This window comes from Schistocerca serialis, chromosome 10, assembly GCF_023864345.2.
Source record: "Schistocerca serialis cubense isolate TAMUIC-IGC-003099 chromosome 10, iqSchSeri2.2, whole genome shotgun sequence".
NCBI classification, from domain to species: domain Eukaryota; kingdom Metazoa; phylum Arthropoda; class Insecta; order Orthoptera; family Acrididae; genus Schistocerca; species Schistocerca serialis.
Window position 1 is genome coordinate 146,500,857 of NC_064647.1, and position 106,628 is coordinate 146,607,484.

Consider the following 106,628-nt stretch of genomic DNA (forward strand, 5'->3'; position numbering starts at 1 on the left):
AATAGAACATGTACTCAACTTGGATTTCTCCAAGTGTGCAAAGATTCATTACAAATAATAGGGCAATAATGAGAGTCCAGCTATTACAATGTCAACTAGGATGAGTCTCGCTGTACCAAGCACGAACGGTAATGTCGTTGTGATGGTGCTCCAAGTGAAAGTTGGTTAAGTGGCTGCTGTGGGCCATCCTATATCACAGCAGCAGGGAGCATTTGTAGTACAGAGCTGCTGAAGGTGTGATACAGTAGGCACAATCCATTGGTTCTGCCATATTCTTCATGACTGCTATCAATGTCAGATGGAAACTTGCAATTCTGTTATCAACTGTGAAATCTTGGTAGTATGGTATCGATACCACAAAAAGTACTGTAAGAAAAATATACACAATCTAGAAGGAATGAACGACTGTAATAGTAGACTTACAAAAATATGATATCCATCAATTACAAAACTTTCTTATTGGCTATCTATAGAATCCTATTCAAATTCATTGGGTTATTTTGACTTGCTCTGACAACAGGGAATTCCCTGTAAGTCTTGGGGTGTTGTCAACTTACAATACATAATGTTTCATATAGCCGGCGCTCACTTTTAGAAATGAGTTAAAACTGTTACTACTCATTGTAGATTTGGACACCGTCATCTTTCCATTGGACAGTCAGTAGAATACCATTCATCACCAACTTGATAGACTTTTTACATCCAGGTGCAGGGCCCCTAATGCGCAGGGCCCACACCATTTGCTAATTCTTGCTACATGCCTAATCTAGCACTGGTCTTGCATCATGCTAAGCCAGAAATATGCTATAACATATCAGCATGGTTTTTTTACTTCCTTTGCTAGAACTGCTATTATATTAATTTTACCAAATATGGATTTTAAAAATGGTACAAAACATGTGTGATCAGTAATGACAGCTTGTCTCACTTTCACACATTCTCATACATGGCGCTTCAGCATCCCTCCAGCAGGCATCAACAGCTGCTTCTCGATGGTGTGTACAACAGAAATTCGTATTTAATACAGGATCAAGATCTTCTTTCAGGAGTTTTATAGGCTGATGTGTATCGCTGTTTGAAATGTTAATTATCTCCATCAAAAAATATTTCCATGAGTTTAAGATTATGAAATTTATTTTCTAGGTTTCACATTATTTTTTTGAATAAAAGTGTGGGCAGCCAGTCTACCATACTGCATATAATCATGTCCAAATAGCATATGAAACTGGATTAGTAACTATGTAAGCTACTACCATGTGAATAGTAATTTGTTATTACTCCAGTGTGCACTCTGCATCTAATCCTGAAGTTCTCATTTAAATCAATTTGGAGAAAACAAATTCTGTCTGAAAGATTTTAAACCTTTGTCATTTGAAAGAAGAATCTTCTCTTATTTTATATAAAACTTTAGTAGTCTGTTCTCCAAACTTTTGAAAAACCATCTATAAAACTTTTCTACACCACTTTAACTACTCTTCTTGACTCATTGTTATTCTATTGTTACCAACTTTGAATTCATCTGAGCAACGAGGCAATGAGTTAAGGAATTCTTCATATGTACTTCTTTGAATTTCCTCATTTCTGAAATGTGGCAACACTGTTTTGAAAAAAACATTTTGGAATTCTTTGTTTCATTAGAGTTAGATCTCGTTAGAGAGCTACACTTGTAACAGCATTTCTGCCAATTGTGATATGTTATAAAATATTTTTTCTCTTTAATTTTACCTTTCATCATAATTAATATATAGAAATATTACTTGTTTCATTAAATATAAAATCATGGGTGTAGGGAAAACATTTCAGTTTATTGTTATGAGTGTAACAGTGAATAAGCTCTCTAAAGTCAGTAAAGTTTTTGACATTATTAGAAATAAATGTTTTATTGAAAAAAATGAAGTATCAAAATATAGTCTACCAAAAGTCATGAATTTTTCTCCAGTATATCTGAGTAAACCATTAGCATTTCTTTTTCAGGAAAAATATAATCTAAACAGCATATGGTGTGAACTATTTTTCAGTTTCAGAAATTGTAAATGCTGAGTTTTAAATGTATTTACTGCACACCGGAAGTTTCCATCAAATTTCACTTTTCATAGACTTACCCGTATAACTTTACAGTCATGTTGCAGTAGATACAGATTTTTCAGTTCATTAAGCACGATAGATTGTAAAAGAAAAGCAAACCTCTGTCATAAAATATGTAAACGGGGGGATTCATGGAAAAGCAAATGTAAAACGTGGAAAGAAGTCAACACTTCCATCTGACGATGGCCTCAGGCCCGAAACTAGTAATGGTAATATAAAATCATCTTTAATAAAAACTTATAGCTGTTTACAGTACGGAAACGGCTGCTGTGTTCTTTAAGCAATACGGATAAAATAAGAAACAGAGAAATAGAATACCAATTTCCTAAATCTATCGATAGTGTTAACAGAGAAGTTTCACTGTATCAGCTGCTGCCACAATATCCTTGACTTGCTCCAAGGTAGTTGATGACAACAGAGCTTCCTCTTCCGTAAAAACCAGCCATGGCGTCTGGGGTGAGTTTGGTTGGGGCTCGCTTTATTTAGTTGAAATGAGTGCATCGTACGTGTAATTTTTTTGTATTGCTTCAAATCATGTACTTTGTAATTAACTAGTTAATTTAGTATACTTATTTTTTCAGACATTGTATACTTACCCGGAGAATTTTCGAGCGTATAAAGTGTTGATAGCGGCACAATATGCTGGCAGCAATGTGAAAGTTGCTCCTGGCTTTGTTTTTGGAGAAACTAACAAGACTGAATCATTTTTAAAGAAGTTTCCACTAGGAAAGGTAATTTTAATTATATATTTTCTATTAAGAAACCTCTGACTGCAAGTGAAGTACACGTGATCACTGTTGCCATTGCCGGCATGTGTTGAAATATTAAGAAGTCTGTTTTTGTGTGAATCTACGCTTCGTGTATTAATTTTAGATGAATTGGTTGCAACAAAGAATACTGAAATATTAATAATTCGTTTTGTGAACAGTGCTGTGAGTGTGACTTATAACGGACGGTATTTCTTGACACGTAACAAGTGAGCAGTGAATCAACGGTATCAGAGATTTTAAAATTGTACTACTAACTGCTGGTTATAGTGAGGCATTCTTTTTTATCCAACTGTGAAAAGTAATTTCCGTGCAGTGTGAGATACGTCACCCATTGTTAGTTTAGTGACTGTTTTTTTTGAAACCTTTTTGTTGATTTCCGTATTCTGGAATCTGTAGGTAGTTTAGTGGCAGCATCTTATAGTGCCGTGACTTCGATGTTGAAATATTTTGCTTGGAAGTAACCTGTGTGTAATGAGTCTTCAAAAGTTTTGCTTCCACAACTTTTTATGTTGGGTGATCTGTATCGAATATTGTCGTCCTAAGGTAGGGTACAAGTTGGGAATTGGTGGTATGGCATACTTTTACAAGTGAAGGATATAGATCCATTTATTTTGAAGTCTGTGACCGTTATGTATCACTTAATGATTTGGAAGACCTGTTACTATTTTATCCATCAGTAAAAATTGTTTTTCATATGGTTGAGGTATAGGATTTTACAGGGCGTGGTCAATTTTAGCCCACTCTTGAGATATTAAGTCGTTTTTAAGATGTCATCTGCTTGTAGTGTTTAAACATAAATTGTGCTGGATTGTTTGTGCATTGTGATATGGAAGTGACATTGTGTAATTTTTCTTCACACAACCAGAAACCATGATTTGTGATAACTGCACGTTTTTTATTGCAATGCAATGTTTCCATCAATATGTATCACATTTTTCGGAGGATATGCATGTGGGATCTCTCTCTCCCCCACCACCACCACTGTCAGATTACTATGTTTTTTGTTGTATGACTTGTGTGGTGTGCATATATCTTTTGTGAGTTAGCGTCGTATTTATCATGTGAAGGCATTTGTTTTCAGATATGTGGTTTTTAGAGGACAGTTTTGTAAAAGTTTAGTTACAAGCTTCCTGTAAGTTTTTTGATGCCACTGGATCCTAATTTTCGAAGTTCACAAAATTTCTCCACAGAAATGGGTCAAAGTGGGACTCCTGGCAGTTTTGCTTCTGACATGGAAATAATGATGTACAGCAAAGTTGACTATGAAAGTAGAGGATAAAATTTACCTCAGATTAGGTCCAAGTGACTTAACCCTCCCCCAGACCAAACATACGACATGAGCACATGTTTAAGTTAGCATGGTTTCAGGCGCTGCCACCAAACCCAATTCCTTATCCCTCAATATGCTATGTTTCTGTAAATGGTAAAATGAACTGCTATAATTAGATGTTCAATTAAATAAATGTTAATGATAGTTTTGCTTTGTTTGGCAATTTGTAATAATTGATATTATTATTTAAAATAAGTTTCTAAGGCATTATTGTTTTCATGCCCTTGTCTACATGATTTGTTTGCAGTCTGAAAATATATGTGGGTATGTTACAACTGCATAAGATAAGATGACTAATTTCATACCGAATAACAGACAAATAATTAGGCTTGAAACCAGTGTACAGTGTTTCTTACAATAATGAGATCAGTTTTCACAGTGTGAAATAAGAAGTGTGGTGTCACCGCCAGACACCACACTTGCTAGGTGGTAGCCTTTAAATCGGCCGCGATCTGTTGGTATGCGTCGGACCCGCGTGTCGCCACTATCAGTGATTGCAAACCGAGTGCCGCCACACGGCAGGTCTAGTCTAGAGAGACTCCCTACCACTCGCCCCAGTTGTACAGCTGACTGCTGGCGATGGTTCACTGTCTACTTGTGCTCTCATTTGCAGAGACGACAGTTTAGCATAGCCTTCAGCTACGTCATTTGCTACGACCTAGCGAGGTGCCATATTCAGTTACTATGAATGTATTCTGAACAGATAATTTTGTGAATCATGTACTGGCAAGAGCGACATTCATCATTAATGGATTAAGTATCAAACTAATTACGTCCGCTTTCTGAATTCTAATTCCTATTCATGTTCCAGGCCTCACGTCAGTATAGTTCTTCTCTCCTCACGCCAGCCTGCGTGAGCTAAAACGCGTGCATTTCGGCCTCCACTAGTAACATGGTGTTGGCTCTTCTGCCAACACAAGAAGTCCTTGTTTACGTCCTTGACCTTAACATGGCTTCTAGGTCTTGCGAATTGAAGTGGCTGATATTCTCGCAACTGTACTGCATTTGATGCGAAGCTTTGAGAAGTGGCGGCCTGATTTTTGGCAGCTATGAGAGTAGTCATGACACCCAGTTTTGAATTTCCTTGTGATATAGTTGGCTAAAGCATAGTGGTGGGAACCAGGTGATCCATGGATCTTTGGATTTCTATTTTTGCCCAACAGCTATTGTACCAGGTGTTAAGCTTAGAGAATATGCTGATGAGCAGTATCCTCGATTGATAGCAGGGAAGGGAAATTGACAGTTTTGAATCCTGATTTGATGTAGCTCCTGTATTTGAACTGGTTCACACCCCTTTGCTTACACCACCACATAAATTGAGGAATAGTTTACTACTCTCCACTTTGGTCTCCCTGTCTATGTTCAGATCTTTAAATATTTGTATGTTCTGTTGCAATTCACTGTTTTTCTTTAGTGTCGTGGTGAATTTCACTTTGCTCTGATTGTAAAAAGTAATATTATCACAGCCACTGACTATGAAAAGCAGGTTATGCTTTCAAGCCAGGTAGCCAATTACCTGAGGAGAGTAAAACTACTGTTGGATTTTCCCTCTCCTAAGTTTCATCAGTAGTATATTACTTCATTGATGGAGACATGTTAGAATGACAAAGGCACGCCTTTCCCAACAAATATGATATTTGAATGTGTGGGGGCCAAAGTAAGCATCTTCCACGGCTTGCAAGGAGACTATGCCTGCTTTGGCAAACTTTTCCATTAATGAAACTCTCCTGGCAGATTAAAATTGTGTCCCGGACCGAGGCTCGGGACCTTTGCCTTTCGTGGGCAAGTGTTCTTACCATCTGAGCTACCCAAGCACGACTCACGCCCCGTCCCCACAGCTTTACTTCCACCAGTACCTTGTCTCCTACTTTCCTGACTTCACAGAAGCTCTTCTGCGAACCTTGCAGAACTAGCACTCCTGGAAGAAAGGGTATTGTGGAGACATGGCTCAGTCACAGCTTGGGGTATGTTTCCAGAATGGCAAAGGTCCCGAGTTCGAGTTTCGGTCCGGCACACTGTTTTAATCTGCCAGGAAAGTTTCATAACAGCGCACACTCCACTGCAGAGTGAAAATCTCTTTCTTGTCCATTAATGTTGATATTAGGTGGTCCTTGATCTTCAGTTTTGAGGAAGTTTTCCTTAGAGAGAAGGAAATGTAGTTGGCACAAATATCTGAAAATTACAGTCCACTGTGCCAAACAACTCGGTGCCACAGGTATCCCCCATCAGGAGGGGGAGGTCAATACCATATCATGAATGTCTTACTCTTTGACCACAGGAAGCATCAACCACAAACCATTCCAATATCACCGTCATACTACTTGGGGGGGGGGGGGGTTGAAATTCAGCAATGGTTGTGCGTTAGGACTAGGCTAAGGATGTTGGATTGTAGGTTCTGAGATGGCACACCTCCTCAGCTTTGAACTCGCACTTCGACACATGCCATATGGTTATTCTGATGAGTCACTTTGGCCTGTTTGCGGGAAATTTTATTCTTTTTGGTTTCACAAAGTCGAGATTGCCGAAAATTGTTTCATTTCAGATAAAAGTGAAAAACCCAAAGTCTTTTTTGCAAATTTTCTATTTCCAGGCCAAATTTTTGGTGGTGCTATAAGAATTTGGATTCAGTACCCTCAAAAACACAGAAATTTTGTTTAAATAACTTTCTGCTGTTTTGCCTTTCTTGAGCACCATTTGATTTGATTACACACAAACAGGAACAAATTGTGTCAAAATGGGCTTGTCACATGTGATGAATGCATGTGCTCTATGATGTCATAATATTGTAGTCAAATTTTGCTGCAGGAAGACATTGGGCATTCAGATATTTCAGATAACTGTCTTCACGCAGCCAAATAATTGTCAGCGTCTTATTCCCATGTCAGTTCTTAAAGCATGTTTGATATTGCATTTCAAATTTATTAGTTTTTCAGGTATATTCTCATCAATAAGATTATTTCATGAATTGGGGTTTTGAATTGAAGCAAGCAGATAAAATGCAACGTCGATTTTAATAAATGTTCCCTTCACAAGTGCTTAATGTGCAGGGCTACTGTGCATGACAGTCCGGTGAACGATTTGGAAGCTGTGCGCTCTGACAAGTCATTTGCTTTCAACCACACATACAAAATCTGACTTGTTACAGAAAGTGTTAAGTGCATGCAGTAAGTTCAACACTCTCGTTACAAGATTTGTGTTTACGTTAACTGTGTATATACTGCATTTGAATTTCATTGGCACATTTCACTTTTTATATCTCCTGCAAGTGGTGCTCTGAGTCTCTTCGTGTTATGCTGACCAGCCCTTTATGGCTTGATGATTTGATGATACTGCCATACCTGAAAATGACATTTAAGAAATCTTCATCTCTCTTCATTTTTCAAAGGGCATGCAGTTCAACAATTTTGACTGTTGGCTAACTCAGCAAAAATGAACTTGGGGTAGTATATCAGAAACTAACAAGTTTTTCTAATGGAAGAAAGCTAGGCCTACTTGCTAATATATTACAGATCTTAAGAGGGATTTAGTTTGGTAGCAAGTATTGGTCTGACATTCCTTTAAAATTGGAGTTGATAGTGTACTGGTAAGTTGAACAGGCAGATACAGGATGTGGGCTTACCCTGTTAGTATGTGGTATGTGAAGTCGCACATCCACTGTCAGGAAGAGTACAGAATGGTGCAAGTATTTTTTGTTTCTGTTTCTTGGGAAACAAGTTGTGATAACAGTTACCTATAATGTAGCCAGCAGTTACATTTACTAGTAAGTTTGGCTGCTAACTTCAGATAATCTGGATACTTTAAGAATGTGTGTGAAAATTCATTTCATGTTATATCTACAAAATTGTGATGAACTTCAAATTGTTGGTTTACTTGTTTTATGTTAAATATTCAACAGCTTTAAAAATTACATTTAATTTACCTTACAGGTTCCAGCTTTTGAATCCTCTGATGGCCACTACTTGACTGAAAGCAATGCTATTGCTTACTATGGTAAGTTATTTTATACAGTCATTATGTAATTAAATTAAATATTTGTGAAATGAATGGAGGCATAAATAATTGTAGTTATTAATGTAAGCCCCTATTACTAATGGCACGCCCTGAGAGAGGTTGAGGCTATTTAAATTTTTGTAATTTTGACTGCTAAGAACCGATACCTTACAATGAATTTTATTTTAGCCTGCTATTGTAAAATAATACTGCAGCAATAAAATGAAGTTGCAAAGAAAATGTCCCATTTACAATAGCAAAACACAGTGCACACTTTTTTTTAAGTGTGCCGACAGCAAAATGTCAAATTCTTTGGGAAGAAGCCTATACAATACTTCGTAACAAGCAGCTGCATTCAATGAGTGTGGTGTCATAACTTTTTAAATTACGTTCGTTTGAGCTGTTGCCAACGGGCTTAGGTATGTGCAAAGCTAGAATTGCATATGAGCAGTGCCTTCTCCAGGTTCTCACTACAGAAGTCTGGCAGTTAGATGTATAAGCAGTAGCTGCCAGATTCGCACATGCCCAGGGTATACTCCATATGACCTCCATTTATGTTTCGTGATTTTGCTGTTATCTTCATTTGTGGATTAAAATACATTCTCATTTATGGAAGACTAAAGTATGTTATTAGTTTCAGGTTTCTGATTTTATTTTATCTTGTTGTTATTGGCAAACGTGCACTAATTGCTTTGCAGAGTAGTGAGGTTATTTTTGTCTGTTTGCTAAAGAAATGTTCTGCAGTGGCAGTCAGTTAATTTGAAACAAAATGCTTCTTCCACGCTGTTAGCTATTTCATCCGTTCACTGGATTTTAAGTGCACATTTTTGTCTTCTGGCACATATGGTGTTTGCGATAATAAAGAACTAAACATGAGACTATACAATAATGGTACTCAAAGAAAATTGGCTTCCTGAAAACCCCACTGAAAAGCTTTAGCAGGATTTTACATACCTGCCTTCCAGGAAACGCATTGCTTTTCAATTGCAAGACATGTTTGAACACTTAATCTAGTACCTCCTTTAGGCTTGACGTTAATTGTTATTCACATCTCAAATTTACAGAACACCATTCTTCAGTAAATTATGAGACTGGCAGCACACTGTGTTTTTATCATTTTAACTCCAAACAAGGCGGGGAGTTCGTTCTGTTACATAATTTTTTCAAGAAATATGTATTCCTTCTTACTAGCTTCTTGTAGTGCTGTGTGGATGTAAACATTGGAAATGCTACATTACAGTATTGCAGAGTTTGGATTAAAAAATCTGTTAGTTACTACATAGCAAAAGATTACAGTGCTTTGAGTTTTAGTCTAGTAGTGCCACGAATATTGTGCCAAGGACTGCTTTCTAATTTTGCATTCTGTATCTGGGTAGGATACGATGAAAAAATTGCCACAAGTAAAACAATTCCTTATGTTCCCTATGAACAACATCCCTCACTGCTCCACACGATGCCCTGCTACACACGAAATTCTAAACAGAAATGCAATGACCAGAGCAAACACCAAGGCCCACCTCCCCTCACCAAGGGAGGCTCACTGCTCTTCGGCTAGGTTGTACTTGGCTGCCTCAGCCATTGCAGCATCTTTTCCTTTCCATGCTGCATGTCTATCCTCATGCTGTTCTTTTCCCTCCCTTGGGAACGTGTGGGGTGTTTTTGGATTGTTCTGTATTTTCAGTGCCGTACACTGTTTCATAGGACCCCTTTTTCACCTCCTCCTATGTTTCCTCTGCTTCGGTATTTGAGGTCCTCCTCCTCCATGTGCACTGCTGAAGGCCAGCCCACGTGACATGTAACAGGTGAGTAATGCATAATTCCCAGCCCCGTGTCTACAGGTAGGGTTCGCACATGCCCCCTGACACAGGCCAGGCCCAGAGAGGAACATTGAGCTGCTACCTTCCCAGATTGCTTATTGGTCCCTCTGTCGGGTGTTTGGGAGATGTGACATTAGGTGTGAAAACTCACCTAAGGTGTGCCTACTTCTGAAGGGGCCCACTGTTGGAAGAAGCATGCCATCAGAGATGCTGGCGATCATGGGGATTTTCACAGTGTGCCAATCATGTTCAGTCAATGGCTACGAAATGGAATTAGGCTGACAATTCACACTCTCCCAGCTGCGCCAAGGTTCCTTGAGATTTCCTGTGCTGAAGAGTCAGTCTGATGCAATGGTAAATCCGTTTATTATTCAGAAAGGTGTTGATGCAGTTACTGGCCCTGTGAAATCCTGGTCTCGTTTATGCAATGGTACTTTGCTTCGGAAGACTACTGCTTATTCTCAAGCAGTACAACTGCTTGCAACTTCACTCTTTCATGGCTATCCTGTTAGTGTCGGGGCCCTAGAGCTGTCCCCATGGTGTTATGCAGATCTCTGATCAGGGTGTCATTGCCGTCACTTGGGTGATGAAAGAAATAGATGCCTCGTTTGTGTGCGCATGCGCTATCTTTATCACTTTTGATAGAGTGGTTCTTCCATCAAAGATCAAAGCAGGTTATGAAGTTACCTCAGACTATATATGTGCTGCTACCAGTGTCATTGTTACAACCACAGTCGAGAGTGTTGTCAACACCCAGCCTGAGGCAGGAATACTCACTAGGACGATTGTCCACTTCCACCTCCCTGCTGCACCAACTGCAATGGTGACCATGTCGCTTCTCCTACGACTGTCTCATGTACCTTGGTGAGCGGGCTGATCAGGAGATTCGGATGAAGGAAAAGGTGCTTTACCTGATCCCTCACAAGTTGCTCGCTAGTCGGAAACAGTGTTATACCATCTGGTATCCACATTACTGTTCTTGCCACCTCTTGCTACATGGAGGACATGGCCACACAGACATGCAACCTCAAATTCAGCTCCTGAGGTTGTGAAATTGCCCTGTGTCATGATAGCGTCCTTATCTCCTTCAGCTGTGTAACATGCCACTAAACTTTTTCCTCATAGGGTGAAGTCACCAGCTACGTAACCGCCAGGCCAGGAAGAGTGGAAGGAATACTCTCGTGAAGACTTCCTATGTCCCTCCAGCCAAAAAACATCTCTCTCTTCCTCTGCTAAGCGGAAAGACTCGAAGTCATGACGTTCCTCTTAAACAGTATTGTCACGCAATACCCTCGCCCTGCAGGCCTTGTGTTGCCAGTGCGCACTGCCAACTGTTTTCTGCATTGAACTTCGCAGGCCGACAGGAGGAATATACCAATGCTTCTGTAGGCCTGAAGGAGCAGGATCCTCATGTCTCTGCCCTCTAGCAACAAGTCTTAAACACTTGGCAGTCACCAAGCTGACACATCTTCATTTTTTCCTCATCATGACTCTCCTCCAATGGAACATTCGTGGTCTTTGGTCCAACAAAGAGATTTATGGCATCTTTTAGCATCACAGCGTTCACTTGTTTTGTCCCCAGGAAACAAAATTGTCCCCTCATGACAGCTTTGAGCTTTTGCATTTCTTACTGGTTCGCTTTGACTCCTCCTCCCTGAGGTCGGCATTCCGTGTCGTGGGGAGTCTTGCTGGTCATACTGGATGACATTCATAGTCAACCCATCATCATGACTGCCCACCTTCAAGCTGTTGCAATACTCCTTTTCCTTCCTCACATGACCTTTTCCCTTTGTACCTTTTACATCATTGGTGTCATCAGGGCAGACTTTCTCCACCTTATTGGTCAGCTACCACACCCCTTTCGGCTACTTGGTGACTGTATGTACCATCTGCTTTTGGATCTTACAGAGCCTGTCTGTGAGGTGCCCTCTTGACTGACCTTAATAACCTTATCCTCTTTTGTCTTAACACAGGAGCTACCCACGTTCTTTTCAGACCCCACACCTATTCCCATTTGGAACTATTCTTCTGCCCTGCCCAGCTTGTCCTTCGTCTCTAGTGGTCCTTTCTCGCTGACACATACTTGAGTGACCATTTCCCATGTGCTATCCGTTTGCTGACACCTACTCCACATACGTGCACACTCAAGTGGCAGCTCACTAAGGCCGACTGAAGGCTTTACTCTTCCCTGGCGACTTTCGACAAACATTTCCCCAGTTGTGATGACCGGGTGGAATATCTTGGAAATGTTATCCTTTACTGTTTCAGAACATTCCATTCCTAGCACCTCCTCTTTACTATGCTTTGTTCCGGTTCCTAGGTTGGACTGAGACATGCTGCGATGCGATTTGCATACAGAGACATGCGCTCCACATTTTTGACGGTTATCTTACAATGGAAAACTGCAATTCATTATAAACAGTTGCATGCACAGTGTCGTCACGTTCTTCGGCATAGCAAAGAAGCTAGCTGGATTTCATTCACTGTTTCTCTTAACAGTTCCACTCCCTTTTCCATCGTGTGGGCCGACCTCCAACGGCTGTCTGGGACCAAGATAAATATCCAGCCTGACAGTAGCAGACAATGTCATCGTGGACCCTATTGCTATCTCCAACACCTTGGACCCCCATTTTGCAGATTTCGAGCTCCTCCCCCTATAACTCTGCTTTCCTCCATCGGAAACTTGCAGAGGGACTCAGGTGAAACCCTTCTCTTCAAACAGTGAGTGCTACAATGCTGCCTTTACTGTGAGGGAGCTAGATCTTGCTCTCACTTCATCCTGATCCTCTGCCCCTGGGCCAGGCAACGTTCATTCAGATGTTGCAGATCCTTTCTCTAGCAGGCAAGAACTTTTTGTTCAACATGAACAATCACATCTGGGCAGAGGGCACATTACCCAGATGCTGGTGTCAAGCCACTATCATACCCATACTTAAGCCCACTAAGGACAAACACCTTCCTTCCAGCTACTGCCCCATTTCTCTCACCAGCTGTATTTGCAAGGTAAAGGAATGTAGGGTTCCTGCCTGGCTGGTATGGTGGCTCGAGTCTCGCAATTCACTAACCACTGCACAGTTTGGATTTCAAGCACAGCGTTCTGCAGTTGACCTACAGCACCCGTTAGAGGACGAGTATCTTTTGTACTCCCTACATGTGGGGATTCTGCGGCTGCCTACCGTGTTTTTATTGAGAAATTTTTAAAGGGCAGAGTTTTCAAGGTATGTATGGGTTCTGCCTTGTCGGATACCTTTCTTCTAGAAAAAAGTGTGCCTCAACATTCCATCCTGAGTGTCCTCTTTGCTGTCTCCATTAACCCTATTGTGGCCCGTCTCTGGCTCCCTTTCCATTGACAATTTTGCCATCTGTTGCAGTTCTCCATGGCCTTGCCATTGAGCGGCAGCGGCATCATCAGAGGTATCTCAATCGCCTACACTCGTGGAGCATTGACAATGGCTTTCATTTTTGCAATGACAAAACAGTGTGTGAATTTCTGGCTGCGCAATTGCTTTCTTCCGCTGTTTTCACGTCTTGGGCTCTTCTGTTCGTTGAAACTATGAAATTCCTGGACTTTCTGGGTCCTCCCAAGTGTCTTACCCAGCAGCCAGCTGTATGTGGTTCCTCAATGCCCTACGAGTCCTAAGTGGTACTTTCTTGGGAGCAGATCAAACCCCCCTCCTTTTGCACTGGCCCCTTGCCCATTCAAAACTAGACTATGGGTGTTTCGTTCATGCATCTGCATGTCCGTCCTTCTCTCACCATTTAATACTATCCACTGTCGTCACATCCATTTGGCCACTGGTGCCTGTTAGATTAGCCTGGTTGAGTCTGTATGCAGAAGTTATTGAACTACTGATGTCCACCACCATGACTTTCTCCTTAGCAGATAGGCATGCTGTTCGTCTGCTATGCGTTGCCACCCATCCTATGCCTTCTTCAATGACTCCTTTTATACCAGTATTGGGCGCATGCCTATTCTATTACCTCCTGGAGTTCGCTTTCAGCTCTTGTTCCGGCAGCTTAACTTCACGCTACCTACAACTTTCCCTGTGGGTGTGAACCCTTCACCATCTTGGCTTCGTGTGGCGGCCCATGATCACCTTGGCCATCATTTGCTTCCTAAGGACACTACTCCAGCCGGGCTGTGTGGCCTTCAGTTTCACGACCTTTGCACAGTCTTTCGCAATAGTACCTTTGTGTACACTGATGATGCCCTGACTGGTGTCGGGTGTACCTTCGTCATTGGCGCGGACATTTTTTGGTATCAGCTTCCAGAACACCGCTCGGTATTTACAACAGAGTTCGTCATTCTGTATCAGGCCACCCAGTACATCTCGTGATGCAGGATTTTAAATTGCACTATCTGCTCACTATCTCTCTGCCCTTAAAAGCTTCTGTGCGTTGCACACCATCCACCCATTAGTGCACCGGGTCCAGGAAAGCTGTTACTTGCTCTCTTGTAAGAGCCACTCTGATGTTCATGTGGGTTCCTGGTCATGTGACTCTGACAGGAAACGTAGCCACTGATGCTGTTGCCAAGCCTGCAGTCCTCATACTTCAGCCTGCTGGTTCTTATATTCCCTCAGATCTGTGTTGCCATGTATTAGCAGGTGGGTTCACTTTGGTGTCACCAGTGGTCTGGTCCTCATGTCATGGAAGTAAATTCCAGGCTAGTAACTATCTCCCAGAGGCTTGAACGACGAATGACCTCTTTCTTCGCACTGTCTCTTTAGCTGTTGCCACTTGTTCAGTGGTGCTCCCCCACCACTTTCTGTACATTGCTCTTTTTATGTTGATTGCGATTGATGTGGAGTCGTTTTTAACTCCTCTCTGTCTTCGTGTTCTATAGTTTCGACAAGGGCACATATTATCCTAGTTTTTGTGCCCTAAAACAAAGCAAAACAAAACCAAGCAAGGGCTTTGTATGTTGTCATACCTGCAAATACGCAGTAACGCCTGTTTCCTGGTGCTCTCTGACAAGTGCTCTAACGAACCTATTTCTAACAGGTGGGAAAACATTGCAATTAGTGGTTTGAGAAGCACTGGTTTCAAAACAAATACTTTTTACACAAGATGAATTGTTATGTGTGAGAGACGAATTTCTTAAATCATTGAGTGTTTGGCTCAGTCCATCTGTAATGAGTGCAAAATTGAGGTTACTAAAGTGGTGTGCACATTGTAAGGCAGGTGGCTGGTGTCTTCTGCACTTACAGAAAATACTTTGCAATGGCTTTGATTTGGTTTCTCTGTATAGCACATACAGTAGTTGCCCTACTCCAAGGCTTAGGTGAATGTTGTATGGGGACATTGGTTCTGTATATTCAAGGGATGCTGTCACTACCAATTGTCTTGCTTATGTTCTCATATGTAGACACTAGACTTATAAATTGGTCATCACCAGACTTGGGCAAAATGAGTTTGGCATCTACACTGAAGCACCTGCAGCACACACAATTTTGAGAATATCATGTAGTGTATACATCTTGCTACTGAATGTGTCACCACCACCGTGTTATTAAATACAGACTACGCAAGTATACCCTTTTAGTTTTTTGAGGTTAGGATATGTTTCACCTTCTCTGGGCCCTACCACATGCAGCTACATGTTTATGGAGCAGACATGTATATTTAAAATTCGCTTTCTGGATGTAACAAACATACTGTTGCTAGTTTGAGGAAAACTATAATTAGAATGTTTGACTCAACCTTTTCGAGTAAGGCGAAGTGAACTGTTACTGGTTCATTTCGTAAGTAGAAAAGGAAGAGAAATAGACAACATCCACCCTGCATGCCTTGTGCTAAGCAGAACTAAGGCTGTCTCACAAACTTGAAAATGTCAAGGCTATGACATGCCAGGGAAATTTAATCAAACCTTTGTTAGCAGACAATAGGGATTAAGCAGAAGCCATTGCCAGTTGTATACAAAAACATTTGTTGAAAATCTGAGGTCATAAATAGCGTTCTGACTCTGCCCATTAACTTCAATTATGTGACCATTAATTTACATTCCTTAGGTCCACTAAATGATTTGTTCAGTTTCATATGACCATTACACTGCTTAAACAATTTAAAGGCCAGGTTAGAATATTGACAATATTATGAAAAAGGGAAGATTGCTGCTCACCATAAAGATGAAACATTGAGTTGCAGACAGGCACGAAGAACAGTATGTAATGTATGAGCTTTCTGCACACTTTCACACAAGCAACCATACATCACACACAACTGCTACCTCAGCCTGATCTTTTCATAATATTGTTCACATCACACTATTTAGAAAGTAAATGGAACAATTTTATGTCCAGGAAAATACTCGTTTCAGTTTTCATGCAGTTTCTTCACTCTTGTAAATTATCAAAAACCTCATTTGTTTGCACATACGTCCTGTGCAGTGTGTGTGTGTGTGTGTGTGTGTGTGTGTGTGTGTACAGAATGTAGGCTTGTAATTATTTTTAGTGGGATAAATGTTCAGAGATGATCAGTGGATATTGTAAAATGAAATGAACTGTTCATATTAATTTATGCGCAAAAGGGATGGTATGCAGCCTGTAGGCCATGTGCTAAACAGAACTGGGCTGTCAAACAGTCTTTCAAATGTTGGTTGGGGAAGAAAATGGAAATAAATTACAACTCATTATGTTGGTACTGAGTCAACAACACTCTTCTAAAATATTCTCGGTGCCTTGTCTGATGAACAACAATCTATCCTTTTCATATTTTTATTTGTTCCTGGACTTTTCTTTGCTTGTTTTTGGGTATACACTAGTAAATGTGACCCCTTACATACAGCAGATGTGTGAGAAATTGTAAACTAAACAATGCAACCATTGTAGGAATTGGGTGCTCTATACCAGATGATGTCTGTCTGTATGAAATGTGCAATTTTTCCAATAACTGACTGCATAGAATAACTTTGTGAATCATTACATATGAAATGTTGGAGCCAACTGCAGACTTCTTCGCAGTATGTTTAGTTCCATGTCTCCTTTCTCAAAGGCAGCTGCGCATTGTTGTGTAAGCTGTAACTCAGAAAGGTAAAAAAAAGTTACACATTTTGCATTGTTTATTTGATTAATAGATCAACAATTTTCAAGTGTACTACATTTGTGTAAGTTACTCATTGTCTTTTAGATAGCTGTATGTTTCACTGTAAATGGCATAGAATGAGGTTGTCACATTGAGATACTTTCTATTGTCATTCAGTGGAATGTCACATTCTTTACGGAATATTTGGCCCTGTGTGTAATGATAATCTATCCTAAATCCCTCAGACAAAAACACAATGCCCAGTAGTTGGAAGAAAGCACACGGTACACCTGTGTGCGAGTAAGGTAGCAAGTGATTCATATCAGTACATCACAAGTCACCATAAAGTGCATGGCAGTGTCTACCATTCAGTATGCTGACATTCATTCATTGTAAAATCTTAGAATATATTCTGAACTTGAACATAATGGGGTATCTTGGAAAGAATGACCTCTCCACGTTTACAAACATGGTTTCAAATGACATTGATCGCGTGTAACCCAATTTGCGTTTTTCTCACATGTCTTCTTGGAAACAGTGGATCAAGACAGGTAGATGCTGTATTTCTTTACTTCCAAAAGCCTTGAACCCAATACCACACATGCTTATAATTAAAAGTAGTCATATGGGGCATCAAACAAAATTTGTGACTGAATTGAGGATTTTTTGGTAGGGAGGACACTGCATGTTATCTTGGAGTCAACATATGTAGAAATAAATTCAGATTCCCAGGGAAGAGTTTTGGGCTATTTGCTGTTCATTTGTTTATAACTGACATGGTTGGTGCATTGATGGTAACCTCACATGTTTGCAGATGATGCAGTTGTATGTAATGAAGATACTATCTAAAACAGATGCAGCAATATTCAATAGGGCATTGATTAGATTTCAAAGAAGTGCTAAGATTGTCAGTTTCCTTTAGCTGTTCATAAATGTAAAATTTTGCACTCAACAAATTGAAAATACGTATAGCTTATGAATACAAAAACAGCTAGCAATTTGAATAAGTTATTTATCACAAATATCTGGTTTTAAGAACTTGTTGTAAGACCTTTTAAGGGTGTATAATGGAACAATCGCATAGGCTTAGCGTAGATAAAACAAGTGGCAAAATTTTGTTCATTGTTAAAATACTATGGAAGTGCAATGATTATACAAAGGAGATTATGTTCCATCGTCTTTCGGGCGTGCACTTGGGACAACGACAATTCTTCTTGCGATATTTCAGCTAGAAACCTCCCAGCCATCTTCAAGGTGAGTCGGAGACAGTTCATAGCGTTTGCGCGTGCCTATTGATACGGAGAATCACGTGATACAAAGCTGCTGAGGATTGAAAGTGCATGCGTCAAAGATATCAGTCACCACTACTGTGCTAGTCATAGATAAGATGTATATAGCAAAGATAAACACATAAGCGCCGAGTGCAAACAAAATAGTGCTGCTGCGAATCCACCGTGCTTGTAAATAAATAATTCTGCATCTGTCGGAAGTGAAGATGCAGAAATTCTTTCCGAACGAAGGTGTGAAATAAGCGGTGTCCAAGCATTCTCAAAATGAAATCCTTGGTCACGGTTTAGCAGGTTGTCGGCTAGTTGTATTTCTACAGTTTCCTTAACAACTGAGTCCCAGAAAGATGAAGCAGTAGTTAAAATCTTAACATCTTTATAATCCGTGGCATGGCCAGTAGAAATGCAATGTTCGGCAACTGCTGATTTGTTGGACTGAAGAAGACGTGTGTACCGCTGGTGTTCGACGCATCGTTTCTGTACAGTGCGCGTGGTTTGCCCTGTGTAATGTTTGCCACACTCACAAGGGATTTCATAAACTCCCGCTTTTCGCAAGAGCAGGTCATCCTTAACGGATCCCAACAAGGCTGCAGTCTTAGCTGGTGGGCGGAATATCACATCCACTTTGTTTCTTCAAGATTCTAGCGATTTTAGAAGAAACATTACCCACGTATGGGAGAAAGGCTGTAGATTTCACATCCCTTTCCACTTCCTCATCCTTTTCCTGTGATTTTTCTGCAGTTTTTATTTGCAGGGCTTTCTTAATCTGCTGTTGCGAATAGCCATTTCTCCTAAAAACTGCCTCTAGGTGTACAAGCTCATCCTGCAGGCTGTCAACATCAGTTACTATGTGAGCCCTGTGGACCAAAGTTTTCAGAACACTCATAATTTGCGACAGATGGTGGCAGCTAGACGCCTGCAAATACAGGTCTGTATGTGTGGGCTTACGGTATACGCAATGACCTAGGGATCCATCTTCTTTCCGGCGAACCAGCGCATCCAGAAACGGTAACTAGCCATTCTTCTCTCGCTCCATAGTGAACTTGATGTTTCCGTGAATGGAATTGAAGATGTTCCGAAAACTATAAATTTATCCTCTCCGTGGGGCCACGCTGTGAAAGTGCAACCACGTATCTCCAGAAGACTGTCGGTTTTAATACTGCTGAGTTGAGGGCTTTCTCTTCAAAATCGTCCATAAACAAATTATTGCAAGAAGAATTGTTGCTGTTCCAAGTGCACGCCCAAAAGATGATGGAACATTATGTCCACCGGGAAAACTTCAAGAATCAAAGGAGATTATGTACAAAGCCCTTCTGCAACTCTTTCTCAAGTGTGTCGAGTCCATGCCTTATAGGAATTTGACTATTGAATGTATACCAAACGTTTGACCTGTGGTTGAGTGACATGTAGATGCTGAATTGACAGAACAGGCAGGAGCGTGAAGATAGATGCAGACTATCCTGAGAAAGTATTGTGTCAAGAACCAGCTTTAAATGATTTGCACAAATTACTACACATTGCATCTGTTGGGTGGAAAGCACAAGCTGAGACTGACCATAGCATGCACAGAGGCAGAACAGTGATTCTGTCTGTGCTCTGTATACAAATTGAATGGGAAGAAGCTCTAATAAGTTCTAAAGTGGAATATACCCTCTACCGTACACTTCAGTGGTTTTCAAATTGTGGATGTAAATATTAATAAAATGTGTAGTTATCCATGTTTCAGTTATTACCCTTTTGAAAATTACCGACAGTGTTCATTTCTTGGAACCCATAGCTAAATAAGTCTTGTATGTTTTTCGGAATATCGCTTAATATAACAGTTGGAAACTAGTAGAACACTTGTGCACTAGCTTTGCTGTTGGCCAAATAGGATTGCTTGGGTAGAAAGGGTAACTTTGTGTTTGTGTAATTGAAGTGTATATTTGATTAGTTGGGCATACTGAATGGGTTGGTAATTCCACACTCAATTTTTGGGATTAACATAGCTGGAGAGCCTTTTTTTAAAAGCAGTGTGTCCTTCTCTTAACTGCCAGGATTGAAGAGCAGCTGAGCTGCTTTTTAGATTTCACCCAGCCCCTGCCCATCACACATCAGCAGAGAGAAGTGATGTCAATCATGGTTGCCTAACATTTATATTGTCAATTCAACTTTTCGCTTTAAATGAACTGTACATTTAGATTCATTTCATAACCAGGAAATGAACAATAGAGCAGAGCTAAGATTCTCTCACATTTGGCTTGGCAAGGAAAAGAGAGCATCTAAAACTTCACTTCTGTTACTACTTAAGGGTTACAAAATGCAATGGAGTTAAGGGCCCAAATTTTCTATTTTCAGGAAATCTTCAAACAATTAACACCCATTACTGTACTCTAAATGCTTACAGCAACCAAGCCGTTAATTTTATTCTCTCGGGAAGTACAACAAACCATATTTTGAAAATGAAAGAAACACTGTTAATGACTGCGTGTGTTGTATATTTCTACATTTATTGCAGTTGCTTGTATGAATTTGTTTTCTAGAAGAACAGTCATTTTTCTGAAAAATTTAAAATGTTAAGCCAACCTTTTCTTGTATGACAGAATGAAATGTTCAGTTTCATTTTGTGAACAGAAAAGGAAGAGAAAGGGACAACATCCACCCTGCAGGCCTTGTGCGAAGCAGAACTAAGGTTGTCTGACAGTATTGCAGGTCTTGGTCAAATAGGACTGCTTAGCAGGGAAGTGGTACAAGAAATTAAAAATGTCGTTTTGCATACGAAAAAGTGTTGTACAGTGTTTCTTGTGTATTTAACGGTAACAGTATTAAACACCTCATTGTAACTGTCTCATTAACTGTAGCAACACAACCACATATTCAGTCAGTACTATCTACAGGGGATACTTTGACCACAAAAAAATTAAAATAATACAAATTTCATTTTTAACAACATGCTTTTTAAATATTCATTTAGGTGTATGTAGGATCCAGAACCTGAAAATATTGACACTGACATCCATTGTCAAAAGTTGTATCTATTACTATTACTAATGTTTTTGGATTAAGTTTGAATGCAAAAGAATTGTAGAATGTGGTAGAAGAATTATTGAAAACAAATTGGCATTGTTAGTTACACATTTTCAGAATAGTTCATTATAATAGACTGGAAATGACACCAGTGGTTAAGGGGACATGACCCTGAACAGACAGCATTTTTAGCATTATCTTCACCCTCATAGTGCAATTGATCTATAAATGAGGTAGCTCAAAATTCTTAGACACAATTAGTCATTAGTCAAAGCATTTCCCAAATTATAGAGATATTTATTATTATATTTTGGTACTGACAACAATATAATAGTATATAAAAAAACAGAACACTGTCAGTGTGGTACCATTTACTTTGGAACCACTGACTGCACAGCTTGGAAAAAGAGTACAAACAACATTCACGTAAGTGTTTTATGGCTCCAGTTTCCTTCCCTGATGCTGATCTGTAAAGACAAGTAATTTATTTTACTACAACAAGAATATTTAATTTCAGGAAATAGTATGGAAGGTAGGTAGAAGAGGTCAATCTAAATATCTGTACCAATTTTTGTGCATTTAACTTCAGTCATTTAGGAGAAAAGTGTACCTGAATCATGAAAATTCAAGTTTTCGGTAAATCGCAAAATATGATTTACGGATTCATTAATTTACTACCATGCTCACTTAGAACATTTCAGCTGCAGACTCCAGTTGCCTCCTGTTTCGTTATCCTCCATACTTTTATTTTATTCTTTTCTTTATCCTTGACTCTTTGGTAACAGCTTCTGTAGGTATCTCTGCTTCGATTACCTGCCGCTTATCAATAGCAGTTAGAGCTGAAGCCATATTCCCTTCCTGTCTTGATGCTCAAATTCTTCATAACAGTAATCCTTGAAATTGCACCATCATTGAATGTTGTTATTGCATGCATTACACCAATCCTCAGCACTGTCAGCCCAACAAATACAGTTTTGGGTATTCTCTCCCATAGACAGCTGTTGAAGCTTTCATTTGCATTCTGAGAGAGACCTTGCATACATTTCCTTAGATTTTTATTTGCCAGACTCTATATATAGACCTAATTGTTTCAGTTACAGCAAGTGGTAAGGAATGCTTATTGGTATACTCTATGCCTATATCATTGCTAAAGTAGTACTTGCACTGTGAATCTTCCCCGTTTGGACACAAACCATGCTGTGTGGTTTCATCTGTTGACACTCTGTGAAACCATGTTGCCCAAACAGCTCGTCTCGTTCTCCGAATCTCCTACATTTCTCCTTAGTCCATAATATTGAGTCAAAGAATAAATTTTAGTTTTTTCTAAAATGACCTGGACTGCCTATGTGTTTTCTGTCTAACAGTTTCCCCCCCCCCCCCCCCCCCCCCCCCCCCCACTGAAGTCTTTACATAATTTTCTCAGCCAAGCTCTCATTTTTGTATGTGCCCAACACATTCAAGCTTCCCTATCAGTGTGTCCTCTTATGGTCTGTCATTAACAACAGTAGTGTGTCCCTTACAGTCCCCATCCCCAAGGTAGCCTACATACCTCACACCACGACTGATCTCTGATCTTCTATAGATGTGTAGAACTCCTTTCATTCCCATGTTTCCACTTGGGCCATCAAAGTTCTTTTCACAAACATTGGTGCCAATAAATTTACTTGAACAACCATGGCAGTGCTTTGTTAGACACTTATAATCTAGTATCTTACCAGTTTCAATAAATTTGGCAGTTTCAATCCCATTCAGAGGAGTATGACCTCTCTTCTGCCAAGATGCATCAAATACTGCTACAATGTCTGTATTCTCAGGCAAGGCTACAGCTTCTTCTGCTGCTGTCCTCATTGTTCACTTGCACCACATAAAGCATTATGTATTAATTTATTATATCTGTCATACCTCAGTAGAGGTAGAGGCAAATCCATCACTGCACAAAAAGTCTGGGCAGCTCTCCTACCCCTTCCAATACATCACATTGCATAAGCAAGTTGAATGTTTAAACTGTCAGTTGCTTGCGATGTCATAGTATCACTGTGCATCTTACATGAGTTATAGCCAATCACTAATAGAATTGAAAGACCTTTCCTTGCTCAAATGTCCACAGAAACGTCAATACTATCTTCACAATTGCAGTACTTACATTTCACAACACTCTTCAAAAGTCTTGTTATTGCTGCTGACAATACTACTAGGCTTCTTCGTATTACATTCAGAAAGTGAGTGTACAACTAGAAGCACCACCTGTAGGCACAGTTTCCGCGGATGACTTTCAAAGCAACTGATGTACTACTACTACTACTACTACTACTACTACTACTACAACAACAACAAAACCACATGTGTATGAAATTCCAAAATCATATATTCTCAGATCTTTGTTTACATTCAGACCATAGCCTTCTAGACGTGCATGTACTTTGGTTCCAGTAGTCAGTACCTTCTGGAATACACCTGTGTTGACAATCTGTAACTAATTACAGAAAAAATGTAAGAACAAAATAATGCATCACGTATTCTGACACTTCAAACTGACAGATGGGCGTGGCCCCTGTGCAACATTACTTTAAACCTCAAATTTAGATCGAATGGAAAAAATGCCCATAAACTGTACATTTTTGAAATCAGCATGAAATGCTCTTTCCTATAGACCAAGAATTGTTTCAAATTTTTGGTCATTTTCACGAGCATGTCCTCTTAAAGGCTGTGTGTGTGTGTGTGTGTGTGTGTGTGTGTGTGTGTGTGTGTGTGTGTGTGTGTTTGTTTTTCACTAGATCTTGCATTATGCTGTAATTTTGCTAAAACCAATTTCCACTACGAAGTTTTTAAAATCTGTATGACCTTGGAGGTGCTAAAACGACGCATTGAGTGCTTGAAATTTGAATATTCAGGGATTATTGCTAGACTGTTTCTGTGATTGCAATGTCAAATCTGAATTCAGGCAGTTTCAATATAGCCAGGCAAATAATTACCAGCCTCCTTTTGCTAAGACTGTGTGATATAATTCGAGAATTTAAAAAGTTGCACGTTAGGCTTTATCAATCATCCGAATAGAATAGTTATCACATTATTAGATTAGTTACAGATGCCTGCTTTATCAGGTATATCTACAACTCTTGCATTTATTGCAGTGGCGAATGCGCAGCTTAGGGGTCAGTCTGACCTGGAGCGTGCTCAGGTGTTGCAGTGGCTGGGTTTTGCAGACAGTGAAATCCTCCCTGCCTCCTGTACATGGGTGTTCCCATGCATTGGTATCATGCAGTACAACAAGCAGGTAGGTTACAAGACGCACATTTTTCTGTCTGGGTAAATAACTTTATATTTAAGACTTGCATTTAATTTAGGTGGTTGTGGAGGAACAGTGATGAGGGGTAGCTAAAGGCAAGCATATTTACTTGTATTAGAGAATATAAAGATCACATTATTTTGCGACAGTGAAGTCCCCTTCCAGCACAGTCAATACAGTGAAACAAAATTCACTCCCGAAATATAAAATGATAAAACTATTTTTCAAATGCCTGTGAGATATGTTGCACACATGAAACATCAGAGGAATGTATTTACCGTTTGATGGAGCAGATGCTGGTGAAGTCTGTTTCTGATGCTAGTCCACATCTACATGGATACTCTGAAAATCACATTAAAGTGCCTGGCAGAGGGTTCATCGAACCACCTTCATAATTATGTTATTCCAGTCTTGTATAGCGTGTGGAAAGAATGAACACACATCTTTCTGTACAAGCTCTGATTTCCCTTATTTTATTGTGTTGATCGTTGCTCACTATTTAGATCGGTGTCGACAAAATATTTTTGCATTTGGAGGAGAAAGTTGGTGATTGGAATTTCGTGACAACTTTGTTGACATATTTTTGTTTCTGAAAAAGTTTGGTGGGGGGCAGATTCTAAGTTTATACAAGGTTAATTAAAACAGCAGTTAATAGCTTTATTTTCCTGTTTCCTTGTGCCAAGCCTCATATTCAGAGCATCCTAGTGTGCAGCATGATGCTCCATTATTTCGTAGATATGGTCTTCCCAAAAATGTGTGCTGCCAGGTGGTTTCCATCAGTTAACTTCTTTTCCACCAATCTAGCATTTTTAAACAAATGCTCAAGTCACTTTAATGATTTTATATGAATCTTAATCAGTGTTTCATTTCTCCTCATTCCACTTCTCTAAGTGTCTCATAACTTTAGATGATGGTGGTAGTGTAGCTACTGGCAGGCCATCAAGCCAGACAGGCTTTAACATAAGTCAGTGCACCAGCATCCCATTTTCTGTTACAAAAATTTAAGGCTCAAGAAGCACAAGTGAAATGTCCAGTCAGAAGTATTGTTACAAAACTTGGATTCCTCATATCAAAACAAAATACTCTAGGCACATCTGAAACTTGGAGTTTATGAAGGAATATTTTCATAGATCAAAAGTTTGTAACAAATGTTCAATAACACCCCTTTGCCTGGATCAGACACACCCTTCAAACTTTCTGGGTGGTGCTGAATGGTTTTGCAGGCTTATGTGACACATTGATGAAGGATCTTGGTATTTGGAATTTCTGCTGCACAAACCATTGGCAGCCGTATTTGCAATTTCTGCTGAATTAACTAGTGGCTGCAGGAAGATTCCAAGAGGACAATTGGTGCTGGGGTACATGCATATCATAGAACAAGTTCCCTCCTTATCCATAGATTGCATCCAAAACACTGATCTGGAGTCGGATCTCTCCAAACCACATGCCTCATCTTATCTAGAGCCACATAGTGGAATGTGATCGCATGACTCCCATGTATCCTAATTGCAGGAGTACATCCTGTAGTAAATATTCTGAATAAGGTCTTCATAGATTGCACTTGTTAATGGTTTCTCACTCCTCCCCCCCCCCCTTTTCCTCTGCTGTTGGATTGGCCAACAGAAAACACTTCTTTCTGTATTGTCCTTTTTGGTTTAGTGTTTCTAAATTATTTTGCTTCACATGTCAAACTTGTCCCACAAAATTTTAGTATCTGTTTGGTTAAGATGGTCTTATTTTCTCATTTCTTCTCCTATATTTTCCATGTTTCAATAAATTTCTTTATTACTACATAATTTACAACCTTCCATAGTTTCCTAAATTATTAGTAAATGCTTAGACATTCACTTGCATTCCATCTTAACTATTGTGTTTAATTTTTTAGACTGGCATTTTTTGTTGAAAAAGTTTTTATTTGCTTACCTCATGCCCTTCCCCTTTTATATATCCTTCCCTCTAAAGCAGCTTTTTCCAAACCATTTTGTCGAATAATCTCCCTCTCAAGATTCCCCCCTGCGGGTCCGGGGATTAGAATAGGCCCGAGGTATTCCTGCCTGTCGTAAGAGGCGACTAAAAGGAGTCCCACCCCCTCAAGAGGGGTCGTTAGCGCCTGCGTCCGGAGACGGACGGTTCCACGACCTCTATTTGCGGTCATTTTGCTTTTTCACTTCTCGTTTCTTCCTTCCTTTGGTTGGTTCCTTTCTTTGCTCTTTTCCACCTCACTGTCTTCCTTACTCTTTCCTTGTCTTCTTCTGCTTGCCTTCTCCTTGCCTTCTCATTGCCTTCTTCTCATTGCCTTCTTCTCATTGCCTTCTTCTCATTGCCTTCTTCTCATTGCCTTCTTCTCATTGCCTTCTTCTCATTGCCTTCTTCTCATTGCCTTCTTCTCATTGCCTTCTTCTCATTGCCTTCTTCTCATTGCCTTCTTCTCATTGCCTTCTTCTCATTGCCTTCTTCTCATTGCCTTCTTCTCATTGCCTTCTTCTCCTTGCCTTCTTCTCATTGCCTTCTTCTCATTGCCTTCTTCTCCTTGCCTTCTCTGGTCTCCGCCTCGGCGTTTGAGACAGTCTGTCCTCTCTCTCCCTCTCTCTCCTCCTTTTCCTCTTCTTCCTTCCTCCCTGTGCTTGTCTGAAGGCCGACCCACGCGTTCGCACGCGTAGCCGGTGACGGGGTAACGCGTAATTCCCCGCCCTGGGTAGACATGTAAGGCACGCGCGTACCCCCTGGTAAAGGCCAGGCCCGGGCAGGGGTGATTGCCTGAGCTGATACCTTCTGACCATGCCGATTGGTCCCTCCGTCTGGTTCTCGGGAGGTGTGACCTGAGGTGTAAACATTCACCTAAGGCGGGAGTGCCCTCTGAGAGGGTCCCCACAAGGAAGGAGCGCGCCATCGGAGACGCTGGCAATCATGGGGGATTCCTCCGCAATGGATTTCACTCCATCTGTCTCGACTTCTGCCCAAAAACGGAAACGTGACCAACCATCAGTGACAAAAGTACTACCGCCAACCCCACAGTTCCTCGTCGTTTCTCGATCTGAGGACGGAAAGGATTTTTCCTCTGTCAACCCTTTCGTTATCCAGAAGGGTGTAGATGCCATAGCCGGATCTGTCAAATCTTGTACCAGGTTGCGTAACGGTACCTTATTACTAGAAACTGAGAGCGCCTTTCAGGCACAAAAACTGCTTCGGGCCACACTCCTGTACACGTTCCCTGTGCGGGTGGAGGCTCACCGAACTTTGAATTCGTCTCGTGGTGTGGTCTATACTAGCTCCCTCGACGGACTGACTGACGAGGAGATTCAATCTTTCCTCGCTGAGCAGGGCGTGACGGCTGTCCATATGGTCATGAAAAAGGTCAACAATGACCTTGTACCGACCCGGACACTTTTCTTGACCTTCGATAGTGTTCAGCTGCCATCGCGCATCAAGGCGGGCTACGAGGTTATTTCTGTTCGCCCCTATGTCCCGACACCTACGTGCTGCTACCAGTGTCAGCGTTTCAATCACACTCGACAGTCTTGTTCCAATGCGGCTAAATGTGTCACTTGTGGCAGGGATGCCCATGGGGTGACTGTCCACCTCCGTCTCCTCGTTGTGTGAACTGTCAGGGTGACCATCCGCATCCTCCCGCGACTGTCCTGTCTATAAGGAGGAACGCTGTATCCAAGAAATTAGGGTCAAAGAGAAAGTGTCCACCTCGGCTGCTCGCAAGCTATTGGCTAGTAGGAAGCCCACGCTGCTCCCAGCGGGGAAACACAGTACTGTCCTCGCCTCTCCTCGGACTACCAGGGAGGTGGCAACCCAGACATGCGATCTGACCTTCAGCACCACGGTCGTCCGTTCGGCCAGTGCTAAGATCGCCCGGTCGACGTCTCCTCTTCCTCCCGTCACCCCTCAGACACACCTTCATCAGCTTCTGCCAAGACGAAGACCCAGAAGTCAGATGCACGGGCCTTCAAGAAGGAACCGTCCCGTGCAGACTTCCTACGTACCTCTACCTCCCAGCCTTCGACCGGTACTTCCACCAAACGTCCTTCCAAGAAGGCTCATAGGAAGCACAGTTCTCCTTCTCCGCCACGGCGCATTTCTTCTCCTGCGCCACCCAGCTGCCGCCCCAGGCCGTCATCCGTTTCGCCTGGCCGCACCGCTGGTAGCCGAACATCTGGCCGTTCACCGGCGAAGGAAGCTCCCCCTCCCGGCCATCTTCCCAAGATGGCCGATGAACCTATAGACCCAATGGACGAAGACTGTCCGCCTACTGATAGCGGCGTCAGTGCTCGCTCGAAGCCAGGCCCTCCGCGGCCTTCGAGGTGACCCCTTCTTCTATCTTCATTTTCTTACGATGGCACTTATTCACTGGAATATTCGCAGCATTCGCTCCAATCGAGAGGACTTGAAGTTGCTGCTCCGCTTGCACCGTCCGCTCGTCGTAGCCCTCCAGGAAACGAAGCTACGCCCATGCGATCAAATTTCCTTGGCACACTACACCTCTGTGCGTTTTGACCTACCCCCTGTGGTGGGTATCCCAGCTCGTGGAGGGGTTATGTTGCTCGTCCGGGATGATATTTATTACGATCCCATCACGTTGCACACCGGCCTGCAGGCAGTTGCCATCCGCATTACTCTCCCCACTTTTACATTTTCCATTTGTACCGTTTACACTCCATCGTCATCTGCCGTTACCAGGGCAGACATGATGCAACTTATTGCTCAGCTACCTACACCATTTTTGTTAACTGGAGACTTCAATGCCCACCATCCCCTTTGGGGCTCTCCAGCATCCTGCCCGAGGGGCTCCCTGTTAGCAGACCTTTTCAACCAGCTCAACCTTGTCTGCCTCAATACTGGCGCCCTTACTTTCCTTTCGGACACATCTCACACCTATTCCCATTTAGACCTCTATATGTACTCCCCAACTTGCACGCCGGTTTGAGTGGTATGTACTTTCTGATACATATTCGAGCGACCACTTCCCGTGTGTTATCCATCTCCTGCAGCATACCCCCTCTCCATGCTCCTCTAGTTGGACCATCTCCAAGGCAGGGGGCTCTTCTCTTCCAGGGCGACCTTTCAGGATCAAACCTTCACAAGCTGCGATCGTCAGCTCGCACACCTTACGGAAGTCATTCTCGCTGCTGCTGAATATTCCATCCCTCACCCTACTTCTTCTCCACGTCGCGTACCGGTCCCCTGGTGGACTGCAGCATGTAGAGACGCTTTACGTGCTCGTCGACATGCTTTACGCACCTTTAAACGCCACCCTACAGTGGCGAATTGTATCAATTATAAACGATTACGTGCTCAGTGTCGTCGTATTATTAAAGAAAGCAAGAAAGCCAGCTGGGCTGCTTTCACAAGCACCTTCAACAGTTTTCCTCCTCCTCCTGTTGTCTGGGGTGGCCTGCGCCGGCTATCTGGCACTAAGGTCCACTCACCAGTTTCTGGCTTGATGGTCGCGAATGCCGTCCTTGTGGCCCCTGAGGATGTCTCCAATGCCTTCGGCCGCTTTTTCGCCGAGGTTTCGAGCTCCGCTCATTACCACCCTGCCTTCCTCCACCGCAAACAGGCAGAGGAGGCTAGGCCACCTAACTTCCGCTCCTCGAATCGTGAAAGTTATAATGCCCCATTCACCATGCGGGAACTCGGAAACGCACTTGGCCAATCACGGTCCTCCGCTCCAGGGCCTGATTCTATTCATATTCAGATGCTGAAGAACCTTTCTCCTGCGAGTAAAGGTTTTCTTCTTCGTACTTACAATCGCATCTGGATTGAGGGACATGTTCCCGCATGCTGGCGCGAGTCTATTGTTGTCCCGATTCCTAAGCCGGGGAAGGACAAGCACTTGCCTTCCAGTTATCGACCCATCTCGCTTACCAGCTGTGTCTGTAAAGTGATGGAGCGAATGGTTAACTCTCGATTGGTTTGGCTGCTTGAGTCTCGACGCCTACTTACCAATGTACAATGTGGATTTCGTAGGCGCCGCTCTGCTGTTGACCATCTGGTTACGTTGTCGACCTTCATTATGAATAACTTCTTGCGGAAGCACCCGACCGCGGCTGTGTTATTTCATTTGGAGAAGGCTTACGACACCTGTTGCAGGGCGGGCATTCTCCGCACCATGCGTACATGGGACCTTCGCGGTCGCCTCCCTCTTTTTATTCGTTCTTTTTTAATGGATCGACAGTTCAGGGTACGTGTGGGTTCTGTCCTGTCAGACACCTTTCGCCAGGAGAATGGGGTGCCACAGGGCTCAGTTTTGAGCGTCGCTCTCTTCGCCATCGCGATCAATCCTATAATGGATTGCCTCCCAGCTGATGTATCAGGCTCCCTTTTCGTGGACGATTTTACCATCTATTGCAGCGCGCAGTGTACACGTGTCCTGGAGCGCTGTCTTCAGCGTTCTCTTGACCGTCTTTACTCCTGGAGTGTCGCCAATGGCTTCCGTTTTTCTGACGAGAAGACGGTCTGTATTAACTTCTGGCGCTACAAAGAGTTTCTCCCACCGTCCTTACGACTCGGTCCCGTTGCTCTCCCAATCGTGGAGACAACAAAATTTTTAGGTCTTACATTTGACAGGAAACTTAGCTGGTCTCCACATGTCATATTTGGCTGCCCGTTGTACCCGTTCTTTAAATGTCCTCCGTGTTCTCAGTGGTATGTCGTGGGGAGCGGATCGAACCGTCCTGCTTCGTCTATATCGGTCGATCGTCCGCTCCAAGCTGGATTGTGGGAGCTTCGTATACTCCTCTGCACGGCCATCCATCTTACGCCGCCTCAACTCCATACAACATCGGGGTTTACGACTTGTGATCGGAGCGTTTTATACTAGTCCCGTAGAGTGTCTTCATGCTGACGCTGGCGAATTGCCACTCACCTACCGGTGCGATGTACTGCTTTGTCGGTATGCCTGTCGGCTACTGTCAGTGCACGACCACCCGTCTTATCGCTCCTTTTTTGACGACTCTCTCGACCGTCAATACGGGTTGTATGTCTCTGCCCTGCTACCCCCTGGAGTTCGCTTTCGTCGCCTCCTTCAACACCTTAATTTTTCACTCCCTGCAACCTTTAGAGTGGGCGAGAGCCACACGCCACCTTGGCTCCAGGCTCAGGTCCGCGTTCACCTTGACCTCAGCTCGCTCCCAAAAGAGGTTACCCCCGGTTCGGTCTACCACTCCCGTTTTGTTGAACTTCGTTCAAAGTTCATCAATAGGACCTTCATTTATACAGATGGCTCAAAGACTAATGACGGGGTCGGGTGTTCTTTTATTGTCGGGGCACAAAGTTTCAAATACCGGCTCCATGGCCATTGTTCGGTCTTCACAGCTGAGCTCTTTGCCCTCTACCAGGTTGTTCTTTACATCTGCCGCCACCGACGTTCTGCTTATGTCATCTGCTCCGATTCCCTGAGCGCCATCCAGAGCCTCAGTGATCCGCGTCCGGTTCACCCTTTTGTGCACCGGATCCAACGCTCTCTTCAGCGGCTGGTGGACGTCGGTTCTCCGGTTAGCTTTATGTGGGTCCCTGGCCATGTCGGTATCCCTGGGAACGAAGCTGCAGATGCCGCGGCCAAGGCTGCGGTCCTCCAGCCTCGGACAGCTTCGTGTTGTGTCCATTCCTCAGACTGTAGCAGGGTCATTTGTCGGCGCATTTTATCGCTGTGGCATGCTGATTGGGCTGCACTTAAAGACAACAAGCTTCGGGCCTTGAAACCTCTTCCCGCGGCTTGGACATCCTCCTCCCGCCCTTCTCGGCGGGAGGAGGTCGTTTTGGCCCGGTTACACATTGGACACTGCTGGTTCAGCCATCGCCATCTGCTGACGGCTGCGCCGGCGCCGTTCTGCCCATGTGGGCAATTGCTGACGGTCCGCCACATTTTAATGTCCTGTCCGGATTTCAACACACTGCGTCTCGATCTTATCCTGCCATGTACTTTAGATGCCATTTTAGCAGATGACCCACGAGCAGCTGCTCGTGTCCTTCGTTTTATCAATTTGACACACCTCTCCAAGGACATTTGATGATGCTGTTTTTTAATCCTCTGCCTATCAGTCTGTCTTTTATCGCGGTTTTCCCTTTTAGTTGTTGTTTTAAACTTGTGCCTCGCGGTGCATTCTTAACGTAGTAAGGGCGCTAATGACCATTGAAGTTGTGCGCCCTAAAACCACAAAAAGAAAAAAAAAGAAAAAAAAACCCTCTCAAGATTTGTAACATTTTCAGTTTGACCTTGTCTCGATTTCAGAGTTTCCATGCACTTTTAATGTTAGTAAAAAGTTTTTTCACAGAAATTTCGTATCTACTGGCTATTTCTTCCTGAAGATGATTTTGTGTTATAGGAGGCAACACATTTCCAGGAAGTATTTTTAGATTCCTTATCAGCAGGTTTGTGGAAAGACATTTGAGTTATATGTTTGTTTCCACTAAACCTTTGTATTCACTTGTAAGTGCAATTTAGGTTTCATGTGTTCTTGGAGTATGTTTATTTATCCATTGTTGATAAATGATTGATAAACTTCAAATTCTATATGTAAATGATAAAAACTGATAGCTTCCACCCTTTCGGAACTTGTAGATATATTTATTTAAAATTGAAATATTCTCTTACTGCTCACTGTTGGGCATATTGGATTTAAGGGATTGTGTGTGGCAGAACATCCTGTAGCTTAAATCATTTTAGGAGGTATGCAGATATGAAGTGATGAAGCAGTAATGTCACAGCTTTGGGGAAAGGGGTAAGAACATAAATTTGTACACACACTTTGATTTTCAGTTAACAAAGTAGCAAAATATAGATTGCTACTTACTGTAAAAATGACACATTGTTGCAGACAGGCTCAGTTAAAACACTTAGACATTAGCTTTTGGCCACTGCCTTCATCATAAAAACGCACAGAAGCAAGCATACCTCATGCACCCATGACCATCTCCAGCAGCTGGGACCAAAATATTAGAATGAATTCTGGTCCGAGCTGCCAGAGATATGATAGTAATGTGTGTGTTAGGTGTGCTTGCTTATATGCATGAATTTGTGTGCCTTTCTTTCTCTAAGGCTGTGGCCAAAAACGAATGTTTCTCTTGTCCTCAACTCAGTGTGGGCCCTTTACAGTAAATAATACGTAGGTATATTGCAGTGGAACCCTACTTTTGAAAATGTAAAATTTAGGGAACCGCCTATTAAGTGGTAAAAGTAATGTGCAAGATCCCCCTTGCATTTTCTCACTTTTATGTATGATATATGTACATAGCAGACATGAATATGCTTGTAAGGGACATTATTGCCTAGTAAATGTATATTACCTAATAAAATATGCTGCTGTAACTGGAGTTGGTGACTGACTGGGACATAGAAAGATTTGACTTAATTTCATGCATAATAATTGATGATTTTCGAAGCTGCCACTCATGTAAATAATCCAACATTGAATCAGTTTCTTCTTTTTTTGTGCTTTGCATGACACGTTTCGAGAATTTGTCTTATTGTAGAGTGCAAGTATTTACTTAAGTGGTTTTGTGTGATGTTTGCATACGTGTTGTGTGTCCCTTGCACGGCAGTTATGTTTTTGAGGTATTAAGTGCTGTACCTCCTCAGTTATGTAGAAAACCACACACACTATCACTCACATTGTTTGTGAAACCTGACAAAAAATAAATTTGTAAATATTGCACTTATCAAGAAACACTTAACAGGAACACATTCTTGAAACACATCTTGCTATGCCTGAAAAAAATAAATAATTCTAGATGTGTTTAAATCAAAAATATTACAACACATTGAGTGAAGGTGTCAAGATTACAACAATTGCAAAGCTATGCATGCATATTAGAGACAGTTTGGAAATAGTTGTAGTTGGTCATGATACCACAAACCTTTACTCCCATCAGCCATCACACCAAGTAGAGCTTGGCAGTGGCAAGAGATATGGCAATAGTGGTTCAGGCTTTTACCATTTGCCAGTTCTACTGAGTGGAGAACCCTGCTGTCAAGAAACTTAGCCATGGAACATTTGTAAACACTTACTTCACAGCCAGTGCCATGTCAGCATTATTTTACATCAATTACATCAGTTTTTCCTCCACAGACATTTCTTCATAAAGTGTAAATTGTGGGAAAATTATAAGCATGTTAACAAATAATTGGGTCCAAATTAATATAGAGGATGTCAGAAATTTGACTGGAGTGGTACAAATGGTGTAAATGGCAGGAAAAATGTTAATTCTGGGAACATAAAAGGAGGGTTTTGATGTATATCTAAAATTCGAAAGGTCTTTATAAATATAACATTAACTGCATGGAAGTACCAGTGGTTCACATCCCTTATTTTTAATTTCATGTGATTCTTATTTTTAAAAGCATTCGTGACATAATTAACGTATTGATGTAGTTCCATCGTATTACTAGTTTCCTTGCACAGTCATAAGTATTTGTATATCATCTTACCACAATATACTTACCCTGTCATCCTTGCTTATCAAGTGATTTACTTTTAATTTTGTTTTGTATAATGTAATAGTGTATAAAATTTTTGTAGTTTAGTAAATAGTGATAATTCTTGACTGCTGCAGGCAACAGAACGTTCAAAGGAGGATGTGAAGGAAGCACTTAGAACTCTGAACAATCACCTCCTGACACGTACCTTCCTAGTTGGGGAACGCATATCCCTCGCAGACATTTGTGTTGCCTGTACGCTGCTGCACTTGTATCAGTATGTTCTGGACCCTGCCTTTAGGTGAGACCATTTTCTGTTTTTAATGTATGGATTTTGTGTTTGATAGCTGGCTCATGTGTAATGCAACTGTTGATAATCTTGCGTTCACTGGTGTAAAAACTATGTAGAGGAAAAAGATAATTGACTGACTTCATAGCATCTAGACATAAACAAAACTTCGATTTGAAATATAGCTTTATTTAAATAGGCGAGACTCAGCGTATTACACAGAAGATATTTGTGGAAATTCGAGAATATATGGCTGTTGGAACTGGCTTGAGCAATTAGGTTTGTGGGGGTTTTCTAAGATACATTTACACGTGCCATATTTTACCATAATAATGGTACAGTGTGGCTGCAATTTTGCCAAGCAATATTCCCAGTGTTGGAGGTAATGGCCAAGGTTTGTCAGCATTGTCCACCAAGGGAAGGGAATGTTCATTGTTGCAGGACAGTACGTAAGTCTGTCTTTGCATCTGAAGGCTCCCCTCCCACTCTAACCTTTGTTTCCTACTCTCACAGACTGTGGTGCAGTCATTTGTCTGAGAAAAAGTTTGCATACCTACATATAGTGGTTTTCTATGTTGTGTACTGCTATGTGGACAAACAACAAAATAATCAATTTTGTAAATGTAATTAATCTGCAGCCAAACCTATAGGATATGGAAAGTAATGCAAACAAAGATTGCAATCTGAAAAAGGATATCGGGCAAGTTATTGCCAGTGAGCTCAGAATTTCACCTGATTGAAGTGTGCAAAGAGGCACTGTGGTCATTGGGGCGGGGGGATCACGGTGAAGTTGGTTCAGCCACAATTCGGCAGTGACCATTCTTGCTGGTAGACTGTCGTTAATTGCCATCCCTACATCAAATACAGTGTAGTAATTATAGTTAGGACCTTTGATATACAACATTGCTGTCTCACATGCCCTATCTTTTGTACAATATGCACTACTGGCCGTTAAAATTGCTACACCACGAAGATGACGTGCTTCAGACGTGAAATTTAACCGACAGGAAGAAGATGCTGTGATATGCAAATGATTAGCTTTTCAGAGCATTCACACAAGGTTGGCGCCAGTGGCGACACCTACAACGTGCTGACATGAGGAAAGTTTCCAACCAATTTCTCATACATAAACAGCAGTTGACGGCATTGCCTGGTGAAACATTGTTGTGATGCCTCGTGTAAGGAGGAGAAATGCGTACCATCATGTTTACTTAGATAAAGGTCATATTGTAGCCTATCGCGATTGCGGTTTATCGTATCACGACATTGCTGCTCGTGTTGCTTGAGATCCAAATGTCTGTTAGCAGAACATGGAATAGGTGGGTTCAGGAGGGTAATACGGAACGCCGTGCTGGATCCCAACGGCCTCGTATCACTAGCAGTCGAGATACCAGGCATCTTATCCGCATGGCTGTAATGGATCGTGCAGCCACGTCTCGATCCCTGAGTCAACACATGGGGACATTTGCAAGACAGCAACCATCTACACGAACAGTTAGACGACGTTTGCAGCAGCATGTACTATCAGCTCGGAGACCATGGCTACAGTTACCCTTCAGGCTGCGTCACAAACAGGACTGCCTGCGATGGTGTAGTCGATGAACCTGGGTGCACGAATGGAAAAACGTCATTTTTTCAGATGAATCCAGGTTCTGTTTAGAGCATCATGATGGTCGCATTCGTGTTTGGCGACATCGCGGTGAGCGCACATTGGAAGCTTGTATTCATCGCCATACTGGCGTATCACCTGGCTTGATGGTATGGGGTGCCATTGGTTACACGCCTCGGTCACCTCTTGTACACGTTGACAACACTTCGAACAGTGGACGTTACATTTGAGATGTGTTACGACCCGTGGCTCTACCCTTCATTCGATCCCTGCAAAACCTACATTTCAGCAGGATAATGCACGACCGCATGTTGCAGGTCCTGTACGGGCGTTTCTGGATACAGAAAATGTTGGACTGCTGCCCTGGCCAGCACATTCTCCAGATCTCTCACCAATTGAAAATGTGCGGTCAATGGTGGCCGAGCAACTGGCTTGTCACAATACGCCAATCGCTACTCTTGATCAACTGTGGTATCATGTTGAAGCTGCATGGGCAGCTGTACCTGTGTACACTATCAAAGCTCTGTTTGGCTCAGTGCCCAGGCGTATCAAGGCCGTTACTACAGCCAGAGGTGGTTGTTTGGGGTACTGATTTCTCGGGATCTATGCACCCAAATTGCATGAAAATGTAATCACATGTTAGTTCTAGTGTAATATATTTGTCCAATGAAAACCCGTTTATCATCTGCATTTCTTCTTGGTGTAGCAATTTTAATGGCCAGTAGTGTAAATAGCCTGTAACTGGACTGTGGTTTGAAGATGTTGAGGACGTGACTTGAGCTTGTTCTCTGCAGGGGAATGACTTTCGTGGCCCTCTTTTATAGGATATAAATTGCCTGTGACTTGACTGTGGTTCATAGGTGTCAAGGGCATGAGCTTGGTTTCTGTGTTGGGGCATGATCTTCGTGGTGCGGGGTGGGTGGTATCATTGGCATAGGGGTGGACCTGAGATGTGGCATACTTTTGGTGGGCGATGGACTAACACTTCAAATGAAGAGGGTAGGACGTTCCTCTTGGTAAAGGGATTATTGTTAAAGGATAAAACATATAGATTTTTGCTTGACAGGGCATCCACGTCTGTTGTTCATTGTCAGCGATGAAATCTGACAGTTCTAAAAATTAATTACTTCTTCAAATGCAAATACTGTGTGCTTTCAGGTCATATGTCCCTTTGTCACGCGCATCTGCAAAATATTAAATGAATAACATGTATTCACGTGGTTAAGACAATCAAAGCAAAACAGAACCAACAGAAATTCTTAAAAAAGCTTTCGTTAAAATTAGTCCATGAAGGATGCATAACTATGGTTAAAAGATGTTAAACTAGTGCATCTGCGGTACATGGTATTCAAGAAAATGGCCTTTTCAATCCTAAGTCTGCCATAAAGCTTCTCGCAGAGGAGGGACTACATAAAAGGGTAAAGGCCCCCAATTAAAGGCAGAGACCATTGTTTAGTATAATAAACCATAAAAAGAGTTAATGGCTCAACATCCCAAATCCCCATTACAAAACTTAACAATGATCCAGGCTTAGGGGTGCACCAGACATGGATCCACATGAAGACAGGTAGACAATATTTTGAGTGCTGGATGCCCAGAAAAGATGTTATAGACTGTGCAGTTGTGGGTACATAAGGAAAAGTACGTAACCCCCTAAGTAAAGTTTGCGACCTACCAGTGCTGTTTAGGCACCCTCAGACCAGTACAAAGCACAACCCAAAGTTGAAATACCAGTGGGAGCAGTTATGTAGATGGAATGTTAGTATGTGGACTGCTCGTGACGTCTGGTCTACAAAATTTAAATTAATGTACATGCCAACAACAGGTTTAAGGAAACGCAAACTATTATTTACTGTTATCAATATAATAGAGGGAAACATTCCACGTGGGAAAAATTATATATAAAAACAAAGATGAGGTGACTTACCGAACGAAAGCGCTGGCAGGTCGATAGACAATGAAGACTTGGTCATAAAGATGTCTTAACACCAGAACTTTATTCCCTATGACATTACTAAATGAAAATGTCAACTGATTTCTCTCCCCAAACAAAATTGATGATTCTAAATGCAAATGTAGCTGAACTACATTGTTTTAGGAGTTCCAAAATGTGCTTTTTTCCAGTTTACTTTTTCATAAGTGTGGACAAGTAAGGATTGTGAAGTTTCCACTCTGTTATTTCCTCAGTTACGTGTTTCACTTATCATTGATGTGGTACCTGTAGATTGCAAAATGGAACGTTTTCTTTGAAGTTGAGGGTCAGACTATTCACAGATACTTCTAAGAATCTAGTTTGCCATTTCTTCTGCTACTGTGCATATACTCGGATTGGTTACTGCACTAGTGTCACCTGCTAAAAGAACTAATTCTGCTTGTAGTATGTTAGATGAAAGATGTTCACATATGAGGAACAAAGGCGGCCCTCAGATTGAGCCTTGAGGAATCCCATGCCACAGTTGGTAATTCCATTTACCTATGTGCTATTAAGAGTTTCTTTTCTGATTGTGCTCAAACTCTGTTTCAGAGCTGTGAATGAGCATGTTCACTATCTCCTCCAGAATTGCCCCCATCACATGAAAATACTTTTAAGATATTTTATTACAATTGTGTGTGAAGTGTCAGCATTTACAAAGGACAAAAATCAATCTTATTTTTGTTACTTATTATTACTGTCAGTAATATTGTCCCATTACCTATTCTCAGTTGCAAGAGTTGGTGAAATTAATAGTAGACTGCATAATTGTCATGACTTGCAAATTTATGAAATATTTCCAAATATCGTAAACCAGAGCTTGCCAATGTGTAATGATCGTTGAAAGTAAGCAAATTGAATTTTTGTAATGTTAACATAATCTAAATTTTAATCCTACAAATTTAAGTCGGTCATGTTGTTTGTGCTTAGTCTGAAAAAAATGTGTGAAAATGAGTGTCTTTATATTTTAAATTCAGGTGTGTTGTAGGAGTGTGGAATCTTGGAATGGTGCTGCTCCTTTAATTGTTCACTTGATAGTTAAGTTTCCCTTTCTAGTCTTGTCTATTTAAAAAGGCTGTCACTGATATGTTGTTCTCTCTTTGAGTGCAGTTGTGTTTCCTGTGACACAATTTGTAATTAAGGGAGATACAGTGAAAATATGCCATGTTCCACCCTGATCTGCATTGTCATACAGAATTCAGAACTAATAATGGCACACACTTGACATTAAACATTGTTTTAAAATTTCTCAATGTTATCTGTGACAATACTGTAAATTTATGTAAACGTGACATAATGACAAGTGGCGATTGAATTATTACCAGAAACTTTTATTTTTTTCTCAAGGAAGCCGTATCAAAATGTAAACAGATGGTTCAATACCATTATCAACCAACCACAAGTTAAAGCTGTTATTGGTGAATTCAAACTGTGTGAGAAGATGGCAGAATTTGATCCAAAGAAATTTGCTGAATTCCAAGGTAATTCGCTAGATAAATTTCATTATTATAATTTCACAGCTTTATTGATTTCTGTAAGTGTAGTTACTACATAATTTTTAGCTCATCATTTACACAAATGTTGAGATGCTTTTAATGGCTTTTGGCCAGGCACAGTTACTGTTAATGCATCATACTTTTAAACAGATAATGCATTAGCCTATTAGATGTACAACTGTTGTCTGATTAAAGAAGCTTTTTGAATTTTCTGTATGAATAACATTAGATGCATAGGTGAGGAGTCTTTTCTTGTGAAAGATAAGTACTACCTCCTGATTGGTCATTTCTTTTACATCCAAGAATGTTTAATAACAGCCTGCGGTGTATTGACATAAAAACAGTATTTCAGTTAAGGTTCAAAACTTGATTTAGAAGTCTAATCACCCTGCTTTGGGATTTCTGTAAACTGCTGACAGCAAATGCTGAGATTGCACTTTCTAACAAGCTCTTGCCTGACGTTTTCCCTGACATTTTTCGTTTAGGATAACATGCTCACTGATTTAGGTATTGTCGGTGTATTATACATTTTGTAAAATATTTATAATGTGTCAAATAATCTTTTAAAACAGCTCAGGATTGATGTGAAGTGGGAGTTGACAAATACCCCCTCAAGAGAAAAATACTTCTTTTCTGCTATTCCACCAGCCTTTCTCATCCCACTGCAAGCAATCCTACCTCTTGCCATGGGGAAAAAAGTTTGTAATTCGAGGAAAGATTTCTCTATAATTAGTTTCACTATCAGATATCAAACTTGCCTCAAATAATGGTATTAGTAAATAATGAACAATTGACTTCCTGCTGCACTGAGTTGGTTGGATTCAAAACTCACCTTATCAGATAGCTTGCAGGGTTTGCGAACAGGTTCTTTTGTATGAAATGATTCATATGGTCATTGGCTCTCATTCACTGGTAAGGCTGAATGCAAACTCTACTATTCTAAGAGTGTCACATGACACAGATGCTTAGTAAGTTTGTAGCTGAAAAGTTTTATTTTTTGTTGAAATCTTATCCACTTGTGAGGATTGAAAGCTCTTGGATTGCAGTAAACAAAAATATTTAATTTTCCCATTAATTACATATTGTCTTCTGCCAGTGCCTTTTCTTGTTTACACAATTGACTGCTTTGTTGATATTCTCCCTGTTGTGCGTGGTAAGGTCGACAAAATGGCTATCAGATGTTAGATGATACCTATACATTATGCCTTTGTGTAGAAGTGAGATCTGTGACTGTCTTGGTGAGTGGAGGGGAATGTACCTACTGTGGCAGAGCGTTTAGCCAGCAAATTAATGTCCTGTTAAAGGTCAGAAATTAAAACATCTGAAGGGGTTAATCAGAGTGTATACAATCCAGGACAACTGGGAGATCTGGGGAAAACCTGGGAATTTTTTAGAATTCCGGGAATTTTCCATTGTTTTTGTTTTCAGTTAAACTTTTTGACTGTGAAGAACCAATACTCTAACAAACGATGTTACTGTATCCCGTTACTGCAGAATAATACTGCAGCTATAAAACATAACGAGAGAAAAAACGAAGATAAAATTTCAATTGCAAAGGAAATACGCCATATACAGCGACCACACACAGTGCTCATACAAGCGTCTGCCAACAGCAAAATGAGTCAAAGACTTTAGGAAGACTATGCAATGCTTCGTAACAACAAATTGCCTCCGATGAGCGTGATGTCACAACTGTTTACATTAGATTCGTTTTAGCAGCAACGAGCGGGATCGTGCGCATGTGCAGTTGAGTAGTACCTTCTCCTGCTTTTGGCTACAGAAATATGGCTGTTAGTTGCTAAGCAGTCGCAGCAAGCATCTAGATGCTACCGGGAAAAATTTTACTGGAGCGCTCAAGCTGCCAGATTTACGCATGTGCAGCAGGCCCAGATCTAGGAAGGAGGGAGGCAAATTCACGCATTCCTGTCAGTTTTTGAACACATTCTAAGTTGATTTCTGAATGAATTATAAGTTGGTTTGTGCTTAGTGTACATGATGTCTCTGCCAGGGGAATCCTAGTCGCATGTACAAACTAACTTTCCTACAGACAAAAGGGGCTATAAGAGCTGAGTGGAGTAAGGCCGAACGGATGAATGCCAACCGCTGTCTGATTGTGTGATTGATTGGGTTTGCGAATGATGAGCATTGTTATAATTACTAGCGACATCCATAGATTCAGACTACAGGAGTGGAAATAAACGCATAACAGGTAAGAAAGATTACGTATTACCTTCTTGGTGTATCCAACAAAATGAAATTTTGTCCAGATCGCTATACTAGCAAGGGCCAGTTGTACAGTCTCTGGCTAGCAGCCTCTTTAAGGTCTGTTCTGGAAGTAGGGCGGAAAACGTATTGTACGAACACGTAACGATGCCTAACCGGAGAATAATCGCGGGATAACTGAACTGGTGATTCTGGCAGAGTTAGTGAAGTTAACCTGCGAATAAGCTTTGACATTGGCAGGAATAGTTACAGAATTAGTGATAACAAGACTGTTTGTTAAAAAGAGGAAGGAGAAGAAACAGGTACATTACACAAATTATGGAACAATATGATGATTCAAAGTCTGTATAAAATTTTATTACTACTTCTTTTCGATTTCATACTTCAGAAACTGGAGTGTATGAATGAAGTGTGAAACTATTTCCTAACATAAAACTTTTTGCTTGTAGTAGGTCTAATAGGCATTAGATATTGGTATATTGTGAATTATATTCTGTCGTTACAAAAAAAGACTGTTTGTGCCAAAACAGTCTCGTTTATTTGATGTGTGTTACAATTGTTGCAGTATTACAAAGGCCTATTTTATCTAGCAGACGGTGACTGAATAGATGTAATCAGATCGGGAAACCATACCAGCCTTGGGTCCTATTTGTATTAACAGCTTTTTCAGTATTAGACAACAACATTTCGACTTTTCATGTAGCGAAACGTTTGGTGAACTTTGTGCTAATAGATTCTTTCGCAGAAAGGAAAGCACGCCATGTAAAGCTGTAGAAAGATTAGGGGGGGGGGGGGGGCAGGATGTCAAAGCAGCCGAAAGTAAGCAGGAGAGGCACCACAGGACATTTTAATTTCCACTGTCCTGAATATGGTTTGATGGCATCCATTACAAGATATACATGTTTCAATTCCATAGAGCAAAGTACAGTGATGTGCAATAGAAGAATGCTGTGTGAGGCAGCGAGGCACTGCACTTTGGTACACTTATGACCAAATAACATGTGTTGCATTTCTCGAACACACGTTTAATCCATTAAAGTCTTTAGAAAGGTGTGCACTACAAAATGAACATATTTTTGAAAACTGGAATTTTTTAATTTTTGACGTCCCATCTCAAAGTGGTGGGGTATTGCCTCGGTTCGGAAATATTGTAGATCCGGGGCTCTACGTAGGCTCTGCGCAGAGCAGTCTGAGTTACAGTGGGGAAGTGGGTAGTCTCCACGTGGCCCATGTTTACATCAAGTGATTTTGCAGTTTCCTCTTCGTTTACTGCTCTCGTGTCAAATGAAAACAAAACAGATTTCTGTGGCTGGGAGCTGTCAAGTGAATTAAAATACATTCACATAATTACGGAAGGCTAAAATTTGTTAGTAGTTGCAGATTTTACTTCCACATTTGTGACAGTCAAGCATTGCCTTCCAGAACAGTGAAGTCACTTTTGTTGGTTTGCTAAAGAAATTTTCTTTCATAAATCTTTTCCGCTGAGGCAGACAAATATTTGAAACGAAGTGTTTAATTCTACACACTGTTCGCTGAATTTAAAGTCACATTTTCAAGTTGTGGCCTACTTCACTGGGAATCTGGACGTACGAATGTGCACTTTAAATGTGCTTATTTTAGTATGGGTCACGAAATTCCGATGCTGCTGGAGTGTCCTCTGATGTCTTGCGTCTTTTATGACATAATGTAAGATCTTTTAATGTTTACACGTACGAACATGCGGGCTCCCTACGACATCGTAGCTGCGCAAGCACGGTGATTGCTGTTATCTGGCAGAAACAAACCTATTTCTAACAGGTCACGGGAAAATATTCCGAATGGTGGTTTGAAAAGCATTACCATCAAAGTACCATTCTGGCAGTTACACCAGAACTCTGTGAGAAAGTACGATGAATTTCTTACATCGCAGAGCGTTTCACTCTCATTTGAAAATAAACTCTTCCATGACGAGCCATTTAGATGAATTTCGAGCCCAGATGATCAGAAATTTATGTTGTTGTTAAAAATTTTACTGGCACATTTGTGTGATATATCTTAAATTGTAATGCACGCATAAAAGATCAACATTATATGTGAAAGCTTAGCTTCTCTTGCAGCATATTAAGCTTATAGACCAATATTACATGTGAAAGCTTTGAGTTTTGTGTGTATTAATTTAAACCATTAACTTTTTTGTTTGTGTGTTCGCGCTTCTTAAGTGACGTTGCTATTGGCTGACTACATCGCGTGTCCTAAGCTCTGAATGTCATCGGCTGGCGAGATCACGTGACATGAGATATGACTGGCTTACAAAAGCGCACCGCAATCTCAATTTCAATGCTTCGGAAAGTAACATGCGGTGTTTGGTGGAATTCAAATTTATACTTTCGTAATACGAAAATATGCAGCGTACATGTTGCTGCACATCAAAGATCTTTCCAAAACATGTTTTTCCCTGTGTTTAGTTTTCGATAGCGCCGGGAAATTCTACGCTTGTGTTTAAAACCATAATCATTTGAAGGACTAATAAGTTAATACAGTTCCAAAATAAAATATACTGTTAGTTAACAGGGAAAAAGTATGCTTTCACCCAGGAGAAAGTGTTTTTATCTGGGAGAATTCCAGGATTTTTTTTTTTTTTTCCTTGTCCGCATATACACCCTGTTAATGTCACTAGAAGTTTGTGTGAAAGATTATATATTAGAATTTAGGGAATGGTGGTCATTTCAGTAGTTTTTCTGCAAACAGGATTAGTCATAAACATTTACACCACTTAACAGTTGTAACACACAGTTCCAATGAAACTGACATTTTGGTTATGTGTAACGGGTGTGCGGTTAAGGAGTCAGAACAATCCGAATTCCTTGGTGTTCAGATAGATGGCGAGCTATGATGAAAAGCTCATGTTCAGGAATGGTGCTGCTCCTTTAATTGTTCACTTGATAGTTAAGTTTCCCTTTGTAGTCTAGTCTATTTAAAAAGCTGTCACTGACATGTTGTTCTCTCTTTGAGTGCAGGTTGTGTTTCTTGTGACACAATTTGTAATTAAGGGAGATATAGTGAAAATATGCCATGTTCCACCCTGATCTGCATTGTCATACAGAATTCAGAACTAATGATGGCATACACTTGACATTCAACAGTGTTCTAATATTTCTCAGTGTTACCTGTGACAATACTGTAAATTTATGTAAACGTGACGTAATGACCAAGTGGAGATTGATTAGTACGAGAAACTTGTATTGTTTTCTCAAGAATGTAAACAGATGGTTCAATACCATTATCAACTAAACACAAGTTGTTGTTTTCTTGGCATTCTGAACTGCTGCACTGGAACTGTTTTCATCAACTGTGCCAGACCAGCTTGATGGACTTAGTTACCTTCCCAGTTGCACATGCTTGTGTGTGGACACTTACATGCACTAGAATTTGATAAACATAAAGTTTCAACTCCCTATGATGGAATAGGATTTAATTCTTCTAACAGATGCTTATATTGCATCCCAGTCTAAATCATTTACCTTATTACAACATTTAGCAAAATGGAACATTGCTTGCGTGTACAGTTACAGATCGTACATTGACCAAAAGGATTTTTGACATACCTGTAGATGGCTTCCGTTATGTCAAGAGATCCTACTGTATTGTCACAGTGCACTCCTTATACAACTGCGCACCACACTACTTCAAATTGGGATGCTAGTTCATGAAGCTTACACACACACACACACACACACACACACACACACACACACACACACACACACACACCACGCAGGTGCTGTAACTCTTGACGATAACTATGATAGCTGTTCCACCTTGAAGATGCATGGCGTCCATCCCTATAAGCGTTAGATGCAATTGTGATGACAAAAACCTACAGAGAGCTTTCTGTTTATAATTATTTAACTGTTATGTAGTTTCGCATATTGAGGCCATCATTCATTGGCTAAGTCGACATAAGGTTACACACGAATCTGCCAGAGTGATAAGTTACACTACATAATAAACCACAACAATATTAGCAGTTATCCTCACACTTTAAAGTCCAAATGAAGAATTTTATCATGGCTAACTTCTGTTCTGTCGGAAAGTTCCCACAAAAAATTCAAGCAAAGTCCTGTGTTACGTTGTTCATTACACTAACATGTACTCAGTAGCTTTTCAGCAAAGGAGTCATGTCAATTTTATTCTAGCTATTAACGTCCGTGATTTTAATTTCATTTGGTGACTTATTCCATGACCATGGAGATAGGCTCCTCAATTTGGTCCTGCAGAATTATACATGTAAAATAAGATGCAAATTTGCTTCCTCTCTCCAGCTGCCACCAAACAGCAGCAGCCAGGCAGTGCAAAAAAAGAGAAAAAGCAGAAAGGCCAGGGGGAGGGTCAGCAGCAGCAACCAAAGGAAAAGGAAAGCAAGAAGAAAGAGGAACCTGACCCTGCAGAGGAGATGGATGCAGCTGACTTAGCTGTTGCTTCAGAGCCGAAGGCCAAGGACCCCCTGGAAGCCCTTCCCAAAGGGTAAAACTGCTTTTTAACACAGTAACTTTGCTACTCACTTCATTACATGGCAAGCCTCTGATTGTTCGGATGCAACTTATCCAGCTCATGGATTGTCTTTGCATAAATACTTTACGGAAAATGAAACCTTAATATTCTGTTAAAATAGGTTTGTGAAGACATAGGTGATAGATACATCCAGGGGGGGGGGGGGGTAAATAGTAATTTCAGCAGCTATGCGACAAGAATATGGTAAACACAGTGAAGACAAGGCAATTGATGAACCCATTATTCCGTATGCTGAGGCACTGAAATGTGTTGATTTATTGTTAGTGTTTGCAGGACAACATTCATTTAACTGTGTCGTTTTGACTCTGAGAAAGAGAAATGCATATTGACCCAGGGGAACTTCCTGTATTCACAAGGGACAGCCTTTAAATATGAATTCAGATACTTTCTATTCATTTCTATTGCCTTCATATGAATAAATTACTCCAAAATTATTTTAATTTGTACAAATTTATATAAGGGCTTAAAAATTTATGTTTGAGTCTTTTTATCACTACCTCATTCAATGGAAGTAGCCTGGAATGTGGGAAATGATTAAATAAATAATTTTGCATACAGTTACCAAGGTCAAATCTAGGATTTGAAGGTGGGGTGGATCCAAGTTTTGTAGTTTGAGTGTTGCTTTAAGTAAAGTTACTTACCCTGAGGCGTTGACATTAAAAAAAATGTGAAGTCGGGAGCCTTTGCGCTAGGTTCTCCTTAGCGGGGCTCTCATGATGATTTCCATTTCATTGATTTCTGACACCTCTTATCTGAAAATCTTTGATTATGTATTTGGATTCTGAAGAGCCAGTGTCCGTTATTGAGAATTTACTGTAGATTGTAGCATTGTTAATAAATAATAATGCATACAAAATTCAATAGGTGGTGAAGTCTCGGTTTTATTATTTTCCAAAGAACAAAATTTAGAGAGAATCTGGAAGATACTGTGACTTCAAACAGTTAAGTGTTTAGTCTGTAAGTAGGTGTTGCAACTTACTCAATATAATATCTGTGAGGGATGAGGTAGAAAACCTGGTCCATGTTACTGGGTCTACAGGGTTTGTCCAAAAACTAATGCGTTGCATATTTTTCAAAAAAAGCTACTCACAGATAGGTTCAACAACTTAAAATGCTTTGGGCATATGATCTTTCTGCATCAGTACATTTTTGACAGTGAGATTTCCGCATCGTAATCATGGGATTCCTTAATTGGGATGCTATTCAGGGAAGCCGTTGAAGTAGTTTGCACATTGTCCACAGACTCAAGATGCTTTCCATTGAGGTCTGTTTTCGGCTGAGGAAACACAAAAGTCTGCTGAGGCCAGGTCAAGACTATAGAGCAACTTGTCAAGGCTGTGACAACAAAAGTGGTGGTGCATTGACATGGTGCTGTTCCCATGATTCACAGAACTTCCTTTGGACACAGATGACCTGGTGATTGTCTCTGGTGCAGTGCTTTGTAAAATTCAGCTTTGGTGGTCTGGCCACTTGTGGTTTATGTGCCATTCCACACTCTGCCTCTTTGATTAGGGGTCGTACTGAAAGACCCACGACTCATCCGCAGTGATCATATTGTCCAGGAAATTGGAATCTTCTTTAGTAATTCTTAAGTTCTTCAAACACTTCCACTTGTTGCTTTTGCACATTGGCCAAAAGTCTGGACACAAGCTTTTGCTCAAGTTTTCCACGTGGCCAAGCCGCCACTCTCATTACCGCAGCCTTCAGCACTCTAATATTTCCGACGTCAAGCGAGCACTCATTTCACAGGCTGAATTCAGTAACTGGTGCACAGTGTCATTCGCAATGTTGACTTCTGTCCTGTGCAGGTCTTGTCGGCGACCTAAAGTATTGCATAGCATTGCTCGAAAGATATCTTCGATGCGACCACTACGTAGAGATTGACGGAAGAAGCCATCCTAACCCTCAGAGAGCACAGAGGCAGTCAAGTGACCTTATGCTGTAAAGCTGAGGGTCTCAACCCTCCCCAACAAGTCAAACCACTCTGTGATGTATAGTTAAATCACAAAAAATTGCGATGCATCGCTCTTAGGACACATCCTGTAAACGGGCAGTGAATTTCATTATTTTCTGTGCGCGCTGTATCAGAGTTTGGTCATTGCGCAAGCTCAATGTGAGGTGAATTGTGCTCTGACCCCTTTAAATTTGGTGTTGTTGGATGTTCAGTCAGGCTTCAAATTGGTCATGTAGTCTTACGTCACACGTAGTTCTATGGTTTGAAACTGAGTGCTCAACTTTTGTTCCACTGTATATTTGCTGACTGTAGCTGCTCACTATATGAGAGAATTTAAAACTTAGCACTGTAATAATCTTCTCCAGATTTTTGCAAACTGGTTTGGAGTGCAATTACTTTATTGGAAGTAGTTTCAATTTTACAGGACATTCAACATGGATGATTTCAAGCGTTTCTATTCCAACGAAGATGAGAGTAAATCCATTCCTTATTTTTGGGAGAAGTTTGATCCAGAGCATTACTCAATCTGGCTTGGTGAATACAAATATAATGATGAGCTGCAGAAGGTTTTCATGAGCTGCAACCTTATATCAGGTAAGGCATCAACTATTTTGTTGAAACTAATGTTGTGTGTACCCCAAATGTACAAGCAGTTGTGTGAAGTGCATCTTTTGTAATCCCTTTTTTAAAGGCAAGCAAGTGTATCTGTCACTTGACTTGTAACCAACGGAAGGGACAGCAAGGTAAAGCAATTCAAAGTCACATTGCACACCTTATGTGCAATAGCAATACAGTGTTGCTTCACATATTTTGTAATTCTCTTTCACTTTTTTAAGAAAAAGCAGTGACAGAACGACTTAAAATACTTTCTTCATGAAGTCATGCTAGAGCATAAAATTTCCAAAAAACACACACACATAAACGGGTGCTAGTTCCAGTCTCACAAATAAAATAACTGGTTTCATCATCTTATGGCCTGTTCATTTGTCCTTATGATGAGATACCATTGGATCTATTCAGAGAATCTGCCGAACAGTTGCTTTCATGCAAGTTGAAACTGGTTACTTTAGTGAGGCAAGAGGATAAAAAGTACCATAAAAGTCCTTGGCAACTAGTTATGATTTGGTTATTAGGCTGTGAATCTAAAAGTTGTTCTGTGCATACTCGTGATGATTTCCAAAACATTGATTTCTGACACCTCTTATGAAAATCAGTGTTTACATATTTGGATTCTGAAGAGCCAGTTCACGTTTTAGAGTAATTTTAGGCTGTAGCATTATTTATTAATAATATTGTCCTAACAGTTTAATAGTCAGTAAATTCTCAATTTCCTGTCTTAAAAAGATAATTTCTAGGAGAATAAAATACGTACAAAATAAGGAAGAGCGTATTGACTCCAGACAGTGGATCACTTGGTCTAAACATAATAGGTAGATACTGTAGACTGCTCTTAAAAACAGCCCTTTCCCTACCTTCCTTGCCTGTTCCCCAAAACAGTGGAAGTGATTTCCACTATCTGTTTGTTACAGTGAAAGACAGCCCATCAAACTTGGTTAGGGGATTTGTATAACACGAGTCAGCTGTCTTCACACAATGTGATTTGGAAAAAGCTTTTTATTTTATAACCAAGTATCCTATTTTGGTGTTCTTGTTGTTACTACAAAAGTTTTCCTCATGTAGTAAGGACAGCTGAATTTTGGTGATTAATTTTAATACATTAGATGGTTTCTGCTGCTTTTTCTAAGCTGTTAATGTCTTGTTGCAGGCATGTATCAGCGTCTGGATAAAATGCGCAAGAATGCATTTGCCTCAATGTGCCTGTTTGGTGCTGATAACGACAGCTCTATTTCAGGAATCTGGGTGTGGAGAGGACAGGACTTGGCATTCGATGTAAGTACTTTGTTCAAATTGAAAGAAATGAACAGTTGTGGACTCTCATGATGATTCCCAATTAATTGATTCTGACACCTCTTATGAAATATTTTGATTACTTGTTTTGGGTATCTGAAGAGTCAATTCTGATTATTGATAATCTGTTGTATTTTTAATGAATACATTATGTGCAAAAAACTTGGTATAAAAACCATACTACCTACATTATTTCATTTGTATAATTATAAATTTCCGCGTGTTACACGAGCCAAATTTATATTGCATATGTTTGCCATTAATATAAAGTAAGGTTTGTATAACGACATTTGAATAGTTGAAACATTTGTCGTAATCTCATTTTTAGGTAGTGTAAAATACTTTATCATAGCTTTACCGTGTGTTGTACCAAGTAAGGTAATTTAATCCAGTAATTGAGCTGAAGTAAGATGTGTATTCAAATGATGAAATTTATATACCAATGGTTTTTGAAGTTTATATCTGTGTAGTAATTTCTTTACGTGTCCAGTTTCTTTTCAACATTAGTCTGTAAATCAGTAGTGAATGACAGATGTCCATAATTAAGACCCCTTTTGGTAATTTTGTTGAGGCCTGGGGGTGTTGGAGGCTAGTAATGTACTTGTCTAACAAGCCACCTTACATGGTTTGGAATGGGTTCTTGTAGATTCTTTTTGCTATCTCCTTTGTGTATATTATTTTTGCTAGAGTGATAGTTAAAGAAAACTGTTCTTTCTTGAAGTCGTGGAAAGTTAGTGTTTCGGTGAAATTTATTAAAACGGTTGCACAGTTCTGCTAATTTATTTTTTCCTTGTAGTTTAAATTCTCTACATCTGTTTTCTTGAAGTCACTAAGCTTGTCTGCCATGCCATTTGATTTGTGTGCTGTTGCTTTTATATGCAGTTCAGGAAACTGTTGGCTTTTTGTTATAATTTTTCTGTTCAATTTTACACAGAACACTTCAAATTATTTTGTGTATTGAAATACAAGGTGATATTTTTTGTCAGTTTTCATGGTGCGTGAATATGAATGCAAAGGCAGAGGTAAAGAAAACACATTAAAAAGAATTTTGTATGAGTGATGAGGCAGTAAAGAAAATGGGCTGGTGTCTAGTAAGGGAGTAATCAAAATTAGAAGATAGCTGTTCAGTAAGTTAACTTGTGTTCTGATTAAATGTGCACAAGGGAAAATGCTGTTACATGAAATTGATCACGTGAAATTTAAATGTATTGTGGAGAGATTTAATCGTGTTATTGGACCATTACTTTTGACATTAAAAAAATCCTTAGGGGAAAGTATTCCTTGGAAAACTGTGAGAATCAGACAAATCTGAGAATGAGAATAGTGTCTGTGTATTAAGAATTACATCTCAAAGGCAAAGATAATTGGAAACATTTATCTCTTTAGAATGAGGACTGTAATAGGACACAGATTTTGAGCAGGGAAAATGTAAAACAGAGAAATGCCTAATTCAGCAATGGTTTAAATTTTTTGTTGGTGAAAATGCAGAATTATAGGTACAGTTTTTGGGATAGTATGTGATCTCATAACGCCACACGTACTAACGTGATCTCGATAAAGTACAATTCAGTTGTGTTGGAGGGTAAAAAAAACTCGAATATAAGATCTGACTATACTGAAAGTGTTAAATGACAAGTCATTCATTTCTGAAAAATACCGGAGATATTACCCAATTAAAGTTAGAAATAAAATTAGGATTGCTGAACTGGTTCTACTGGATTAAATGAAGGGGTAATGTTCTTAAACCAGGTTTCTTACCTCACATTGTTCAAACATGAGAAAAATTATACAGATTGCTCTTGTGTGCCAAGGCCAGAGCACAGTCATTCCTTAAACTTTCAGGATGACCTGTTCCTAAATATTGTCCAGATCCCAGGAAAACTATTATTAATAAGAATGTTTTGCTCTGGATGTGATAGTTAAATGTGTGAATGATTGGTAAAAGTGTGTTTGTCACAAGTGCTGCCATTGTATATCATCAGCCCTTTCTTCTCGAATGATATTGACTTAATGCATTCCTGGTAATTAGAGTGAATTTGATAATGTTCAACATTGTTCCAGCTGAGTCCAGACTGGCAGGTTGACTATGAGTCCTACCAGTGGACCAAGCTGGATCCCAGCAAGGAGGAAACGAAGGCACTGGTGAAGCAGTACCTCTCGTGGACGGGCACAGACAAGCAGGGCCGCAAGTTCAACCAGGGGAAGATCTTCAAATAAATGCAAGATTTATTGTACTTACACAAAGTGAGATGAGGGTTTTGCTTACTGCCAGAATTTCTTTGTACTGTGAGCAGTAGCAAAGACATGACTTTTGTAATAAAATGTTGGAAGTGTTCATAAGCAATTTATCTGGTTATCTTTATTTATTGTTGAGGGGAATTTGAGATTGGTGAGATTGTGTGCCTCCATTTTGAAAAATAGCCAACATTTTATAAGGTCATTTGCAGCATTTAACACCACTGGCATGTGTGATAGTAACAAGCTGGTTTTATTAAACAGTTTTGTGTGTACTACATGTATTCCTTCAGAGGGAGTGCATTTTGGATTTAAATTTTTATTGCTTGCCTGTTTCCCTGAATGTTAATAAAGATTGTGAATTGAAACTATGTCTAAAATTCTGAACTGTGGTTCAGAACACATCAGGAATTTTGTGTGTGTGTGTGTGTGTGTGTGTGTGTGTGTGTGTGTGTGTGTGTGTGTTTTCGTTAGTTGTGCATTGTATACCAAAATCATTTAACAGCCTGTCCTGTATCCACGCTAATACACCCAGTGTTTTTGTTGTGGTGGCATGTAATGCAGCTTCTTCATATTACTTTGTCTGTAAATAAAAGAAATTGAATACTCACACCAAATTAAACTTTGTTATCATAACTTTTACCATTGGATACTGAACTATCATTTTGCTTAAATGTAATATTGTAATTTTACTGTTTAAATGAATCAACATCACTTGCTTTGATATGAAGGTTTTGTGATAATTGCATTGTAAAACTGAAAGTGCTTTGGTTCTAAAAGCAGCGTGAAATATTACATTATGTAATATTTGTCGCTGTCATGTTGGAAAAGGGTAGGTATGTAATGGGAAATGGTTTTAGTTACTATTTACTCAATGATGTACACTACTACAGTAGATCTCATTGGTCTCTTCAGTTGTCATGGTACATTGAAATTGTGAAATGAAAATTATTCAGCCTTTGATGGTGGAATTATGTTTTTGCGTGTAGATTTGATGGGATGTTCTTAATGTATGTTTTGAGGAACTGGTCATTTGTGATGCTTTATTCCAGGGAAATTAGACAGTTTTTGTTTTGGATGGTACTGTTGTATAGGTCACAACCTGTCTGAATCCCAATTTAGATTTGTTCATTCATTCTCCGAAACACACATTTATTGCCCTAGTTGCTATTTCTGCTGTAATTGATGTATAGTTGACACTGGTTGTAATGACAGAGTAATTAAATGTGGGGTGATTCTCTCTCTCTCTCTCTCTCTCTCTCTCTCTCTCTCTCTCTCTCTCTCTAAATGCTTTCGGACAGCTAGTGTCTTTTTCCTGTACTGCCCTTCTAGCTAATTTTAAATTCTGTTTGTCTGCATGAAGTAAGCTGTAATATTTTTTAATAATTTATAAAGCAACCATATATGCTGCACCTGGAATTACTGAAGGTTTTGAAAAACTGTGGCCACTTGCTAGAAGCACACTTCAGTACTTCTACAGTATTTTGAGCAACATCTGCAAGTATACAAAGTGGCCTTATTAAAGCTATTTCTGAGGTTGTCAAGGTATCACTAAAACCGGAAATAGATTCAGCAGATTTTTTAGCCATTATGCGTGACGAAACTTAGGACGTGGTGTAAATCGCAGCTGTCCACTGTTCATGAAGGTGATGTGAAACATTCATTGGTTTTTAATGATGTTTGCAGACAGAACTGCTAAGGGTCTGTTTGCTCATGTTGAGTGCATAGTTGAATTTTCCATTGCAGATAAGGTGGTTGGCGAGACATGTGGTGGTGTTACAGGAATTTGTTCAAAGGAAGTTGCCATCTCTTGCCCCAACTGGGTGGAACTTCTCATCCAGATTAGTCAACACAGAGAAAAACTTTTACAATTGTTTGACAGTGTTCTGGACAAGTCTTAATTTGGTCAATGATGCAGTGGTAAAATCTCAAGGTTTTTTGCGTTTCTGAACAGCTTTCAGTAAATTTTCTTGGAAGTTTTTTCTAAGCTGGTCACTTACATGGATGTCTTGTATAACATACTGCAAATGACAAATTGTGGTGTGTATCGCAGCAAGAAGGTTAAGGAGATTTCAGAACATTTGCAATTTGACAGGGAAATCGTCAATGGATCAAAACTGGGATACAAATTCTAAACAGATAGTAAAGAGACTACATTCAGTTGAAACAGAAATTGACGTGAGAGATAGCTGAGGTTCTCTTTTTTTAAGCTGGAACTTTTTCACTGATTTACTCTCAGAACTAAGAAAATGGACTGAAATTTCCTGACCCTCTTACATAAACAGTTGTCAATTAGTGGGCCACTGTTAGATTAAGTTGCTTTGAAAAATTAACTCATTGTATCCGAATGCTCTTCAAAGACTGAGGTAGTTTCACTAATGAACAAGTGTGTAAATTGTCAACTTTGATATTGATAAAACTGTGTACAAAATCTTCAGTGGAACAGTCTCTTGGCTCTGAAAAGAATACATACCTAAGCAGCACAGAGTCACGATGAGACTGAGTGACTTAGTCTACTTTCAGTAGAGAAGCAAACCCTTGTCACTCTGAGGAGCAAGCCTGTTTTATGACAATGTGATAGAGAATTTCTTGTGCTTGTCCCAGGAAAGAATTGAACTGATGTAGAAGTAACTTTTCTGTAAGGAAATCTGCTGATTTATAATTTTTCCTCAAATTGAGTTCCGTAGTCTTAGCGTTAGCAAAACGAGACTGAGAATGAGTTATCTCTGTAGGCAGTATTTTGAAAGCAGATGTTAAGATTCACAACTTTTGACAAGATTCTACATATGCCTGACTTCCTCAGTAGTGGAATTATTTATTTCAGCTGCTGCTTGTGATGATCCCTACAGTGTAGAGATTACTGTAGTGGACCACTACTCTGGAAACCATGTTCTATTCCCACTAAGGCCAACAATTTTGAAAGGCTCAAAGTATGGCTGCCCAAATGGCACCATTATTAGAAAGGCCTAGCTTTTCGCTATTTTGTGTGTATTTTAAAGAAACATTCTTTAGCTCTCATTCAAAAATTTAACACCTCAAACTCTGGAAGCTAATACAAGTGTTAAAAGCTCATAATTACTTCTAAGAAACAATCTCTTCTATCATAAAAGTGCTTGTACTTCATTTTTATTTCATACTGTTTTTAAGAACAGAGGAAGTGTTGTCAAATACTTAACTCTACTTTTGGAAATGTTATTGCAAGAACCTGCTACTGTCGGTGTATAAATGACATACTTTAAAAGTAGATGCCAAGTCGCTAAGTGCGTGTTTTATATTTTTTCTCAAGTTGTGGTATTTGCTAAAAGAATTTACGATTTGGAACACTTATTGACAGAATGAACTGAAAGTATCACAAATCAAAAATCTTATTTAAAAGGAACTTTGCTATAAAACTCTAATTACACAATTTCAGCAATAAATTACAGAAAAATGTTGAAGGTTCACTCTAGGTTTTTTAAAGCCATTATGCCAACATTACTTGCTAATGAACATAATAGAAGACGTATTGATGACAACAAATCAGAATTGTTCATTATAGTTATTGCAAGGCACCATTTAAGTGACATGTAGAAAGTTGCAAAGAATTTGTCATGGAGGCCACAGCTGTGGCTGAAGGAACAATTGAGGTGTGAAGTGCGTCATGACAAGTACAGCTGAATAGGCATTGTCTGATCTTATACCTTAGCAATGTGTCACAGGAGTGTGTGTTACTGCCGTAGCTAGTGGACAGAGAAACTGATCTAGGTGAGAATGGGGATTAAGGAACAAATGTTGCAAGGGCACCCATACCTGTGACCAAGGGTGGACTATGGCGTCGTCGATGTCCCCCCACACCGGCTCTGTCAAAGGAAAAAAATATAGTGTAATCTCAGCTGTTTTTCATCCCAGAAAATTATTTAAATGTCAGTGAAAGCAGGTTTTTATGATGGTCAGGATTACCTTTCTTCTGAATAATTACATTGCCATTTGTATTTTAGAACATCAAAAATACTTCATAAACTGCCTACAAACTATCATATGGGCACCCTTGACATGTTGAAATGGTTCTTCAAAACTGAAAAGAAGTACAGACAGACTGTTCGAAATGTCAGTCGTTTAGGAAGTCAGATTTTTACAGTTTGTTGTACTCATTATGGGAAGTGATTGTTGAACAAAGCTTGATTATACTTGTGATATTTTTTTTTACTGTACGATATGGTTGTCCTGCTGGAAGTGCTTGGTGCCTCAGTGTTGCTTTTCTCACGGTGGTGTCCTCCCCCCCCCCCCCCCCCCCCCCCCCCCCTCCCCCTCTTGCTGTCCCACCACTTTCGCTCTTCTGTTTGATGATACAGAGAACTGCATGTCCGTCAGATATGTTCAAGAGATGCCACTGTGAATATCGAAGGTTCTTCCAACATCCAAGGATTAGAAAACGTGTACAAGAAAAAAAAGAAATTTAACTGAAACTGGAGGAGGGGAAACTACTCTGAAGAAATTTGGAGATACCATAGTATGGCAAAATTTTACACAGGTTGTAAATAATCAAAAGAAGTCTGTAGGTTTTCCAGAGTGTAGTGGCTTTCATTAAGTTATTAGCTTCCTGTGGTGATATTACCAATACTGTTAAGACGCTTGAATACCTGTAAAGTTACTCCTAATAGTAGTATCTATAGAAGTGGCAACCTTCCAGTGTTGGCAGAATCCATTGTGCTGGAGAAGTGTGTAACAATGTGTGGAAGAGATCTGTGACCATTCAGCACAGTTGCAGGAGAAAGCTTTGTCAATTGTGCACACAGATACTGTCAGAAATAAGAGCTAAGTACCCCACTGCAGATGCAAGAGGTGTGCTTCCTTATTCGTCGTCAGTTTCTCGTATTGACAAGTGCATGTACATCTGACATGTGAACAGACGCGTACCCAAAATGCATTATTTAACTCTTAATATGCATTCAGTCTTGCGAGAGTTGCAGTGGGAAAATCGGGCCCTGTTTATTGCAAAGTTCCCATCTGATACAGGGAGAAGTATACAGGAAGAAATTGAAACTAATATGAACATGTCAGGGAGAATTGAAAGCCATCTGTCACAGGTTACCTTCGTTAGTGATACACACACTATGTAATCAAAGGTATCCAGACACCCCAAAAATGTTTTCGTATGGACACCCCAAAAATGTTTTCGTATTAGGTGCATTGTGCTGCTACTTACTGCCAGGTACTTGATATCAGTGCCCTCAGGAGCCATTAGCCATTGTGAGAGAGCAGAATGGGACACTGCAGAACTCAACGAACTTCAAGCGTGGTCAGTTAATCTAGTGTCACTTGTATGTCTGTACGCGAGATTTCCACACTCCTAAACATCCCTAGGCCCACTGTTTACGATGTGGTAGTGAAGTGGAAACTTGAAGGGGCGTGTACAGGCTGACCTCGTCCGTTGACTGACATACTGCCAATAGTTGAAGAGCGTGGTAATAGGCAGACATCTATCCAGACCATCACACAGGAATTCCAAACTGCATCAGGTTTCACTGCTTGTACTATGATAGGCGGGAGGTGAGAACTTGGATTTCTTGGTCGAGCGGCTGCTCATACCACATATCATGCCGGTAAACGCCAAACGACACCTTGCTTGGTGTAAGGAATATGAACATTGGACAATTGAACTGTGGAAAAATGTTGTGTGGAGTGACGAATCATGGAGGTGTTGATGTTATGGTGTGGTTATGTTTTTCATGGATGGGGCTTGCACCCATTGGTGTGTTGCGTGGCACTATCACAGCACAGGCGTACATTGATGTTTTAAGCACCTTCTTCCCACTGTTAAAAGCAATTCGGGGATGGTAATTGTAGCTTTCAACACAATCAAGCACTTGTTCATAATGCCTGGCCTGTGGTGGGGTGGTTGCACAACAATGACATCCCTGTAATGGATTGGCCTGCACAGTCCTAACCTGATTCCTATAAAACACCTTTGGGATGTTTAGGATTGCCAGATTCGTGCCAGGCCTCACCGGCTGACATCGATACCTCTCCTCAGTGCAGCACTCCGTGAAGAATGGGCTGCCATTCCCCAAGAAACCTTCCAGCACCTGACTGAACATATTCTTGCAAGACTGGAAGCTGTCATCAAGGCTGAGGGTGGGCCAACACGATATTGAATTCCAGGATTACTGACTGAGCGCACCACAAAATTGTAAGTCATTTTCAACCAGGTGTCAGACACTTTTGATCACATAGCGTATGAAAAAGGCATTTGAGACAGATTGTAGCCTTCCGTACAACCATTCCTGATCTACGCCATGCCCTTGAGCATCAATGGTCGCTGGAATATTGTCCTAATGCTTACACGTCTTTGGAATCGACAAAAATGCCACAACTTGCTTAAAAAGGAGTGACCATGTGAATGACACAGTTGCAGTATAGCAGCATACTAAGACTCACTAGAATACTTCGGCATACTCTAAAATCTGTGTTTAAGCGGCATGAACAAATTGCTGCTGTTTTATGTGAACTGGTGAAAATACACTTGTTTGGGAACTAGGATTAGCAGGTGGCTGACAAATTAAGTTTCTCGAAGCATTTCAGTGCTATGGTAGCTGACAGTGGTCCTACTACAGAAACACTGTACTAACAAGGGAAATTCAGAGGCAAGTCATCCGAATCCTCCACTGGAAACACATCTGGTGTGTCATACACGGCATTGACAGTACATGTGTCATATGACAGGACCCAATTTGTATGCCTGGTGAGTGTGTGAGAGAGATACACCTCCTTGCCTAATTTAGGTATTTCTTTTGTTTGAATGAGAATGTTATCACTCCCAAGGAAATTATGAAAACATAGTAGTTTGTCACATAAGCCTCAACAAATGAGCACAACATTGCACAGTTCCTCTGTACTCTGACAAACCATATTGTTTTTAATGTTTCTGAAGTTGTGTGTTCTGTTTTGGTAGGTTTGACTCTTGAATTCCTTTGTTGTAACGTAGTTCACATCTGTTTATTTGTTGTCTTTATTTCTGTGAGACGTCTGTGGTATCTCACCTGCACTCGTTATGACATTTACTTGCAATGGTAATGTATTCTTACCACATGACTTGCATTCTATAACCAATGTATAGTATGAGAACTGCTAAGACTACAGATAGAGAACAAACATGTGGTGCGATTGGGAAGTTCCCTTGTGAGAAAGCAGCGGACAGTGTGGTAAACACTCCCACGTACATAAAATGACGCACTTATAAGCAACTAAAATTTAGGTTTGGATGAGAGATTTGAAACATCCAGAGCTGGATGAGAGATCATATTAAAGATTGTGTGCCCCAGTATCATCAAACATCTTCAGGGAATACTAGTGCTGATTGTGAGCGCTCTAAATACCTTCAGTGAAAATGGAAACCAAGCAAGTGCATTTGCTTGCATTATTTCTGATAAGACAGGCAAATCAGCTGAAGTAATTTCAATAACTGTGAGAAAGAAAATTATATCACAGCGTGTTCCAGATATACTGCACTTAAAAGGTGAAAGCGATGTGTAGCACGTTTGTTTACGCAGAACAAGATGATGTGTAGGTATGCTAAGTGAATATCGTATCAGTAGTGACATTCTCAAAGACTGACCTTTTAATAGTGAGAAGGCTTAAATTCATGTGAACAATGTACCAAAATTATTAGCAGCTAGGCAATATAACATATCTGTCCACAATACAGGTAAGTTGTATAATTTACAGTGTCATTCAGATGAGGAACCCTCAGCATGGACGTCTTCAAAACGTGCAAAGAGTGTCTGCATTGTGAGAAGAGGAGGAGAAAACTAGATGAGGGAAAGTCACTTCTGGAGTGGTGAAAATCAAGAGCAACAACTTACCCCAGACTGTCGCAAGTGGCACGGGAAGTTTCATGTACACCTGCCTCGGCCGTCTCTAGTGAGGGGGTATTTAGTAAACCTGGGCTAGTTGTTACGGATAAACATAATGGAATATCTATGGAAACTTCGAATAACATGCTTATGGTGCACTGCAGTACCACTAAGTTTCAGATACACTTGCATTACATTCCATTATCATTGTCATAAATCTCTAACCTCTTAACTGCTTGTTTCATAAATAAATTCATCCAATAGGTCATAACAGCATTATGAGATAATGGATATTTATTTCTTACTTGGAGAAAGAAAATTTTCAGTTAACTTCATATGTCCTTGCCTGCCTTTTGTGTTCTTTCATTATTTTTCTTTTAATTTTAACAAATATATTTGTCCCGGAAGGTAATTTAGTGGCTGTATTGTACAAATATGTCGTAGCTATTTTTGCATGTATCAAAGAGTACTGGTTCGTAAACTTCGGCCTGAAACCTCCTTCACAAAAGTCTAATATGTGCTAACTACTGCCGTACTGTAACATGGAAGTAATTGAATTCCAAGCAGATTGTTTAACCCTTTGAGTCTCACAAATACTTCTGGATATGATATGCACTGAAATTTGATCTTATCCTTTATTGCATTGCTGGAGCACATTACAAATTTTTTTTTTTTTTTTAATTTCAATTTTTATTAAAAAAAGATATACATAGGTGGTTTCATTATGAAACCACTGTGACACAAGGGGTTGTTCAGTGTCTTTCAAAAATCCACTTATTACACTGATGTTACATTTTCTTTCATACACATTTTTTTATAAACTGATGTCCCAAAAAAATTTATTCAATGCAGAATTTCAAAGTACATTACATACAACTTGTTTCCTACTTTTCATGATATTTCAAAGAACAGTTACTTTTATCTGTTAGGAACAAACTGACATCAAATACTTTGCATGACCATCTGGTCCTATGAGGCTCCTTCTTTGAACTACAGTTTGCACAGTGTTCCGATTTGCTATGAACAGGAATATGTGATTCATTGCATTGCCTTTTATCTACAGGGACTTCCATTCTAAATGTCTTCTTAGACGATGGTGGCGAGGATATTGCTTTCCTTTTCCTGCCAGGAGACATGCCGCCTTGCGCAAACAGACCCTCAACAAGTAGTATCTTAAAATCTTTTAATTTCAGTGGTGTTCCTCCAGTTTTTATTTTATATATGATATAGGCATTCATGACAGTAGCGTCCAAGAATTAAAAAAAATATATTGTGCCACCACTTCTTGCTTTTCCTGTCTAATTCATAAGTTTATTTGAGCATGTCTGCTTTGTCAACATAATCCCTTGAAGTATTGTAGTCACATATGACTTTTGGACATGTTATTGCTTTCTGAGAGACATCTTTTTTCCTTTGGTCCACTGTTGGTTCTTGGTTTGGATTATGGAAGTTTGAGAGAAAAAGAACAGATTTTTTGTCCGTCCATTTAGTGCAGGTTACTCCCTCCCAGTTCCTCCACTCTGAGTCCCCACAAGTATAACATTTATCAGATTTAAAATTTTGACAAGTATTTCCTGACATTTTTTAACTATGCCACAGGCATACATTGGATCTAATAGGTTTTTGAACAATGGTACTGATGTAAAATAGTTGTCTACATAGATTTCATAACCCAGACCTACCAGTGACCTTGTCAAATCAGTAACATTACTCCCACCTAGGCCCTTTTCTACCTGGGTTCTTTTTTTCCCTGTGTAGATTTGAAACACAAATATACCTCATTTCATCCGCCCTTACCCACACTTTGTAATCTATTTTTGGGTTTCTTTAGCATATACATTTTCATAAATGATCACCCTTTGAACTTAATCATTGACTTGTCAGTGCTTTGTTTCTTAGATGGCTTGTAACAGTTTTTGTAGGTTGTGGAGAGAGAGGTCATAGTTTATATAGTTTGTGATAATCTGCTGATCCCCTATGTGGTTGTTTTTTGCTGTCATTTACATGTAAATTAGAAAGGAGCCACACAAATCCATACAATGACATTCTTTGGGCAATATATTCATCCCACAATGCTGGGAAAGATGAGCAGTAATCCCTAAAACTAGGTTGTGGTCTTACACCCATAAGAAAATTAATACCTAGAAACACTGTCATCTCATCTCCATTTGTAGGTGGGGATTTTGCATATCATATAAATTTGTCTGATACACTTATTTCCTCCAATGTCTGTTCATAACAAGTTCAAGGAAAAAGTCAACTGGGGAAGAAAGATTATCGAAATTGGATGAAGGCCCAGTTTCCTCCACAAAACTTATATTATCATAATCACCAAACTCACGTGCCCACTTCAGTTCTGCAAAGTCTAGGATGGAAGGAAGAAGTTGTATACAATACCCTCCAGATTATAGGCTTCAGTTTCTGACAAATCGCTTGGAATGGCCTCAAAAAGTCGGTTGTAGACAGTAGCCCCATCTAATTCTGCCAAGGTGCATCTTTTATCCATCTAAATAGATGTAAAAGTTAAATAACTTACTGTATATAAAAATTGAAGCTTTGTATGGTAAAGGTATCATATTAACATAGTGGTTTCACAGTGAAACCAATATTTGTGCTTCTCCTTGTTTCAAATAATGTGCTGTATTCAAACTTTAGACATATTTTCAATCTAGAACATAAGTCGTAGCATGTATAAAAATTTTACTTACATTGAATAAAGTACAGCATCTGAATAACACAAAACAACAATATGTGATCGGAGGCTTTCCTGGCATATGTGTTGTTTCCAGGGCTCTCTGGTATCCATCCAAATGAAATCGTTGAAATGTCTGGATATTTCGGTGAATAACCTTTCCGCCACCATCAGGTGGTTCTGATGTGGAATGGTCTGTCTGCTCATTGTCAGTGTTACGCAGATGAAGAACAGCCTGAAGATAAGGAACCAGGCCTTGCCTTTCTACCATATGCGGGCAACATGACGTCAAAAATTGGAAGACTACTAAAACAACACAAAATTGACCCTGTCCTCCGACCACTGTCCAAGATATGCGCCTTACTGGAGTCAGTGAAGCGGGTGTATACAATATTCCATGTGGTTGCGACAAATCCTAGATCAGTCAAACATTCCTAACAGTTGAAGACTGCTGCAAGGAACACCAACGCCACAAGTGCATAGGCCAGCCCAACAAGTCGGCACCGGCGGAACACTGCTTGGAAACCGGAAACAAGACGAAATGCAAAGAGACCAAGATTCTGACCCCTACCAGCTTCTACTGGGACAGCATCTTCAAGGAGGTCATTGAAATTTGTATAACGGGCAATCTCATAAACCGAGACACAGGTTTTTAACTCAGCAAGGCATGGAAACCATTACTTAGCTCCGTCAAGGAGTTACGCCTCAAGCGGACGCAACATCCTTCCACGACGGCCGCCGGGGCACTTCGCGGGGTTCTGAACCTTCCACCACCCGTCGCGACGACAGGGACGGCGCGGACCTGGGTCGGCGCCCGCAAACGGATTGTCGGCGGCCGCAATCGAAGCGTCGGCGCTCGCAATCTGAATATCGGCGGCCGCAATCGGACCGTCAGTACAGGGAATCGAAGCCCGACTGACGAACATAAATATCACTGACAATGAGCAGACAGACCACACCAAGGGCAACATTCGCGGAAGTGGTTTCTCCACCAAAAATCCACAGAAACGTCGAGAAATAGACGCAAGCTCTATCACCACAACACCAGACACATACGCAAGAACAACACCAGGAAAACATAACAACGACCAGGTCCAGTAAGACAGAGGAAGTTGTAGGGAACCACACACTTAATCCATCCCCTCGGATCAGTTGTTAGGTCACTTAGATCCTTGTTGCCCTTCAGGCAGCAGCCCCCCCCCCCCCTCCCCTCTGCAACTTCTTCAGATGTTCAAAACCCCATCATGGATAGATGACCAAATATCCATAGCCCGACAATGTGCGTCTTTAACGCAGACAGCATTGTTAATCAAGAGGTCGAGTTCAGGAACTCGTGAAGGAGTTCTCCATCGACATATGCATGATGGGGGAAACCCACCTAAAACCAGGAATAAAAGCAACAGTTCCCAACTATATTAGCTACCGTAAAGACAGGCCAACCCAAGGTGGAAAGAGGGATCCCCCCACTACCAGGTATACCTACCAGCTACCAATAAAATCGAAATAGTGGCAGTGGAAGTAATCATTGCCACCAGACCCCTAACAATTGTTGCAATCTACCAACCCCTACAAGATGCGATAGACAAGGGACACATAGCTGCTCTAGGGCAAATTGAAGGCAAACTCATAATAGGAGGTGACTCAACGCCAAACATCCCAGTTGGAGCTCTAGAGTAACCTCCAGAGCAGGCGCCAGACTGCAATAACTAGTGCGTGACCACCATTTCGAAACATGGGGTATGGTTGAGCACACACATTTTCCAGAAAACGGAGGTAGGGCCAACATGTTAGACATAGCCCTAACTAGGAGGATCACAGGGTTTGTGACAGCAAGGACAATCAACAGAATGTCCTCCGACCACAACCCAGTGATTCTAGAGGTCAATGTGGGAGAATGGGTAGCACTCCCACAGTACCAGACGTCTTACAAACCTACAGACTGGGAGCAATACCGAGAAATTTTCGCCTCTGACATCACTCACACTCCACCACCTACAGCCGAAACAGTAGAACACGCGCTACAAGACATAACAGGTACCATTTTGCGGGCAGCGGAAGATGCCACTCTCTTACAAAGTACAACCCGCAAGTACAACTCCCGGCACATTTGCTAGCCCAAATCCGACACTAGAACAGAGTGGCAAAAGAGTGGAAGATCACCAGAAATCAGGCCACCAGGAGGCTGCTCAGTTGTCTACACAGAGAGCTGAAAGTAGCACTCAATATGCACAGAAACCAGCAATGGCACAACCGCCTCACAGCTCTCAAAATAGAGAATCACACACTATGGCAAGCAAACAAGCAATTCACCAAAAGACGTGCTAGGTTGCCGCCACTGCATGGCAAGCAAGGTCTGGCCTACAGCCATGTTGAAAAGGCCAATGCGCTCACCGGCTCCTTTGAGTAGCGGTTCCAAGTGGCAGAAGCCAGGATGATCAACACGAAGAGGTAGTCCATCATCAACTGGCTGTCTTCTTCAGTGCTGAGGAGGACCCAGAGAACGAACCCCGACTTTTTGCCCCCAAGGACATGGCAAAAGTAATTAGTCCCCCCCCCCCCCTCTACGAAAAAGGCGCCAGGACACAACAGTGTCACCAAGCAGCTAGTCAAAAACCTCCCACTCTCGTCTATCAAACACCTCGTGAACGTATTCGAGATTACTCATACCTGCGAGTTTCCAGCATCCTGGAAATATACAGAAGTGGTTGCGATACACAAACCAGGGAAAGACTCTTTATTCCCACAGTACTACAGGCCTATTAGCCTCTTACCAACTCTCAGCAAGATCTATGAGCGCCTCCTGCTAATACCCACATGAGATCACATCACCAACAAGCGACTTCTGCTGGATTTCCAATTCGGATTTCGACAGAACCACTCTGTCCCACAACAGATCATGAGACTGGTGACTGGTGGAAGTAGCCATAGAGGGCTTTAACCAGACTATTGTGGGATAGTGCTACTTGATGTAGCCAAAGCCGTCGACTCAGTATGGCATAAAGGGCTACTATACAAGTTAAACACACAGGGGTTCCCTGGGAGCATAGTCAGGTTAATCCATAGCTATCTCACGAACAGAACTTTCTCTGTCAAGGTGGAAACAGCCGCGTCCACCAAAAGGCATATTCATGCCAGGGTGCCACAGGGATCGATTCTGGGGCCCGTATTGTACAGTCTGCGCACTGTGGACACTCCCAAAGCCCCTCTGGTGCACACTGCACAGTATGCTGCCGACGCAGCCTTTTACACTCATAACGCGAATAACTGCCTGGTCATAGGCTACAAAGGGTTTTAGATGACATAGAAACCTGGGGCCATTGCTGGCACATCACCATCAACCCTGAAAAGACACAGGCTATGCTGATCACCAAGAGGCTTGGGAGACGTGGAGCCCCGCAATGCCCCACCCCCCTTTTCACCTGCAGCTACACGGATCCCAATTCCCCTGGTGCAGATCCGCCAAGTATTACAGTGTAACCTTAAGGGTGTATACGACCCGGGAAAAACCCAGGAATTTTTTCATCTGGGAAAAACCCGGTAATTTTTCAGAATTCCAGGAATTTTTCATTGTTTTAGATTTCAGTTAAATTTTTGTTATTTTGACTGGTAAGAATTGATTCTCTAGCGAAGAATGTTCTGTACCCTGCTACTGGAGAATGATGTTGCAGAATAAATTATAAACGAGAGGGGAAAAAATAAAACTTTAGTGGCAAAGGAAATGCGCAGTTTATGGCAACAAAACACCAAGCACACACAAGCGTCTGCAAATAGCAAAAATATGTCAAAGGCCGTTGAGCAAAGACTGTGTAATTCTTCGTAACAATAACCTGCTTGCTATGAGCATGACGTCACAACTGCTCACATTAGGTTCGTTTGACCACTTGCCAGTGGGCTGATGCGCATGCGCAGTTGACTCGCATATGAGCAGTACCTACTCCCGCTTTCTGCTACTTGAAGTGTGGCTGTTAGCTATACCAGCAGTATCCTCTGATGCCCTGTTTCTTTTATTGTGTAATGTAAGCTCTCTTAGTGCTTTATACATACGAACATGCGGGCTTCCTACACCACTGCAGCTACGTATGCGCAATAATGGCTGTTTTCTGGCGCTCTCTGGCAACTGGTAAATCGAACCTTTTTCTAACAGTCTCCGGATAGTATTGTGAAAGGTGGTTCGAAAAGCGTTACATTCAAAGTAAATTTCTTTTTATGCAAGATGAATTATGTTGTGTGTGAGAAAGTGGGATGAATTTCTAAATCACAGAGTGTTTAAAACTGAACACTTTGAGGACCAGCCACTTACAAGAATTTCGAGCCCAGGAGTTTATATTATGATTTTAAATTTAATGGCACATTTGATTGATGTATCTTAAAATATAACACACACAAAAAAGATCAATATTAGATGTGAAAGCTTAGCTTCTGTTGTAGCTTGTTAGCCTTAGAAACCAATATTACATGTGAAAGCTTAGCTTTTCTTGTAGCTATACTATGTATATTAATGTAAACCGTTAACTTTTCCTCTTTGTGTGTTCGCGCTACATAACCAGTGATCTTGCTATTGGCTAACGATAACACGTGCCCTATGCTCTGAATATCTGTTGTCATCGGCTGGCGTAAGATATGATTGCCTCACAAAAGGACATCACAAGCTCGGTTTCAATGCTGCGGAAACTAACTCGCTGTGTTTCGTGCAATTCGAATTTATACTTTCGTAATACGAAAATATGCAGCGTATATGTCGCTGCAAATTTAAGGTCTGTCCAAAACTTCTCTCCTTTTTTTTTCATTAAAAGTCTTTCCAAAACTTCTCTCCCCTGTCTTTACTTTTCTTTCGGGAAGTTCTACGCGAGTGTATAAAACGTTAACCATTCAACGGATTGATAAGTTTTACAGTTCTAAGGGAAAATCTATGGAAAACCTACTGTCACTTAGCCTGGGAAAAAGCATATTTTTAAACGGGATATCCGGGAATAATCCGGGAATTATTTTTCCTTGTCCCCGTATACGCCCTGAACCTTGGACTCGAGCCTAATGTGGAAACACCACATAGATGAGGACCACAGGAAGGTCTGTGCCAGAATGTTCACCCTATACCCACCCAGTCCTCAACACAGCCAGCTCCCTTCCCTGCTCTGTGGGAATAAATGTCTATTAGGCCCTTATACAGCCAGTAATGGAGTATGTTTGCCCTGTCTGAGGATACACGGCCAAGCAGCACCTGGACAAACTCCAGAAGCTGCAGAACCACGCCCTCAGGAGGGCACTGCATCTACCCATGGGATTCCCCTGGGATGATCTGCACGCCGCTCCTGAAATCCCCATCCCCAAAGAAAGATTCCAAGATCTGGCGTGGACTTTTTACAAGAGCTCTTCCAGATCTGGAAATAACCTCATCCACTCCCTAGGACGGTATGACATGTCCCGTGATAAGCATAAACGCCCTATGACGATCTTCGACGACTAAGTCGAAGAGAAAAATCCCAAAATCTCGAAGTCGTAACATCAATCCGTAATCCTTAAAATACCTGACATCTCGCCAACCTCTGGCAAGTACAAGACACCATCAGAACACTACCACAGTACACAGACAGCCAAAACTATCCAAGACAACCACACACATGCAACATACATTGTGGAGTAAAAGCCAAAAGGCTACAAATTCCTCCATAGACTTCCCCAAGGAGGGGAAAGTAAAAGGTGAGAGAGAGCAGACAAGCCATTCCATCAGAACCACCTGATGATGGCGGAAAGGTTATTCGCTGAAATATCATGGGACTTCAACGATCACATCTGGCTGGACACCCGAGAGCCTTGGGAACCACAAAACAATTTGTCTGAATCACAATATGTCGCACTTGCATGGAAAACACGCGCCGAATGCCGATTTCCGGTCGCAGCGTTGCTCTCTCAAGATTCGATGAGTTAGTTCATCGAAAATCCGCTAGAGTGCACCACAAACAAGGGTGAGAAAGTGGCTTCACACTTCACAGAGAGTCACCTATGCCACAAGGGGACACAACGCAGCAAAAAGTGGTTTCGCAGTGAAACCACTGTGACACAAAGGGCTAATAGATGTAATGATTTTACAATGCCTTACAGTTAAGTTGTACCGCGTAAAAAGGGCTGACGTAGGCTTTCGCACGATGGGTACGTCTAATATACAATATTAAAGTATTTTACACTTTTCTGTTCATCTACAAGTTTTCATTATGGAATTAGCTGACTAAATCCATCTTTGGAATTCGATGAGAAGGCATCTGCCTGCTTTGCATGTCACTTACTTTAATCAATAACCACAGACATTAAACACAGTCTAATCAATTTTGCTGAGGAGTTCGTCGCTCAAATATGTGGGCAATAAAGGTAATAAAGTTATTACCGCTTTATTCGGTATTAATGGAATCACTGCTTATAAGCTTATCTAAAAACTTATTCATGGCAAATATTTATTTTCTGTAACTTACTCACTGGAAGTTTCGAGTGACTAAGTTAAAGAAAATTTGTCTACGTCTACTGGGAGTGTCTAGTAGTTGCACGTTTTAATTTAACTCCAAAATTATTGTCTCTTCCAAGCGACTGCGAACCCAATTATTACTAGAGTAGGGCTATAGATATTTTTTCTAAAATATGTTGACACGTATCAATGATATTGATTCACCTATATCTACATCTACATCTATACTCCGCGAGCCACCTTACGGTGTGTGGCGGAGGGTACTTATTGTACCACTATCTGATCCCCCCTTCCCTGTTCCATTCACGAATTGTGCGTGGAAAGAACGACTGCTTGTAAGTCTCCGTATTTGCTCTAATTTGTATATCGAATTTGTATATCGAATAGGAAATATCTATATAGTGTCGATTTTTTTATTTTATTTATTTAATTTTTTTAAATTTTTGTAAATATTTCAAATTGTAGTAGAACATAATTTTACTTTCATTGTGTGAAGGAATCTTACAATTTTTTGAGCTTTCATCACTTCCAGTCTTTCCCTTTAACTGTGTGAAGCAAGTATAGATTGCACAAAGTCGTAGTCCAATTGCACTGGAGGATGGCAGTGTGAATGGAATAACAAGATATCCGATGTGAAGAATTAACACTCCAGTTTGCTATTTCTTTACATCGGCATTCTACAACAACAATTGCTGAAACTGATGGACTAGCATCTAAATGACAAGGTTAGTGTTTGCCGTGGACGGAGACGTGTAAGATTAAATACTGACGTAATCGGCGCTTCGTGCTACTAGCAGAAACTGGAACTTTTAACTTCGCCACACAATTTTGACACTATGACTGCTTGTTCGCTGGTGTTAGTAGAAATGAAAAAACAGAGAAGTCGACATGAAGTGTTGCAGACAAACCCGATATCTGACGAAACCGAACGCTGGACCCATAGGACACCTTTTCCTGTGCCACTCACATTCAGTTACCATTGTTAGCAAAATGTTCGTCACCAAGCATGATCGCACATCATTTTTCTTTCAATTCTTGCTGTAAGGAGGATAAGTAGGCTGCTAGCTTGTTGACGTACAGGATATCTAATAATTTTTCGATATATCGAGGTCCGATAATACTTTTTAAATATCGATATATCGGATTGCCGATATTTTTGAAAATATCGGAATCCTAAGACAGTAGGGAAATAGTCTTCGAAAGTTTTTTCCAGATCCGTACAAATGCTGCTTATATATGCTCTTGATATTTCCGTACGAAGTAAGATGAATGTCTACAAGGAAATCATGAAGGGTATCGAAGGATTCAATTTTATTTGAATGGAAACAAATTTCCTCAACTGTAAGGTTTTTAAAAGTGATCCAATGCGGTTTTTCACATTACACTAGTTTGTATTTGGTCCCTGAAGAAATAAATTTTAAAAATAGTTTTTTCACAAAATGTCTGCCAAATAAGCCATAACGTGAAGGCAGCGTTTGTCTTAGGAAAGGTGTAAGTGGTGAGAAGAAGATAAACTACATACAATATGAAAGTAGTTATGCCTTGGTATAGTAATCTAACTTCCATGTGTGTGGATAAAAACTTTAAAATACCTGCCATTTCCTCATACAGCTTTGCAAAAATTCGATAATTAGTAGGGCTATCTTTAACTGTTTTCACTGCATCATAACATAGTTTTTCTTCACATACACATAAAAATAAGTTGATTTAACAATTACAAGCAATGTTGAAGATTTAAGAGACCATCTTGTTACAACCATCACTTATTTTAATATAGTACCAGAAGTGAAGTACAGCGTCGGTAAATACTGTGAGAATTAAAAAAACTATCAAATGGGCCACAGATATTTGGTCCAGCATCTGCAGCATTTTGATGCCTGGCGAGTGTGCGACTTGATGAGCATGCAAACCACACATGAGCTGCATGTTTCCTTGAAATACCAGCTCTTGTTAAGTTTCAGTCTGTTACAGTACCTATACATGTTATAAGAGTGTTTGCGATGCTATTAAAAATTGGAGAATATTTTTGCTGCGGGTAGATTCTTGTAATTACACGTCTTAATTTTCCAAACAGTGCAAACATACGTTGGCTGAATTAAAGACATTGCATTCCCATAGAATGGAGTCCCTTATCATAGTTACTGTAGTAATGAATAGACTCATAGTAGGAATCACGTAACACAAAATGTGAATAAGTCATTCTCTCCCTGTATATCTCAAGATGTTGCAAACAGATGCATCACAGCACAGGCAGAGGTCTGCTGCACACCGCGAGCAGGGTGGACGGTGCAGTGGGGTATTAGGTTAACAGGCTGGCAAGCTGGACCGTGAGCTCACTGGCCCCAGCCCAGCAGTCTGCCATCAGCTTGCCAGTGTGGTGGATTCATCTCATGGCCCGTATAGGTCAGCCCACAAAACGTGGGCTGAAACCAGCACTGTGGATGACTCTGGACTCGGGCTCTAGCAGAGCACCATGTAGATGGGTGGACCTTGGTGAAGCTCCCCTGGTTGACCAGACAGTGCGACTCGAGGCTCACCCAGCAGTAGTGGCTGTGATCTCTGGTGGCTCAATGCATGCCTTGAACATGGGGTCCTGCAGTGTCTACAACTCGCTGTCTGAGCTCTAACCAAGCGACCAATGGAAATCAAGAACTTTAAGGCCAATAAAAAGTGCTGTTTTCTCCTGTGTGCGGATTTACATTACTACAACAATGTTGTTTTTGGTGCATTGAATATTTATCACAAGCACGCATCCTCGGTACGATTTCTTATAAGTAAACATCATTTAATGACGAGTTGACAGTAAAAGCCTCCAGGAGGTTCCAAAATTAACGTTAATGATGCTGTTGGTCAGTGTAGCCCTGCCATGAGAGGCATACGTAGTCTGTCCGAAATTAAGCCTAGTTTACATGATGACACTAGCTTGCATCACTCGTTGCAATGAGTTGCACGCAAATAGTTTCGTGTATGTCTAGGCGTCACCAGTGTACACTTCAGTTTTATGATTTTGTGAGTGCTGTAGTCGCATGTAAAATAAAAGTTTTGGTGGCTGTACAAGTTGTGGCAGAGTTAATCTTGTTTGCATGAAATGGCTGCATAAGACAAAAGATAAAGGTAAAAAATAAGAAACGTTTTTGGGTCCTCGACTGCATAAAGAAAAGACGTCAGCTCAGTTGCTCACTGACCTTGCTGAAAGAAAGCACTGCTGTGGCTTTTTAAATAAATTAATATTGAGTAAAGGTTCACCTCGATAGCTCGATGGTCAACATGGCGGAATGTTGTGAAAAGAGCCCCGGGTTCGATTCCCAGCTGGGTTGGAGGTTTTCACTGCTCAGGGAGTGGGTGTTGTCTTCATCATCATATTATCCCCATCGATACCCAAGTCGCCAAAGTGGCGTCAACTAAAAACACTTGCACCAGGTGACTGGTATACCTGGCAGGAGGCCCTACCCACATGACATTTCATTTAATTGAATAAAGGATTCAGCTTTCCAGATTTCTGTAGTCTTTTCCCTTGTCAACTATTTTCCTTAAAAAAGAATCACCCAACTCGAACCACAAGTTTTTAGTCTTGTAGACGTGGGCTGTTTCCCAACTAGATCTTTTGTTTGCATTTTTTTTTAAAGATCATTTTGTATGTAGTCCTACAATTTTAATTTAATGGATTTTGCCCTGCGGTTCAGATATTTTCTACAAATCCAGATCACATACGACAGTCTCAAGTGCAGCAATAGTCCCTACTTGTTTTTGTGGTCTGTGTTACTAAAATCCTATCAATACCCATGCATAGCATTGATATCCAAAAAGCGAATAAGTTCCCTACATAATATTTCAGTTTGTTTACTAACGACACCCTTAACGTTGCCTGGTATAACTATAAATTTACGCTCCCTGCAGTCGAAGTACTCACAAGAGAAGCTGTCAGAAACATCGCCTCTGAAGATTGGAAGAAGGCTGTTAAACATATGCAGAGCAATGAGCATCATGGAAAGAGCGTAGTAGAATGAAGCTCTTTAGGAAAATTCATTGAAGGAGATGATAATTTCAATAAATGTAAAACAGTGACACTTCAAGAACTCATCATAGTGACGAGAGTGATATCAATGGAGTTTTTCCATTGCCCCTAGAGAAATGGAGCACAGACGGTTTCAACTCCATGTTTGGTGTGAGCAGTGCACTTCTGCAACTACCTGCGTAACAAAATTATATGATTAAGTTTTGAAATTTTAATAAGAAGGCTTTAATAACAAGTAATTTTAAATTCACGATTTCAGACTGTATCAGATAAATAAATATTACTTTTTACAATATAAATGCTGTGATACAGAGTCCCTGTTGTTTGTATCGTTTTTTGGTCTTTCTAAACAATAACGGTTAGCTGATTTGATAGGTTTTCGCAACGTGATAACCGCAGTTAATCTTTTTGTTGTGTTAGGAGTAGGCTGACATGAAAAATTAACAACGGTTTCATTACAAATCTACAGCAATCTGTTTTTCGGGTGAAGCAGTACAGGCGCCTGGTTAGTAGTAGAAGCACAAGCGGACAATTGCGCGCCATATTTAACTGAAATTATCTCGGATTAGAGAGGTTCGACAGAGTTGTGGTTCTGAATATATGAAAATATAATTTATTCTCAAGATTTCATTACCATAATGTAGTCACCTAACATCAATAACAAAAAAGGTTCCCCCATGACGAAAATTCGGCAACGTTGTGAGGAAATGGATTTTCGTAAACAGTCCATATATCGTCTTAATTATGACTTGCCGCAGAAGAAACTGAAATCAATATGTAGTGTAACTCTTCCGAACACATTGATGCAATTTCCATATTCATAAAGTGAATAATTTGGCTGTTTGAGCCAGTTGAAAGAAATATAAGATTACGTGTGTGTTCCATGCCTCCATATGCTTCCACTTAAGTGTCAATCCCAAAGCAATTTTGTACAGACTACAACTTATACAAATATAAGAGGGTAAATCAGTTACAACCCGAATGGCGATCACCCTTTGGTTTTTAGTTGCCGACAATTTGTACAGAAGTTGAAAGTGCCTCTTCAATATTCGTCAATAACCTCGTGGTACCAGAAGTATGTAATGTTTTGGCAGAAGGACTGAAAGATCTTATTAAGGGAGGTTTGAAACAAGAATCCGATTTTATTATTGTTTTCGTTCACCAGCACATACCACTGTTTACATGTCAAATGCATACTATGCAGATGAAGAGCTACCTGCACTTCCAATCTTCATATGCAACTTTTTTGCCTCGCACATAAAATACGTTTGAAGACGTCGATATTTTTTGTATCCTTCATCAAGAGTGATTTTGAACTCATTGGTAACAGCTTGCCAAATGTTTATACAGATTGCAATATTTGTATACATCAATTTCGACTTCCGACAGCTCTGGTCATAGATGAATTGCATCTATATAGTTCTCTCATTTGTTCACTTCTCCATGGCTGTGCACAAGAAACAACTACAAAAGAAGTGGCTTGGTTGTATATTGCTTTTGCCCAGCCAGGTAAAGCGCTATCGGTGAGAGGAGGATGAAAGGAATGTGAGAGCGAGAGAGAACCACTTAGACAAGGACAGATATACGTATTGCCCTGCAACACGAAATATTCTGCATCTTTGGTGAACACCAGAAAGCCCTTAGCAATACGGCACCAAATACATACAACAGCCTGGAACATCGGCAATATGCAATAATGCCCAGCCACACCGCAAAATTGCCATTTACAGCAGCCACATTGGAGTAATGTTGACAGCAACGCTATTGTGGCGAAATATTGCCATAAAATTTGGCCCGTCTAAACGAAAGTACAGCTAAAATTTTTCCGAGCGGAACAAGCGACGATGACGTTTATGTTCCCTGCTTGTTACAAATACTTAAGTGTCTATTTCCGCATGTGTCGCGATTTCCAAGGATGTAGTTAGGCAGTAACCTAAGAGAACAGCTTAAGCTGAATTTGCTGCGAGCTTCAAACAGGCAAACACAAAGCGAGAATACAAAGCACATGTAACTCAGTTTACAAATTAAAACCTGCATGCAGGTGAAACAAAGCGCTATTTTTTGGCCTTTCAGACCTGACATTTCACTGATCGCCTGGTTAGAGTTCAGACAGCTTGGTGGGGATATTACTAGACCCTGGGTTATTTCAGTTCCTGCACGAGGCTCCCATGATTTTATATTCATATGACTGTACAGTCACGATTTTGTATCGTTCAGTTAAAATATTGTTCACTCACAGCCATCTCATCTCACTTATTGGGAAAATCTTCCATAGTCATGACAGCCTGTCAACCATATACTACAATGAGTGAAGTGTTCGTTTCGTTTTGGTTAATGCAGATCAAAATGCGTGGATTTTGTGTTGGACATCCTGCTTCACAGCCCTTCACGGTTCTGTCGCAAGAAGCGTTTCAACAGTGCAATCGGTGTGACAATCACTGACCAGTAGTAGAATGTGAGTGGACAACAGCTACAAGTTCTGTGCTAGATCACATGCCCAGCCCAAACCCCTTCAACAGTGGCAACAGCTAGATAATCTTAGTAGTAGGGCAAAGCCAATAGAGGCACATTTTCTTCCTCCTCCCCCACATCTATGGGAAATCTGCAATCCTCCCTCCCTTATCCTGACTGGTAGAACTACATTTTTTATATCAAATTAATTGACTAGTTAATTAGATTGATCAATTAATCACCCCTCCTGGAAAACCTCCAGCACTCCCCTCCCCCACTTCCTCCCTCACCCACAAACAATTGTGGGAAAGTCGCTCAGTCTGTGCAGAGCTGCTGGTGTGGAATGTGCAGTTATTATACTGTCCAGCAACTGTACGTCCTAATTATGTAATTACAGTGCTGCAGATTGGAGTTGTTGTCTTGCTGGAAAATTTTCATGTGTGTACTCACCCTGATATGCAGTGATTGACTGAGCTAGTGCACAATTCCACCACAAGAGGACATCCCACTCATCGCCCCCTCCCTGCCCACCCCTCCCAGAAAACATTGCTGGGAAAAATCGCCAAGCTGGTGGACTTGAAGGATCCCACAACAGAAAACAATGCAGAGGATATAATGATATATTGTTTAGTTATAAAATTCAGTTTCCAGGTACAGGATCTATTTATTTCATGGGAAAAGCTCTCATTCTCTGCTGTTTTGAAAGATGCAGGTCTTGTAAAGTACATTTAAAAGACGTAATTAAATGTGTAAATAGATCATCCTTTTCTGATCATGTAAGGAATACCATCATGAAATCGACATCGACATAACTCATCACACAATTACACTCTTCCGATCACATGTTTGCACTTACTCCAGGGCAGATGTGCAGCACTACACTTACAAACAATTTTGTAATACAAAGCAAGAAGTGATATCACGATAAAATTAGCAGAATGGACATAAAATCGGTAAAATTACGAAAATTGACAGCAAATATGTATAAATGGAGTTAAAACGTGCGGAAATTGAGAGAGAGTGAGGTAGTACTTACATGTCTGCTTGGTGCAGGAAAATTCTTGTACGTGGGAATGAGGATATAACAGCAAGTGGAATACAAGCAAAAGTTGACAGGAAGCTCTGGGAATCAGGGAAACATTCATTTCTCATGGACAACAATGAGACATCTTCTGTAGATTGTTTAACGACGATGACCACCAAATGTAGAGTAATAAATTTATGTACGTCAGATCAAACGCCCAGATGGTACCCCAAAGTTTTCAGCAACCACCTTACATATTTTTATAAAGTGTCCTTAGCCTAAGAGCATACTATTTCCAGCTTTGGGGCTGCAATATACAACTACACAGTGGATCACATGTTTGATTCTATACAAGTTTGTTTATGTGTTTTAAGCACTAACAAACACTATTTACAATGTGCTTCTCTGCACTCTCTACCATTCAATACCATGCAGTTTCAGTTAACAAATGCCTAACGTAACAGTTGCTGCATGGTTTTAACAAAATTCTGCTGCATGTCTATTGAGGTAATAGGGATACATACAACTTGACTGTTGTCTTTGATGCTTTCCTGGAAAAGAGAACCATCTGCCTCTAAATTGACATGGACCTGCGTTGAATAATGATAGAAAGTAGATGGAGTAATCGGTTGAGACGGGTTAAACAATATATGATTTAATGGTAGACTGATGATTCATTCTAGAGAGAGGGAGATTTTGGGGCAGGTCATTTACCACACATTTATTGATTTTTTCTGCATTCGACTAGTATCCAATTGCAAGTTCTGTGGGTGGCTTAGAGCACTCTCTGCTTGCAATCGTTAACAGCAAACCTCTTCATACTGTCGTCAGCAGAGGACTTCCAACTCATGTGTAATCAATCTTGTCCACGAAACCAATGGAAAACCTATTTCAGCATCCTTCTCTAGACGAATGAAGATGTATGCAAAGTAACCCATTCCCCTGCCACATCTTAAACATAAATTAATTCTTGAGTTTCATAACTGCAGTGATTCTAAGTTAGTGACAGGTTTGTGAGATACTGTAAAACCTTGTGTACACATTTGCTTGACAGATGTTGTGTGTGAAAGAGACTGTGTTCTGTTCATAGAGTTAGAGTAGCATAGTGTGTAATTTCACTTGTCAGACACAGATACTATGCATTTGTCTATTCCCTCATAAGATGTCTTTGTTTCATACATTTTCCATAGCTGACAACCATTTTGTAGTACTGATATGAGCATAGCATAATTTCCAAACCATAATCAGATGTGAACAGTGGGCACTATATACCTCCCAAAAGCTGTACAGTGGATGAATCACAAAGAATCTACACTTTTTTTCCTTTAATGTAGAAGGTAGCAGTAATTTTATCACTTTAAGTTTCTAACCATAGTGAGTTGGATAAAACACATGCAGTATGAATTTATGTTTTGAAAATATATTTCCTGCATTGGAGTATTAACAGCATTTACCTCCACATGACTAATATACCAGAAACCACACTGCTTTAGTATTATAGGATTCTTAAATGCAGAACTGTGTAGCCTTAGGAGTGTGTGTTTATGTTCTATGATCATTTCCCTCTTGCCATTATCTTCTTTGTGTGGAATCCAAATACTACAACAATTCAACTGAATTGATAGCATAAGTGATTTATGTAAAGCATTTCACACTCCTTCAGTCTGGAGCTCAATTGTGCATAAATCATATGTTTCTTCTTCTTGTTAATCATCTGTTACAACACCACAATACTCTCAAATGTATCAGGCCCATGTCTACCATACAGCAACAATATGGTGTGCTAAACTCCTCAGCATGCCAGCGTCTAAAGAGATCGTGTGTAACTGGAGAGGTGAAATGAAGAAGATTCATACAGTACAGTCTTCACAGGGCGGAAGTTACAATACTGGAATGAGAATACTGGCCTATATCACTATTGTTGGTCAGTACAAGTTTGAAACATATGTTACACTCTTTGCAAAAGCAAAATATCAAAGTCTGTTGATTATGTGGAACTCAGCTCATTCTGTTCGTTCATGAGGTATCGAATGCAGCGAGTGTTGCGCCCTCTTACTTCTGGTCAGCTCAGAATTAAATCAGAGACAATGTTGCAGGGATGGTTGGTTAAAGACAGAGGAAGAATTACAAGATTTGTAGAGGTACAGCATCTAGAGTTTTGCTCAGGTTACTTACGTTCTACAAAGGGGTAGCTCATTTCGAAATAGAGGACAGATTGCAAGATCTTTGAAACTCTTACTATCCTATGAATGTGAGAATATTTTGTGACTCCCATCGACATAAGGGGATGGCAAATCAAAATAGAATCTTACTGAATTTATAAAGTGTTTCAGCTAAGGAACATAGTTTTTGCATCTCCTCTCTGCTGGTGGCTATTTCCTACACTAAGAAACAGTATTCGTGTTATGTGATGTAACGAGTATAACAGGGCTTGCATCATGGCCACATGTATATGACCCTCACAAGGTAATGGAGGGAGTGGTTTAGCAGTGATACAGAAATTGAGAACGGTGCTGCAATGTCACTGGCTGAAAGCATTACGAGATCGACGAGATGAGACGTTTTGTTGACATGCCAGCTCGTCTAGGCTGTGGTTTGGACCTTAAGTCATTGAGTAAGATGCACTAAATTCACGGAAAACCTGATAAAATTGTGAAAAATAATGAAAAATACGTAAAATTGTTGAAAATATGACAAAAAATATGGAGGGATGAGAGTATTTACATGTTCGCCTGGGTGTATGAAAATCAACCCAGTCCTCCACCAGTGGGATTGACAACTGATGGTGCATACTATGTGTGCTTTATGGGTTTAGGTCCTGCAGAAAACCTCTTTGTTCCACATGCATTTGTGCATTGTAAGTCATAACAATGAAAGCCACTGTTTCCAAAGATTTGGGGGTCAGGATGCCTACTACCTAGAACACCAAAACAACGATCAGATGCCTGGGTGCAATATCCACCACAAATATGAGGAATCAATGCTCTAGGTCTCTTCGAAAACAGAACACTGAGACATTTGCTACCTAGTCACTGCGAAGGATGAGATTTAATGTAGAGGTTAGCTGTTTGGAAACGCTCCACAATGCCGCAAACTCTTCCGGTTCCCATATATTGACATGTCTTCCACACTTTTGTCAGTGACAAATGCCGCTCTGTCTTTTATTTCAGTCATACTGTGTTTTGTGGGAGTAGCTAAACTTACACCATGTCAGAACCTGTGGACTGAAATGTGTTAATGCCAGTTTACACTTCACACAGACCTCAGTCATAGTAGAAAAACAAACTGTATGTTGGTGTACAAAGCTGTCTTATACACTGCTTGGATGTGTTACAGACACCCTCTCTTGTAATTATTAGTCTGTGGGATATGGTTCTCCTGCAGTATGGGCATCAAAACTTTACACAGGTCTGTGTAAGTGACTTTAATCACTGGCTACCTGCTCCAACAGACCAATATATGTATGTTTAACGAGATCACCACGTATGCTCAATGTCACCACACAGATGGTAATGGTTCTTGGTATGTCAAAAGACAAAGACCTGGCAATATCTTACCAAGTTCTCTGCCAGATGACATTAGTGAAGTTTTTATAGTTCATAGTTTTACTCTGTTGGATGTTATAAAAATAACGAGGAGAGGAGGAGAAGGGGAGAGAGAGAGAGAGGGAGCTGTCAGCGAAGTCTCTGACACCATTGCACTGTTGTATTTCTAACATGGAATTATAGGAATACGGTAAAGAAGATGAGGACACATAGAGGGCAATATTTATAGACCATCATTTGATGTCGAAGAATTCTAGGTGTTATGATTCTGAATTTCAATGTGTAGTGACTGTGGTTGTGAATTAGGGCAAGGGAAAAAAACTTCCTATATGCTTCCTTATGAGCGTTAATTTCTTGTATCTTACCTTCGTGTTCCTATGCGAAATGTGCGTTGGCAGCAGCAGAATCCTTTTGTGATCAGCTTCGACTGTCGGTTCTCAATAGCATTTCTCGAAAACAACATCGTCTTCCCTCCAGGGAAGCTATCTTGTGAGTGTAATCCGACTGTTGGAAAAAAATTACTTGTCATGCAAAGTGACTCTCATAATCAATTTAATTTATTAGCCTATCAATTTGATATAATGGCGTGCTGCTGGGTGGGTGCAAGTGAGAGCTAGAGTATCACAGATATGATTCAGCAGTTGGAGTGGTATTTTTTCGATCCAGTGAAATGTTTTAATGAAATTTCAATCTCCCATCTTCACAGGGAGAAATGACCATCGTAATAAAATCAGAATCAGATATATTACCCAATTTATAAAGTGATTCGTAGTATAAACCTGACATTTACAACTTCTCTGTGCTGTTACCTTAAGAGACTCTGTATGTAACAAGGTATTTGCCTACTTTAAGAGAGTTCAAAAGTGAGGAAGCATCCTGTGACAAAGATAGAGCATGTTATTAGCACTCTGTCGTGAGCCAAAATGAGTGTAATATTTTAGCCCTTGTGATGCAGGACATAACACATATTAAACTGATTAGAACAGATTTTTTACCTCATGAGAGGATACTTAGAGGAAATATAGCCCACGCCGTACTGTTATATGATTTTCACAACAATTTATGATACTTTAGGGATGTGAAAACGCGTTTATGCCCTGAATTCTTCTGTCTTTGAAAATAATCCTTAGGAAAAGGAGAAATTTACATTTCACGTGAGGCGTATAGTCAACAATATCCCTGTATCGGGTAGGGTAAAATGGATTGTTTGAGCTGGGGAAAGTCTACATTTGGGTAGAATTGCATGTAGTACTATAGTCCAAGCTGTGCTTTCTTGTCTCAAGGACGCCACAGGAGATGGTACAAGGCTTCGGTTGATCGGAAGTCAGGGCTTAGTTACAAAGAATGTGCTGAGCTGTCAGCTCTTGCCTGCGACCACAGGGACAGCTCCCGTCGGCGGCGTTCTCTGGATGACTGACTAGCCAAGTAACCAGTGTGCTGGGTGAGTGGTGGTAGAAGCAGACATGTGTTTTGCGTGAGAAGATTCAGTATGATGGGAGTTAGTGCTGAACGATTATTCCCCCTAATGTACATTGATCGGTGACAGTCTCTCCGACCTGTGGATGCTGAGGGATGGGCATGGAACAAGAAAAAATGGTTCAAATGGCTCTAAGCACTATGTAACTTAACATCTGAGGTCATCAGTCCCCTAGAACTTAGAACTAGTTAAACCTAACTAACCTAAGGACAACACACACATCCATGCCCGGGGCAGGATTCCAACCTGCGACCGTAGCAGCAGCGCGGTTCCAAACTGAAGCGCCTAGAACCACTCGGCCACAGGCATGGAACAGCCAGCACAACTAATGCATGTATGGGTTTCTCCTGACTGGCGCCTGCGTGACGATGCGATGTCGCGGCCAGTGGCTCCTAGCAGTTGGCAGGCAGTGCACTCTTTGTAATTGTGTGTGTGTGTGTGTGTGTGCTCAGTAGAATTTTTTGACCAGATACGTTTAGTGGACACATTGTGGTGGAGGATTGTGCTTGTGTTGTCAAACGTCAGTGCATACAAAACCTTCGATATATTTAGCACTACGAGCTATTTGTGGCTGAAATTTAATTACTTGATTTGCAAAATGTTTGTGTGTGATTCTAAACCGCTGAAAATATGTTTTATTACGAACAATTATCACTGTAAGGTAATGAAGAATGTTTTAAGCGATCTATTTGACTCCTGTAAATTGTAAAACAATGAAGTTGATATGGTAGTGCTATTTTTACAGCAAAATTGCAATCAATTTATTGTTTCTGGTAGTGGTATTGTGAACACATCCTCCAGTCAAACCCCTGCACCCCCACCTCCTGCAAATTGTTTTACAACATAGCATAATTAAGCTGAAATTTGAAACTTTCAGCTACCTCCAACGTAATAGATTTTGTGCCAAACGATCTACCTGTGCCAGTATACACCAACAGGATGCAAGGAAAAAATACAGAATGGGGAAGTGTAGGGTTTGGGAATGGGGCAGCTGTGGGATTTAGTCAAGGAATTTCCTGCCACATGTACCAGTGCTAATATCCACCATCAGGATACAAGGAAAAACTGTCCCACATAGAGGGTATCGAGTTAAGTAATTAGTCAACCAGTTTGATAGAGTGGGGAACATATTTCTGAGACACCCACATTCCAGAGTTTTTGGAAGAACCGGGGGTTTCCCAGGATGTCTCCTTTGTTAAGACATGTCCCTCGAATCATCTTCACAAATGCCACCGAAGAGATCAGAAGGGAGACTTGCAGGATCTCGGAAAAAGCAAAAACGCTGAAAACCAACATTTCCATGGCTGAATGCAGGGTGATACAAGACCTACAAGAAGATGAAGATACAATCATCCTTGAGGTAGACGAACACAGTGTGACGGTACTGCTACAATCAGTTGACTACTGGCAGAGTATTGAGATCCTCTCACGAGATCCAGCTTACAAACAAGTGAACAAGGATCCTACATCAGCTGTGATGATGAAGACAATCTCACTGCTGAACAACTCAGGAATGGACAAGGACATGGTTAGAAGGCTGTATCCCAGAGCACTGATACCACCACACCTGTACGAACTTCTAAAGATACGCAAGAAGGGAGTTCCACTATGTCCAATAGTGGACATAATGAATTCACCAACTTGTGAAATAGCCAAACACTTTGCACAGCTATTGAAGCCTCTCATGGGTCATTGTCCTCAACCATGTCAAAAACTTGAAGTTTGTGAAGATACTTAGAGGGACACATGTGGACAAAGGAGACATCCTGGTCAGCTTTGATGTCATGTCTTTCACACGAGTACCTCCTGAGGACTTCTTGACATTACTAAGTAGCCGCTTTGACAAAGACACAGTGGAACTGTTCTGCCACACACTCACTACCACATACTTCTAATATGGTGATAAATTCTACCAACAATAGACAGGGTGGCCATGGGTTCCCTCTTGGCGCCATGTATCGCAAACCTATACAAGGAACACTTCAAACAAATGGCTCTTGACAGCATGATAAAGAAGAAGACTGATGGCATGCTAGGTCATTCTGTTTACAGGAAGAAGACAGCCACTGATTTGTACTTTAACGCCAGTACCTGCAACCTACCAGCACAATGCAAATCTGCACTCACCACCTCGGTATGCAGCACACAAGAAATATGCGACAAGGAGAGTCTACCTGCCAAACTGCAGCACTTGAGAAAAACCTTTTGCAAGAATGGCTCTTCTGAGACACAGATAAGACGCGCTTTCCAACCGAGCAAGAAGGAGAGAGAAGATATATGCAAAGAAGACACTAAGCACTTGGCGTTTCTTCTGTGTGCTGGGTTGCCCATGGCAAAGACTGCTGCGATATTAGAAAAGAGAAACATTAAAACCATCTTCCGTGCATCAGCCGAAATCAATAATACGCTAGGCTCAGTGAAGGATACACTAGGAATACAGACACCTGGCGTTTACAGCATCAGCTGCGAGTGTGGCAAACAGTACATTGGCCAGATGCAGTGGTATATATATCAACGCTGCTCACAACACGAAAGAAGTATTTGCCTACGCCAAACTGAGAAATCTGCAGTGTCAGAACACTGTCTCAAGAAAAACCCCATGTTTGATTCTGAACAAACAAAGCTCCTGTGCAGGGCAAACGATTTCTGGGATTCGATCTTTAAAGAGGCTATGGAGCTACGAGTCTATAACAACCTTGTCAACCGAGACAGCGATTTCCAACTTAGCACAGCATGGGATGTAGTGATAACAAAAATACGACAAGAACGCTCCGATGTGAAACTGGCTCAGGCAGCAGACGGAAGGGGCAGGTCTCAAAAGGATGCCCGCACCTGCCACCATGCGGGGAGCCCCACCACCACCGGTCAGAGACTCTCCCCAACCATGCACTGCGGCACTCATCCTGGAGGCGCGTAATTGGCGCTGCCAATGCAGACGAGGCACAGGAGCCTACAGTCCAGTGACTATAAAGAACCAGACAGGACATGAACCCGACACTTCGTCTGAAGATAACAAGCAGGAATCTTGTTGAAATGTTGCCACAGAACAATGCCTTGCCTCAGCTGATAAAATGTTTCAAATGGCTCTGAGCACTGTGGGACTTAACTTCTGAGGTCATCAGTCCCCTAGAACTTAGAACTATTTAAACCTAACTAACCTAAGGACATCACACACATCCATGCCCGAGGCAGGATTGTAGCGCCTAGAACCGCTCGGCCACCCCCGGCCAGCCACACAGCTGATAACCTGAGAAGAGTCCATCATTACAGAGTCATTCACATGGTCAAACATAGAACGAGACTGCTTCAGCTGCAGCACAAGAATGCCAGTGCAGCGGAGTCAGCAGCCCCAAGTATTACAATAATTCGAGATACCACACACACATTCCACCATGTACGCCTCTGCCTCCTCAACACCTCCCAGAATCAGGGGTATACAAAAACGTGTTGTCAGAAACTGACAGAGCGTCTTGATAGATCGAAGTGACACCGCTGAAGGATATTCCAGTAAAATCAATGGCTTGTCCATTCATGGACAGTTGGATAGCCCCATTCAGCCTATGACGATCTAAAAGGGTCGACAGTTTGAATCGGCGCTATTCAAACCTCCATGCAACTTTAACCCATTTCAGCCTGATTAGTTTTTCAGTTCTGAATCATACAAATTACTGCTTATATGGTATTGTCATCAAAGACACACTTAAACAAACAAGATAACTAAGAGTCTAAACAAAAGAGGTTGTTACATATGCGTCATGCTAGGCAGAACATACATTTTATGCAAAATAGCACACTATACGTCATTTACATTATGTTTAGGTAACAACATTCATTTCCTGTGACATGGCACAAAGTACCGTGCACAAACCAGTATCACATCTGCAGCTCATTGTCTTGGAATTCCTCTGCAGTTTTCTGCAGCACAGTGTCTATTTTCTTTGGTACCATAGTTACCAGATGATGTTTCTAAATATATCTGGTATCATGCAGCACTCTACCTTGCTATGTATTATTTGAAGGACGAACAACACCCCTAGGAATTGTTTTACTGGAAGTCGGGTAACATTTCACATTGTAGCGTCGAAACTGTAGCTGACGTATTCACACCTGACTTCTGTAGAGGGGCCGCGCATTATGTACAAACACATCAAGTAGCCATGTAAAAATTGGTCATCACCATTTCTATCCTCTAATACTCACTCTATGTAACGTTATATTTTCCCCCATTCGGTCAGTTATCCCCCATTTTAGTTGTAGTCTCCAACAACGTATGGCACATGTGGTATACACCACTTCTAACGAACTCCGAACAACGCGCTCCAGTACGCGGCCGCCAAATACATCGCTGGCCGCAGTTCTCTGGGCGGCCCGCTGCTTCCATCGCTGGCCGTCTTCACACGCACGCTCCATTACGTGGCCGAGAAATACATCGCTGGCCGCACTTCTCCGGGCGGCTCGCGGCTACCACCGCTGGTCGCCTTCGCGCGCGCGCGTTTGTCAGCACACAGCAATTGGCTACGCCAGGAAACATTGGTATTGGTTTTCCCTGGAACACAGCGACCTCAGCCGACGGCTCCATTAACTAGCAAGCCTTATATAAACCCGGCCGCCGCCGCAAACGACAGAAAGAGCGGCCTGAGCTAACGAGGCGAGCGCGTCGCTGCCGTTGCGCGCTTCGCTTACTCGGCCGTTGAGAGCTCGTGAAGAGGTTTCTGTGCTGTGGGCGCCGCGGAGAGCAAATTGTCGTGCGTTGTTTTTACAACGCGTGCAGATTGTCGTGTTCCGCGTCTCGCAGCATGGGAAAGAAGGGTGCGCGGAGGAAACCTGCCGCTACGAAGGGTCCTTTGGTTGTGCGACTCACTGAGACTGCCGACCGTGCAAGGAACTCCCGAGAAGACGAGTCGCGGCCTGTCCCCCCTTTGTACGTCAAGTGCAAAGGCGGGTGGACAGCGCTGTTCGACACCATGACGAATTGCGCTCGGAACGAGGTGGTCTACGAGTCTGTCGATGCAGACTCGCTGATCTGCGTTCGAGCAGCAAACGTGGCCGACCACAGGGCGATCAAGGTCGCAGTGGCCGACCACATCGTCGACGCGCCGCCCGCGTGTGTGAAGGCACCTTCCGTAGGAAGGATGAAGACGACTAAGGCACTCCTCAGGGGGCTACCTTGGTGCTGTGATGAGGCAGCAGTCCTGGAAGGGCTGCTGCGAGCCGGGTTTGGTAATGCAACCGCAAGGTTGCACAACTGGACCAACAGGAAGAGTGCGCCGCTCTATGCCGTGACCGTGCAGACGGTCGACGGCGGGAGCGACATCTTCGACTTGCGGAAGTTGCTGGGCTTCCCGGTTACGACAGAGGCTCTCCCGACCGCCACGGACCCCCAGCCTCAGTGCTCCAGGTGCCAGGGCGAGGGCCATGTTGCGAAGTATTGCCGCAACGCGGCGCGGTGCGTCAAGTACTCAGGGGAGCACGACAGCCGCGCCTGCGACCGCGGCAGCAACGTTCTGCCGACTTGTGTCCGGTGTGGCGGCCCGCACGTCGCCAATTGGCGCGGTTGTGCGGCTTTCTCAAGCCGCAACCGCGCCGAGGGCGGCGAGGCGGCCGCACCGACGCAGCGGCAGAAGCGAAGACGACGTCGGAAACGGCGTAGGGCGCTGCTGTTACGCTCTTGGAAGTAGGCCCTACTTATGTATTAGCTGTCTTATTACTATGTTATGTTAAATGAAACTTTAAGATATTCAAATGAATTAACAGCCACCAACGTTTTTCTTAATCATGCTTTAGCTATGTAGTTTTTATTTCAAACATCGTGTACAGTCACATCCTCTGTAACGTTGTGCTCTGATTGTCGCGCTGTTAATGCACAGTATGAAAATGGCTCAGGCTGCTTTCTGTTCCGTAGTAAAACACGCATGTGGAATACGGTTTAAAAGTGCCGAGAAACAGGTTTTTCTTAATATTTTTTCAGAAATTTACGGAGACAATCAGCTTTGAAGTTTTCCTAGTGTTATATATACTGCAGATAAGACACAAACATTTATTGAGTATATAGCGCAGTTGGTAGCGTAATGGAATGTGAACCAAATGCGCTTATTTGTGCGCTGGTTGAAATCTCCCCAACAATAGTTTTTCTCGTTCTACTTGAAGTACCTACATCTCGTAATTATAGAAATCATCATCATTTTTTATTAATAATGCATGTCTTCTTGTTTCTAAGTACATAATGGACTCAAAATTCCTGTTTCCATTTCAAATACAAATTCTTAATTATGGATATTTTATGAAAGACTGTTCATAAAAATTGTTTAAATTAAGGAATAACAATTTAATTTTTAAGTCGAAAATGAAAAACCAAATCCTCTATATTTGGACTATGTCCATCGTTTTATACCACAGAGGTAGATAAGTATCATAGAAACACGAAAAACAATCGTTTTCACAGCATCGAGCACATCATCAAAATGCTACGTTTTTACGACTGTACCTTTACAATATGAACCCAACAGGACTGATCTGGAGCCAAGCTGCGGGATTTGGCCTGAGAAGTAACAAGACTGTTAAGCTGCCAAACGTACTGGAACTAACGCACGCAGCTTTTTCACACGTCACTGCCGAACGCTGGCAGGATATAGAATGGCTCATCATAAAAGAAAAGAAAATGCTGCGTCTGGTTGGCGCGATTTTGTTGAGAGTTTCGACAGCAACAACACACCAAAAATACTTCGCCACAGTGGAATAATAAAAATCAAAAACGGACGATAAGGTAAAGTGTATCTTGAAAATCATGTGAACAGCCGTCTGATGATGAACTTGCCAGTTCGAAACAGGTAATGGCACTATTTGCCTAAATAAATAACAGTATTAATAGTGGCTGGTTGCTGTTTTTTTTCTTTGTAAGAATTAACGTACATTAATTGTACACAGCCACAGTCTCACCACGTCAGTTTTAGACAAAATAGCAAACGTACCCTTATTATTGTACTTGAAAGTACTCGAGTCAGCTTGGGTGCAGTACCACGTGAAACGGAAATCCAATAAGGTTCCAGCAAACGCGGAAGAATACATAGTGCAATGTTTACATCAGGTGTATTCTTATGATGAACCTATTATAATATCGTCGAATCAAGCGGATGTGAATGTTGTATTCCTTCGAAGAACAAGTCGATATGCTTCTCATTTACGGAGAATGCCAACGAAATTCAGTGACAGCTAGAGACTTATACGCTGAAAGATATCCTCAGTGTACTCAACCTACACGTCGTACATTTAAATATGTGTGAGATAAATTGAGAACAACTATATCTTTAACGCTTCAGAAACATATCCAGCAAACGAAAGTTACTAACGAGGAAATGGAAATTGGTACTCTCGCCACTGTGGTTTGAGATCCTTGTGTTAGTACACGTCAAATCACAAGAGAATCTGGCATGGGGAGCCAGAGTAGTGTTGTTAATGTTCTGTATCGCCATAAATATAATCCTTACATATCAGTCTCCACCAAGAATTAACTGGTACAGATTGTATGCATCACATTGAATTCGGCTGATGGGCTGAATTTCAGATTCAGAGGGATGATGGATTTATTAATTTGATTTTATTTACTGACGAGGCTACATTCACGAACCTCAGAAATGTTAATTTACATAACATGCATTATTGGGCAACTGAAAATCGGAGGAAATCTTAATGTTAGGAAGTACACCGCATTCCTGCAAGAAAAATTAGGTCTCTTATTAGAAGAAATATCTTTAGGACCAAGGAACAGAGGGTGGTATCAACGCAATGGGTGTTCGGCACATTATTCGCTGATGGCTAGAAATGAGTTGCATAGACAATTCTCAAAATGTTGGATTGGATGCGGAGGAGATGTGTAGTGGCCGGTTCGTTCGCCAGACTTGACGCCTCTGGACATTTTCTTGTGGAGATTAGTAAAAGACATTGTTTGTAAAAACCTTCCAACTACACCTGAAGATATGCGAGCGAGAATTGTCAAAGCATGTGCTTTGATAAGTGCCGATGTGATAAAGAATACCTCTCAATCCATGAGAAGCAGATTTCAGCACTGTGTTGATAACAAGGGCTGTCACTTCCAACATCTTCTGTAAATGGATGTTCATACCACCTCTGTGACCTTCATTGACCTTCAAAGACCTTACTGTTAGACATCATTTGATTTGTCTCGATAGCCACTATCAAAAAATAAGTACCAAACTATAGCACCCCATTAAAAAAAAAGACAAAGTTGACCTTCATATCTGTGAAACAATCCCACCTAGCAACAAAAAACCAACATCGTATTATGGCCCCCGTTGTCCCATGCAACTTTTGTCCCACAAACTTTTCAGCTGCTATCATACTTTTGGAGTTATTCTTTGTGGCAATAGTTAATGACTCGCCTTGGATATGGCATCAGCACTGCAGGCGACTCTTAGAAATGCTCCACTCGTATCTCGCATATCTGCTTGTCACAGCATGAACAATCAGAGCACCTATCCAACACTTATCTGAGGAACAGTCCAGTCATGTCTCTCACACACACCTTCCACAGCACGACTGGTCTGACGCATCTGCGCAAGTATTCCACGAGAGACGGTTCAGCTATGCCCTGTCCTCACCCTAGCCATGGCACAGCTGGTCACACAAATCTGTACATTCGTCTGTAGATGATGTAGATTCGACGGTAGACGGTCAACAACAGCTTTTCACAACTTCCCCCAGTGCTCTGCACTATGGGGGAGGGGGAGGTGTCTCTGCAGGAATATCGACGTCGACAATGCTGCTCACAGGCATAAGCATCACTGGGTAGAGAGTGTAGGGATGCCAACTAGGAATATCTGCGCAATAAACAAGGACTTCAGAGTGCAGTGAGGCAAGTGACTACGCAGTCACGCTTTTGTATCGTTCTATCACAACAATGTATCGTTCAGGTAATTTTCAAAATCACTTGTCAGTCATAGGAATCAAACATGCGACTGTTACAGCGTCAGATATCAACTAGCTATGGCTTTTGTTTACAGTAATAGTTAACCTTGTCAGTGGTGCTCTACAGATGAGTGAAACGAAGACAGTGCAGTGTCGGATTGCACTACTCTTACTTGATGGAAATTAATACCGAGAGTGTGTACTGTGGAAAGTGGTTTAGACTTCTGTTTGGAATATCATTTATTGCTGAATTGCGATTGTAGGAACGGCGTAGACTGTCATGGGGAGATGTGTGTGAAGCTTGGTACAAAAACCACCAACTTCAATTTCCCCTTTCAATTATATTGTATTAAATGCTGCAAAAGAACTATGATCAGTAAAAACACGTTGTTCAATAGATGTAAACTGATGATGTAACAGAGTATTATTTATTCTCTTACTTGGTTAAAAAAATATATGTTAGAAGTAATTGCTTCAGATACTGGCTTATCTACAAATACTGCTTGCAATTACTGTGCTCTTTGCCCTGAGGGGTGTCAGTTGCTTGTGACTAATTGTACATATTTCGGTATCTGTATTTTCATAATTTGCGGTAGGATGGAAAAAGCTTGCTTGCGAGACAATCATAGTTTTCCTGAGAGATATGGTTACAATGTACCCCAATCATGGCCAAAAAGGACTACATCCAACTGCATATACAACATGCAGAATCGTCGATGAAGATCTGGATGATGAATAAAGTAAGGTAAACTACTGTCATCGTTTGTCATTGTTATTGTCAATAATGTGAACAAAACTAGTATCTGCCACCATGACAGTTGTGGACTGGAAATATGTCGCTTGTAAGTGATCTTGGAAATTACGATTGTTCGCTCACAACCATCTCGGTTCCCTTATTGTAACTTCCCTTACCCCCTGTGGGGAAATCTTCCAAATGTTCCTATTAATACATAGTGTAGGTGTCAGCACTGTTCTGTTACAATAACTTTTCTCTTACAGATATCTGGCCTCGTTTATCGAGGAGCACTCAATGAAAAAAAGTCGCTGTGGAACGTTTGCTATTTGTCACGAAAACAGAGCAAAGTATTAAAAATAAACAATAAGAAGACACAAACGTACAAACTCAACTGCTATAAATGAGTGAGTTCGGCGAAAGTAGCTTAACTCCCAATGGTAGCAGGTGACAACACAGTTCCCTCACCAACATCAACATCAAAACGTTCTTCCCAAATCTTGACGGTGACGTGACGTTCTGTATTATCGACAATGTGTCTGAACGTCGCCATTTGAAATGCATTGTGGGATGTTTTGAGCTTCCCTTAAGTGTGAATTGGCTTGTATCTGGAAACCTATTAGCAGACGTACAAGTAGGGTGGCCCCACAGTAGTTTAACTTACTTCAAGCTTGAACTCTTCTGGGGTGTCTGAATGCCTGTGGAGAAATGGTGGCCCATTCTTCCTCAAGAACGGAAACCAGAGAAGGTAGTGATGTGGACACTGCGCTCTTGAGTCATGCCAAATTTCTCACTCTTTCCAAAGGTGCTCCATTAGGTTTAGGCTGGCACTCTGGGCAGGTTAGTCCATTTCATGAATGTTATTGTCAACAAACCATTGCCTCATCGGCAATGCTTTATGACAGCACAGCTATGCTGATACAATCAATCATTGTCTCTTAACTGTTCGTCTACTATATGCAGTACAAAAGTTGTAAAATGTGTGTATATCCTTCTATTTGTAGCGTTTTCTTAAATACAGTAAGAGAACCAGACCCTACCCACGAAAAACACCCCCATGCTATAACATGCTTCTCCATACTTCAGTGTTGGCACTACACATGATGACAGGAAAAGTTTTTCAGGCATTTGCCAAACCAACATCCTTCTATCAGATTGCCGCAGGGAATAGCGTGCTTCACCACTCGAAATCATTGGTTTCCAGTCATTCAGTATCAACTCATAGCGATGTTTACACTGCCTGAAGCATTACATAGCATTTACTACAGAAATGTGTAGCTTATGAAGAATTGCTCGGCCATTGTACTCCATTCCTTTTAACTCCCTACTCACTGCCATTGTGCTAATTCGACTGTTGCCACTGATGGAACTGCTGAGTGATTCTTTCCGCTGATTTTATACATTTTTTACGACCAATGTCCACAATTTTTGATGGTCCCTGTTCATCATTACATGAGGTCTGCTTGTTCTTTATTTGGTTGCAGTTGTTCCTTCATGTTTCTACTTAACAGTCACATCACCAACAGGCTCCTTCAGCCGCTTTAGATGGGCTGAAGTATCTCTGATGGATCTTTTACTCAGGGGACATCCAATGACTAGTCGTCATCCAAAGTCACTGAGCTCTTCGGAATGACCCATTCTGCTGTTACTGCATCTGTACTGACGACACAGTACTCTTCACTTCCTTTTCGTCTGGCAGATCTGCTTCTAATGAAATCTAGTGGTCAACTACACATTAAATAGGAGTGTTCGGATACTTTTGATCAGAAAGTGGACATGTACCTGCCAAGAGTAAATCGAAATGGTTATCACAAGCCATTAACTATTTCTTGGAAAGAAAACAAATCGTGTATAACAAAAAAGCTTCTGCAGCCTTAGTGGGGACATTAGTCCAATGTGGCTAGAAAAAAAAAGCAAATTTCGTAAGTGGGAGAGACATTGTGACACTTTTTGAGGTTCTTAGCTGAAGGGTACAAAATTCCTCTGCTGATATGTTGGCGCAGCTAGGTGTTAGCTATCCAGACAGCCATAACTGCATCTTCGAGAGACTCACCCAACTCTATGAAATATGAACTGTAGTGTACCAGGAAACAATGACGTCCATTAACTGATAAACACAGATAAGGTACCTACTTGAAGATATTTGAGAATAGTTAGGGCTAGAACAGAGATTGACAAGAACTTTCAGTCATTGCCAAGAAATTATCGTCCTATGTAACACTCACAGAATGTCGCACTGCACACACGCAGAACAAATCAAAATCCAACGCCTCTGGTGGCTGGAGTGAGAATTCTTTGACAGCTCATGCAAACACAACAGCTGACGGTAACTCACACAAATATGCATCTTTTCGAATCTATAGCTAATAGAATCGTAAATCTATCCAAGGAACAAAACACACTACAAGATGAACTTACAACATTATAGTAAATAGCACAAAAGAATAATTTCAAAGTGCTCAAATTATGTGAATGATACACAAAACCTAAAACAGTACTCATATATATAGAGAGACATAACAATGAAACAAGAAGACAGAACCAAAACTAAACCAACATATGTACCAAAAACATACTCAGGCAACATATCGAACAAAATGAATGGACTGTTTAAAAAATGAAATAAAACTCGCATTTCGCACAAACAATAATTTAGGAACAAAACTAAGGTGAGGAAAGACAAAAGTCCACATTCATTCCAACCCAGGAGTCAAAAAAATTTCACTAAGTTGTGTACTGGGCAAACTGGTAGAAACTTTGCAATTCAACTTTAAAGAATGTATGAGAAACTATGAAAGCAACCAGTCAAGCTTCTATTTACACCAAAAAGCAAAAACCACACTACAGAACACATCTAAAATGGTTTAAGAATTTTACATAGAATACCTGAAAGCCCTTTGATGAACATTTTTGGAAGAACTGGAAACTTACAACGTCCTCAAGGGACAAACCGATTTCTAATAAAATTATTTAGAAAACTTCATTGAAATTTTTGGAAAAGGAAATGAATAAAAATCACATGATATACAAAACCAACAGACAACTTTTAACTTCAGTTAACAACACAATTATAATATCTATGACGTACAACCACCATCTCTGATCTTCACATATTTGATTTATACTGTAGACATGAAGCATCATAGATCGTAGAAGTGAGAACTGTCATTTTATCTGCCAAAATAGTACTCTGTACTGACGGAATTTTGTGGCTTGTTCTACTGGTCGCCAGACAAATATCTGCTCCAAAATGTAATAAGAATGCCACTCTATCTGCACATAAGTAAAACAGGGGAAAACAACTCTACGTGAAACATACATAGACATAAGTAATTACAAGGGCTATCCACAAAGTACGTTACGTTTTGGAATTAAAAATAAATAAAGTATTGGATTTTTTTTTTATTATATACAGATGAAAGCCACACTTAAATACTACTTTTCTACATAGTTGCCATTTAAATTAAGTCACTTATCGTAGCGATGGACAAGCTTGGAAATTCCTTCGTCATAAAATCCGGCCGCCTGCGCCTTCAACCATGTGGTTACATCTTCTTGAAGCTGTGCGTCGTCATCAAAACGCTGCATAGCCAACCACTTCTTCATTGCTGGGAATAAGTGGAAGTCGCTCGGTGCCAGGTCGAGACTGTACGGCGGATGAGGAAACAACTCCCACTTAAAAGATTCGAGAACTTCACGAGTGGCATTTGCCGTGTGGGCCCGGGCGTTGTCGTGAATCAGCAAGATCTTTGAGCCCAACTTTCCCCTGCACTTGTTTTGTATTGCTCTTCTGAGGTTGTGCAGAGTTTGGCAATACCTTTCAGAGTTTATTGTAGTGCCTCTTTTCAGGAAATCCACAAGAATTGTATTTCTATCGGGTTACTGATTAACCACGTGGTTGAAGGCGCAGGCGGCCAAATTTTACGACGAAGGAATTTCATAGCTCGTCCATCGTTACGATAAGTGCCTTAATTTAAATAAGAACTATGTAGAAAAGTAGTATTTAAGTGTGGCTTTCATCTGTATATAATTAAAAAAAATCCAATATATTATTTATTTTTAATTCCAAAACGTAATGTACTTTGTGGATAGCCCTCGTATATTAATTTTAACATGACAGGTACACTTGACAATGGCATACTAGCCGAAAAAGCTTGTAATGAAGAAACATGACCTGCACAAGCTAAATAAAATACAGGGTGATTCAAAAAGAATACCACAACTTTAAAAATGTGTATTTAATGAAAGAAACATAATATAACCTTCTGTTATACATCATTACAAAGAGTATTTAAAAAGGTTTTTTTCTACTCAAAAACAAGTTCAGAGATGTTCAATATGGCTCCCTCCAGACACTCGAGCAATATCAACCCGATACTCCAACTCGTTCCACACTCTCTGTAGCATATCAGGCGTAACAGTTTGGATAGCTGCTGTTATTTCTCGTTTCAAATCATCAATGGTGGCTGGGAGAGGTGGCCGAAACACCATATCCTTAACATACCCCCATAAGAAAAAATCGCAGGGGGTAAGATCAGGGCTTCTTGGAGGCCAGTGATGAAGTGCTCTGTCATGGGCTGCCTGGCGGCCGACCCATCGCCTCGGGTAGTTGACGTTCAGGTAGTTACGGACAGATAAGTGCCAACCTTTTTCGTAGGACTCTCCATACGGTTGATTGTGGAATTTGCAGCTCTCTGCTAGCTCTGCGAGTCGATTTTCCTGGGCTGCGAACAAATGCTTGCTGGATGCGTGCTACATTTTCATCACTCGTTCTCGGCCGTCCAGAACTTTTCCCTTTGCACAAACACCCATTCTCTGTAAACTGTTTATACCAACGTTTAATACACCACCTATCAGGAGGTTTAACACCATACTTCGTTCGAAATGCATGCTCAACAACTGTCGTCGATTCACTTCTGCCGTACTCAATAACACAAAAAGCTTTCTGTTGAGCGGTCGCCATCTTAGCATCAACTGACGCTGACGCCTAGTCAACAGCGCCTCAAGCGAACAAATGTACAACTAAATGAAACTTTATAGCTCCCTTAATTCGCCGACAGATAGTGCTTAGCTCTGCCTTTTGTCGTTGCAGAGTTTTAAATTCCTAAAGTTGTGGTATTCTTTTTGAATCCCCCTGTATTTTGAAGTTAACTGGGAATCAATTTATACAAAAATGGAAAAAGAGATGTGAATAAAATAAGCACATACCACAGTTCTAGTCTATGTGCATTTGTGGAACACAGAATGTGACTGTGTACTGTGAAATACTGACACTGCAAAAGTAAGCACCCAGTCCAAGGAGGGCATGAACATGTGCAGATGATGTGCGAGTACAACCGAAGAATTGGTGATGATTTGGTAAACATGTGAATAATCAAATTGGAACAAGGAATGCTGGGATGTCTGAATGCAATATCCTAAAACTTGTATGGAAAATACAACAGTGACAATCAATCTGTATTGAAATGTATAAATAATAATGCCCATACAGTGATGTTAGCCTAAGAGAAACAACATGAACTGATCACGTTTAATGGCTTAAATGAAGACTGCTAGATACTACATTATGACACGGGGAATAGGTCCAGTTCAAAGTAATATCAATATCTGCTAAATAAACTTTAGATATCTAAATATAAATTATACAATGTTTTCAAGACCTATGCTTTTCCCAGTTCAGTAAGATCTAACAACCTTACAATATATATTTTTTAACAATTTTTAAAATGTACTTGAATGCATGGTATGTAAGAAGTTAGACATGTTCCTGGTAACTGCAGAGAACCGCATAAATTATTGAGAGATACAAGGGGGTCAGGGGGGAAACGGTTTATAAAGATGGAGCAGTGTGGGGAGGGGAATAAATGGAAAAGGCCAAGGAGAAAAAAGGGAAGAAAAAGAGGGAAAGAGAGGGGGGCAGAAGAACAGGTCATTTTGCCAAGTAACTTTTGCTGATGTGGTCAAAATTTGCCAAGATGTCATGGTGCCTTAATTCCATTTGCCTACTTGGGGTATGATGGAGTAGGTGCTTGATGGATCGCAAATTTCGGTTCTTCTTCTAGGTTATTTAACGTGTGGCCTTTGCTTTCCCAATAATAATTTCCAGGGGAAATCATGTCTTGGTCCCTAGCCCAACTCTATATGGTGAGTGCCATAAGTAGCTATGCATGAATTGTTTCTGCGTAGAGACAGAACAAAGTCAGTGGCTGGGCAATCGTACAGTAAGGTACATGGATAAATGCACTAGTCTGAGCCAATGTCCACAAGAAATTTTTGTACTGTCTTCAAACAGCTGATAAAGAGAATCTGAGACTGGAATCAGCAGTCAGATGCACTTATGTTCGACTGCCAGTAACATTTGGGTAAGCAAAGATAATGAGCACTCGTTCGCCTGATCTCCAAACCAGCAAACAGAAAGTCACAGCTATGTGTCACTCAAGGCCAAGGAGCTGATACAGAAACAATTACGTGATGTCTTGCAATAGAGTTCCCTGTCGTTACTAGAGGTGTGACGAGACAACAACTCACTAATCTGTTAAGTAAGAACGTCGATCTTATCTGTGAAGCATTAGTGACCTGTTTGAGTCACTGTTGATGACAAAGCATCATTGAATGTGCTTTCACTGCGTTATTGTATTTTGTGCCCTATCGGCCAGATCCGCGACGGTGCCTAATGGCATTTCCGTCTGAGACGCCAATACAGCTTTCACCTAGGCTGGAAGACAGTTGTTCCACAGTGTACATAGAAAGGTATCAGGTAGAGTGCCTATGCCGATTTTACTGTGTAAGTGCATGAGATATTGTGATGGTTTCCTACCACTCATATCTTCTTGTGTCAGGACTTGTCACATGCGCTCTTCTTGCGAAGTGGAAAAACTGTGAATTAATTCGCCCTTGAGTTTATTGTAGGAATCTCGTTCAGGAGATGCAGTTATTACATCTTCAACACCAGTTGCGTTATGATGATCGAGCTGGCTGACCACCAAGGTAAATTTAGTTGAATCCTTGGTCCTTTCTGTCTAATAGAAGCTAGCTTCTACCTGTGTGAACCAAAATGCAGGATTATGAGTAAAAATAGGAGGCATTCTCACAGTGAGTAGTGATACTGCGGGTATTTCAGCGGTCAGTTTATGTTGCAGTTCGTGAAAATTCTTTATTTATTCTTGAAAACTAGTCCTACTTCTTCCAGATATGTAGACTAAACGCATAGGCTGAGATCAGATCAGGATCACTAATGTCTGCACAACTAAGTGTTATCAATCAAAACAACTTTAACTGTGTCTTTGAGGTAATCCATTATACGAAATATTAACTCCAGTGTACCATAAACGAATAACATTTATTAACTAATAACCACAGAAGAGATATTTCGGATTAGTTAGCGCTAGAATAGAGTTCGACAAAAACTTTCTATCACTGCCAAGATATTATTGTCCTATGTAACGTTGCACTGCACACAGAGAACAAACTAAAATTCAGCGCATCTTATGGCTAGGGTGCGAACACCCCAGTCGATGGTAACTGACGATCTTGGTCACTACAGATATATTAATGATATTTCTGGTAAACATACATGTTTAAGCAAGAAAATCTTTCTGAAATTGTCTGAAAATCGCCTTGCGGTTTGTGGTGACTTTGTAACAGTGCTTCTCTCCCACACTAAGTATGCAGGCGAATAAGGAACTTCAGATTTACCTCATAGCTCTTTTAGTTTATACTGTATTTAAAGGGCGACATACGCCAACATGAAAGAGAACTGTTGCTACCTTGAGTTTGCTTGGAGACAGCCACTGAGGCCATGTGGACTGATGGTTTTGGTATTATGACAGTGGTGCACCATTGAGTGTATTACCCACAATGAAGCAGACAAGAAATGAGTGACTTCATGAAAATGGTGGAACAGTTGCTCATGTGGTGAATGACTAGGTAGATCGACAAAACGTTTGTGTCTGTGATTATAAATCTGTTTTGTAGAGCCAAGCAGTTGTCAAAGTTCTTGGTGGGGACTCTCATCGCTGAAGACGACACGTCTCCATTCGTCCCTCCATTCACGCCTGTCGCGACACCACTGGAGGCGGGCTGCACGATGTTGGGGCGTGAGCGGAAGACGGCCTAACGGTGTGCGGGACCGTAGCCCAGCTTCATGGAGACGGTTGCGAATGGTCCTCGCCGATACCCCAGGAGCAACAGTGTCCCTAATTTGCTGGGAAGTGGCGGTGCGGTCCCCTACGGCACTGCGTAGGATCCTACGGTCTTGGCGTGCATCCGTGCGTCGCTGCGGTCCGGTCCCAGGTCGATGGGCACGTGCACCTTCCGCCGACCACTGGCGACAACATCGATGTACTGTGGAGACCTCACGCCCCACGTGTTGAGCAATTCGGCGGTACGTCCACCCGGCCTCCCGCATGCCCACTATACGCCCTCGCTCAAAGTCCGTCAACTGCACATACGGTTCACGTCCACGCTGTCGCGGCATGCTACCAGTGTTAAAGACTGCGATGGAGCTCCGTATGCCACGGCAAACTGGCTGACACTGACGGCGGCGGTGCACAAATGCTGCGCAGCTAGCGCCATTCGACGGCCAACACCGCGGTTCCTGGTGTGTCCGCTGTGCCGTGCGTGTGATCATTGCTTGTACAGCCCTCTCGCAGTGTCCGGAGCAAGTATGGTGGGTCTGACACACCGGTGTCAATGTGTTCTTTTTTCCATTTCCAGGAGTGTATTAATGGGGTATTCCACTATATATTGTACTTAAGGAGAACAGTGAGTGACGTTCTTCTAGCGACTGCCATCAGCTTAGCGCCAGAACCATATCTCATTGCTACACTATACCACACTTCATGGACTTTGCTATGTACATCCATGGTAAGACAGTTTTCTGCATGCTCGACCTTTCCCTGATACAACAGGTACACCACAAAGTATACCCAAAACTGCTGCTTGCAATCCACTTGTTTGTGAGTTTCTTCAAATACTATTTGGAATGAGCAATGCCACCCCAAACTTCCCAACATTTTATTATTGACATAAGTATACTGATGACCTGCTTATAATGTCGCCTAGTGAGGCAGCGCATCTGGCTCATTTGGAGCAGCCATTCACTAGGCTATGAGAACATAGCTTAGTAAGTAACCTGTCAAAGTGGGTCTTTATAGCGATGGAAGTAAAACTTCCTAGTCTACATTATTAATGCACAAGGACACCTGCTACCTCAAAACAGAATATAAATCATTTCTCTTTTCCACGAATTACAACGTTTCTTCTGTTGGAAGTATTATCATCGAAGATTTATGAGTAATTCTTCACCATTGGCGGAATCATGCAATGAATTTTTGAAAGATTGCCCACACTAGGAGATGGTGGACAGATGAAAAGAAAGCATTCGCCACAGAGTAAAAGTTACTACTGAAAAGGCTGCATTATTAGCACATACAACTCTCGCATTTGCGGTGAATACATCATCAGCTGCAATTGGAGCTGTATAACAACAACATGCACAACATGAATGGCGAATGTCTGACTTACCTCAGAAAAAATTATCAAAATATCAAGAAAATTGGTCCACTTAAATGTATCATAATAAATGAATTAACATTTCAAGTATGTTAATGGCAAAAGCAAAATTCATAATGGATGCTCTTGACAAAGTTAATGTGACAAACTGCTGAAAAGTGAAACAATAGGAAAAGTATTGTTCAAACATTTGGAAGCATTGACAGTTAAACACCAAATAAAATATATACTTACATCTACATAGCTACTCTGCAAGCCACCACACGGTGTGTGGTGGAGGGTGCCCTGTACCACTACACGTACAGACACATCCCCATTGTGTATTTTTTCCCTTTCGAAGTACCAAATAATGTCAGAACCAATTGTATCTTTCTCTTTCAATACAGCTGATGTTTTTACTATTAAAAATGCTAGTCAATGAAAACTATTTCATCAATTTATGTGCAGGCTTTTTCTTCGTCTAGCTATTGCAAAACCTAAATCATCTTTTGTTCTTAGATATCTGGCCTCATAGGTGGAACAACATATGTGGAAAAATATACAAATTGTCATTCAACATTTGCAATGTATCGCAAACACAAAATCAATGTTTTAATGTTGGTTAATAAAGATTAATATAGAAAAGAAGGTTGTATACCTGGAAGAATCCTGGAGATACTAAAAGGTATCAGATACATTATATAATGGTAAGACAGAGATTTAGGAACCAGATTTTAAATTGTAAGACATTTCCAGGGGCAGATGTGGATTCTGACCACAATCTATTGGTTATGAACTGCAGATTGAAACTGAAGAAACTGCAAAAAGGTGGGAATTTAAGTAGATGAGACCTGGATAAACTGAAAGAACCAGAGGTTGTAGAGAGTTTCAGGGAGAGCATAAGGGAACAATTAACAGGAATGGGGGAAAGAAATACAGTAGAAGAAGAATGGGTAGCTCTGAGGGATGAAGTAGTGAAGGCAGCAGACGGTCAAGTAGGTAAAACGACGAAGGCTAACAGAAATCCTTGGGTAACATAAGAAATATTGAATTTAATTGATGAAAGGAGAAAATATAAAAATGCAGTAAATGAAGCAGGCAAAAAGGAATACAAACGTCTCAAAAATGAGATTGACAGGAAGTGCAAAATGGCTAAGCAGGGATGGCTAGAGGACAAATGTAAGGATGTAGAGGCTTGTCTCACTAGGGGTAAGATAGATACTGCCTACAGGAAAATTAAAGAGAGAAGAGAACCACTTGTATGAATATCAAGAGCTCAGATGGCAACCCAGTTCTAAGCAAAGAAGGGAAGGCAGAAAGGTGGAAGAAGTATATAGAGGGTTTATACCAGGGCGATGTACTTGAGGACAATATTATGGAAATGGAAGAGGATGTAGATGAAGACGAAATGGCAGATATTATACTGCGTGAAGAGTTTGACAGAGCACTGAAAGACCTGAGTCGAAACAAGGCCCCGGGAGTAGACAACATTCCATTAGAACTACTGATGGCCTTGGGAGAGCCAGTCACGACAAAACTCTACCATCTGGTGAGCAAGATGTATGAGACAGGCGAAATACCCTCAGACTTCAAGAAGAATATAATAATTCCAATCCCAAAAAAAGTAGATGTTGACAGATATGAAAATTACCGAACTATCATTTTAATAAGTCACAGCTGCAAAATACTAACGCGAATTCTTTACAGACGAATGGAAAAACTGGTAGAAGCGGACCTCGGGGAAGATCAGTTTGGATTCCGTAGAAATGTTGGAACACGTGAGGCAATACTAACCTTACGACTTATCTTAGAAGAAAGATTAAGAAAAGGCAAACCTACGTTTCTAGCATTTGTAGACTTAGAGAAAGCTTTTGACAATGTTAACTGGAATACTCTCTTCCAAATTCTGAAGGTGGCAGGGGTAAAATACAGGGAGCGAAAGGCTATTTACAATTTGTACAGAAACCAGATGGCAATTATAAGAGTCGAGGGGCATGAAAGGGAAGCAGTGGTTGGGAAAGGAGTGAGACAGGGTTGTAGCCTCTCCCCGATGTTATTCAATCTGTATATTGAGCAAGCAGTGAAGGAAACAAAAGAAAAATTCGGAGTAGGTATTAAAATTCATGGAGAAGAAGTAAAAACTTTGAGGTTCGCCGATGACATTGTAATTCTTGCAGAGACAGCAAAGGTCTTGGAAGAGCAGTTGAACGGAATGCATAGTGTCTTGAAAGGAAGATATAAGATGAACATCAACAAAAGCAAAACGAGGATAATGGAATGTAGTCAAATTAAGTCGGGTGATGCTGAGAGAATTAGATTAGGAAATGAGACACTTAAAGTAGTAAAGGAGTTTTGCTATTTAGTGAGTAAAATAACTGATGATGGTCGAAGTAGAGAGGATATAAAATGTAGACTGGCAATGGCAAGGAAAGCGTTTCTCAAGAAGAGAAATTTGTTAACATCGAGTATAGACTTAGGTGTCAGGAAGCCATTTCTGAAAGTATTTGTATGGAGTGTAGCCATGTATGGAAGTGAAACATGGACGATAACTGGTTTGGACAAGAAGAGAATAGAAGCTTTCGAAATGTGGTGCTACAGAAGAATGCTGAAGATAAGGTGGGTAGATCACGTAACTAATGAGGAGGTATTGAATAGGATTTGGGAGAAGAGAAGTTCGTGGCACAACTTGACTAGAAGAAGGGATCAGTTGGTAGGACATGTTTTGAGGCATCAAGGGATCACAAATTTAGCATTGGAGGGCACTGTGGAGGGTAAAAATCGTAGAGGGAGACCAAGAGATGAATACACTAAGCAGATTCAGAAGGATGTAGGTTGCAGTAGGTACTGAGAGATGAAGAAGCTTGCACAGGATAGAGTAGCATGGAGAGCTGCATCAAACCAGTCTCAGGACTGAAGACCACAACAACAACAAACATAGATACAAAAGCGCGAAATCCTCTATTATAGCTTGAGCGATTGTGGCAATAATAGGTTGACTTACAGTGTCACACAAGACAGTTCATCACCAAAGTCAAGGTCGAAATTTTCTTGTGGAGAAACTTTGATGTATATGTCTCATTCTGTCCAGTCCCATTCCATTTCATTGACAACCTGTGTAAACGCCTTCATGTGAAATGAACTGTGGATTTTTTTGGCTTTCTGTTTCATACCCATTCCATTCCACCAAGTGTGATTCGACTTTTACTTTAAGCGAATTTACTTGTATCCCCTATACATCACCTAAAGCATTTCAGCGCTTTGAGTATTTTGTTGTAGTTGGTATACATGGTACTATTTGATTTATCATCCACAAGAATGTAAGCTGGGGTTGCACACTCAAAGCAGGAGTGTCTCACATCAGAAAAATTCTTGGCTGCATTAACTTTCAAACCGGAAACCAGTATCATGTGACTAGCTGCTGTACACACCTGGCTGCAATGACGGATGAACAGCTGACATTAAACTCTGTGTTTGTATGGAATATGATTGTATATTCACAGCTATAAAATTCGTGCACTTTTCCTCATTTTGATCCCTCAGTTATTCATATGCATCAAACAAATTCGCGAGTATACTGAACCAGCTGGCTGGGATTAAAGAGAGAGATATAGTGTTAATTACATTTCAGTTGTGCTTAAGAACTTTTGCCTGACAGAAAGAAAAGTGTGATTGCTGTTATGTAACACATTTGTGTGATCCCATTGTAGGTGTAGACTCAAGATCAAACAGCATCACTGCATTTATGGTAATGTATGTGGTCAAGTTGTGCATTACATACTGAGAAATATATTACGTTATTGTAGATTTCCTCTCATAATTAATACAGGCAGACCATACCATACACTACTGACACATTGTGGATTACTTTAAGTACACTTATACAGATGTTTTAAATTTAATATTACACTATGCTCATAAATTACTTTAATGTTGTGTAATTGTTTGTCTAAACGAAATAAACAAATTTAAAAACATCAGTGTCTCTGATAAAAATAGGTCATCGACATCTTCAGGCCAGCAAAGCTAAAACCATTAAGATTTACTCAGTCTAAAGCGAAAAATAGAAAAGTACCACATGTAGGGTCATGTCTGTCTACATCACGTCTTTGTGATAATGACTTCCCAACTTTTGTCTGCTTTTGGAATAAGGCCTTTTTAGGATACAATGGTAATACAATTAATGTGTTAAATCACTGAGAAGGGAGGCCTATATGATTCAGTTGCATATTTAACACTTCTTTGTTAGATCTGTTTGTTTTCTTTTGCCACAGGAATACTGTTACTGTACAGTACATTTCCACAGACCCTAACATAAAAAGTAATTTTTACCAAGAAATGGTAACTAAGTTGTGAGGGACGAAACCACTTTTAATAGATTGCTATATACCTGCTGAGTGTGTACCTAACATGTCAATTTGGTATCTAACTGTATAACTAGCTGTCTGAACGAACATATTTATTAACTGCATCACTGAGTTTGTGACGGAAAATGTACATAGCATCAGCTTCAACGTTATTTAAAATATAGGTGTCATGTGAAAAAACAAAAGTACTTATTATGACTACTTTCTTTCCCAGCTTAAACATTGGAAAATATTCTGTTCTATTTCGCAGCAACTAATCGAGTTTTCAGAATACAAAAATGTGCATTAAAATGATAATGGATGTAAATCTAGAAACTCCTGTAGGCACCCTTTTAAAAGTTTAGGTATTCTACCTTTACTGCGTATTTGCATCA

The 106,628-nt window shown here is 40.9% G+C and overlaps 1 protein-coding gene across 1 annotated transcript; it reads left to right on the forward strand.

Moving 5' to 3' along the window:
• Positions 1-2,465: 2,465 nt before the first annotated feature.
• On the forward strand, positions 2,466-53,362 carry LOC126425296 (elongation factor 1-gamma). Its single transcript, XM_050088274.1, has 10 exons — positions 2,466-2,541; positions 2,667-2,816; positions 8,112-8,175; positions 24,439-24,581; positions 35,154-35,317; positions 40,234-40,367; positions 46,907-47,108; positions 49,535-49,704; positions 50,876-51,000; positions 53,080-53,362. The coding sequence occupies exons 1-10, from the start codon at positions 2,530-2,532 to the stop codon at positions 53,233-53,235; spliced, it is 1,320 nt and encodes a 439-aa protein (XP_049944231.1). The 5' UTR covers positions 2,466-2,529; the 3' UTR covers positions 53,236-53,362.
• The last annotated feature ends 53,266 nt before the right edge of the window (positions 53,363-106,628 follow it).

Coding starts and splice junctions, on each gene's coding strand:
- LOC126425296 (XM_050088274.1), top strand. Junction 2,817..8,111: donor AGAAGTTTCCACTAGGAAAG/GTAATTTTAATT, acceptor TTTACCTTACAG/GTTCCAGCTTTTGAATCCTC. Junction 49,705..50,875: donor GAGCTGCAACCTTATATCAG/GTAAGGCATCAA, acceptor GTCTTGTTGCAG/GCATGTATCAGCGTCTGGAT.